The sequence below is a fragment of the Xiphophorus hellerii genome, chromosome 12 (assembly GCF_003331165.1).
Source record: "Xiphophorus hellerii strain 12219 chromosome 12, Xiphophorus_hellerii-4.1, whole genome shotgun sequence".
NCBI lineage: Eukaryota > Metazoa > Chordata > Actinopteri > Cyprinodontiformes > Poeciliidae > Xiphophorus > Xiphophorus hellerii.
Window position 1 is genome coordinate 6,299,587 of NC_045683.1, and position 139,652 is coordinate 6,439,238.

The following is a 139,652-nucleotide window of genomic DNA, read 5'->3' on the forward strand; positions in this document are numbered from 1 at the left end:
ATATCTCCAAAATATCTCCAGTCAAATGAGATGTAATAAATACTGTAAATCTATCTGGACCATGCAGTATTGCAACAGATAACTACACTGCTTTTAGATGTAACTGTATTTCATTATGTAAACAGTATATAACTTAAGAGGTTTAGCTTAGAATAGTTGACACACATTTTTTAGACTTGGAGAGGATACTGGCAAAAAAAAACCCAAAAACATTGTAAAATCTTCAATGGAATGCAATGGGGATGGTTTAGCTTGTCTCCTCAATTTGGTAAAAACTGGGTCCCAGAAAAAAAATTCTCTCAACCACAAAAGCCCTGAAAAACTTTCCCTACAAGAACTAATTGTGATGTGTTTATTTCTCAGACTTGTGAATCAAACTTTTGTTTACTTGAAACAGCCAAGCTAGATTTGTCTTGTCATCTCAAGAAAACGCCAGTTTTTGGGTTTTTTAAAAAAAAAAAAATAGCTTCAGGTTGTTATGTACCAACAAACAGTCTTGACAATCAAGGGGAGGGTAATGAAACGGGTTATACCCAGTTTCATTGTTTTCCCCTTAATATCACTCTCAGTATCACTTCCATGAAACTTCAGTGGAGACATGGTTCATTGTAACGAACAGAAAGTGGGTACACTGTGGTCACAAAGGGATGGATATGACCAGGATAGCTGAGATGTTTAGTCATAATTGCTACTAAGGGGCCCAGTTTGGCCAAGCAAATACTCCCACACCATCACAAGCCTGAAATGTTGAGTCATGCTGTCTTGTAGTTTATGCCAAATGCTAGCCATTCATCCTAGCTGACAGGAATGCACTCTAATTTTGTCTTTTGTTGATGTAGCCATCTGCTTCAAGGTGCCGTGTGAGATAGTATTCCACATTGTTTGGTAGTGCAGAGTACTTGTATCAAGTACTGTTACATTTTAATCTTCTAGTCTGCCTGTTCTCATATGACCCCTGCAATCAACAAGGTGAAAAGAAATTCTCTTTTTTTGGATCACTTTTCATGAATCCAAGAGATGGTTGTGGGTAAAATCCCAGTAGGCTAGTGATTTTTTAAGATAGTTGGCCCAACCAAAATGGCACCAACAACCAAGCTATGTTCATACTCACTGATACACCTTGTCTTGATGAACTGTTTTCAAACTGTGAAAACATAAAATCTTACCAAGTAATTTTGGGCTAGTTTCTAGTTCAAATATCTTGGTGCACCATAGGAGCTTCTTTAAGCCAGTAAGTTGTTGTGAAATAATGTGTCAGTGGAGCAATACGTTCTAACTTATAAAATGAGAAAAGATTTTTGTTCCACTGGCAGATGATTGTGCTCATATCTAGAATTTTTTCATCAATATTAATAAATTATTGACTTAAAACAAGTTCCTATTTCTTGCTGAAAAGTTATTTGTAAGTTAGTTTTGTCTTATATTAAGTGTACTAAGGTATTTGTACTAAAAACTAGACCAAAAATACATAGTAAGATTTGAAATCTTACTTTTGCTTTGCAAAAACACAAATCTGTCTAGAAGCCTAGGTGTGTTAAGTTATTGCCGTAAGATTGGCTAGGTAGTTAGCCAATAGTAGTGGAAGTGGAGCCTACCACCACCGATTGACCAGTAAAAGACTTGGTTGCCATGGAGACTGATCACTGGCTGTTGGATTCAACTTCATCCCATTCAAATCAATTCAAAGTATCTGGCAAGGATTTGGGGCGTATTTTTTGTATTGAGCAGGAATAACTCATAAAAACAGGTTATGATTTGTAGAATTAAACCATCAGGAGGAAGAAACCACTGCTAACGTCAAACAACTTCACTTGCATTTTTCAGTTATGCATTTACGGTTTGTGTTGTACAAAGATCTTGTCTGCACCTGTTGGACAGAGACACTGAGGCAGCCAAAGACAAGAATCTAGCCAGAAACTTGCTCTTGTAATCTCGTCCCTGATGAAACAGAGAAGTTTACAACAAATGTGATTGTCAGTGGAGCTACTTCTAACAAACTAAAAGACATACTTCAGGTAAACACTCAGCCTCTTACTAGCTTGCGTCTGTGCTTCCAGAGAATACCTTCAATAAAAGGAGCTTTGAGATGAATACGTGACCGTTGCACTACCACTTGCACCCCTGCCAGCAATTAACACCACAGGTGCTGCCTCTGCATGCAGAGGTGAAATGAAATGAAAAGAAGGATGTGGATGTTTTTTTTTCTCCAAAGGAAATGCCTCTTTCTTTGTTGAAACTTGGCAGGTCTTTGATTGGCTGCGAAACATCTTCAAAGGACTGGAGCACATTATATAGCCTGAACAGAGCAGAAGTCTAAGCAGTCAGAAGACGATAAGCAGAAAAAACATCTCACTGACAGAAGACAACATGTCCACACAAAGACAGACATTCCTAAGGAAGGGTGAGCTTCTTGCTTTTTTTTAACGTGTACTTTTGAAATAATAACCATACGGTGATTTTTAATTTTGTGCAAAATGGTAGTAAGCAAACTGAAATTCAGCATTTTAGGGCATGGAAGTTGAACAGTAGAACTTTTAAAAGTCTTTTTTTAACCACAACTTCAAACTAAGCTACTCATGCACTATTCTAATATTAATTAAAATATCTTATTTTTTCCAGTTCTCACCTTCACAGTGACAGTGCTGCTTCTGCTGGCCACAACAGGAAAGTCTGAGGTGTTGAGTGATGGCACGCTGACCACTGTGTCGCCCTCTTTCTTAAATTCGTCTCTGACCTTCCAGACAGTCAACAGTACGTTTCTCTAGTTTTCATATGTTGGAAGAATTAATGTAAGACAAAAAGGCCCCCAAAATTTGCTTCTGAATCATTTCTTTTGAAGCTATTTTAATTTTCCATATGAATAATGAGTAATGAATAACTGACACTGAATGAAAGTAGGAGGGAATTGCATTAAACCAGGCCTTTTGTTCAGGTACCAGCTGAAAAAGTTTCCATTTAGTTTTTTTGTCTGTACTAGACTTTTTAATTATTTTAATTCTACATTCATATAGCAGCATCAGTTGGAAGGACTCTGTTTATTAATTTTGACATGAGTGTTCTTCTCTGCGTCTTTTTCTTCAGGCACCACGGACCAAAGTAAGGTCCAGCTTTCAGTCAGGCCATGTGGAGATGAAAATGAAAAATACTGTTTAAATGATGGCAAGTGCATCTACCCCCAAGACAGCCGCCGACCTTCCTGCATGTAAGCACACAACTGATGACACTGGCCTGTCCTAATGTATTAACAACAGTTTTACACAGGTTGGTTCATGTTTGCTTTAGGAATGCACTCACATTTTTTTCTTCTCTACAGCTGCATGCCTTCTCACAGCGGCCCACGCTGCGAGATCTTCACCGATTTGACTTACCGACCATTAACTGTGGACAAGGTTATTCCCATCTTCTTTGGATGTGTCATGATCTTCATCATTCTGGGTCTTGTATTCTGCTGCATTATCAAAAGGAGGTAAGTAACTGCGGGCTCTGATGACACACATTTAATGCAGAACCAAAGAAATTGCTCGTGTTCAGGCGTGTTGTGATGCAGACATTAAAAAGCTTTTTATAGCTATTTTACATGTGTCAATCAAGATTTATAGTCACTAATGACTTTGCATTCTTATTGTAGAGCATAAGTTTATTTTTTCTCAGAACAAATTTGTAATGATGACATTGAATTTTGTCTTATTCTTTGCAGATGCATAAAATCAGCACCTCTGATAAAAGCCGCTGAATCAGAGACTTCGGTGTGACATCATGAACTCCTCTTCACGATGTTTCTGCACGACTTGAACTGGATTTTATTTTATTACTTAAAGCGAGGTTTTAAGTGTTTTTTAAACTTGAGATATACATATTTTAAAATAACAATGTGAATGCTGAATTTTGTTATGAACAGTTCCATGATAGTTCTGGCCTTGAAAGAAATGAGGAAAAATATTCTATTTATTGTAATTTTATTTTGATTAAATTATTTGCCTTCTTTTTTTATTTAAGGTTTTGTAATAAATTATAAATAAAACATCTGTTTCAAAACTGTTATTTTGAAAGCATGTACTTCTGTCGACATTTAAACAGTCGTTGACAGTGTTAAACATTCACTCTTGCACTTTAGCATGTAATACACATTTGCTTATATAGATTTTTGAGAGTACCAATTAAACCAAAGGAAAACTGTGGATGAACAACATTAATGAACAAAACAGTTATTAAAACCAGATTAAACAATTTATCTTTCAGCTTAATAACATAAAAATGTCAAGTGAAAACAGATAGACTTTAAGCTGTAGATCAGCCTTTAAAGCTATGATGCACTATTTAGGACTTATGAGCTCAATGGATGAACTAGTGTTGTGTGTAGCAGTAATAGGTAGTTTGCAATTTAATGTATTTAAATCCCACCAATCTGTGTGCATGAACCATGCACACAGATTTATAGTCACTTGCACACATTCCAATTAGTTATAAAACAATGCAATCAAGGTCAGTGTATCACTTACGTTAGGTAAAAAATTTACTTTTCTGGAAACTCAGAGAAGTCAATGCACTGGTGGAGATTCACCTTCTAGAAGGAAAACCCCAAAGTGACAGCAGGAGCAACAATAGAATGGATTAAGTCCAAGAAAGCTAATGTGGTAGGGCTCAGTCAAAGCCCAAACCCAAGTCCAACAAAAACTTTGTGACATAAATTGAAAACTGATGTTCTTTAACATATATTGTACAATTCGAACACAAAAGAACAACCAGCATAGGTTTTTATTAGCAAACAAAATGTGCAAACTGGTCAGAAGGAACTTCTCTGGCTCCTGATCAGACTTTGTTGGGGAAACTTACAGTTGAGTAATGAAGTAAATATGACGTCTTACAAAACCAGGAAATGTAGGTTTCATGGAGTCCATAGGGCTTGATTGGTACAGAGGCAGAGAAATTCACAGACCAGACAAGGGCAATGGTCGGGAGGAGACAGAAAACAGGTTGGGATCTGTGACAGTGGTTGTCAACAGACAATCTGGGACTGAGTGAGTGCAAAGCAGGTGCATATAAAGGCAACAATAGAGGTCAAAGCAAACCAGCAGCCAACTAAAACAGAGGGGGCAGGAAAGCAGCATGAACTATTACAGGAGAAAAAGAAAATCATGACATGTTCACAGACACACTCCCTCCAATTTGACTGAGGCTGAGCTAATTTCCAAAGGATGGACAAAAATTTAAGTCTCTAAATGAGTAAATGGAAAGGGCTTCTAATGGCAAACAGTGGATTGGCAAAGTAGTTAAGCATAAATACACTCCATCCATCCATCCATCCATCCATCCATCCATCCATCCATCCATCCATCCATCCATCCATCCATCTTCTTCCGCTTATCCGAGGTCGGGTCGCGGGGGTAGCAGCTTCAGAAGGGAGGCCCAGACTTCCCTCTCCCCAGCCACTTCTTCTAGCTCCTCCGGGGGAATCCCGAGGCGTTCCCAGGCCAGCCGAGAGACATAGTCCCTCCAGCGTGTCCTGGGTCTTCCCCGGGGCCTCCTCCCGGTGGGACGTGCCCGGAACACCTCACCAGGGAGGCGTCTAGGAGGCATCCTGACCAGATGCCCGAGCCACCTCAACTGGCTCCTCTCGATGTGAAGGAGCAGCGGCTCTACTCTGAGTCCCTCCCGGATGACTGAGCTTCTCACCCTATCTCTAAGGGAGAGCCCAGCCACCCTACGGAGAAAACCCATTTCGGCCGCTTGTATCCGCGATCTCGTTCTTTCGGTCATGACCCAAAGCTCATGACCATAGATGAGGGTGGGAACGTAGATCGACCGGTAAATCGAGAGCTTCGCTTTTTGGCTCAGCTCTCTCTTCACCACGACGGACCGGTACAGCGCCCGCTTGACAGCAGACGCTGCGCCAATCCGCCTGTCGATCTCCCGCTCCCTTCTTCCCCCATTCGTGAACAAGATCCCGAGATACTTAAACTCCTCCACTTGGGGCAGGACACCCCCCCTGACCCGGAGAAGGCACTCTACCCTTTTCCGGCTCAAGACCATGGCCTCGGATTTGGAGGCACTGATCCTCATCCCGGCCGCGTCACACTCGGCTGCGAACCGCTCCAGCGAGAGCTGCAGATCACGATCTGATGAAGCCAAAAGGACCACATCGTCTGCAAAAAGCAGAGATGAGATCCTAAGGCCACCAAATCGGATCCCCTCAACACCTTGGCTGCGCCTAGAAATTCTGTCCATGAAAGTGATGAACAGAATCGGTGACAAAGGGCAGCCCTGGCGGAGTCCAACTCTCACCGGAAACGAGCCCGACTTACTGCCGGCAATGCGGACCAGACTCTGACACCGGTCATACAGGGACCTGACAGCCCGTATCAAAGGGCCCGGTACCCCATACTCCCGGAGAACCCCCCACAGGGCTCCCCGAGGGACACGGTCGAACGCCTTCTCCAGGTCCACAAAACACATGTAGACTGGTTGGGCGAACTCCCATGCACCCTCCAGGACCCTGCCGAGGGTGTAGAGCTGGTCCAGCGTTCCACGACCAGGACGAAAACCACACTGCTCTTCCTGAATCCAAGGTTCGACTATCCGACGGACCCTCCTCTCCAGGACCCCTGAATAGACCTTGCCAGGGAGGCTTAAGAGTGTGACCCCTCTATAATTGGAGCACACCCTCCGGTCCCCCTTTTTGAACAGGGGGACCACCACCCCAGTCTGCCAATCCAGGGGAACTGCCCCCGATGTCCATGCGACATTGCAGAGTCGCGTCAACCAACACAACCCTACAACATCCAGAGCCTTAAGGAACTCCGGGCGGATCTCATCCACCCCCGGGGCCCTGCCACCGAGGAGCTTTTTAACCACCTCGGCGACCTCGTCCCCAGAGATTGGAGAGCCCAACCCAGAGTCCCCAGGCTCCGCTTCCTCAGTGGAAGGCATGTTGGTGGGATTGAGGAGGTCTTCGAAGTACTCTGCCCACCGGCCCACAACGTCCCGAGTAGAGGTCAGCAGCACACCATCCCCACTATAAACAGTGTTGGTGCTGCACCGCTTCCCCCCCCTGAGACGCCAGATGGTGGACCAGAATCGCCTCGAAGCCGTACGGAAGTCTTTCTCCATGGCCTCTCCAAACTCCTCTCACGCCCGGGTTTTTGCCTCAGCAACCGCCCGAGCCGCATGCCGCTTCGCCCGCCGGTACCCATCAGCTGCTTCCGGAGTCCCACAGGCCAAAAAGGCCCGATAGGACTCCTTCTTCAGCCTGACGGCATCCCTCACCGAAGGTGTCCACCAGCGGGTTCGAGGGTTGCCGCCGCGACAGGCACCGACAACCTTGCGGCCACAGCTCCGATCGGCCGCCTCGACAATGGAGGCACGGAACACGGTCCACTCAGACTCCATGTCCCCCACCTCCCCCGGGATAAATACACTCCACAATTTAAATCGTTATTTTAGATTTCCCTGTAGCAGGAAACGATTAAAACCAGTTTAGAAATTTTCAAAGCAAAATGAAATTAAAAGTGGTTTAAAACTGTGTTAATCTGTTGTTAAAGTAAATATCTAAAAATAGCAAGAACATTGTTTTGTTGTTAAACACATGTTACTTAAAAATTAATATAAACAAAAACTGGATTTACACATATTCTTCCAAGAAAATAAACCTTGAATTAAAACAAAGACCAAATCAGCGGAAGTTTCAGTGAAAAGCAGTGACTGAGAAAGCCATGACAGTGCAGCGTCATGAAACTGCGGTAGGCTATCTTGGAACCACGTTGATGTAAACTGTTTGCGTGGCCCTTTGAGGTATAATTAATGTAAATCATAGGAGTCCCTCACCACACCCACCCACGCCTCATGACCGAGCCCCCGCGGGGTTTCACTCATCCTCTGGCTTAAGGAGCCTCAGCCCGCACCTTCTTCTCTTCCTGACAGACACATTAGCAAGTCGGAAGCGCCTCTTTGTAATAACCCAGACAAGCAGCGGCTCTGAAATGCGGACCAGAAGACCCCCAGCGTTCCTGTCCCTCATCGGTAAAGTCTGTTTTTATATAAATTAGAGGTTAGAGGTGTTTACAACAGGATATTGTTCTCGGTTTGGGACGGCAGGCAAGTTAAAACTTAGCAAAGGGAAACAAGTAGGACAGGCTTTTAATAAGCACTCCTTATACCGGTATAGTTTGACAGTCTACTTCCACCTATCTTTATATATAATTAATTCAGCTAATTTAGTAGCTTTGTTATTATTAAAGAGAAGAATGAAAAATTCCAGACGTCTTACGTCAATAAAAAATCTATAGCTTGTTCTTATTTGCTTTAGCACAATTTTCTGGATGCTAGATGGTCAAAATGGTATTACTTTTTCAAAAATATCCCTTTCAAAAACCTTCCTATTTGAAGAAACTGGTGCTGTCATACTTCACTATAAGTATACCTGATTTCTTGTTATGACAAATTTAAAGTTCTCTTGAGTTTTGTAAAACGTATTAAGCTTAATCACTCCAAAAATAAACTCAATTATAACAGTTATATTCATTGGTTGATTGTGTTTTACAGGTGCTTCAAAACTATCTCAGACATGAAATGCCTTTTAATTTAGCAAAATGGCTGACAATTTAGACTTAAAATGGCAGGAATTTAAGCTAAGTTAAAGTCTGGTCCACACAGAAAAGATTTTTTTATAAAATGATGGTGTTTTTCCATTTGTTTCCTGCATCCACACAGATACAGCGTTTTAGGGAAACCTAAGTGGTTTTTTTATTTTTTTCTAAAGGGGTCCCAGAGTGAACATTTCATTTTATTCCCATGGATAGCAAACACGTCTTTTGTAAATCTGCTGAATTATCAGCCCAACCTGTAAATCTAATCCGTAACCCCAAACATGCCGCCTATAGCAGTGGTCCCCAACCTTTTTATTACCCCGACTTGGCAATTTTGCGGGGTGAGAGGGTGGGGCAGCCCGTGGGGTTTTCCCTGACTGGGAGGGAGAACTCATCCTGTTGAATGTGACAGGTAGCCAATCAGAAAGCGCCATGCTAGGCCATGCTAACTAGCCTCAGCACTCATGGCAGACTCCATTGTAATGAACCAGAGAACAAGGGGGAGGATGCGAATAGCCTGATTGACAGCGCTAAGACCCTCCTCCTGGCTCTGATTGGTTGTTTTTGGCGCAGTGTATTTGTGCAAATAACACCAAGACCATATGGGGAACGCAGAGGAACTGGATTTTTGTCACAGATTGTCTATATTACATTTTACCACCATGACATAGTGAGAACTTTACATGTAAAAATCTTATTTATTTATTTATTTTTCCATAAAAGTTACATACTGAAGTTTTAGAGGCTTAATGGGGAAACATTATTGTGATGACATGCCAAGTACCTGAAAATGTAGGAGCTTCTTAAAGCGACAGAGGCCCAATTTCAAGTCGATTAATTGCAAAGTCCAAACTATTTTAAATCATGTTTGATATACAACATTTTTATAACAACTGAAGGCAACAGAGTTACTTGATTGTGCTATAAAATGTCCCTATGTGCCCAGAAAATACATAATACTGCCCCTTTAATATCAGATGTTGAAATCAGCCCAAGTCATCCCTGTCATAAACTGAGATTGAAAGGCAAGGCAACAAACATGTAGCTTACTTTGGGAAATATGACCTTTATGTTCATTATGACGTGGGGACTAAAATCAAAATCAATTCAAGGAGGGTGGGCAAAGATCCTCCTCTCAAATGCATAAAAAATAATATGAATACAAGCTGCAGTGGATCCACTAAATGATGGCAGATATTTTGGCAGATAACAAAATGTGTTATAAATTTGCGCTAATTCAAATGTTTAAGGTACATTTTTACCCAGTTTAGCAAGAATTTGTTACTAATAATGTCTTCATATGAAACACAATCAAGTTGATTATCCTATGGATCCATGAAAGACTGATTCTTTATTTTTATTTGAAATGGAAATTTAGCTGTCCATAATGTCAGAAAACCTGTTTTATGTATATTATGAACTAGTCTTTGGAAATCGTTCAGTTAGTCTGATTAGCAGACATTGGTGTCTTTAGAGAGAAACATTTAATTTATTTATTCAAATGAAGTGACTAAAAGGTGCTTTATCAGTAAGGAATAAATTTTTGCTATTTGATGGGCACACCACTAAACCTAGTTACAAAAGCTCCCAACAATCAGCCTTGGTTTCCTTGTTGTACACAGAGATTAACATCTACGCAGCCATAACAACAAAAACAGTTAAATGGACGCTGTTTTGAGGCGAGTGTTACTAGATTCATATCCAAACACATCTTGGATTTAGAGCCTTATGTTTTTCTAACCTGGCTGCTGGAATGTGGGCGTCCTTACATACTGTGCGTTATAAAGCTTTGCAGGTCAGAACAGGCAAAGAGGGCCAGGCCACCAAGCCGCTCTACGTCACATCCTGCAGCTGACAGCGCTTCTTACCAAACTAGGTTATTTTCCTCTGTCATTTTTTTACGACTTCTGGATTTTTCCTTTACGACTTCTGGATAAGGCTCTGTTTAGAGCCTTATCTAAACAGAGTCAGCAAAGAGGAATTAAAACTGATCTTTGTGGTCTAATCAACATAATGAGATTCATTCTCACAGGCTATAAATCATGTGAAGTCAAAAAACAAGTTTCTACATACCTAGATTGTTTGTGCAAATGGAAATTACCTTTGTTACAGAAAAGATCCATTTTTGAGATTTGAGACAAGTATGACTTTAATGACAAGTATGTCAATATGTTAGCTGACATACTTGACATACACTTTAGTTGAAATTACCAAATGTTTACAGCAGTTGAAACGAAGAGTATTTTGTTTCAACTGCAACATTTAAATCAGTTAATATTTTCCCCCTAGCCACTGGGTAGTGACAGAGCTGTAACTGTTGACATATTAAAGGTTAACCCGTTTTCACATCTGGTCCAAACCATGTCACATCTGCACACATCCATTGATTGTGAGGTTTTGGATTTACGAAGACCAGCTCACGTTTTGAAAGGACATGAATAACTCTAACAGGGATTCTTTGTCAGCGTGACTCAGCTTAAAAAAGGCTTGTTTGTTTTTTCTTTCTTCTTCAACCATTGACCTAGTACTTGAATAATGGTTTGTAAATCTGTTGATATTGAGTTGCATTGCCATTGTTGAGACTAGAGGTATTTTAAGATGACAGAGAACCACTTTGATTATAGTTTTCACTGAACAATTGCTGAATTGTAAAGTTATTTTCTTTATTCACCTCAGACCTGATTTTTCTTTTGTGTAAAGTACAATCATTGCTGTTTTTCATCAATAGGTGTTGTGCTAATTTGGCCATATGTACTCACCATGAGTATTTCATCCAGACTCCAAACCACAGGCAGTTCCTCTCTAACTGCAGGTAATGACCAATAAAGTTGAACTTTTTGTGGGGGGTGATTTTGATTTAACTGATCGCATGCTAATCCCTGAACATAGGTCTCAAAGGTTTTTGTAATACATATTGGTAAAGAGAAAAATGTAGTTAATAAATTGAAGGTTATAACTGTGGCAGTTTTTGTGATATAGACCACAGGGCAGTGTTTCAATAGGTTTGGAATGGTGTCCAGGGGTGATACCACATCAACAAATGTCAAAGAAAATAATATAACTTGTCTGTGTGTTGTGCTCTGAAACATGTTTCTATTGCTTCCATGTTCCCCTCCAGTGAGCAGGTGTCCTCTGCTTTTTGCTGAAAGCAACAAAATTAGCTCATGTTCTTTGTGCTGGTCTGCCTTCAGTCACACTCCATTATCTTAGATACTTTTCTGTATTTTAATTGTTTAGGTCAGGGCAGATGAGGAACTTGTGCATTCATGCGATAACGGCTGCTAATCTATAATTATTATGTAGTTTATTTTTAACTTCTCATATTTTATGCTGTAATGCACAATAAATTGCTAGAGTTTATGTCACCAAAGCAGTAAATAAGGTAAATAAATCTTTAGCAGTTTATATTTCCGTTATCCTTTTGGACATTATTCAGTGTACAAATGTTATTAAAGAAAATAGGCATGTATTAAGGATTGACACCTTTTGATCAGGCGCTGAGCCTCTTTTTGGTAGGAGACATAAACATTGCTCAGACAAGGATGAGTAGCTTTAATGGGTCTTGTACACCTGGTTTCTTTTCACATCATCCACCACAAACATGACGTGTGCTAAGTGTCAACTTGTGACTGTAAATGACTGTGGCAACATGAATTAGGTTTATGTCTGTCTTTTTACAAGCTTTAAAGAAGCACCACAACCACTACTGTGAACTGAAAGAGCATTTTCATGGTTTAGGATTAGTCTTACTGCATCATGCTTTTTACTTTTACTTGAGTAATGTTATTTTGAAGTAAGACTTCTCTTACTTGATTAGGATTTCTGGCTACTCTTCCAAGCTCTAGTTACATTACTGAGTACAGATTAAGCATGTTTTCAACCAAACACACAAATATCATTGTTAAAAATTTTTTTTTGGTCTGCTGAGCCCAGTGTGCCATTTGTAGGTCAAATTAATAAAAAGTTAACAGAATAACTATTTATCAGAAATGCTTTGCTGTTTTTTGGGAGGTGAATATGACTCGATGGGTGGAGTAGTCTTTACATTCCAAAAGTTTTGGTCCACGCCTCCTCCTGCCAGGCGTGACTGTGCCCCTGGGAAAGACCCTTATCTAACAATCTGTGCATCAATGTATGACAGTGTGCATTTTTGTGAGTAGATATGGATGAGTGTATCTCTAATGCAGTGTTTCTCAATTCTAGTCCTCACGCCCCCCCTGCCTGCATGTTTTAGGTGTTTCCCTTCTGCCACACGCCTGGATTGAATAATGGGTGATTAACAGGTTTCTGCAGTACTGGATGGTCACGCAATCATTTGAATCAGCTGTTCTGGTATAGAGGCACATCTAAAACATGCAGAGCAGGGGGGCTGAGGACTGGAATTGAGAAGCACTGCTCTAATGTAACCTGTATGATAAGAATACTGTCACACAAACCACACAAACTGTCTGTTGCCAGCTCATTCAACTTTTTTGTTCTTTCTTTGCAGCCAAAAGAGATTCCTTATCCTTATTAGACTGTTTGTAATAATGTTACCCTAACCCTATTAATAAACTGTGGAATATTTAACCCAAAAGGATCAACATGAATTTTGATCAACTAAATCTGTTGCAGGTCAGGAAGAGCGCCCTCATATGACCAAACGCTCAACTACAAGCTGCGAAAGAGAGTTTGACACCTTCTGCTTTAACAATGGCAAGTGCATTCTGCTGGAGGACATAAAAGAACACCACTGCAAGTAGGTACATGCCTTAAATGTATGTGTGCGTGTGTGTGTGTGTGTTTCCTGTTCCTTTGCTTTGTCACTGTCCATAACTAATACGTGACACCTCTGTTTGTATTGCAGGTGTAAGAAGGGATTTTATGGCCCTAGGTGTGCCACCCCAGAGCTCGTTGGTCGGCCAATGGATGAAGAGCAAGTGGTAGTCATCTTGTTCTGTGTGACCCTGCTGATGATTGGTCTCGGTGGGGCTTTATACTTCTTCTACAAGTGGTAAGGCTTTCATCCATGAATGAATGAGTCTAATGGTGTGTAACCTTTGATCTCTGAAAGATAAAGGCTAAGGGCCACAGGTAACAATTAAAGCTGATTATGAGCCACACTTGAAACAACAGTTGACTCAGATGGATTCAGACCATTAAACAGACACATGAGAATATAGAGCACAAAAGCAAGAGAACCCGGGAAAAAAGGTCAACATCAGTGATTCTCAAACATCGCAGGCTTAAAATTTCCAACCCTGCCATGCCAATAAGACTAGATGGTTAGACTAGGCCAAAATGTATCCTTTTGGTTTACGTATGAAATGCCACAGTGATCATAAATGCAGTTGTGAAGAAATTTAAGGTTGGGTCTGTTTACAGAAGAATATCAGAAGCTTGGACCTCTCAAAGCACTTTCCTATCCATTATGATAGTGGAAGCATCATGCTGTGGGATGATTTTCTTCACCAGGGAAAATTAATTAGGTCAAGGTTGACAGGAAGATTAGTGGAGCTAAGTATATGGCAATCCTGAAAAAAACCATATTTGAGGCTGGAAAAATGTTTAAAAATGACGTGGGGTGGATGTTGACCCTCCTGTAGGAAAACAACTCTAAACATACAGACTGAGTTACAATGGAGTAGTTAAGATTAGAGTTACACAATATGTTGATTTGCAATCAACATAGGTATATATACATATGTGTAATATGCATTATCTCAATGGGAAATAACTACTTGGATTAAATAATAAATAATAATAAATGAATAAGAATATTATATTTAAGGCACTCTTAACATTTTCATGCCAGCAATGTATCTGGCTATTTGCATTGATATTTCCTGCCAGAGAAAACTCCACCTGATATAAATTTTAGTGACCTAACAGTGATGACATTTTAATGATGAAATCAAACAATAGTTAGAAATTGCAGTTATCCAAATTGATGTTAATGTCTCAATATCTGATAATACTATTGCAATTGCATGTTTTTCTAATGCAATCCATTCAGTATGACTAACCCTATATTAGTCACTATTTTGCAAGGAAGAGTAGATAAAAATGTTAGTCTATACGTTTGCAAAGCTAAGACATACACTGAAGGACTTTCAGCAGTTGCAACTAAAGGTGATAAACATTAAGAAGGGCTGAAGACAAATACATGCCACACGTTTAAAATTTTGACCTGTAGAAACATTTGTAAATAATATTAAATCACATGCTCACTAGTTTTCCCAAATCATCTAAAACATGCAGGTTATAGCTTGTAAAAAGCACTTCTTCTGAAATATGTTGATAATGAGTATGTTCTTTGTTTCTGGAAATCAACTCTAGACCTTCTAGTTTCTTATTTATGACGAACCGTTTGCTCCCAAAATTCACTTTGAGAGACACAGATTAAAAGACAAAAATTAAAGGATATGGCGACCTCTAGGGACAGGTACCTGTAATTACAGGAGAAGGATTATTTGTTTTGAACCAAGAATGCAATAAATAAACACAAAGGAAACAATTTCACAAATAACAAATAGTTATATCAGACCCAAAGTATAGAAGCTAAACTAAAATACAGATTATTTTCATGAAAATACATCTTTAAGTGTGAATCACAGCGTCCCTGACACAGCCTTTGACGTTTTACAGCAAACTACTTACTTTAGGGTGTAAAGAACTCCACTAGCATCCCACTTCCTGTAGAAACATGTCACACCACAGGGTGAGATTACTCATTCCTCCAAAACACTTATTAGGGAAGGTTCAAATGATTTTTAAAGCCCCGATAAAAACAAGGTCAGAGATTTAATAATGCCTTTCGAAGGGGAATGAATTATGTGTTGCTTTTTACAGGTACAAGAAGAACAAATTCCCAGGGCAGCCGAAGCGGCAGGGTTACAAAGGAGTCCAGATGGTTTAAAGTGTCGTGCAAATACACCCCCATGGCGACTGATGCTGGATTTTTCCTGTTTTCTGAATAAAAGTTGACCATACAAAGATGTTTCCAGACAAGCCCACACTTTAAAGCACTGCTGTATGTTTATCAAGCAGACAGATCATCCCGTAGAGATTAAAATATTCAAAAGAGGGCAGCTCTTTGTGTGGTAGCAACTGTTTTCCAGCTGTACTGGTTCTTAAGTTTCGGCACCTGTTACACTCAGTTTGAAAAGATGAATAGTGAGACAAACAAAAACGGTTTCCAGTGGGAGAAACCACCCACATGAGGGCAGAGATCTCACATAAGACGATCAAATAAAATGTATAAACGGTGAGAAACGACAGAAACTCAAATTAATCTGTTTCATCTACATGTTTAAAGTAAGAAGAGTAAAAAATACAGTCATGTTCTTCCTCTTTTCTCCACTGTAGATGTTTTATATTTATTTGTAGCTTGCTTTAAATTGTATATTTATGATTGATTTTTGTTACGGGGACTTGTAGTGTAGTTAAATGTTTCTAAATTATTTTAAAGTGTTAATATATAGACAGACATATCAATTTTTAAAGTTCTGTTATTTGTGAATATAAATGCAACTTGAATTTGTACCTGATCTTATGTGTGTCCATGTTTTCACTTCCACAATAAAGCTCATGTTCTCTCCTTTTTCACATGTTTCCATGCGGTTTTCACATCTCTGCGTGATGACCTTGCATTAGTATGAAATGTCAGCTGTTTTGTGGCATAAATCCTAAAACTATAAATTAAATCATTTGTATAATTTTTTACTTAAAATTGTGCTTCAATTACTGAGTCATATTGATGTTAATATGTTCTTTTCTTTTTCTTTAATTTCACTTTGAAAGAGACACAAGACGATTTTTCTTATGTATTTTATTTTATTTGCGCTGACGTTGTGTCTAAAGTCAGAAGAAAAACAACGTGTTTTATATAGTGTGTTGTTCTTTGAACACCAGTCTTAAGACAGAGGTAAAACATTTTTTTGATTTTGTATTTTATCTAAACATTTGTTTGAAGAACAATTTTAAATTGAGGGTTATTTAAATTTTATTTTTATGTACTTTATTCTAACATACCAGAAGCTTAATGTTAGCCTGTTTTGTCAAATCCAAATCCAGTTTAACCAACAGTTGTTTTAATGGTTTTGTGAGTAGTAGCCTTTATTTAGTAGTTAGACAGGAAAGTGGGTTAGAGACGGGGAAGGCATGTCACAAAGGTCACCGAACACGTGACAGCAGTGTCAAGGACTAAGGTATCCGTACATGAGTCGTGTTTTACCCCAGCATCACCCTCAAATCCAGTTTAAATATGTGTTTGGGATTATTCTCCCAGTGGAATGCATAATTGTGTCTAACTGTGTGATTACTGAGTAGAGAGGAAGCTGAAACGTTTGGAGGTAGGACCTTTGTCATGCCGAGAGCCATTTTAAATTTAAAACTGTTTCACTGTGCTAACTGACAATAGTTTTTTTATTTTTATTTTTTTTTAAACAGCTTTCGCATTTTAGTCAGTCGGAGCTTTGGAGGTCATTGTTAACCAATTTCCTTCCATCTGAGCCTGACCCTGACATTTTTGGGCCTGATGGTTGAAACTTTCATACTCGGTGGTTTAACTGGATAATTATCCCATAACATCACAACCTTTGGCTTGCAAATGACAATACAGGCTAACATAAGGCTTGTGGAATTGACACAACCTCAACCCTTTGGAAAATGTATGGACTCTGTTTATGGCAAAGTAGGTGCCAGGAAACAAACCACCTGAAGTGAGGTCAATCAATTCTGATAAAAAAAGTGGAAAAATGTCTGGCCAGAACCTTACAGAAGGCAACAAAAAGATTGTGGTTTCTCTTCAATTTGCTGAGGGGCATTTTAGCAAAGTATTGGTGATGTGTATACACATATTTTGACATTCATATTCAAATTCGTTTTAAATTAAATCTCAAGCTCCCAATTCAGTTTAAAAAAAACAACAAAAAACATTGAGATTGCTTCATAATCATTTCATCTTGAAAAAATAAGATATTAAATGCATTTTTCAATAAATAAGTAAATGCATGATATTTATGTTTAGGATTTATACATTTAACAGATGTGCACAGGCAGATGTACACATTGTAGTTCACTGATGAAGAGTTACTTTCACATGTTGCTAACATATAGTTTGTTTTAGACAGTCAGATCAATTAAAATGGAATACAAAAAGGGGAGCAGACACTTTTCTGAACACCAAGTTTTAGATGTTAGCTAATGATAGATTTTCCTCAAAAATTCAAAGTAAACATTTAAAACCAGTATAAAAAATAACATCAACTCTGCAGTTGCACTAAACACTGTGATGGGAATATTGAGTAACTCAATTCCAAGAAAAACACTTGGGGTTCATTTAAAGGGGTGGGAGGATTTCAGACCGAAAGAAAGCAAGAAAATCCCAATGACAGCCCATGTGCAGACCAGCTGGTAATACTCCAATCAAAGTGTCCTGCTCAACATCCTGCCTTCTTTGTTATCTTCTCTTTTTTGCACAGTACACTGTTATTTTGCACTGTTGCCTCATACCAGCAACTTTTCAGGTTCAAATCTGAGTTCTGGAGTTTACGCTATTTCTAAATGAACATATGGGAATGTTAAAAATTACTTGTGAAACCATGAACAATTTTACACAGTATGTCCTCAATCCATCTTGGATTGGGAAAAACTGAAAGTTCCGAATTTGAATTGAATTCAAACATAAGTTTGAAATTAGAATCTCAAACGCTCCTAAACTCTCCAAACTTCTGGATGTAGACAAATTATTTCAATACAGTAGTATTGCATAGTGTTTTTTTCGTTTGTATTTTTTTACTGCAACTACATGAGAGAGTTAAAATAAAACCACCTTGTAAATTAAGTCAACACCATGCGACTTGTCGTCTTCCCACATTTTTTGACCGAGAGCTACGTCTCTAAAGTCGATCAGAGCCATGCTAATAGTTAAAATTGTTTAGCTTTGTTTTCAGAAAGCAGGATAAATTCTAAGCTATGTGTAAGTTTGCTCACAGAACATTTGTGATCTAACATGTATTGTCCTGAGTTGCAGTATTAGTTAATCAATGGCAAGATTTAATTCTCTGCACGTCGATTAGTGCCTGTTCCAAAGTCAATGAGCCACAATTAACACTCGACTCAAGCCTCTTCATATGTTCTCTATGCAAATTGACTTGCAGTGGTGACACATAAACATTAACTCGACTTCTGTGTTAAGACATACTTAAAAACATTAGCATGCACTAACACACTAAGACCCACAAACACACCCACTTGGTGGCTTCCGTTTTGTTCTAAATATAAAACTTACGGATCAACGCATTCCAGAATTCAGAACTTGTTCTTACCAAATTATTGCATAAGTAATAGTAGGTTGTTCATACAATGAGTAATGTTGTTGGTGGAAGGGAAGCCCCATTAAGCTGCATCCTTGCGTGTCCTTTGACAAAACAAATCCCTCCACGTGTAGCACGGATGCAATTGTTTTGCATCTCAAAACTGGTTCATGTTGACTTCATGGCATTTCTTTTATTATTTCTCTTAAGGAGCATGAGAATAAAGTGTGATATTTTAAGCACTTTTGTCCAAGGCAACGACCTAAACAATCACAAGCGTTCCAGATTCATTCACAGTATTATTTTTCACTTCTGCTGTCAGCAAGTCTAACTTTCTATTAATCCAGAGCATCCGTGTCATGCACTATAACAAACGTTTGTCCAGATATTTTTGTTTCCAGAGAATCGAATGTACTTAGTTTGGCGTCACAACTTTCCCTCTATTGTCATTATGAAATTATTTACGCTTTTCTTGAATGTATGTTGAAATATTTGCATAGCATTTTCTTACCGACATTGATAGTAAGTGAAAAGCATCACAATACAATATAAAAGTAATGAACATAATTTTGATCAAAAAGAAATTAACCTAAACATAAAACAAAAGTTATTTCTAAAGTCTGAGCTATATTTTTTACAAAATTCTTAAAAATAAGACAAGACAATGTAGCCATTGTCTTGTCTCGACTTCCAATGGTTCATTACCATGTAATTACACCAGCTATGTTAAAACTAAGACTGGTAGCCAATCAAAATCATGTTTGCTGGTAACAGTATAGACTTAGCTGCCAACATTGTTTAATTGCTATCTAATCAAATTGTTTGTGATTGTTTAGCGGGTTGTTTACAAATTTTTTACTAGCTCGTTATCTGGAAAAATTATTTGTCATTTTTCATCTGAATATCAGAGATGATGGATTACAGAGAGCTGGTAGACTATTTTGTTGGACCAGTCATCTCATCCTTAATGTGAACAAAACAGAGTAAGGTCGAAAACTATTTTCATCATAGGAGAAGAAGGTGAGGTGGTGGAGGAGCATAGGCAAGAGAAGTTTATTTGAATAGCACATTTTCAGCAAAAGGTCAACCTCTGGAGATTTTGTGCAAAGGTAGCCTGTTGAAAACCATCCCTTTGTCCTACACTATCTGCTTCGTCCAGAGGGTCTGGGCTCTCGGCTGTTGAGAAACAATTGTTTCCAGGACGCATGGATTATGTTGAAGTTTTAAATTTTACCCAATGGCTAAAGTTTGCTTGTTACGTATGTAATGTGTCAGTTCGACCCCAAGAAGCTTACTTAATTGCCTGTGCTATAAACATCCATCCTCCACTGTGAATGGATAAGTGCTGAGCCAAATGAGGAGGCTGTCAATGTGGAAATGTGGATTCAATATTTGACCAACACTGACTGAACGGCTTTGTTCACGTCCTCTGCTCTGCTACGTTGCTAAAACAGTGCAGTAAACCAACGCCATTGTTCACAACTTCTTCTTTTTGCCGATTGGCAAAAATCAACTACAGACAATCAAAGTTAAGGGGAGAAAGTCCAGACTGTGCTGTAAGCAATATTTTTTTGGAAGATTTTTCCCTCTGGGATTGATGAAGTCTTTTTGAATTAATAAAAATGTATTTTAGAGTTTGACTTTTGGTTTAAACATTTTTTTAATTTCATGTAGTAGTTCCTTACCAAGTGTCTTCGTTCCTGCAGACCTGTTTGTTCTTGAACGTTTTCACCAAAGTTTGTGAGTGTTTTTGAAAGCAAATAATTCACAAATAATGTTTTTACCTTTCGGCTGATAACTAGGCAGTGGTGTGTTTACAGTGGGTGGCTGTTATAAGGCGCTTCGCTTTAACCTTGGCTCAGACTTTCCACACATTCAAATCTAATATCTACGGTGCCATTCTTACACCTAATCCAAACAATCTAATTCCACAGCCATTATAAACAAAACTTCTCAGGAGATCCTGGGCTGTGGAATGAAGACAGAGAGGTTCCTAGCATTCTGAGTGGTTACTATGGGATTCCACCACAGCACGTGTGGCGGGACAGCCTCTCTCGACAGACACAACAACATGAGCAACACAAACATCTGAACAGTTTCCCCACCCAAGCCTCAAGGTGTCCTCTTGGTTACCGAGGACTAAAATAGCAACACTAAGAATCCTTTTATAAAACCCACACACAGAAAATTCACACACAATAACACCAGAGGACTCTAGGTGGAACGGAACAAAACTCATGGAAATTTTTAGTAAAGAATCTGCGGAGACACATTGTGACAGATACCATAAAAAATGTGTAACATAGAAAAAAGCATAATACTTTAATTATACACCGTTTAATGTCTGTCATGATTTGTTACCACATTACTGCTTTATGCCACGTCACTATTTTTAGACAACTTCTCACCATTTAACCGTATTTGCACATGAAGCCAATTATCAATCCTTTGCAATCATAAAATTGGACTGGCACGCAAGGGACTCACCTATGAAACTATAATATCATTTTTATCTGATAATAACTTAGAAGGTGGTTTCTCACAGGGTAATGTACGGTAATTGGACCAATCTACAAATTAACCCCTGAATTTGTCTTTGGGAAAGGGGACTTTAATCCTGATTTAATATAGGAGTTCTTGTTATTCTACTGAACGAAGTTCAGCTTTTAATTACATATTTTACAAATTACAAAATGATATAAGTGTATTGAACTCTTATTCCAGAGTGATTTTAGCTTTTGTACCCAATCTTCTTCAGAGTAGACTTCAGGTAATTTGGAAATTCTTCTTTTCATATAGTTTTACACCGTCACACACCCAATCATAGAACGTATTTTATGATTCTTCTTGTTTTATGACCACTTTGAACCCTGTACAAAGTTCAGACATGTCTCTGGGCTACATACAGCCAATCACTAAAACAAACATGTGGATGCATCTTTATTGTCAAATAAAATATTGTTTGTGTGATTTTGTGTTTGATTTATATGTTTTCTCATTATTGTTTGATTAATGTCTTCATCCCTTGAATACAAAAGCAAAATTTTGCCTCTGTGAAGAGTTTCTTGCTAAAATAGAATTTGCACTTTTAAGGACAGATTCTCTGATGCTTTTTGTCACACTTAAATGTTTCAAATCATCAAACACACTTGGATTTCCTGCGTAAATAGAAAAAGCTGTTTTAAAATGAACTTTTAAAATAAATACATTTAGGTAATAAAAAAAATGAATCAGTTTTTTCAAAAAAACAGATTTAAAAAAAAAAAAAAAATCAATTCATTCAAACCAAAAGTAGCTGTCAATGTTGTGAATTAACTATGATGAACAATTTCTTTAGGAAACTGAGTTCAATCTTCCTAGCCTCTACATCAACATATGTAGAACCTACTGACAGCATAAAATAGGTTAAAAAGTTACACATTATCCCCTGATTTAAAGAATTTCTTGAACAGATAAGAAACAAAGTCACTGGCATTTATCAATCTGGGAAGGGGGTACAACTCAGTTTTTTATGGCTTTGAGGCTCCAATGAAACACAGTGAAAACAAAAAGTTTAGAAAATATGGATTATGGAGTAACGAGCCATCAAAATTACTCCTAAAGGACATCAACAACTCATCCAGGTCACACAAAAACGTCACGTCAGTTTTTATGATTCAACAGAAGTAAAGAAAATGGAAATCAGAAGGAAAGTCCCAAAGTAAAAAAAAGCACAGATGACCAAAAAGAGTACAAAATGCTCTCTCATATTTGCCGTAAATCAACTGGATGATCCCAAAGACGTTCAAAAAAAAAGTCTGATGACTGACCAGAGAAAAGTGAAACTACTCTGGTGGTTTGCTTCCTGTTTAAAAAACAACAAATTTTTTTTTAGGGGGATATTCTGTCGAAGTCCAGCTATAAATCCATTTGAGGTTATATGCCCTTCATATTGAAAAAACCACCAACAGGACTGAATTGAAATATTTCTGTAAAGCCAACTGGACCAAAATTTAATTTAGGAAATTCTGTTATTAAAATAACTTGACATTTTAAAACTGCTTTTAGTGTCTATGTGTTACTTTTGTCTGGTTATAGCCTTTATTTGTTGATCTCAAACATTTAGGTGTGACAAAAAAAAGACGGAAATCTTTTTTCATCATACTGTGACTACTAAACAGGAAGTGTAATTAAGGCAGTTTAATGATTAGAGACATGTGGAAAGAAATTTACCAACATGGACCAATGCAGTATCAGCCATTTCTGTTTTCTAATGGTGACCAGAATAGAGCCAGAATACATCCATCTGTTTAATTTGTCTTGGTCTCATTTAGTCTAATTATTCCCAGTCCTATTTCAGGACACTTGGTGTAAAAATGTGCTACCAAGAGCAAGTTGATCATTAAACATACACACACATTTCTTTTCGTGTCACACACACTCACACCCTTCTTTTCCCCCCGGAGTTTTGTGGCAGGCGTTGGTCTATAAAAGCTGCACCTAAGAGCAAAGAGAGCAAACTCCATCTGCAAGCGACTTACATTCCAACACTCACACACACACACACACACACGCCGTCAGACACAGATTAGTGCAGGACTGTCATACGCAACACACCGTCTTCCTGGGATATGAACACTCTCATCATCATTTCTCTGCTGTGCATCGGTAAGTCTGGACTTGTACTTTAATTCTGTGTGCCGGAAGTTAAATTAGTAATATGAAAGGAGCATGCGGGTGAGAGAAAAAATGTGAGTCTTTGAGCGATGACTTGTCAGGGAGGAATAGAGAATTTCAGGTCTTTTAGGCAAAAAAAAAAACAAACAGTTTGTGAAATACACATCTGTGTCTAATTATGTCAACGTCCAACCAAAAATAACGATTTAAGAATGTCATGAGACACATTATTCTTATTTATTAAATGTTGTTCCTCATAGAACATTTTTATTTTTGAATACAGACTGAAAATCAATATTTCACACTGTTCTCATTATTAGAAATATTTCAGGCTTCTTTTTGTAGAGAACCATTCACTGTCAGATTTATATTTATTGATTATTGATGATATTTGAAAGGACAAAACTATGTTATTTTGGTGATCATTGATTTTCTTAGCTAAGTTCTCAAGATAAAGTATTTACTGAAAAGTGCACATTTTATAATGTAAACATTTGTAAGCAACAAGAGCCCTGTCTCCTTCTCACTTTGTCACTTCGTCAAATACAAGTGACTACAATTACGGTTGACAAAAAAAGGAAAGCAAAACTCTATCAAGATTAAATTGGTCTAACTTTGTTGCTGCCAATCCAATTTCCAAATGTCAACTTCTTTGCCTTGTCGTACAAATCAAATTTTATGACACCAGTTTACAACAAATGTCCCTTTACAAGAAAATCAGGTCGCATTTTGAATTCAGTTCAAACAAAATTCTATTCAAGTCTAGAAATGATATAGTGAGATTCAGAACCGGTTCAGTTGATCAAAAAATACCAGCTGGTAATAAGTTAACTACTTATGTAAGCTTATTGTGTTGACTCACTGACACTGAAAAAAATACTGAACAAGCATGTGGGGACAGTAGAAAGGAACCATTCCAGTCTGAACTACAATCTACTGTGGCAGGAAAGGCGATTAAAGATAAAAAAAAGAGATACACATATAATAATAAACAACAAAGAAAACAAAAGTCTCGTCTAAGGAACAGAAAAAAAAGAAAAGCGCACAAAGTTAATAACAACAATGGCGCTATCAGTTTCTCCATGTTGGAATGAGACACAGCTAAACAAAGACGCACTGGGCCAGGAGGACTTTCTATTGACAAAAACTGAGAGTGAACAAAGGTAGTTACAGCAACACTTCTATCTATGGGTCATTCTTTTATTAGACAGAAATAATGACAGCAATTGCTCCTTCTGTTAGACAAGTGAAGAGATAAAACTGGACATTGGGTCAGGGTTACTTTCTGTGGAGAGAAAAACAGGGAATTAAATAGCAGGAATGATTAAACTTTGCATGTATTCTCTACATTTTGCAAAAATATTTTTTGTTATTATTAGTTATTAATTATTTTTAGTGTTCAGTGTCTTGAAAAATGAAAAACATCTAACTACTTCTGTTTTTTTATGTCTTTTTACTTTTGTTTGATCTAACCCTTGTGCTTGTGTGCCTTTCTGTGGTTTTGCAGTCGTCTGCAGCGCTCTGGGTGCTCAGGGATCTGAAGACACATATTCAGGTGAAATAGCCAGAGTGACAGCCGATTCAGCCTATGGGGAACTCCACCATCAACCACTGAACGACGACGATGAACTGGGAACAGAAGAACCGTCGGGACTAGACCACAGATACATGATCGACCATGGTATGAAACGATAAATCAGTTTCTTCCTTTGAATGACACTGATCGATTTTTACTGAGTTTACTGGGGTTCCATAAACAATTTGAGTAAAACTTGAAAAAATGTCCAACTATACAATTTCCTGTTCAACTTACTCTTTCCCTTCACAGAGGCGCATTCTGATAAAGACGAGAGGAGGAAGAGGAAGGGCAAAGGCAAGAGGAAGAACAGGCAAAGGAGCAAAACCATCACTCCGTTCAACCCGCAGCACACCAACATCACAAGGGGGCACAGATCCACTCTCACCTCAACTCAGGACCCCTGCACCTCCACCCACCTGGGCTTCTGCATTCATGGCTACTGCAAATACATAGAGGGACTGACAGAGCCAGTGTGCATGTGAGTAAAGCTCAAAGCAAGTTTTAGATAAATAATTCGTCATAACAAGGATTCAAAAGCATCCATTGGCGTATCGGTTGTCTTTGTTCTGCAGCTGTATGAAGGGCTACGATGGAGAGCGCTGTGGGATCCAAACTTTGGGGTCATTCATACCCCCTACTCAGAGCTACAATACGGATCTGGTGCAGACGGTTCTCGTGGTCATTGCAGTCGTCCTGTCAGTCATCAGCTGCTGTGCCATCCTGCTCATGACCTGTGCTCAGTAAGTCTGAAAGAATCTCACTGATGAATGACACATTTGGATGCAGCATCCAGAGTTCAGTGTATGGTAATTTACGCAAGAGTATAGTTTGTAAGACAGTGCATGACCCTGGGGTGTACAAGTCTGTTCATTTCCTTGTAAAAAAAAAAGCTGATGGTGAGTTAAAGTTTATTGCAAACAAAGAGTGATAAGAAATGAGTCCAAAAGTTTTTGCTTCCTCAGTTTATTTGAAAAGTTTGGGGATTTAAAAGTTAAAAGTGTGTTACAATTTATCAGAGAAAAAAAGCAATAGGGTTCTAAAAGTACCATCTTTTGATTGTGATAACTTTCTCAAAAGAAAAATATAAACACTTCATTTAATAAAAAACAAGGGACAGTAAAAAAATAGTTTAATTCACTATTAACCTGTTAATCTATATTGTTGATTTGTCATGCAAATCAGATACAGTCTTATTTGTTTTCATTTTTTGCTGATACTTGATCACTTATTTAGAGATTTCCAGTCAAGATACACAACTAAACCTGATAACATGATTACCATTACTGGCTTCTGCAATTATTTTTACATTTTTTTATTTTATAATTTTTGACAAAACTTAACTCTTGACTGACATCAGCATGGAACAAAAAAAAAACAAAAAACTCTTTGCTCCCTCGAAACTATAATAGGGGAAGATTACTGACTACCATCCACACCCATGGATCCCAGCATAACACACATTACAATTCAGATATTCTGCCCAGAAACACTTCCTGGCGTATTAACATAGTGCCGAATGAAAAAGCACTCTAACACACCCAAACACACCCACTCAGTGCAAGGATTGCTCACCAACCTTCATGGATGGACTTTTCCAGCTTCCGTGACTTGTAGTGAAATCTATAATTTCACCATAAATTAATGTCATAACAACTATTAGTCATGTTGAAATGCAGATTAACTATGCTTAGTGTCAGTTTGTGACAGGTCCTAGAGTTCCTTATCGATATCCAACCCAGTAAAAAGGATCTAATGAATGCTGGGCTGGCTGCTCTCCTAGATATTGCACAACAGAGCAGTAAATACTTTACAAGAAAATGATTAACTTCCTCAGATAGGATTCAAAGAGAAAGCAGAAGGTATTTCTGAGAAACAAGTTTAATTTTTGATCAGAACACCTGAAAATAAATATTTGTTTGTGGCCAAAGACATGTAGCCTGCATCTCAGAACACCTGGCATCTGCATTTCTCTGCTCTTCACAACACCTACAATATTTTTTATGTTAATTTTGAATATCATTTGCAGTTACAGGTCACATAAAAACTTCCTAGCCTCCTATCTTGGATCTGGGTCAGAGCAGGAGAAACTCCAGAAACCCGCAGGTGACGTTGTCGTGTGAGGGCATCAAGTTACAAAGAGGTGGGTGTTACTCCGGTTTTGGCCTACTTGTGTGCATGCAAAAATGCATTGCAGTGTTTTACAGCTTTTGGAAAATTTATTTGATAGCAGTGAATTGTTGATTTAAAGTAGATGACACATCACTTATTTTTATTTTTTACCTGTTTTCCATTCATATCACAATTGTTCAGTACACTGTTGGATTATCACAAAAAATCCATAAAAATACATTGAAGCTTGTGGTTGTAATGAGTGAAAATGTAGAAAAGGTCAAGGGGTATACATATCTTACAGTAAACTATAAAAAAAAAATTTTTAATATTTTAAATCTTCTTTAAAGTTAAAGTTCTGCTCATGTTATCCTAGTTAGCTGTTAAGCTGTTCTATATGATTTTGCTACCCTTTGTTTGACTGCATAGCCACTAAATCAAATTCTAAGAATAACTGAAAGGAATGTACTGTAGCTGTAGTTCAGTTCCTGAGTTTTAAAAATAAAACCAGACCTTTACCAAACTCATCCTGTCCAATTCACTTGGGCAACTTTGCAGAGCTGGATGAAGAGTATGTAATCACTCCATCCTGTTTTTGCTGTCGAGTATGTTCCTCTGATCTATTCACTTCCAAGATATCTAAGGCTGTCTAATCTCTTCTCACATGACCCTTAAGCCAAACAGGAAGGAGTGGTGGCAGGGAGAACCCTTACACTGTTGTTGTTGTTGTTGTTGTTGTTGTTGTTGTTGGTGTGAAATGCAGCCTGTTGCATCATGCAAAGAGGCATCCCTGCTGGGGGAATTAGTCTGCATTAGCATGGGGTGTCTCAGCCTGAGCCATCTATGCAATTCATTCCGGCGTAAAGGAAAACCACGAATCAGAGCGTGCAAATTCACCCAAGTGTCCCAACAATAGCACTACTGACACACTTATTGTGCATGTGCACATTTTGCACACCTGAACAGATCTTGCAAGCAATGATACCACACTGGCACAAAGACTTATCTTGACTTTGTGATAAAATCTGCAAAAATGAACAGGACATTTTTTTTAGGGTTTGTTGTGTCTTTAGTAAAATGTTAAACATTGGCATAGTTTTTGTCCAAAATAGTTTACTTTTTTCCCCTACATATTTCTTTAATCTCTTATTCCTCTTTCCACAGGCAATGAAATAAGAAGAGGAGTCCAGTGACTAGAGAGAGTTGCAGATGTGCAAAATGCAAAACTATGTAGAATTTAATTTATTTAGCTTGAATATTTATTGCTTACAACCTAAAATGTATGTGTGTTGTATTATTACAATTACAATGTCATGTGTGAGCGAATGCTGAGCATTCAGCCTTTTATTATTTTGTAGATTGGTTTTATTTATTACACTGCATTTGTTATAGGTCAAAAAATGTAACTCAAAATGTAACTATGTCTTGAAAAGTGCTAGAATTAGATTTCAAATAAAGTATCTCAATGTTACGTTAAAGTGTTTCATTGTCCACGTATTCTGTCCGTATGCTGTGTTTATTCATGTTTCTGGAAGCACATGTCTCGTCAGACCAGTCACGAAAACAGTCTTGAAGTTAAATGTTCAGTAGATAAAAATAACCCTGAGGAAGGTTCTCAGAAAAGCCACCTCTGAGTAATTCTGATAAACATCAGTGACTTCACATCTAAAGAATGACAAAACTAGCTGGATCTTATTCAGAGAGAAGTCAAAGAAAAATAAATTTGTCTTTTGAAAAATGTTTTTTAAAGATTCCCAAACTTTGTGTAAAAATATACAACATACTGTTTTATGGGAGAACAAAGTAAATTAGGAATAAATATTTTCTAGCTAATTGATGGGTTTTGTTGGGATACATACAGACCAGAGTATCATATGCAAATTAGCATTTATCCAATTATGCTGTTTGACTTATATTACCTGTAGTTACAAATGGAATAAAAAGTCTAAGAACACAGCTTTGTGGAACCCAGTAAACTGCAATTGATCATAAAAATTGGCTCATTCACTGCAGAGTAACTTCATACATGACTTCTAATTTGCTCAAAAATCAAGAGTGCAATTTTCACTTAACAGTTTTTTACTATAACAGGTTGAAAGTTAATTGTAAATGGTTGATTTTAGTTACGTTTTCCTGCAACTTTTAGCTCTATTTTCTACATTTTTACTAGATTTAGAGTATTCAAATCCTTCACAAAAATTTAAATCTGATCCAAATACAGTGTAATTGAAAATTGCACTCTTGATTTTTGAGCAAATTAGAAGTCATGTATGAAGTTACTCTGCAGTGAATGAGCCAATTTTTATGATCAATTGCAGTTTACTGGGTTCCACAAAGCTGTGTTCTTAGACTTTTTATTCCATTTGTAACTACAGGTAATATAAGTCAAACAGCATAATTGGATAAATGCTAATTTGCATATGATACTCTGGTCTGTATGTATCCCAACAAAACCCATGTAATGTAAACCCATGTAAACCCATGTAATTAAGTTCACATTGCCAACTGTTAGAGCCTGACATGACACTGGCTCCGCCCCTATGGGGAAGTAGAGCAAACCTCAGACAAACAGTATTATAATGGCAGAAGGGGTGAAACTCAATGCATTAGCCGAGACATTGAATCATTTTTGCCTTATCAACCAACACTGAGGCAAAGACAGCAGGCAAGAAAATTCTCTGAAGCGTCCTACATCAGTTCTGTAAGGTTATTAGTGGGGAAACAACTGAGAAATCAACGTTGAAGCCCAAGTTTTTCGAAGTCAGAGGAAGAATGAGTGGCACAAAGGCTCATTGGATGTGAGTGTGAAAGCTGTGTCAGATGCATTTGTGAGTAATAACTTAAATAATACAAGCTTGTGAAAATCTGTCTTTAGGAAAATGCTTAAAAATAATTATTAACATAAAAGGGTGCTTAAATGTAAATGCCGCAGTTACTGCAGCACATGTTTTCACGCTGCCACAGAGCTACCATTGGAATTTACACATATAAAATCAATCATAACTACCTTCACTTACAGGTCTTTGATTTGGCTATCACAGTGTCATCATGACAAAAAAAAAATAGCATGCTTACTAGCAGTTACTTTTGTGTAGAGGAACATGTGGTAGTTGCGTTGATCAGTTTCATTCAACTGGACATGAGGTCGACCACAGACCTTAATCCATCTCTTGCTTTATTCTAGACTCCGCTTGGGTTTTGGAAATGTAATAAATTGTATTCCACCCTACACGCTCTGGGTAACGGCTGTCGGAATTGCATGTCCCCCACTGACAACATTTGACAAGAATTTCCTATTATTTTCCTCGAATGCTCTAAGATTGCAGCGGTTACCCTGGTAATGTTGATGGAACTACGTTTTCTCTAAATAAAGGGCGTGTACTTGATCGGGACAAATTGTGACCACTGATTGGTCAGTTGATGACAAACCTAAAATGGTCGACAGGTGGCGTCATGTCTGAGCACGCAGAGTAAATGCAGTAGAAGATTAGTCAGAAACCCAGCCAAGCTAATAAACAGATGTAGGCTAAAGAAGATCAAATTCAGAAGGTCATATTATGCTGACGTGGGTAATGTCTTTCTTTGGAGTCTGCAGGTTTTTGGTTACCTTTGTTTCTTCTCACAACCTTTTAATGTTAGTTTGACTGACAAGTAGGAGTTATTATGTTCCTGTTGGTTTGATGTCATAGTTTCTGTGTTGACCCTCTGATGAGCCTGAAACCTGTTCAGAATGGGGAGGATGTCATGGTTTGTGAATTTATTTTTTGTGTTGGTGTTTTTCCTTCTTATTTTCTTTTTATTCAGCTTCTCAGTGAAATTTTCCAGGTGCTTTTGAATGTGTCCTGGTTTCCATGCATCTTTGTTTCTAGAGAATGCTCTGGGTGTGCATTCCATTGGCATTTTCCTCCTTTCTGCCTTCACTTTAAAAACCTGCACCTCTTGTTCATTGTGTTAAGTGTTTTGGCCGTGTTTTGCACCAAGGTTATTTTCAAATTTGAGTGTTAGTTTGCCTTTTAAATTGGTATCCCATTTTCTTACCCATGTGTTACCATGGGTTACACATGGGTACCCATTAATTCATTTCATGCTAAAATTACAAACTGATGGTTGGATAACATGTCCCGGGTGTAACCCGCCCATTGACCTCTGGAGATAGACACTAGACCTTTTTTGTATTTTCTCTTTCTTTAGTACTAGTCTTTAATATTTTATTTAATTAGATTTCATATGTTGTTGGATTACTCTGTGTAAATTGTTTGTGTTAATTATTTTCTCTCAGTTGCTCAGTTTAGGTCATCATTCAGCTGTATTTCCTTGATCATACTCACCTGTGTGATGTTCTACTAATAACCACCTCGGCAGTTAAAAGCCAGTCAGTTTCTTTACTTCTCCATTAGATCCTTTCGTTATTAGTGCATTCCACCCTAGTTTGCCTGTGGTACTATTTTGTGTCCATCTTGTAGTTCCTCATATTTGCATATCTCTTTTTATAATAAACTTTCACTGTAATATGAGACTAATATCTTCCTGTCTGCACTTGGCTTCCATTTTCTTCACACACCAACCTTAGCTGAAGGAAGTGAGGCCTCTAGTGCGTAAAGTGTTCTAGGTTATTTTGTGACTGTCTAAATAGTTGTTTATGCACTCTTGGATTATAACAGGCCGTCCAATAGTTGGAAGAGCCACTAATGTTCTATGTTTATTTTATTTGGAAATAACCGCTTTGGTTTCCTAGGATTGATAAATGCCAATGACTTTGTTTCCCATCTGCTCTTTAGATTGGAGCATGATTTGTTTCTTATTAGCACATTTTGGCCTATCTCATATTGTCAGACAGGTTTGATTTAGGTGGATTCCTCAGGTCTGGTTGGCAATTATGTCAATTACTGATTTAACAAAGGGACTGATTACTTTTTCATGTTGGGCAGTGTTGGTTTGAATAGCATTTTTCTTTTTGCTTGATAAAGGAAATAATCATTTAAAACCTAATTTTTAGATTTCCTCATGTCATCTTTTCCAATATCAATATCTGACACCTGATTTATTTGTTATTAGTTCATTGGTATAAGTACTACTAAAAGTATTCTGTTTACAAAAAATCAATCGAGTCACTTCCATCTTCATTAGCATTTGGGATGCATTTTTCTTTCTGCCTGTCTCTAAATTAGACCCTCCTCAAGAATACATGAGTTACGAAACAGATGGCTGTCTTATCATCTCATGGCTCAACCGGTATCACACAGAATGAGCATTTTAAAGAGCCAATAAAGGCTGACTCACACACTCAAATACATCAACTTGCGGCTACCTTTATACAACAAAGTTTGACGCTGTGTTTGTGCTGTGTCACAGAGGAAGGAGAAAGCAAGGTGAGGTGAGGTGGGCATCAAACACAGGTGATGCAAATCCAGGTAAACATTTACCTTGACATTGTGTGTGTTGTGTGGGATTCAAGTTCCTGTGGTGGAAATGTCGGATGAAACATGCCAAAAAATGCTTATGCATTCATCCATCCCACAAAATCAGTTAATTTGGGTGTGGTGAGCTTTGGAGGTTTCGGTGACACTGAGGTGGGCCCAGGAGCTTTTGTGGGTTACTATGGAGACACTGTAAACATACAGGGACCTGGTTGGTCAGTGGTAATACATGAGGAGCTCAAATAAAGGACATGCAGGAATTTCATGGGTGCGGTAGTGTTTCTTCCCCCCTCGACATGTTCAAAGGAGAGAGTTTCTTGCCAGGAAAAGTTTTCTTTTGTTTTTATCTCTAATTTACTTCACAAACTTTTAGTTTGTAACATTATATTGGTTACTTTACAAAAGCAGAAGTAATCTCTCCAAAAATATTCTTTTTTTCCCCTTTGAACTTTGTCTGCCTTTTCCACTTATCAGTTTGGCATCAACTCACCTTCATTTAAAAACATGACTTATTTAAAACTAAAATCATGGTGTTTTAGAAAGCCTGCAAATCCGCTGTTCAGGAGCACCTTAAATAGTACAAAAGGTTTTCCCAATGATAGCAAGAAATCAAGGTATTATAATTTGACTACCAACTCCAGTGATACTGTATATAATCCTCAGGTCAGATTTCTCTGAGGGGAAAAATGTTTGTTAAAGATTATGGTAAATGTGCCATGAAAGAGATTTCTAAAATGCAGAACAGAATTGAACCAAATTGCAAACATGTTAATATGAGCAAACATTTATTCAGAAACAAAAGAATATTTTACTTTGAACAAACTTTATTTGGGGAGTTAGATTTGCTGTTGAAAGACTTTTGGTGTATATATATATATATATATAATGGTAAATTAAAATTATTAAATTTACCATACATTTAATATGGTAAAATAAATTATATAAAATTATCACATTTTATATGTTATTTCTATCACATATAAAATTTCCTGAATTACGTGCTGCCTCAAGTTTTCACAATCAGTTGCTTTAATAATAATTTTAATGAGTCACCTGTTCATGGAGGACTACACTCTACCTGTAAAAGATCACCACCTAGTGTTTGGTAAGAAAACGGTCAGTTTCACTACTGCCCAACTTTACATTTCTGAATTGGATTTAAGCAGGATTTTTGTGTTGAGGTTTGTTTTATGAGCTCCATTATTTAAATAGAGAAGGAACGAGAGAATGTGCATTTTTCTTGAACTAATCCCTCGGATTTCTTACATTTTAATTGAAAGAGTCCAAATTTAACATCTTTTTTAAAAAAAAAAAACATTTTATTTTCCATCTGTCATGAAAGCCTTCTGTTTAATCCCATCTTTTTCTTATTATTTTGCATGCTCCATTTACTTTGGCATTTTGAGACGATATTTAAACTTAACATCACATTATTAACAGACGCTAAGAGAATCAATTGAATGTGACAAAATAATTGTTTTCTCTGTGCTTAGCTAGGTATTGTGAATCCATGATGTAACCCCCATAAACTATGCTGATCTGTCTGTATGTTTAATGTGTTTGTTTGTTAGTTCTTAGAATGTCCTGTAGAGGGCACTAGACCCACATTTCTCCTGTGTCGGTACGAGAAGAAGAGTAAAGAAGAGGGAAGAAGAAAAAAGAAATGGCAGACTAAGCATATTTCAGCAGAAGTAGAGAAGTTACTATGCATAAGTGCTGCTGTGATATGAAGGAAATCTGTTTATTTTGAACTGGATAATGTACATTCTGTTCTGAGAGTTCTCCGGTGAGTCTGTTGTTTTATCTTCAGCTGCTTACTTACGCAGAATGGCTACCTAGCTGGAGCTAACGTTGCTCAGTTTTTTTCGAACTGGAAAAAAAAAACCAACCGGAGTATAAAGTGTCGCTCTGTAAGTAGCATAGCTCTGTGAAATGAGACTGTTTATGATGAAGTGATGTTTATTAAGTAATTTCTTTATTACTGGGCGTTTTGGGGTTATTTTAAACGCTACTTTGATTTTCACTGAGAAGTAATTGAAAGATTTCTATGATTTCCGTATACCTTCATGATCGGTTAACGCTCTGCATGCAGGTCGTTTTTTTTGTTTTTTGGACGACCGATACCTGAACGAGCCAGTGGAGTTCCAGAAGCAGGAGGGTTCCGCCGCCATCTTTGTGGCTCGGACTGAAGCCTGGAAAGGGACTGGAGGGCCTGGTGCTGCTGGAGCTGGATGTTTTGCGTGGACAACAGATAAGCTTATTGAACAAAAAGGGGGCCCCCAAATCTTTTTTTTTATTCCACAAACTATTTGTTCATGAACATTTTCATAACGGACAACTTATGTGCACACTGACTGAACTGACTGACTGAACTGTTATATTGAAGGACTAACTGGAATATGTAATTTCTTTTGTTGAAATAAGCTTTAAAGCTACTGTTTAAAAAAAAAAAAAAAAACTACCCTCAATTTTTCTATATATTAATTTGATATTTTTATGTAAGGGTGGACAATTTAAGTTTTATACCTTAATTTTATTAAGGTAATTAGTGTTACCTGGATTATTATTTTTTTGTGGGGAAAGAAAAATAAACTTGAGTTGTTAAAACTTGTATGCTTATCATCCTCCTGTGTGACCCTAGAACAAAAGTAACTTTCCTACTGAATTTATTGCTAATTAAATTAAGTAGTGGTTACAATTACTACACAAAAGACAGGATAATTTTTATATTTATGGATGGAGTATTGGCATTATAGGTTTTAGATCAATATCAGAGATCAATATGGGCATATATCACACTAGTAATTTTTTAATGTTTAAATCTGCCCTGCTAATCTGTTTTTATGTTGTGTTGCATTGTTTGGTTTTATATTTGTACTCGTGTAAAGTGTCTGAGTACTTAGACATTACAAATAAAATGTATTGAGTTGACACCCACTTGCTTCAAATTAGCCTACTGCATACTATTTCTCACGTGAAGGCATTGTGGACAACTCAGATAACCCCTGTCAATACTCTTCAAATAAGCACATTAGGTGTACTCGGCTGCACTCCCGTTGTGCCTGTGGACCTGGAAAACATCTTCTCCATGTCTGTTTGTTTGCAAAATGAAATGTGAGACTTGATAATTGCTGACAGATGCTCTCCATCTTGTTTGACTGAGCTATTTCACGAAGAAAGATGGGGAACATGTTGGTCATTAGATGTACAAAGCAGGAGCAGACATGTCTAATTGCAGAAAGAGGTGGTTTTAGAAAGTTGCACACCAAACATTTTGGATCTTATTTCTAATAATATATATAAAACAGGTAGTTTTAAGTGTTAAGTTCTGGTGGCTACTAAAGCCATGTAACAGAAGTTCTCACAGAATCTGCTGCCAACCACAAAGAGCAGCAAGAAGGTCACTCACACGTATGAGAACAACCACAAAAAAGAAACAAAACAATAACACGTACAACCACAGAGGACCAAGAACATTAGACAGACAGATAAAAATTAAGATGAAAAGAAGCAAATAGCGCATCTACAGCCCCACAGCGAGAGAGAGGCATGAAAAAGGTGAAAACTTTTATCTGATTATGTTATATTATGTTGAAACATACGTTTCATACCAGATAGCAAAAATAATTCCCTTTTATATCTATATTGCTTCCTGGCAGTGTAAATCATATAGGATTTGCTCATTATGCTTAAAGGAAGAGTAAAGCAGCTTGAGCTGTCAATAGTTCCCTCTTGAACAACTGAAGTTTGCTTGTTTTATAGAGGTTGATTTTAATTATGTGCTGTGTTAAAAGCATCAGCGGCGTGGAGCTTAAAATACAAAAAGTATTTTTGTCTGTTTTGAATAATGTTCTTTACTTTACAAATGATTTTTCTGGTCATTGAAATTCCACTTTCTGCCCTGCTTAGAAAACGCTTGTTCTCACATGCACTCAAGTAATTGTTGCACTCCACAATTTAGACATTGACAATTTAAAAGTTTCATATTTGAGGTTCTGTTCTTCAAGTTTGATGGAACTGAAACGTTTCTGACTGGAGTTTGCACGTGTTTCTTGTGTATTTTGGGGTGTTTCCCTCCAACACTGGATTCAGCGAATATGGATGACAAATGTATTCTAAGAAAATCTGATTGTATATTTTCTATATGAGTCTGAAGTAAAATGTTTGTAGTTGTCTCTGGCGACTTGATGTGGTGAGACATCTGAAGAGCTTTATAATATGTTTTTTTTTTTTGTTTTACCTTTCAGTGCTTTTTCTGTTTCTAAAAGGAGACTAAGGGAGGAGAGGAAGGTGTCTATTTTATACTTTTGCCCATTTATTTTAATTTGCCAACAATAACTTCTTCTTTAAAGTTTTATTTACTGTAATGAGTCAAGACCGGATATGTTTTCTATTTGTATAAAATATTTTAAAGTAAAAACCAAATAAATAAATACATACAGAAGACAGAAAAGGGATTGTGAGAATTTAACAGTACAATATAGATATGAGTTATTCAGTTTAAGGTGTCTTCATTGCCTTCTTGATCCAGTTAAGATGCCTTTCTGACAGGAAAGAGTAAACTCCAGGTTTCTTTTTTAAGCCACAAAACTTCCCAAATGATGTGACTCCAACTAGAACTTTTTTGCACAGTATTGGTCCTCCCGAATCCCCCTGAGAGAGAGAAGAAACATGTGATGATTGTTTTCAGAATAAATCAACCTCTAGCTAAGGCATGAAAGGCTTTTGGGCCTATTTTACCTGACAGGTGTCGGCATTGTTTTGACCATCTGACCCGGCACAAAGCATGTTCTTGTTAATATACGGCTTATGGTTGTAATAATCTGGAGAGTTGCACTTCTCTCTGTCGATTACCGTCACATTAACGGACATCAGGACGTCAGACATTTTGCCAACGTTGTTTGTTTTTCCCCATCCAGCCACCATGCAGACGGAATCGGTTGCTGGCTCTTTTACAGCAGTTTGCAACTTAAGACTTTGAACCCATTTGCTTTTTTTCGCTGGCTTGTTTATCTGAAAAAATGCACAACAGATGCTGATGATTTCTAGTTAAAATATATACATTTATAATATGTGAAATATGAAATGCAGTGGCCTCTATCATTTTAGTTTGCTTGAACAATCATTTTAGGCAAAAACTGCTTGGGATATTGCAAAAATGCTGGCACTAACAACTAAGAGCATAGTTTCCACCACAATAAATGTGATTATCTGCCTTTCTGATTTATAGTTAGACAGATGTAAAATATTTATTTATTTAGCACGTTAAAGTCTTACCTTGATCAACATGAGGTCATTGAGTTTTTCATCCTCATCATAGCAGGGATGGATGATGTGTTTTGACACACTTCGGACCTGCCTGTATTGTTTTTCCTTTTCCTTTTCTTTGATAGAGTGCACCCCCAGCAGTACAGTCTTAACACTGCAAGAGCAGAAAAATACTGCGTTATTCACAACAGCACAAAGTGAGAACAATAATAGTTTGGTTAAACAGCTTACATGATTGAAAAATAATAATTGTTAGTCTTAAATGGTGAAATAGTATACCATAAATAGTACGTTTTAAGAAAATACATTGTTTGCGCAGAGATTCTAGGTGTTTAAAGAAGTTTCTTTTTATTGTCTAAGTCCACACATTGCAACTTGACCACCTTTACACACACACACTTCATGATCTACTTTAGTCTGTGCAGAACATAATGTTGCCTCGTAAGTTTCTGTTCATTTCACCAGAATGCGAAGCCTACTTTTAATTTTTGCATGCCACTGATATTTAATAATTAATTAGACCTTTAGGTGCATTTATTTTTCTCATGCAAAATCAGTCGCGAAATTGAAATGCTGAAATGATTCTCAGAAAACGTGCCTTGTGGTTTCTGTGTTTTCTTTCAATGACTGACATTTGTTCCTTTCTGTGTGTACAAAGCAAATAGCAGAAACGATCATGTGCTTAGACTCGGTGTCTGAGATGAAACGTGAGACAGGATGCACTTTTGAAATGCATCATGACACCCCTTGCATAACGAAGGAGCTGAATGTAATTTTTTTTTTTTTTTTTGGTCACTACATAAGCAAATGGAAGTTGTTTTAAATAAGGTATACATACATTATGTATGCTTGTCAAGCTTTTGATTAAAAAATGACATCAGCTCTCTACTAGCTATTTGGTGCGTTCTCATTTTTAAGGATTGGTTAAAAAAACTGTTGATGCAACAAGGAAATGATGCTTCCAGTGACTCTGCATGCATACTCATTCGTTCTTTACGCAATCCACACAATCAGGGGGGTAAATAAAAAAATGCCTCCTGTGACAACAGTTTTTAATTCTTTAGAAAAGAAAGATTAACAAAAACTACACAGAACAGGTTATTTGTTAACTAACTAGGTATTAATATTGTTGGAATCTGCAAACCAAAAGCCAATTCTAAACATCATAGTTCTTACTTTTTGCAGTGTGCTGCTGTCAGGATCCAGTTGGGATCAATTAATATTCCTCCACAGATTGGTACGTTTGACTCCAGCAGAGCCATGTAGGGCAGTGAGTGGGGCTTCACTTCATTCCCATCAATAATCTCAGAACCATAACCTAACACAGGAAGATATCCAAATAACATTTTTCACAACGAAGCAACAAAAAAATCATTCTAAAACAAAAGTAACTGATATCTATGGCAATGCATTTAAGAAGCTATTACTCACTTGAGTTGAAAGAAAAGAAGAAGACACAGGAGATGAAAGCAACGAAACCCCTCAGAGACAACATTTCCTCTTATTTCTATCTTTGATCTGGTGGTGAATGTGCCCCTGGAGACAATCACCCTGCCCTTTATGTGTTTTTCTCAAAGGATGTGGTCTGACCATGGAAATGCACGAGTCAGCGAAATGGACAAAATGATCTGCAGCACACCGTCAGCCTGAAGCCTGTGGTGAAATTTACCAGTACTGATCAGAACCAAGTTAGTCAGCATGATGTGGGTTTTCAACATCATGCACATCAGAGTGTAGGTGAGTGCAGACGTGGGAACAAACTGCTAAGATCAGGGGGAGGGGTTTAAGGCTTTGCGATGTTCTCTTTTCAAAAATAAGGTACCTACTGTTGCATGCAAAGACTTCATACATTTTGACCATTAGGGAGAGGGTCTGTTTATAAAGTCTAATATTTTGCTTAAGATTTTACTTTACATTTTTTTACTCTTGTGTTCTTGTGTTTGACACCTCTTAAAATAGAAACCTCTTATATTACTTAATGTGTCATGACGGAGGCTTAGCTAACATTTGAATATGGCATAAGCCACCAGGTTGCAGGTGCCCCGATTCAAATTATATATTTACCTCCTTCAGGTTTTTATTAAGTGCCACAAAAAGTTGTATTTTCCAACAACAGCCCCCAACCACTATTTATTCCACCCATTTTCTATGCCTGCTGTTATCCTTGCAGCATCATGGGGAAGGTAGTACCTATCTGCAGCATGCAGCACTCATTTGGTGAGGGGCAGAATACATCCTGAACAGTCCATCACAAAGAGATACAGGATCACACACACACCCACACACACGTAATTGATATGTTGACATGACTACAATATAAGAGCACATTTCTTATATTATAGAGGTTAGAGAAATGTAATTGTATTAGTCAGAAGAGTTATTCAGTCTCAGAGGTCTTCATTTTCTTCTTGATCCAGTTAAGATGGTATTTTGATAGGAAAGTGTAAACCCCAGGCCACTTCACTGATCCGCAGGGCTCAGTGTTGGATCCCCCAAAAGATGTGACCCCAACAAGAACTCTGTTACAAAATACTGGTCCTCCTGAATCCCACTAAGACTGTCAAAGACGGTCCTCATGGCAGTGCAGCAACAGAGTCTATGCTGTCTTTGTTTTTTATTTGTAATTTGTATATATACCCAGTTTTTGCAACAAAATGCAGGTCAGATAAAAAGAGCAACAAAACAGTTAAAAAAATAACTATCAGTCAGAAAAGTTATTCAGCTTCAAAGGTCTTCAGTGTCTTCTTGATCCAGTTAAGATGGTTTTCTGATAGGAAAGCATAAACTCCAGGCCTCTTCACTGATCCGCAGGGCTCATTCTCGGATCCCCCGAAAGATGTGACTCCAACTAGAACACCATTGCAGAATATTGGTCCTCCAGAATCACCCTGCGAGAAAGAAGAAATATGTGAAAATCATTTTAAGAAAATTATGTTTTAAAATTGGCTAAAAGTCTCATTTACCTTACAGGTGTCGGCATCACTTTTCTTCCCATTTGGCCCCGCACATATCATGTCCTTGGTAATATTCGGTTTATGGTTATAATGGTCTGGAGAGTTGCACTTTTCTCTGTCAATCACAGTAACATTTGCAGACATCAAGACATCTGATAGAACTTTGCTATTTTTGCTGGTTGCTCCCCATCCGGCCACCAGACAGACAGAGCCAGCTGCTGGCTCTTGGACAACATTGCTCAGTTGTTGAACTTTGACCCATCTGGTTTCCTTCACTGGTTTGTCCAGCTGAAAGGGGAAAATAGATCAAAGTTGAAATTGTTCACAGAAATATATAATAGTAACAAAAGAGTGGTCTTAACCACTGCTTCAGATCTGAAAGAGCTTGAATTTTAAACTTGGTTCAAGCAATTATTTGAGCTGATGGACTTAAAGGCTAATAACAGATATGACTGAAGATCACTGAAACAACGTCATACTTTATTTTGTCAATGACTAAAGTAAAACCAACTTTTTGCTTGAGTTTTATTGTTTTTCTTGAATATTTTTTCAAAGCATATCTGGGCATAAGCTTCCTCTTATTGTAAAATCTTGTCTTACCTTGAGCAACATGAGATCATTGACTCCCTTATTCTTATCGAATTCGCAATGAGGAACACTTGTCTTCACCTTACGGACCTGCCGGTACTTCTTTTCTATTTTCTCTTTTTTGATGGAGTGCATGCCCAGTAACACAGTCTTAATGCTGCAAAAGCAAAACCACAGTATGGTGTTAGATTTATGAAGCATGTCCATAGTCATGACACCATGAAGGTTTACTATCCTATTACAAGTGAATCTGTCTAATATATTTAATTCGATAGTAAGTTAATTATTATAGAATTGACATGAACTATATTTTAAGATTATTTAATTGCACATTATGTTAAGCTTCACAAATCTTAAAGAGCTGATAAGAGAGGAGCAGATATTTTTATGATGTAGGGTGGTTCAGTGTGATGTTATTTAATGTGGATATATATATATATATATATATATAGAGCTATCATCTATCTGTCTGTCTATATATATATATATATACACTGCTCAAAAAAATAAAGGGAACACTTAAACAGGTGTTTAACACTTAAAGTGTTCCCTTTATTTTTTTGAGCAGTATATATATATATATATATATATATATATATATATATATATATATATATATATATATATATATTTTGCCACATTAGAACCATAAATTGTTAAACAAATTTCATATTGTATTGGGATTTCATGTCAGAGATAATTGTTAGGTGAAAGGAAAATATATATTTACATTTTTAAGAAATGAAAATGTGAAAAGTTGGTATTTTACTCGCTTGAGTTAATACTTTGTAGAACCTCCTTCTGCAATGACACCTGCAAAACGTTTAGAGCATGTTCCTACCAGTTGTGGGCATTGCCATGCAAACTTGAGCTAATCCTCAGCTACAATTAGCTAAAGTTTAACTCAGTCAGACTCGATTTAGAGCAATTTCAGTTTTCAGGTCTTCTGACATATTTTGATCTAAACAATTTTATTCTGCTCGTTTTAGTCTTTTGCATTCTTCTGCAATTTGTCTTCCAGGATGCTAATCTTTTTTTTAAATTATACTGTTTACTTTGAAAATGAAACTTAATGTTGAAATATAAATGTTTTCTCAGAGAACAACTCTTTTCTAAAGTCGTGTGGCTTTTGTGGTTTCTTGAAGTGACTGGTCCATGCACCTTATTTTTTTCTTTCTTAGCAGAAACTGTCTTGCTCTTAGCCTTTAATGTTTTACTTGGAAATGTAAAATATGTGGAGACTGTATGCTCAGAACAACACCCTGTTCTCACTGACATATTGCATATTAAGTGAGAACCTGGACTTGGTATTGTGGTTGTTAGTATATGAATAGAAAACAGCCTACAGTAAATGTATATATAAAATAAAAAGCATATTTGCAAGGTGTTTGTTTACAAATCTTTAAAAGATGTGGAGATGGAGACTATCTAGGCACCTTTAGTCTTAGACCAGATTGAAATTTCCTGGGTTTTACTATTTCTTATGAACATGTAAAAAGTGAAGTGGCTCACTGTTTTATTTACAAATCTTTAATAAGACTTTCAGAGACCTAAACATTTTCAATTATAAAACTAAACTAATGGAGGATCAATTTTTGTAACTCAAATAACACTTTCCTGCTAATATTGTTATTATTTTTTACCAGGTGAAACCTCAATAAAATAAAAATATGTTACATTTCCTACTTTCCACAGTGTGCAGCAGTCAGGACCCATTTTCGATCAATCAATGTTCCTCCGCAGAATTCAATTGACTCCAGAAAAGCCATGAAGGGCAATGAGTGGGGCTCAACTTCATCCCCATTGATGATGACAGTACCACGACCTAGCACAGGAAGACATCCAAACCCACTCAGAAAGGTAAAAATACGTAATAAAGAGATGGTATTTTTTTTCCCCAAAGAATGACAACACTTAATATATTACTCACATGCGTTCATAATAAGGAAAAGTGCACAGAGGATGAAAGCAGTACAACCCGTCGGAGAAAACATTTCCTTTTTTCTCAGACTTTGATCTGGGGACGAATGCGACCCTCACGATGCTCACCCTTCTGCTTTAAGTGTGTTTCTCAAAGGATGTGGTTTGACCATGGAAATGCATGAGTCAGCAAAACACATGAAGTATTCGGATAAACACCATCAATCTGAAATGTGTGGTGGCATTTACCAGATCAGAACCAGTTTATTTTTTTAGTACTAGAAGTCTTTAGCAAACAGCAATCTGACAAGAAAGAGGGCTGAGAGAGAAGGGGGCAACATACAGCAGATGGTCATAGACCAGGAATCAAGCTCAAGACAACTGCATCACAGGCAACAACCTCAACACATCGTTCATTTGCTCTGCCAGCTGAGCCACTCAGTGCCTCCAGAACCAATGTTATTCAGCAGCTGTGAAGTGGAGGTTTTGTTTTTTTATTTTTACCACTGTGGTGCAGCTCACATTTGAAGATTGGTGGGAACATAGAGTCAGAAATAGAATAGACTTAAGTCTTCAAAATCAATGCAGAATAAGTATTCGGTAATAATGGGTACATTTTGTGGTAGTATGAAAATCCTCCTCTAAATGCTCCTCCTGATGAGTTCCACCTGGAAGCCACACATTCAGAGGAGGAAAGAGGGAAATGACACACAAACATTTTATTTTTGCTTTTATTTTATTATCATAGCAAATATGGTCACAAAGATACTTCAACTATTGACTTGAAAACAAACTTGGGTACACTTCTTCCTTAAACAAAAATTGTAAAAAAAAAAAAAGTTATGTTTTTTGCTGCAGAAAAGGATTGACTCAGATATTAGCTAATCCTATAGTACAGCGCAAGCAAATAAATATTTTACTCTTTATTTGTTTAAAGTGGTTTTCAGAAATAGCTCAAGCCTGGCTGTGAGAAATAAAAACTCAGCATTTCATTTATTCATTTGGTGTTTGTACATAAGCTTTTTGCTAACATAACGCAGGCTGAATTACAACAGAGAGCAAAACAATAATTGAAAGAGTAAAACAGCAACTCAAGAGCAAGCTTTATTCATTTGCAGGTGTCTTCATTGTCTTTTTGATCCACTTAAGGTGATCTTCGGTAAGGAAAGCGTACACTCCAGGTTTGTTTTTGATTCCACACTTGTAACCAAAAGATGCAACACCAACTACAGCTCCATTGCACAGTATTGGCCCTCCTGAATCTCCCTACACAGAGAGGAAAAGAAAACCGGCATTTTACGGGAACAATGGCATTTTATCTTAGTGTAAAATACCATTAGGATTTCTTACCTTACAAGTGTCACCTTTGATTTTACCACTGGCCCCAGCACATATCATGTTCTTAGTTATATATGGATGAAGTTGGTAATATTTTTTTGAGTTGCATTTCATTCTGTCGATCACTGTCACATTGGCTGACATCAAAACATCTGACAAAGTAGCTCCATCTTTTTTGGTTTGTCCCCATCCAGCCACCTTACAGACTGAACCGGCTGCTGGCTCTTTGACAGCTTCACTCAGTTTGAAAGTGCTCACCCATTTGGTTTGCTTCACTGCCTTGTCCAGCTGGAAAATAAAATATCACTATTATTTTATATTATGAACAATGTCAGTACAGTTAAGATCACTAATTTTGCAAAGTACTCTTACCTTGAGCAACATGAGATCGTTGTTTTTTTCTTTGCTATCATAGCAAGGATGAGGAACACTTCTTGATACCTTAAGAATCTGCCTGTACTGCTGTTCATTCTTCTTCTCCTTAATGGAGTGCACACCCACCAACACAGTCTTAATACTGAGAGAGCAACAACATATTACACAGTAAATGGGTCTGGAGCAAGAAACATTACATTTAAGCCTGTGTGGTAAATAGCAGAGCAATTTTGGAAATAAAAAAAGTTAGTAAAATTGCAGGCCATAATGGTATTGTATTTGTTATGATCATATTCAAGTCAACATTAAAAAATGATTGGAGGTTTTAGTCACCACCATCAAATAAAAAAACCGGCAGTAGTGACACAAACACACTTTAGGTATAAAATGTGGAAGTTGAAAATATCTTGCTTTGAAATACTGGTTTGTGATTTGCACAGTGCACAACAAAGCAAACTAAATGCATAAAAGAGTTCCTGTTTTTACCCTTCACAGTGTGCAGCAGTCAGAACCCAGTTTGGATCAATTAATATTCCTCCACAGACTGGTTCGCTTGACTCCAGCAAAGCCATGTAGGGCAACGAGTGGGGCTCCACTTCTTTCCCATTGATAATTTCAGAACTGTGACCTAACACAGAAAGTTAAAAAGGTACAACACATCCTATAATAGTAAAGAGGTGACATTAACTTTCTTCTCAAGTAAAATGGCAGCACTTAAGATATTACTCACATGAGTTGATCATAAGGAAAAGGGCAATGATACCCCTCAGAGAGAACATTTTGTCTTATGTCAGTCTTGGATCTGGAGATGAATGCGCCCCTCAGGATGCTGACCCTGACCCTTTATATGTGTTTCTCAAAGGATGTGGTCTGACCATGGAAATGCATTATTAAGCAAAACGCACGTAGTGATCCGGTAAGCTAAAGTCTGTGGTAACACTAGATCAGAACCAAAGCCCTTCAGAAGCTGTGAGGTGCAAGGTTTTTATTTTTATTTCCTCAACATGCAGCTCAGAATACAAACAGGTGAGAACACAGTCATGAGCAGAGGAGACTTCAATATTCAAATTTCATGCAGTGAGTTATGACCTCTAGTTGCAAATCAAGAATGGAAACATTTTGTGGCATTGAGAACATCTATATTATGTAGTGAATGCAGGGGATGGTTACCGTGGGAACGTCGGGGCAAAGCTTTTTGAACCAGCAAACTCTACGCTCAGTAACCAAGCCCTCCCTCCAGTTGAATGTTGTTCTGAAAACTTGAAATGAAAATGAAATAAAACTTTTAACTTATAATTAGACATGGGAACATGCATTCGTTAAACAAGGATTTGCTAAAAAAAAAAAAAAAAAGTTCAGTTTTTTTTTTGGCATAAAACTGTACACCTTTCTTCTATTGAGGCCAACATTTGGGACCCATTTATCAGCATAAAATAATTAGTTATTTTCTACGTGGTTCCTTTTAAATATTGCTTGTTTGAGTTATTCCTGAGCGTGTACAAAATAATTTTTGCATTTGTAACCTGTAAAATAGTGTACCGTGAGTATTGTCGGCAAAACCTATAAGGTCAGAGGTGACACAGAATGACACATTTTTTGAAATGTGTCATTCTGTGGTATTGTTCTCATTCAGATACAAAGGATCTTTATATAGTCACGGTTCAGCATATGCAAAATTATTTGTCAAACATGTATTTTGTTGTCAGTTTATTGACATTTAACAGGTTTATACAGTAAGAATAGTTTCCATCTAGTGGCAGAATTAAGTATTACATTTCAGAGTCTGCCATAGTTTGATGATGTCACAGAAAGGAGACAATGCAGGAGGTAGAAAGTATGGGCTTTTCCTGAGTAACATTGCAACTTCTCTTAGTTTGAGCTGGTCTTTGAAATCACTAGAATTTAAAATTGATATTTCTGTTGATTAAGAATAATGCAGGTGTTTGTAAGAAGGCAGCATTTGTTTTTTTTTTTTAGGAACTTTTAGTTTTTAGCTAAATGTCACCTTGTGAGCAAATTTATTATACATTTAAGTGCAAACTATTCTTTGCTGCTGTGTATTATTTCTGAAAATGTGCATGTTTACACTTCTCAATTTTAACCTACTCCAACTGGCTTCAGTAAAGAGTCAACATAAGCATTCTTGTGGTGGTCATTTTGGAGAGGAGTTTATCTGAATGTTGACTTCAACAAGGCGATGGAGGATGAGGATATGACAACAGGAATCCAAATTATTTGTGGAAAGTCTACATATTGGTAAATATTTTAGAGCATAACTAAAATAATCAAAAGAAAGTGGAGCATGGGAAGCTGAAACATACCTTGGCACGATGTTACTTGACAAGCAAATGTGTTGGATATTTGGAAAGCAGCCAGTCCATGAGTGCCATTTATTTTCTTGGACTCTGATTTGCTGCAGCATCAAAATTCTGTGGTAGCGTTAAGGAGTGTTTCTCTGTGCATATCAGTGCATATTAAAGTAGATCAATTTTTGTTTGAACTATTAAAACAGGCCGATAGCGTTTTTGGTTGGGGTCCCCAGTATTATCTGGTTTTAACATTTTTGAGGTTGCTTTGATCCCTAAGCCCACAAAACCAGTAGTCCACTGAATTAGATTTTGCTCACCAAATTAAGGTGTTGACAACAAGCCACTAATTGCCACAGATGAAATCAGAGACTTTTTTTTGTAGAACTTTGTAATTCTGTCATTGTGTTCCATGATTAGTAACATGGAAAACCTGGTTTATCTGCTGTTTGGTACCAATAATAGCTGAAGAAAATGGCAACATCTTTTTGCCATTGTTATATCTTCAATCTTGATACATGTCTGAAATGTGGACCATTTGAATAGTATCACTTGTTTCCAGTCACCTTCAAGTCAAAACACAGAAATAGTAGTTGACTTTCTTTTGATCTTCCTACAACCTGTTTTAGTTGTAGGTAAAGCAGCATTCTAGCTGTAGCAGAGAGCATCACCTAGTGACCTAGTAGGAAAACACACACACAAGGGTCATTGGTGTTGACTAATTTGACAGTACATGGCCAGAAATATATTTTATTCGTTATTCTTTTATATAGGTTCTCAGAAACTGTTTTCAAGGTTTGATTTAACTCAGTCTTTTGTTCAGTTGTCTGCACATGCATTCTTCAGCAACATAATGCAAGTCAAATTCGAATGGAATCGCAAAAGTGCTTGAAAGAGTTAAACAGCAAAAATGAAAAGCAGGGTTTATTCATTTGTCTTCATTGTCTTCTTGACCCAGTTAAGGTTGTCTTCAGTGAGGAAAGCGTATACTCCAGGTTTGTTTTGAATTCCACACCCATGCCCAAAAGACGTAACTCCAACTAGATCTTCATTGCACAATATCGGCCCTCCTGAATCTCCCTACAGAGAGAAGAAGTATGTAAAATGCATTTTAGGGAAATGGCAACATTTAAATTTGGGTAAATGGCTGGTAGGCCCACTTACTTGACAAGTGTCGGCTTTGATTTTGCCATTCCACCCGGCACATATCATGTTCTTAGTTATATAAGGAGCAAGGTTGTAATAATCTTTTGAGTTACATTTCATTCTGTCGATCACTGTCACATTGGTCGACATCAAAACGTCTGACATGGTAGTTGCATCATTTTTGGTTTTTCCCCATCCAGCCACCTTACAGACTGAACCGGCTGCTGGCTCTTTGACAGCTTTATTCAGCTTGAGAGTTTTCACCCATTTGGTTTGCTTCACTGCCTTGTCCAGCTGGAAAATAAAATATCACTATTATTTTATATTAGAAACAATGTCAGCGTAGATAAGAACACCAATTTTGCAAAATTACCTTGAGCAACATGAGATCGTTGTTTTCTTCTTTGCTATCATAACAAGGGTGAGGAACACTTCTCTTCACCTTACGGATCTGCCTGTACTGCTGTTCATTCTTCTTTTCTTTGATGGAGTGCACCCCCAGCAACACAGTCTGAATCCTGGGAGAGAACAAAAGCACAGCATGGTTAAACTTAATATCTGACAAAATAGTCAGATATTAAGAAATCTTTTTATTACAGGCATGTAAACATCTGGTTTCAACTGTTTATAGCCCTTTCCTTTCTAAACAAGTCTATTAATATTCCAGGACTGATAAATTACAGATTATCCTTGATATTTTTTTTTACCGCTGGAGAAGAAAAGCTTAGACCCACCTTGACTTTGCTCTCAAGTTTGAGTAATCAATGATAAAGCTGTATGTAATATATAAAAGAAAGCAACAACATACAATAAGAACATGTTAATGAGTCATAAGCAGTATTCTGACTCTGACCTGGTTTTACGTGTTGCTAAATCTCTCAAAACTTGTTGTTCAATTGGAAAATGAAAATGAAAATTCAAACACAAAATGTTTAATGTAGGATGACAGTTTTCTGAATCTTTGTGGCTTTTGATGTTTCTTAAAGCGAGTGACATTTGTACCTAAATATAAGACGTCTTTTCCTTCCTTCACATGTTATGTGCTTAAATGTTGAAGCCACATCGACCGTGTGATGCATGCAAACTTAGAAATTTACTTCACATACTTCACAAAAGACTGAGACTTTTTTTGATATTCGTATGAGCTGGCCAGGCATTGCTCAGTCTGAGTCATACAAACATACTATCATAAAATTTGGTGGTGCACAGTCTTAAACTAAATCCCTTTTTCGTCTATATTTTTTCTGATTATAAAAACAGAGCAAAAAGCACTCTACACATGAAAAGCAAGAAGAAAATGGCTTTCTGTTGCTATGTACTCAGGCCATCTACTCAGTTTGAAATATTGGCTCTTGAATTGCATGGGGCACAACATCCAAAAGTGCAGAGCGGTAGCTTCCTGTTACAAACCTATACATTGTTTAATTTGGTTGGAAGTGCAAGAGAAAACAACATATACGCAGAAACAGTCAACGAAACAAAGGATTGTGTTTTCTATTTCTAATCAACCTGAATCCTTACAAAATAAGGAAAAAAAAAAATATTGTTCTTACTTTCTGCAGTGTGCAGCAGTCAGAACCCATTTTGGATCAATTAGTATTCCTCCACAGACTGGTTTGCTTGACTCCAGGAGAGCCATGTAGGGCAACGAGTGGGGCTCCACTTCTCTCCCATTGATAATCTCAGAACCATGACCTGGCAATACATCCAGAAACAATTTTTGATGTTATAGGAGAAAGCTGAACCCTTGACTAAGGAGAAAATTAAGAAAATGACAATACTTAAGAAAGTACTACTCACTGAATTTGATAAGAAACAAGGCATAGGCAGCAATGAAATCCCTCAGACAAAACATTTCCTCCTATCAGGGTGTTTGATGTTGAGAAGAATGTGTCGATCATAATGCACAATCTGCCCTTTATGTCTTAGCCTCAAAGGATGTGGGTTGACCATGGAAATGCATGAATCAGCAAAAAAGGTGTGATCATAAAATGAGGTCAGATCTACCACTTATGAAGTGGTAACGTTTAGCACTTCTCATGGTGCCCAACAGGACTGTGGTGGAGGTTTTTATTTTATTGACATCACACAGTCCCTGAGAAGAGACAAGTGGCAACTTTTTCCAGACCTTACATGATTATTTCTCAGAGATACTGTCAACTTGGAAAACGGCATGTTGTCCAAGACAAGTCATTATGTGCAAAATACACATTGTATCGCTATTGTTATGATATAGAAATAAAGCTATTTAGCCTTAATGATAAGGTTTTATTTAGAAAGGGGAAAAACAATTTTTGTATCAGAGTATAATTTAATTGACAATGTACCTGGAAAAAAAGTTACTGCATGTGGGGCTCAAACCTCATGGAGAAAAACTATTACAACTTTTTATTGGATACAGACTTGGGAACACCAAGTAATTTATTAAAGTATCATGATGTCCCGGTTCCTGTCATATTTTATGCTGCACCTCTGCTCTGCTCCTCCCGCTCCTACTGGCTGTTGATTGCCGATTCCTCCCACCTGTGCTACATAAATAAACTTCTGCTCGGCACTCATTCAGCACAAGACTGTCTGTTGTCATCCATATCCCTGCAAGGGATCAGTCCCTATCTGTACATATAAACAATAACGTGAGGAACGTTCTGTTTTGTGTCACGGAAATGGACAAACAACAGATCATTTTTAGATCTTTGCAATGCCATCAATTTTGGAAGTATATTTGCTGTGTTTAAACAGTGTTTGTTTGAGACGGTACAGCTACAGCTGTCATAGAGAGTGCCACGCTCAGAGGTGTTTGTAAGTGGCTAGTCTACTAGTGCAGGGCCAGAAATATAATATTTTACTTTTTAATCCTTTAATAAAGTACTTTACAGAAACAGGTTTCAAAGTTTGCTGTAACAAGCTAAAGCTCAGTTTTTATTTGTTCAATTGTTGTCTGCGCATACGTCTTCAGGCAACAAAATGCAAGTTGTGTAACATATAGGAGAGCAAGTAAAGTGTTTGAATGAGTAAAACAGACATCTAAGACACATCTATCCATACTTAAACCAAGATCTATCCTGAATATGAGTAATTATAGAATTTAATTCTTGCAATATTCTTGCAATATATGTTGCAAGAATATTAAAAACTTTGTGTTTGATTCATTGACATAGGCAATATTATAGTTTTGGTCTTGTACAAGTCTTAAGCTGCAAAATTAAAAATAGAAGTACCTACTCAAAAACAAAATATTTCATTTAAAATAGCTGCAGAGAAAACATGCTGACATGTTGCAACAATGTGAAACAAACACCTTAGCTAAAGGCAAACAATCAGAAAAACATCTCACTATCATTTAAAATAGAGACATTATTTTCCTTCCAAAAAAATGTTGTTAGCTTATCTTGTACCCGAAAATAGCAACCCAACTATACCTCAAACATTAGCTTGTATTAATATATAGAAATTTATGTATATCATGTGTAGAGCCCTGGAAATATGTTAAGAACGTGATAATGTTAAATTAATAGGTATAATTATCTTATTGGGCAAGCATTCATTTGATTTAGTATTTAGTTAGAACAATTCATTTGGTTTATGACTAAATATGTGCTCAAACTACTTTATTATTTTTTATTTCATAGATTTCTGTTATGATAATACCCCTTTAAGAAAGACACAATGCATGATGGGAGTTAAAAAGTTCATGACCTGTGAATAGATACGAAAGGAGAGAAAACTACACACGCTGTATGCTGAACCGTGGATTTTGTTTAATAAAGTTGCACAAAAGCGAAGACCTTTGAGTTTTTTTTTAGTTCTTTTTAAGGGTGCAACACATGTTGTGAAAAAATTATATACACATTTATTTTAGAAATTTATAGAAATTTATTTTGTTTTGTGAATTAAAACAAATTCAGCAGAAAAAATACACAGATTTTAACTATTTAAACATAACAATATTGCATGATCACAACTCTGGAGTCATTTAACATTCTGCAACGGCATATTCACTGTGGTATGATCACAAAACTTTAGTCATACTGCTAATCCTCATCTGTCACCTAAATCATGACACATTTAGTATGCTTAACTGCAGGGACGTGCGGTGAGGTTCATAGCTGGTGAGGCACTGACTTAATCATATTCAGATTTACAAATATAGACCCCCTGCATGTTATTGTTTACGTAAGGAAATTACGCGCATGTGGACAACGCTGGAGGGCAAAAAGACTATTTCCGTTCACTCAATCAAACTTGGACATGTAGATATTATTCATTTCGTGCTGTGCTCCACAGCGAAGGGGAAACCCGTTAAAGTACAACCCAAAACCACGTCTTTTGTCGCTCTCGGTATCAGCGCAGCTACGCACAAACTCGTTGCCACAGCAACTGACAACAACGACACAATAAAAAACACTCAAATATTTCCCACGCAAAAAGCAGAACATTCAGTCTGTTGCAGTAGTATTGTTGTAGTATTATTTTGCGATTATTAATTAATTGCTGTGGTAAGAGGAGAAAACTATAAATATATCGCTGCACTTGACCTTATTGTATGGCTAGCTCCATAACTAGCTCGCTTACAGTATCTTACTCTGCAGTTGTGGAATCACAATGTCTGGGATCATGAGCGCCCCCTGCCATGAGGCAAGAGAACTGCCTGCCTCACCTCGAATCTGTTCTCTGCCGTTTTTGATCGCTCTTCAGCACATGAAACACGTTACACACACAATTGGTGACAAAAAAAAAACACTGTACATTATATACATAAGTTAAATTATGGAAAATCAGTTCATACATTAAATGTTTTTTTAGCCATTTTATTGGCGAACATGCTCTCAGAATGGCAGCCAGTGCAGTCAGCGAGAAGTTGCGCAATCCCAGGTGAGGCTCAGCTCGCTGCTGCCTCACCAGCTTCGCTTCCGAGCATTTGAATGGGAAAATGCAGAAATTCAGCGATTTTGAAGAAAAAATAATCTGAACTTTTTTAAATTAAATGAAAAATAGGTATAGTACAAACCACAGGGTGAAAATAGCAATATAAATGATTTTATCATTATTATTTTTCCATGATTACAGGTGAGGCTCTGCCTCACCTGCCTCCCCTGACCGCACGTCACTGCTTAACTGAAATTGATTAGCAAATTTGAGTTTATCTGTTGCAAAAGAGTAGTGGCAGTGGGTCGTTCCAAGACATTCCCATGAATACAAGATCTCCTCTCTTCCACAAGATGGCCTGTCTGTAGAGACTTTGAGTTCTTGCTTCTTAATAGAGACACACAGATGGAGAATTTGATTGCGAGATCACAGCCGTCTTTCTCAAGAAATAATGAGCCTAGAGGGTTTATGTAAGGAAACCTCAGATGTATGATCTGAGCTGATGTGTAGCTTATCTGTTCATGCACAGAGTTTGACTGACAGTCAGTCTATTAAACGTAAGTGCCTGTGAACTAAACGGATTATATAAATATAAAACTGAACTTCATTAATGTGCATCTATGCAATGTACACAACAATGTAACACAAAACTAGCATCTTGAAACTTTTCACAGCTTGAACTAAAAATAATTTAATGTCTCCTTAGGGTCAAAATAAAACTTTTTTCTTGGTCGCTAAAATATGAAATTTTCCAGTTTTTCTAACCCAGTTCTGTGTGGTAACAGTACAACAATCGTTGAATCTGCTGACGATCTGTCTCCGACCCTCTCTGTGGATTTGTCTGGAGATGAGATAAAATAATGTGTGTTATTAGCACATAAGTACTCACATGTATATTTGTAGGCAGAGAAATAAAAACTTGCCTTTTTTCACAACAATATAAATGTACCAAAATGAAGAGACCAATAAAACCAGACTGAATAAATCCAAAACGATGAAAAGGATTTTGTGAGTCTTATTAGATGTCGCTGTGGAAGAGAAAAGATGCTCATGAGAACAAATTTCTTTTCATTAAGACAAGAGTCTTAATTCCTCTTGTATTTTATTTACTTTCAAGGCCTTATCCAACTACTAAGCACATCTTTCAAAGCAAAAACAAGATTTTGAAATAATTGTGCTGCTTTAAAACACAAACAATTGTTGCATTGTTGGGCCATTGTTGCAGGATGATTTTTTTTGTCAAACATCAAACAATCAAACATTTGCACTGAAATGTTCGATTGTAATGTGGCAAAATGTTCAAGGGGCATGAGTACTTTGCAAGGCACTGTACTTTTAATTGTCTATATGCTACAGATTTGCATCAATATTGTATTATTTCCCTTAAAATTCTTCCCACCTGTTTTAGCTTTTAACATGGTAGGATTATCTTGAAGAATCCATTTTCTGCTGGTCCCATGCTCAATACGAATAACAACAGCAGAAACGTATATGAAGTACTCTGTGGCTGCACTTAAGTTGGAGATGCTGATGCTCATAAGGGAGGAGCCATTGGTGCAGGGGTAGGACAGCGTCTCACAAATGAAGCTACATATTGTCACATTGTAATAGTGAGAAGTCGTCTGCATAAGTGCAGAGATGTTCCAGCTTAGATTCAAGTGATCGATGTTCACAAAGTCCACGGCCACTGACTGAGGGGAAACAGGCCCTGGAAGATTTAGATCAAGATTTAATTAATGGGAAATTAGGTAAATTAATTACGAGAAAAATAATATTTTAAAAAATATATATAAATTAGGTAACACTTTATTTGAAGGGGTGAGCATAAAACTGATATGAGACTGTCATAAACATGGCATAACATCTGTCATGAACATGAATGACTCTTCATAAACGATTACGACTGTTGGCCTGAAGTGTCACGTTGTAAATAATGACACTTTTAATGTAAAGCTCCATTAAAACTTGAATTTAAAGTCCATTAAAACTGGCAACTTTACATTAAATGTGTCATTATTTATCGAATGACACTTCATGACAACAGTCGTAAACATTTATGAAGACTCCTTCATGGTCATGACATGTGATAGGTCATGTTTATTACTCATGTCTCATGTCAGTCTAATGCACAGCCCTTCAAATACGGTGTCACCAAAAAGGATATAACACATTAAGTAAACTGAATGAAAATGCATCTTTGTGAAGCTCTGGTTGGCTCCAGCTGAGAAGATGTGAGCATTGACAGGATTTATGGCCAAGTGCAGACAAAAACAGAATTACAGTCATTAAAATCCTTGGATTGAGTTATTCACCTATTCATGCACACATTCACACTCAGATGGTGGGAAGCTAACCGGATAGTAGCTACAGCTAGACGGAGGTGAGGCTTCCATGCACAGGTAACACTGGGTCCTCTGACCACCACCAGCAGGCAAGGCGGGTGAACTGTCTGTCCCAAGGACATAACGACAAAGGTGGACAGAGTGGGAATTTAATCGGCAATCCTCCAATTGAGGGACGAACTCCCACCATCATCGTCCAGATGGTGACAATCATAGGTAAAACACTTTACCTTACTTATTATAGATGTTCTTCTTCGAGAACACATTTTTCTGAGAAGGATGTCAAGTCCAATATATAATATTGATAATATATACTATGACCTTCAAAAGTGCACATGTCTCTGTTGAAATGCTATGTTGATGAGATATAAAAAGTTAGATCACAGTTAACAATTTAAAAACTTCAAAACCTTCAAGTCTACATACACTACACAAAAGATAAGGGATTTGGCATGAAATTCCAGAGTGCACATAAAATGCATCATAACCTTTGGAGAAGAACATAATTCTAACTTTTTTGTCTCTTCAGGGTTTCAGTACTTATTGTGTAACATGTTGTTCTCAAAAGATCAACCACAAAAACCACGACAAGTTTCTGATGCATTGGTGCATCACTAAATGCTTTTGTTTAATGACAATTTGCATTTAAATCATCCTCTTCATCATGCCGTTCACATTATGACAACATTAGACCAAGAGGACCCCAAGGTTTGATCAACAGCTCCTCGCCTTTGTGAGGTTTCAAAAAGGATGTTCTCAGAGGTTATCCCCCCTCCCCAACGCCATGTTTCCACTGCATGAGCCAGGAAACTGAGACCTCCCATATGACTGCTATGATTCATTAATAGTTTTGTTTTCACTGAAGACCCCCAGCGATAATGAGTCAGTGAAAACCGTCTCAAAAATGAACTATCTCTGAGATGACAGATGTGCTATATTTCTCAGCAGTACGATGATGTAATACACGCATTCCTAACAGGGTGGTGAAAATGTGTTAAACAGAAATTTGTGACTGCTACAAAAGTGGAACATTTCATTTGTTTCGTTAATCTTCTGACATGTGAGTTGGTGGATTCATCTGAGGGAGGGGGGCTTCCATCTCCAACAGGTGATAAATTCACGAGGAAGCCCTGAGACCAAACATCTTCTCTTTCCATTCCATCTGAGACAACAGATCTGTAGACTTATAGGGAGTAAATCATGAAGGGTTTATTCACAGTAAATCTTAATAAATATAATACAATCTAATGGACTTTAGATTCACCACCTGTGAATTTGCATTGAAGGAAGTCAAACAAGATCCAGATTGTCTCCCAGATTCTTAGCTGTTCATCTTTCTGCCTTCCTCTTGTAGCAATCCCTTTTCTCAGCCATGGTCACCATCCTAATGCCTACAGTCACAGGACAAAAATCAAAAACCACTAATCCAGTAGTAAAATAACAAGGTAAGAATTTTAAATAACTAATTTTCTGTTGATGAGAGATGACCATCCAGTACCTGCTGAATAACTGCTGTTTCCAGGAAAGCGCTGACACTAGAGACAAGTGTGACTGAACACACCACATGCTCTACTTGTGGTCAACATCCCCAACTAAACGTAAAACAGAAACAGTGAGACACCACAAACTGTCACTCTAGTACAAATATGTCTCAAATTTCCCCTCATAGAGACCCCCACCATTTTTGTGAAATGGTTTTATAGCTTTTAGCTCTCATCATCTGTTCCCTGTGCCGATACCTCTACCATCCCAACGCCAGCTCAGACAGGTTGACTTTAATCTGGACTAGGTTGAAAGTGTTCCAGAGATATCCAAAGATAAATGGCAGAACCCGGTGCAACAGCAATTCCATCACAACTACAGTCGAGAAGATAGGTGTCCGAAAGGTCAAAGATAGAAGAAGAGTTGGACTAAAAGAGGCTAATGAACTCAGCTGAAACTGATAAAGAGAAAATTGTACTGGCTTAGTTATTTTTTTATATATATACAGAATACAGGAAAGTCAATTTCCCTTTTCTGTATAACCAACATACAAAACAAGGAATGTTACTGCACGAAAAAGGCAACTTATAACTACAACAATGCTGCTTTATGTCTTTTAATGGGTGCATGTAAAAGAGAGCACATTATCATTGATCATAATTGTTACTATTTTAAATGTTTGAGATCTAAAATATGATGGTGCATAGTTTTAAAGCTTTTAAGCTTTGACATAAGAAACTCTTTGAGCAAAACCACCATAAAAACCCATCTGCCTGTGGTCAGAGACCACACTAGCAATCAGTTGCATATGCTGAGAAGAATGTATTTTCAGCCAATTTAGTCAAAGTTGAGCATGTTCAGATATTGACATTTTACAAGACCATTGTGCTACTGTTATAATATCATACCAAGAATGTGCAAATAAACGGTTTATTCTTGCAACATTAAGTACATTTAATTCCTGTTTTTAGTTGCATATCATGGACCTCGAGAATTCTAACCTTACAAATTTAACACACCATTACATTTTATGATTAGTATGCACGACTTTCTGTTTCATGCACACAAGGTACTTTGCATCTAGAAGTTTTATGGACAATCTGTCTTGCTGCGCATTAACAAATGACCTATTTTGATTTAAAGCCAAAAACAACTTCATGCAAGTTTTATTTTGTGCTTGAGCTGTGAGTCATATTGACCATAATGACCATAGTTCGCAGTTGATCTTCTTTATAAGAGGAGATTTCTGTCTTTAACTAAAGAAGAGTTTATCTCTTCTGGTCTGTAGACAAGAAGTGTGGTTATACTTCTAACCTCACTTCCTTAACAGAAAGGTCTGACTCAAAGCAGAACATGGAAATGTCTTTTGCACAGCTGTGTATCTTTTGCCTAGACTTCGAGTTATCTACACGTGACTGAGCACAAGTGAAAAATTGAAAAAAGCTAAACTTTTATTTAATGTTGATCAATGGAAAAGTTAAATCTTTTTTAACTTTCCTTCCCTTCTGTAAAAAATATTCTTTCTTGCATTAGTCATTCAGTAGGGATTGTGTCTTTCCCTGAAAATTCATATTGGCAAAATTCTTCAACTCACATGTTCTCTCATTAACATCTGCAACAACAAAACAATACATACATACATGATTTGATTTATTATAATTTAAAGTATTGCATGATGCATGCAGACCTGTGTTTTTCTTATCAAAATGTTATTCAAATGTACTGTGATTTGTGCAAAGGTTCTTTATATCTATATAGGACTTGTAGAAGACTTTTATGTAATGTTTGAGATTAGGAACTACATAAATATAAGAATGCAAGTCGATCTAAAGACAAACACAGGCCCCAGTAGCTTCTGTTGCTTTAAGTAAGAAATCTGCAAGAGTTTGTAGATTTCATAACTTGACTAGACAAGATGATTTTAGGTATTGAGCAGCACAGAGATGCTAATTAAAGCAGACCTGGAAAAGTCTAAGTTTAAGCTACACAAAAACACTTCTACAGAGGAGTTTATATATGTATCATAGATTTAAAGGTAACAATTTGGGGCTTTAAGAATTTATTAGAATCTTTCACAAATGATCCGTCTCTGACTGTACAAAGAGACTAGTGATAGAAGCCATCAGTGACTCCGCAGTTACAAGCTCCAGTAGCTGAGATGAGAGCGACTCTGCATACAACTGTTGTCAGTCAAAGCTATATGGGAGAAAATCGCTGATATCAAGGCCCGACTAAAGTTACCCAAAAGGCATGTTGGAGAAAGTTATGATTAGTCCAATATTTAACTTTCTGCCCATCAGTCAAGGCAATATTTTTGGCGGACACCATCCTTCCTGTGAAGCAAGGTGGGAGCAGAGTCATGTTGTGGGGATGCTTCACTGCAACAGGGTCTCAAAGCTGGTGAAGGCAGAAGGTAAAATGAATGCAGCAAGAGAACTACGGCTTCTTTATTGTAAAGCAAGAAGCCTCCAGCTAAAGACTCACATATGGTACAACAATGTAGCTGTTCTGGGGTGGCCCAGTCAAATCCCATAGAGGGTTTGTAGCTGGATTTGAAAATGGCTGTTCACAGCGAATTCTCGCACAACCTTTCAGAGCTTGAACAGTTTGCCAAGAAAGAATGGAGTAAAAATTGAGAGCAATCACAGCTGTTCTGTGATTGCTACCAAACATGCATATACTAAGTACTAAATTGAAGCAGGGGAATATTTATGCAGTCAATTAATCTATGTGACACGTTTTTTATTTATTTGCCGTTATTTTGTAGACATCCATTTTCACTTTGATATGAAGGGGGTTTATTTGTAAATGTCTTTGTCAAAAGAAACTAATTACGTTGATCATGATTGATTTGCAAAATCATCCAAGGATGTGAATACTTTATTATAGGCACTGTGGGGCAGTAATTATATTTTTACCTGGCACAGTGAAAGTACAAGCTGCTGACAACATTAAATGAAATTCTTGAACATTTGCCACCATGAAAGATTTAAACTTGTACACCACTTTTGTTTTTTTACTCAATATGAGAGTCAAAGACCTCTGAAAAAGCAATTTTTGCACATCTTTATTACCAACCTTATTTGTTGGCATTTCTGCTTACGCCCATCTTCTGGATCTCACAGAGCGTTGCTGTGGTGAGTTTAAAGTCACAAATGTCTTCTGCAGTTGCCCACCAGAGATGACTCAGCTTCAAATGCCACAGAAAAGCTTGATCAATACAGCAATTTACCAACTTTATGTGCTTGTAAGAGATGGGAAACTGTTCATATTCCTATAAACCAAAATGAACTGAAGTGAAACTACACTCAAACCATATGTCAAGACGAGTTTTTTAACAGCTGTGCAAATGTGTTATTGCAACACTGATGTGCAGTGGTGTGTTCAGTGGTACCCTCAATGCGGGTAAAAAGACAGCATCGCAAGGACCCTGCAAGATGCACAACGTAGTGAAGCATTTATTTCATTTTTATTGCACAGTGCAATGAAACCTTTATTTTCTCTACAGTGCACATTTATGTTGATGTTTTTTATTAGTTTGTTTGCATTTCCATAGTATACTTGAATAATATTAAATAAAACATGAACATGTATGTGTCTTTAATGTCAGTGAAATAGTTAAATATATCTTACAACCCAATGAATAAGAAGAACAGTTTGCAAGCTTGTCATGGGCAAGTGAGAATAATAAATATGTTTATTTTTTGATATACTATTTTCACAAACTGGAATTTTAATCCTAATTTACAATAGTTAGTTTCCTGATCACATTTAAGATTATTTATGATCTTTATCAGAAGGTGTTACAGAGGTTTCTGCATCACCTCGCATGTCTTATTGCAGGACATTGTGTTCTTGCATGTGGTTTCTCCGTGACAATTCGAGCTCCAGCCTCCGACAGAAGGTGTAAAACTCAAAGAGAGAGTCACAGCGCCCCCCAAAGGGCAGCGGCGTACTGGCAGATGGACCTCCGCTGCTGCTCCCACGGATGCTCCGCCTTTGTTTGTATGCGACTTCTTCGGCTTCGTTGTGGCCCTTTGAAGAAGAATAAAAAACATTGGGCATGAGAAATTGTACATTTCATCAACTTTATACTTTGGCAAAAGTAATAGTCACCCCAAAGCTGACAACACTTCCTAGAATCAACTTTTGGATAGTTGTTTCCTCTTGGGAATTTCACAATAAAATGTTCGTGTCTCTGCAAATTTAAAAAGTCTCCCAAGAAATTTTATTAGAAATTTCTTCATAACTTTTCACCTGGTATAACATGGTATGAAATGTTTAAGAACCGTGATTTTTGAATTTAGCACAGCCATTAGAAACTGTTTTTTTTTTTTTTAAGGCAATCAGTTTCCTGTTTGTAGGGATTGTTTCCCCCGTTAACTTCATTTTACTTTCATCCTCGAGTCCGCCCAGACTTTTCTGCAGGATTCCTAACTCCCCCCCTCCAAGATGGAGGCTCTCGGAGGTTATCCCACCAAGTCCTCCAAAGCCAGAATAAAAAGGCTTAGGGTCCTGGTGAGCATGACAGTCGGTGTGGGGTGTTTGTTCCTCCTGCAGACGCACCTGGTGAAGCCCAGAAAACAGAAGGACTTTTATTCGTTTGAGGTGAAAGACGCAAAGGGGAGGACGGTATCCCTGGAGAAGTACCGAGGAAAAGTACGTCCACATCATCACCAGGCGTCTTTAGTTTGGCATTAAATCTCTGCAAATCTTCATTTGGAAACAGAGATTACTTTTTTCTTCTTTATTTCCTACTTTCTTGTCATTACATTCTGTGCAGAGTTTTATTATAATGATTGCTCCATGGTTTTTGTCCTGTTCAGGCATCGCTGGTTGTAAACGTGGCGAGCCACTGCCAGCACACGGAGGCGAGCTACAAGTCTCTGCAGGAGCTGCACCGGGAGCTGGGTACGTCTCACTTCAACGTCCTGGCCTTCCCCTGCGGCCAGTTCGGGGACACGGAGCGCGGGTTGAGCCGAGACATCGAGGCCTTCGCCAAGTCCACATACGGCGTGACGTTCCCCTTCTTCAGCAAGATCAAAATCCTGGGCACGGAGGCTGAGCCTGCCTTCAGGTTCCTCACAGGTCGGCAGGAAAACATATAATGTCCTGTTGTATTATTTACAATTTCGGACAGCAGTTGCTGACTTTAATTGATTACTTGTCCGTTTTTTTCAGGGTGTAATGGTTATATAATTAATATTACGCTTGAATTTAGTGTGGATCTTTTCTCTAACCCACACAGGATCGAAAGGGTACCTATGCAGGATAAAATCAATGTATACATTGAGTCAGATATTTAAATAATTAAAGGGTTCTGAAGGTTCTTGGTCGAGTTTTACCCAGAAAAGACAGTGGTTGGTTAATTTTTCCTTATGATGGGTAATTTTTAAAACATAAAAATGATTTGGAAAGATTTAGACAACAGCACTAATATTTGGATAAATGTTAGCTTAAAGTTTAACTGTTTTCTAGACATCAACAATCTTCCAGCAAAATTCTGGCTGGACGATTTTACCACTGCAAGTCAATTTTATTGACTTGTTTGCTGGCAGAGACCCAGGCTCTTAAGTGAAGTCTTTAGGGTTGAAATTGAAGTCAATGTTTATAGGAAGAAAATCCAAGAAGGCTATTATAAACCTGCTAGAATTAGTTTTGATTGTTGTTTGAGATCATTGTCCTGTTAGAACACCAAAAAGAAGAAGGTAAGCAAGAAATAAAGCTCTGTTTCAACTACTAGCTAGCCACATGTTTTTCAAAGAAAATATTTATGGTGGCAGGAGAACCAGCTATGTCCAAACAATAACAAAAGTCAATGTTTGGAGAAGCTAAGATTAGGATTTCATATCTAGTTAGCACTGTACAAACTGTTAAACACGGCATTGAAAGGATCATCATGATCTTTTTTGCTGCCAGTGGTAATAGAATGGCATATTGCACAAAGTGGATGAAATCATGATGATCCAGTATTAAATGAATGACATTCACATCAATGAGGAGCTCTCAAAGGTTCTCAGTAAACATGTGTGTATTGTTTTACCAGAAAAGCTCAACACACATTTAAAGAGATGTAAAAAAAAAAAAAAAAAACTACTTACAAATATGGAAATGCTCTTGTTTTTGCATAGTTACATTGTTAGGAAATTATATTTGTTTATAGTAAAGAAATTTCTATGTTGAAAATTTTTGTTTGCTGTTGTATTGTTGTTTTGGGATATCATTGTAATTTTCCAAAAAAAAAAAAAAAATCCACTCAAACTGTAGTCTTATTTATTTATATTTTTTTTTAGATTCTGTGCAGAAAATACCAAAGTGGAATTTTTGGAAGTTTCTCGTGAATCAGGAAGGAAAAGTGATCCGGTTCTGGAGAACAGACGAATCCATGGAGAGCGTCCGAAAAGAGGTCACAGCACTGGTGCGAGAAATCATCATAAGGAAACGTGGGGAGCTATGATGGCAAATGCTTGGGAGATATGGGACATTTTACCACTTTATCTCAGATGGTGCCGTGCTGGTAAAGCCTGAAATGACTGAAGTGTCAGCAGAGGGCATGTGAGAGAGATCTGTTGCTCCAGAAAGAAGTGTCGGTATGGTTGTATTTGAGTGTTGGCCATTCTATCAGACATTGAAGATACCACTGAAGATAAAAGGTTGTTAAGCCCTCAGTGCTGGGTTTTTAAATAAAAAAATCTCTCTACGTTGTGCTTCTTAAAGTAATTTTCTAAAGTTTACAATCTTGTTTTTAAGATGAAGCCTGGCTTTTCACCTTTTAGTGTTGAGCCTCTTAACTGTATTTCATCCTTCCAACAATAAAATAATGTACTTCAAGATCATCAGTTGTTTTCTCCAACGGGCTGCATGGAGATGCCCTTGTAACCGTGGTAAATGTTGCGTCTCCAACGAATGTTCAAATCTTCACCTATGGCTTTTCTACATGGAGTTTGCATGTTCTCATGCCTAATGATCTCTGCTGATAAAAAGCCCCACCGTGCACAGATAAGTGGGTGGATGAATTGTTGTTTTCTCTAAAGGTGATAGTGTGCAATATAGGCAAACACCTCTCATTTTTTTCATAAGTCTTATGGTTCAGGTGCTACATTAAGTCTTGGTACCATTTTCATTATACAGAGGCATTCTCCTAGCAAACAAGCCAGGCCCTTTAGCATCTAGAGTGAGATGAAGCTACTTTTTGTGAACATTGCACTATCTTACTTTGCAAACGCAATGGAAGCAATAACTTAGTTTTTCTACACACAACTTTTACATTAGCTTTATGTTTATTAATAATGAGTGCTGTGTGGTTTTATATTTCAGTATGCTTAGAGTATTGTACACCATAATTCTTAGCACCTAGAAACCAATAACTGAAAGAGGATGAACCCTCACATTCATGGTGGTGTTCTTTTTTTACATTGCAATGATTTCTCTGTATTCATTGAGTATTGCACAACGTCAAGCTGCTGTGGATTTCTCAGACAGTTTGAGGGCAGCAGCAGGTAAGCTGGCACCTGACGACCCAACCAGCTAACGAGACACTGCCTACAAACCAGCTGAAAAGCACCAGAGATACTTTACCTAAAGATATTTATATGAAAAGTCCTCCAGCATTTACAAGTTGAGCGTAAATATAACCGTTATGGTAGCAGAGCGCTGTGAGCTGAAAGAGAACTCGTCAGCTAACATTACACTGCCTCCATACCAGTCACAACTGAAAGGTCTTCTGCACCAAACACAACTTGAGACATTTTGCAGCCCAGCTACAGCAGCAGGTATTTCTAAAGGTTACCTTAGCATCAGTGGGTAGGGAGGGTGCAGCTGCACACAAACAGATCTACAGCCACAGTGGCACCTCCACCTCAGATCTGTAATCTAGAAATCAGAGATTCTGATTTAATTTGAATAAAGAGATTTATTCTTTTCATCTTACCTTGAAGGGAGAAGGTCTTATCCTCATTAAAGCATCCTCCTAATAAAGAAGAACAATTGAGCTCACATTTCAAAACAAAACGAGTTTCTGCAAAGCTGATCAGTAAGAAGGTCTAACAAGACTGAAAGCTAATAAGAAAATAATTGAAAAGTGTCTAATTCTAAAGAACCAGGTAGGGGCTGTGATTTGTTGAAAGTTTGCATGTGTTGCCTAGGAGCAACAGCAGCAACAACAGATTAAAGGAATACACAGACGGGCTACAACACCACATATTTTAATTCCATGATTTGATCTACTTACCCACTTATTTGAATGTCCCTATGTGAATTTTTCCCCTATCTACAGAGATCACTTTTAGCCCCTTCACCCCGCTGAGACCCAGGTCATACCTGTCTCGGTGAACCTGCGGTCTCTCCTGCTCCAACTCCCCTCCTAAATACTCCTGCAGGGCGGACAGCAGAGCGGGAAGCTGCGTCTTCTGCTCTGCCATTGGCGGCCTGGTCCTGTTTTTTTTTTTTACTTCAAGTGGCTTGTCTGGTGATACCATTTGCGTCCTTGTTTCCAGTGCAACAATTAAGTAGACAAAGTAAAGAAAAACAGCAACGCGGTAAAGCTTTAAAAGAGGAGGCGGCAGCGTGCTGTTGGCCCAACATAAAGAATCTAAACCTGAAATTTAATTACACACCAGAGGCTGGATTTGCTATCTTATTTTGATATCATTTACCAAGAAGGAGCTTGGAATCATTTTATTATTTTATAATTTAATATGTTTTCTTTTGTTACAACATACACTGAACAAGTCAGTGCGAACAGAGTCGTTAAGTCCAGTTGTATCTGTTAGAGTAGTGTTTTTTTCACGTGTAGATTTAGTGGTGAATATGTGTGCGTCAAAATGCTCATTTTTTGAATAAAGTCAGAGAAACCACACATATTTTTAGATTATTGTTGTTATTATTTTCAGAAGACTGGCGCAAGACAAGAAATGTAGAGGAAGGAATTTCCTTGAAAAATGTTTACAATAGTCAATAATAGCTTTATTTACGTAAAACAAATCTGAAATTTGTTTTTAATTAATTTCAATTTAGTTAGTCAAAATAAATATTTTTGACTAACTAGCTAACTGCAATTACTACTTTTTTGTTTTGCATTAGGATGTAAACAATTAATATTCCTGGCAGAAAATTAAATCTGATTGAAATAAATCTTGCTGCATGGCAGGCAGCTATTACAAAACATAACTGTTGTGTAGTCGCGCGGTTCACACCGCTTGGTAACGAGCTGCTGTTGTGGCGCTAACTGGGCTGAACGGCGCGAGCTGTGCGCACGTTCTCGCCACCTGCTACCTCCATATGGGCCTTAAACACCGCGAGCTCGAGCCTGGAAGAGCGCGACAGGTGCACGGGGAGGCAGGATGCTGCTTCTGGAGCTCCAGTTTAACACACCTTTGCTTTTTGATTCGGCAACCTGACACTTTAATTAAAGTCAACACTTGTTCTCTAACTAATTGGTTGAAAACGCTATTCTGTTATGTTGATTTATTTCTCTTTTTATTAATTTTTTTGCAGGCATCTTTCCCAAACACTTTTTAAAAGACATTCTTTTATTTTGACCCTGAGTCTTTCATTTTGACCCAGACTCTTAACACCTAAGGAACAGGGTTTTTTTTTTACCTCCTCCATCCACTTTCCCGCGACTTTCGTTTGCAGCCTTCTTCCTTTATTCACCTTAGAAACCCACTGTGTCTGTGACTTTCTTTTTTCTTCTTCAGTTTGGCGGCCGTTGAACCGGTCAAATTTGCCCCAATCGGCTCAAACAAGGCTTGCTCTCTGCATGCCTTTTTACTCGGTGGCAGCCATTCGTTTCACAGCGAGCTTCATGACCCTTCAACTCTTCAGAATATCACTGAAGGTTAATTTATTCAAGTAATTCGATGCAAAAGCAAAACTCATGTTATAATATCGATTCACACCTGCGGAGTGATGAATTTGAAATGTCTCTATAGTTAATTTTTATAATTGCTTACATAGTAAGAAACCCCAAAACTAAATTTAGACTTGACAATTGTTCAATAACCTCTACTGTGAAATAAGCCCCAACAAGCAATGACTGTATGATGTGCTCCATCCAAGCTTATTATTAGAAAGTTGAGTGGAAGGAAAAGGTGTGGTAGAAAGACACACCACACATGCCTATGAATCTGTCCTTGTGCTAACCACCGACCCAAAAACAGTGTCCAGTGTCCGGAGTATCTTGCCTGGGCTAAGGAACAAAAAGGCTGTGGACTGCTCAACGTTCTCTTTTCAGCTTGGGATGCTGATTTTATTTTCCATTTTCCATTGTCATTTATTTTTATGAATGTTTAAATATAGAAGAGATTTGGGGACTTCACCTCCCACAATACAACATTTAGCAAGTTGAAGTAACAGCCTTATTGAGCATGTAAACGGTGCAAACAAAACCTGTTCAAATTTGCAAGGCAATAGACAAGGAAGATGGCTGTGAAGAACCAGGGCTCAGGGCCTTTTCTCATGCCACACAGACTCAGATTCAGACAAAAATGAAGGAAGCCTCTGCATCTTAAGGCAGGTCATGAGGTTACATTTGTTTCTTTGCTCAAACAACAGGATTTCGCAATGAAAAGTTTCTTCTACCTGATTAAACAGTTGTTGTATTTCACACATATGCTCAAGTGTGGAAAGAAAATGCAAGTTTTTCTCCAAAATTGAAGCAAAAAGAAGTTTATTTCAAGGCTTGTAAAATGTATATTTTCCAACAAAAAAATGCAATGAATTCAAAATTCCTCATATCTCGAAGCGTGTAAATAAAAACAGAATGTAAACAGGAGAATGGGCAGTCTTATTTCCTTAAAGCACCACTTTTGTCTGATTAGCTCACAAGCTACCTGAGGAAGACATCATTTAATCATTTACAGATGCCACTATAGATTAGGAGTTAAGCATTAACAGCTGCAGTCCACCCACTTCTCTCTCAGATTTATGGCACCTTCATCACAAGAGCCCCTGTGGCAGTCACTCACTTCAGCTGTGGTTGGGAACCCAGCGGAAACGGTACCCCCCCTGCAGGGTCCTTGATGTAAACGCATGCCCATGAGGAAGCCCCTGAGTCCGAATGGTGCCGTGTTCTCTGACGGAGGTCCTGAAGGATGAGACATCTTCTGCACCCTCTGGTGCATCAACATTCACAGCGATGCTGTTGTTAGGAGTGGACATCTGCAAACTTGAGAATGCGCCATACATGCGTATCGTCTCGGACTCCTGTGGTGATCCTGCAGCGTTGTTGAGCAGCACAGCGTTGCAGCGTGTGCTGATGTCCCTCAGCATGTCCTCCACCGAGTCAGAGGACTCTGTTTCATAGCCTTCATCCAGGCGTTGCCTCTTGCAGGGACTCAGAGAGGTGTTTTCAGAGCTTGGTACCTCTGGTTCTCCAGCATGAGAATCTCTGACTGTCATGAGTCTCTAAAAGAATCAAAATAATCATAAGTTCACACTCGTCAACTATATAAATATGCATTTTTCTTTTTTCTATAACACTTTACATTCTATATAAACATGACTGAGACAAAATGCTGTAACTATTCAACTAATATGAACTGTTTGAGACTCTTATAAAGCTCCTCCTCTTCCTCAGGGTCAATCCAAAAGGTCTTTCCTCCATACTAGGATTGTTTTTAGGACAGATTTTTACCTGCATTTATCAGATTTGCTGTTGGTTTCTGCATTGGAAATGCCGGGGGAAGAAAATGACCCCTAAAAATGACCCTGGTTCCTGAAAATAAAGAGATGGATTTTGAGCTTCTTTTTCACTCACTTCAAGGACTGAGGCGAGGTGTTTTGCTCGACTCGCCAGTTGCTTGAGGTGCAGGTTTCTTTCCTGGAGGGAGTTCAGTTCTTGTTGTCGCTTGTGAAGACTCTCCTGGAGCTGCAGACAGAAGTTACAAGATATTTTCAGTTATGCTGTCTGTTTTTGGGTGTCCTCTCTGCTGTGTTTTCTTGCATGTTTCTCAACATACAGGAAAAACATAATATTTAAAACTGTATGCAGCAATTTTAAATGTTGACCTGATTCACCTGTCTTTGGAACAACCAGTATTCAGAGCTGGCCCAAGGCATTAGCTTTATTTTTTTTATAGATTGTTGAAATATTTATTCAACAATTTGCCCCGCTAAATGATATGATGAACACAAATTTTGCTTTGTCATTTGCATCAGATAAAGTTGAGTCAAATCTGCAGGGACACAAATAATCCTAAGATTATATTTTACCTGTTTGTTGATGGCCATTGAGTCTCCATGAGCCCTCCCCTGACACTCTGCAACACTCCTCCATGAAACTCCAGCCTGTATTTTTTCTGTGGAGGATTGAACCATGCTGTCCTCTGGAGAGAAATCCCTCTGAGGAGTTAGAGGGGGTATAACACATCCCTGAAATGGGAGAAGTTCAGACAGACAGCTATCTCCTGCAGCAGTGGAATCTGAGAGAAGAGAAAGATCACCAGGGAAATAATGAGCAGGAGTTTGGAGGAAGGATGACTAGAGCAGAAGTCATCCCATTGCCAGAACTTAGCTCCCTCACCTGCGATGAAATCCATTGCATAATCTCCATAATACTGCTCGTCTATATCAGACTCGTTTGCCTGTGAAGAAATAAAGCTGATTATTAACATAATGTGTTTTGGTAACTAAACCCACAAAGAAACCATGACAACTGTTCCTGATAATCCCACCAAGTCAAAGTAGAGCTCCAGGAGTGAATCTTGGTGGTCATTTCAGATGTGTAATGTTGTGCAGAGGGTCAGTGTGTGGAAAGAAACTTCAGGTGAGGTGCTAGTGTTTAGTAGCCTGCCTGTCATGTGTAAACTACAAACCCATTTGGGCAGGATTCCCAAAGTCAAACATTAACAGAGGGGGACTCAGACTGCCTTACCTAATAAATATTGGTGATGGTTTTGTATCAATTGTAAAACTAAACCAAGAGTCAGCAAGTATTGTAACCAGATCAAATAAATTCCTGTGATTTTATTGTGTAAGATGATTTTATTCTCACCTGAGATACAAATGAGTTTCTCTCCTGTTCCACAGCAGATGTACAGTCCTTCAAATCCCTCCATTCTATTGTTGCAAAACCTAAAAGATAACGATAGTGTAAAAAACAACCTAAATATTTGGAGTTCAGTCACAGTATTCGTGGTTTACCTTTGCAAGCAATGCGGGGAAATTCAACATAAACACTGACAGGACTGCTGCTTCTTGGAACCGGGAATTTATCCTGCAGGAATAGCGCCTGTCATCAAAGTTTTAATTCACTTGCACATTTTTCTTAAGAGAGAGAACTTTGCTTACAATTGCTTTCCCCCTACGCTGTCCCAGTCTGTTGGGCCAAGCAGCACCGAAAGCGTTCCCTTCTTTTTGCGTCTCCATCATCAGCTCGATCCATCAGAAACTGACAGGGACATGATTTCGATTTGTAGCTGATATAGTCGACTTTCTCCCGGTTTGTGTCTCTGTGTGCCGCGGTTTCCCTCTCCTGGCCCAATCAAATCCACTAGTTCGGTCTCCAGGGAGTGTCGGCGTCCTCGGAGATGAAATTAGTGCAGTATGGGGTTTTCTGTTTAAAACTGGGAAACGGTGCCGCGCAGAACGGCGCCATCACAGCGCCAGCAGGTGGGTACCGCAGTGCTCACTCAATCTGCGGCCAACATCCCCAAGCAATCAGGTCTCATTGTAATTATGCAAATTACATATGCACAAGTATATTGAATATTTACTGTAAGAGACGATATATATTATAGAGATTGCGTATAGGCTGAACAAAAGATGAATATGTGACGTCCGCACATATTTGTTTTATAAACATTCTTATATACCGCCTTGTTTTTTCATGCGTAATTTCAATCCATTTGCGTAAAACATCTTTTATACACAACAAAGCTCGCTGCCCTCTAAAAGAAAAGTGGGAAAGGAAAAAAAAAAATCTCTAAGAGCAGACAGTTTAGTAAACACTTGTGACAAATGCCTCAATTAGTAAACAAACAGGGGGATGTCAACTGGTCTACATAGAGCTGAATGCACCTGTGTGGCCGAGCTGCCACGCGTAATGGATTAGCAGATAAAGCCGCGAAATTGCCTGGGTTGTGTTGGCACAGTTTGTCTCTAAATACTGCTGCTAACAAAAACGATGAAGTGCTGACCTTCAGGCAACAATAGCCGCAGGAATCACTACTTTTAGAAAAGTGTTTATTTTCTGTGTTGGTCACTCCAGCTAAGAGCCAGCCATTTATTGCATGACCCTATCTTAAGTGGTTTCTAAGATGAGATGGAACGGTCCCCTGTCTCATGTTCATTGGCTTTCAGGCGACGTGTGGCTGTGTTGAATAGATTAATGATTTAATTCTGTATCAGATTGACACATTTTAATTGATCTGTGGTGTTTTCCCGACATGTTATTGACCTGCTGTGATTGGATCCATTGCTGTAGTTTTGGTTTTCTGCTTTCTTTCAGCGCAGTGGCCAGTGGACATGGCAGCGATTGGCAGAAGTTATGTCTTATTCTTAACTTCAACAGAAGTAAATCTGAATGTGTGACAAGTGTGAGATTATTCATGTAAAGTGCGCAAGATAAATATATGAATAACCCCATTAGCTTTTTTCAAATATTACAATCAACTTTAATGTATTTGATGGTAAATTTATGTGCTATCTAGAAATTATAAAATTGAAGGAGTTTTCATTTATTTCTTTTTTAAATGTGCAGCTCTTATATGTTCAGCAACTCTGAATCAGTACTTTATGCAACTACCTTTCATTATAATTTCAGATGCGTATTTTGGAGTATTTCTATAACAATTTTGCACAAATAGACATCTTTATTACATGACCATAACCTGAGCTTTGGATTGCTGCATCGCACTACCAAAGTAAAAGCCAACAATTTTTTTCATACACTTTATTACTTAAAACAATTAATAAATAAGATACATTGGTTCAAAATCCTTCATTAAAGAGATTACAGAAATGTGTAAGTAGAAACACAAATAAATAAAATATAATACCAAGTAAACCTTTAGTGGTTGCAAACATATGACTGTTCATGAGGGATTTATGCAGCTCACATCTACGAAAACAAGTCATCATCATGCATTGCTTCCCAAACACATCATAATAGACTAAGAAGAAAACATTAGAAACCAGCTTTTTTAATCTTCTAAGTTGATGTTTTATTTTAATGGCATCACTTTTAGAGTCTCCTGATTCAGTGACACCAACATCTTTAGGTTGTCTTTGCATTCCTGCACCAGACTGCAGTCCTGATCTGGAGTCGCCTCCACTGTCAAACATTGCCCAGGACTAAAGGTAGAGCTTTCACATGACTGGATACAAACCGGCTGCATACATAGATCTCCTCTGAAACATTCCCATGGGTTTTCCACCAACTCTACGACTGCCTGCTCTGCAAAGCAGTGTTCGGTTCTCAGTAATTCACATGCAAGTCTCAGGGCACAGCAAGCAATCAGAGATGGTGGGTATTTATTGAAAGCATAGTCTGCTAGAGTCAACTCACATACTTTTTGTGCAAGCTCACTGCACTTTCTGATCTTTGCTATCTCTGAACTCACTCCTGAAAACCCGTCACTGCTGTTGTTCTTAATCACAAACTGGGCAGCCTTGACGAGATTGCTGAAGTAATCCAGGAAGAAGGCCAGGTTGGGCGAGGCGAGGCGAAAGTTAAGGCGGAGCAGAACGAGGCACTCCAGGTTGCAGAACTGCTCCTTGGTGAAAGCATCACAGCACAGAGACAAGAGATAGCTGACCGATGGAGAGCGCACCTCCACCTATAGAGACAAAAAAGAGATGGGGGATATTTGAATGGAGTCAGAGGGATCTGCCTCTGAAAGATTTCACTGAAGACTGACCTGTTTACTGGCTAAGAGGAGTGCAGTGACACCCAGGAGCTGGAAGCAGTCTGTGGCCACTGGAGTGGACGCCAGGAACCTGTCCATGATGTTCACTGTCAGGCAGCAGCACTCGAAGGACAGACGGAAGTGTTTATGGACGGGGATGAGCCAGCTCACCAGCTTACAGCGTGCATCTGCAGTCAGCTGCAAGCAGAGTAAAGAATCATCAGAAAACTGATCCAAGTCATATTGTATGAAAAAGTATTTGCCCCTCATGGATTTCTTGTTGTTTATTTTTCACATGTTTCAGGGAAAAAATAATCTAAGTCAATCTGATTCTGTAGATTACAAAGCACTAAATGCCTTTTTAATTTTATAATTGATTATACCACTCTTAACAGCGTTAAATGCCATTAAGTGTTTGCAATAAATAGAAATGGGTCATTGCTCAGCAGGAATTTCAGATCACTCTTTTTGGCAGAGAGCAGGAGTTTTGATTCCTTCAGAATAATTTTGACAAATTATTCTAATGGACCATATCCATCCGAGACCATCACACAACCAAATTACCCAGATGTAGCTTTATGCACTCTTTCTGATATGGAAGGTTACTAGACCTGTCACAACAATCAATAAATCAATTAATTGCATGATAAGTTAAAACAAACTCCATAATTTCCATTGACATGATTTATCGTTTATCTCTTTTTTCCTCTCTCTTTCCAAAAACTGGATGATAAAAGTCTTATGTTTGGTGTTTTGGTCTCAACTAGCCCTTATTTTGAAGGACAATATTGTTTACAAAGACTTCAAAGTTAATTTTATTTGTTGTTTTGTTTATTTATTTTGGATATTTAAAATGTCTTCCAGTGTTAAATGGTCATTATAATCCAAAGTTTACTGATCTCTTAGAATGTGCTCTTGAATTATCATTTTGCCATTACCATAATTTTACTTAAAAATTGTCTCAAAACAACAATATTACCATTTATTGCAATATCTTCTGGAACAATTTATCGTCCAGCAAAATTTGTGATCGTGCCAGGCCTAAAGGCCTGGTTGTCTCCACTTGTGTATAATGGCTCTCATTGGGGAGCATTGAAGCCCAAAAGCTTTAAAAAATAGTCTCTTGACTGCAAGTTAGAAAAATGGCAAAGATTTTACAATTCCTTAAGACTGGGAAACACTGTATTTGTTTATGAGATGTTTTAGCTATAAGTTTTATTTGGAACATTTACCTTTCTGTTTGGGTGTCAAAAGTGAAATTAAAATCTAAAGACAAAACATAAGAAATCCATGTTTACTTTGAAGCATAGATGCTACTGCTTTCGCAGCAGTACATATTCTGTGAGCGTCTCCGAGAAATTGACTTGACAAAAACTAAAAGATGATGTCAAATTTTAGTTTGCATATTACTGCATGTGTTCAGTCAAGTCAGAATAAGTCAGTTATGTATTTTTGATTCTCAGTCATCTACTGTAAATAGGCTATATTTCTGTTGGCCTACTTGTGGTTGACGTGCCAGGCTTTGGCAGGGATGAAACTGCGACTCTTTCTCCCTCTGGATCCTGAAACCGACGTCTCCGTACTGAAGGTACCAGTGGGACAGCTGTCCATCTGCGGACTCTGGTTCTTCTGACTCCAGTTGGAATGCATTCATCCGACAACGGGGCGGAATGGGAGAGGAAACCAGATCGTCCTCGAATCCAGAGTCACCCAGTTTGGACACAAGTCTCTGCTTTCTGTGCCGAGCAGTCTGCCGAGGCGGCGTGAGTCTTCTTTTACAAAATGTATCGCAAACTGAATCGTCCTTTCTAAATGACACCATGTCTACCTGTCCGTCAGTCTTCAGGGCTTTTGTGTATAAACTTCTCACCGTGCTTGATGCTCCATGGAGAGTGGTGCCGCTTAGTGACGTCACTTTTCCCGGGGTAGTCCCCGCTCTTGGGTCTCGGCTTTCTTCCGTTGCTCAGGCAACCGGAGCTCAGTCTCACCATCCCATGTTGGTTTTAATGAACAAACCTTTACCATGTGGCAATTCTAGCAGCTGTTCCTTCTAAACTTACTCTGCAGGACAAACAAATGAAAAACAAAGTTTATTTCATAAGGTGTAAATGTATATATTTAACACGAGTGTCACCTAAAATTGTTGGTTACTCATTTGAAAATGTGAAATAATCAACTTTTGAGAAGTGAACAACTGCGTAAAGGCCAAGTAAAATGTAATACAGTTACCAGTTTTAAGATTTTTATTCTTATTTATTTTAATTAATGGCTCGACTAATTGCTGTTTCTAAATTTCCGACTAAATTTTTTGTTGTCTTTCATAATTTTTCTGTTATATTTTATTTATCAGAATTATTCTTACTTTGTGAAATGTCTTATTTCATTATTACAGTCATTCAATTTCATGCAAAAATATATCCTTCTTCAGTACTTCCTTAGTCTGTTTTATTTTACTTGCACTATCATTGTTCTGTTTCTCTAGTGACTTCCTTCTTTATTGTAATGTAATTCAAGTTCACTTTTAGAATTATTTCTTGTCTTCAGTTATTTTTCTATTACAAGAAATATTTTTCTTTGACAAAAACCTGTTTTAACTTGTGTCTTTTCGGGGTCATTGATCTTACATGTGCTGTAGGTTATTTTGTTGCACTTCTTTTTGTGTCATGATTTACCTATTTTATTGTATTTTTGTCAATGTTATCAAAATGGGTCATATTTATTTCCCAATTTTATTGCAGCGTTCGTCTTTTATTTTATTTTATAATATAGTCGGGGCTATTTATCTTTCACTATATGCATATTTTATTTGGAACCGTGCGATACTTCACTTTAATGCTCATGATTAAAAAAAAAAAAAAAGAAAAAAAAAAGCCTGTCCTTGTCCTTTACGTCATCTTTCAAACTCAACAGCAAGACAACATGAACAACCCGACAAGTACGTATCATGTCCACGAATATAATGTATTTTAACAACGATGTGTACTCTTGTATCTGTCTCTTAACAAAAGGCTTCATAGACCACAGCTACCGACGAAAGAAAACGCAACACAAAACGTAACATTAGCATCTGGGCTAACTGTGTAGCTATCCTAAGTGGCAAGCTAAACATTAGCAGCTAACATTAGCTGTGTTACGACGCGGCGGTGAGCTCTCTTAGAGTTATCCAACATTTATGTTATTTGTTGGTTACGTTCGTAATTGGTGTGGTTTAACTCGTGGATGCGGGATTTCATGCTGCAGACGCTGCTAACTTAAGCTAAAAAAACCTTACAGTCATTGGTAAATGACTCACAGTTAGCCACGTATATTGAGCCGTGTTGCCTAATAGAAGTCTATCCGAAAATAGCAACCTTAATGTTTGTTGGTTATATGTTTTACTCATATAGTTTTATGTTTCGATTAATCTTTGTTTTAGACATTCTTCCCGTCGAATGAAATTTATACTCTTGTCAATGTCTAACAATAAAAGTTAGTGGTTAAAAGTCAGAAAACAAGCTGATAAGAGTCCAAACACCGAATTTAAGCGGATATTTAGTTTCAGTCGAATGGTTTCTGGTTAAAGAACTATTAATGCTATTTGTTTCTTTTCAAATAATTTGTTTTCCTCAGAAACGATTTTCATAAAAAAGTTATGTGTCAAAGTTGGAGGGTCTAGACATGTTATATTTAGTCTTTTTTTTATCACAGAAATACTGTTGCAAAACAATGTCTCAAAATGACTAAAATTGCTAAAAACAGAATAATTACAAATTTCCATAGCTTCTACACAATTCATGTGGGTCGTTTGTATTGTCTGTGTTATTTTTGTTCTCTTGTGTTTTTTTGCACTGTTTTATTTGAAAAGAGTTCCAGAATTGTATTGTATAGCTTTTATTTAAACGCTGTTGTTTATTCTTACATTTTTTACACCTTGGACAATTCAAAAAAACAATTCTAAATTACAATTACATGTCATCCTGCAGTTATAGCAAAAGTGAATCATGGAAAACTCGAGCAAACCCTATAGGTCTAAACAAAAAAGCAGGGAGAAGGGAGCTACAGCATCAGGCAAGGGAGAAAATTGGAAAATGCAGGACCAGATTCGTGGACATAACTCACGATCGGAGGGAGGTCAGCACGGCAAGAAGAGCCAGGGTGGTCCCTACAATGCAAGTCCCAAGAAGGGAGGCCTGGGACCCCTGGGCTACTCGCCTGGTGGATTCAAAGGTGGCCAGAGTCCCTCTCAGAGAGACGACCTCCGATGGTGTTCAGTGAACGATTTCAGTCAAGAAGAAATTTGGAGAGGACATTCGCAGCAGCACGACTGGAGGAGGAGAAACCTGGGAGAAAGTTCAAATGAGTACGGAATGAGAGAGGACACAGATGACATCGCTTATAAACCTGGTGAGATCTTTTGGAAAATTGTTGTATGACAAAAGAAGAATACAAATTAAAACTAAAATGTGTTCAAATGTGATAATCACCTTGTTCCAATGAAGTTGTGATGTTTGGTAAAAACAGAATACAGTGATTTGCAAATCTTTTTACCTATATTCAATTTAATGCCCTGCAAACACAAGATGTTCCTAAAACACCATAATGTTTTAGGAACATTATTTAATGTTCAAGCGGAAAACTTTATTGTTGTTTTGAAAATATTAACTCATTTGGAATTTGATCCTTGCAACATGTTCCAAAAAAGTCAGAACAGAAGCAACAGAAGATTTGAAAAGTTAAGGAATATTCAAACTCGAGCAAACCCTATAAAGGCTCAGTTGCAAAAGCAAGAATGAGGTGAGGTTCACCATTTTCTGAACATAAGCAAATAGTCCCAAATAGTCCCAACAGTTTTAGGAACATCACTTCTCAATGTACAGTTGCAAGGAATAGAGGGATTCCGTCATCCACAATCTGTAATTTAATGAAAAGATTCAGAGAAAGTAAGCGGCTAGGCTGAAAATCAACATTGAATGCCTGTGATGCTTGATCCCTCAGACGGCACTGCATTAAAATCTGTGAATATAAATCCTGAAAGGTACATACAGGTTTTGGAGCAACATATGTTTTCATTCAAGAAATGTCTTTTTCAGAGACACCCCTGCTTATTCCAGCAATACAATGCTAAGGCACATGCTGCAAGTTCTACAATAGCGCAACTTTGTAGTAAAAGAGTGCAGGTATAGACTAGCCTGCCTGCAGTACATACCTGCCTTCCATGGAAAATGTGTGGCACATTATGAAGTGCAAAATATAACGACGAAGACCACAGACTGTTGAGCAGCAGAGGTTGTACATCAAGCAAAAACATTTGGAAAAAAAATTCAACGTACAAAGCTTCAACAATTAGTGTCCTCAGTTCCCGAACACTGAATGTTTACACTTTAGCTTTAAAAGCCAAAGTGATGTAACACAGTGGTAAATTTACCCCTGTCCCAACTGTTTTAGAATGTGTTGCTGGCATCTAAATTCAAAAGTGAATATCTCTTATGTGTTTGAACATTATAAAGCTTATCTTTGTAGTAAAATCAGTTGAATGCAGATTGAAAAGAATTAGCAAATCTTCATATTCTGTTTTTATTTATGTTTTACTCAACATCCCAACTTTGTTGGAATTGGGGTTGTATCTTAAATCTGTTAAGAGTTTGCTGCATACCATTTATGATATGTCTACACATCATTAATTAATTACTTTAATTTCTTCTTCTGAAGGAAGAAGACGGAGAAACAGAAACAAGAAGAAAGCCTTGGGTGAAGAGTGTAAGGGCCTTGAAATGGAGGAAGCCAGAGTATCAGTTCAAGACCTCCAAAACACACGCCAAGCAGAGAAAAGACTAAAGAGAGATGAGATATACCCACTAAGGAAGGTGCCGACTGTCAAGTACACAGTATTTCAACTATTTATCCATTCACTTCAAGAATATTGTACTAGTGACTTTTGTTTTTGTTTTTAGAATTCCCATGGCAATCCTGGTGCACTTTACACCTGCGCTTTGTGTGATATTCCCCTTGAATCTATACCTCATGCCTTTAAACACATCAGAGACAAACGGCACAAGAAGAGGGCTCGGGTAAGAAATTATTTTGAATTATTTTACAATTTTAATGATGTTTGGGGTTGTAATTTGACAAAATGTGATAAAGTTGAAGGAATTTGAATCCTTGGGAAAACCGCTGCGTATGTTTTTATTTGTGTTCACAGGAGAAACAGGAGCAGTTGATGCTAACTGAGATCCTGCCTCCTGGTCCAGAGCACATCATTGCAGTGACTGCAGCTCTAAAGGCAGTTGTCCAGGAGCATGGGATGAATGACCAGGATGTTTTGAAGAGAGAGAGTGTTGTTTCCGTCATGCAAGACGTTCTACTGTCCATCCTGCCAGGTGATTTTTTTTGTAATTTATTTTTTTACCTAATGACCTGTATGTCAGTGTGTCGGGTCACACTATTTAAATCTGTTGACTAATTTGTGACAGTTCTATTGGAGTCTTTTTTTTATCTTCTCATCTTGCAGAAATACAGCTCAGGCTTTATGGCTCATCTTGCACAAAGTTTGGATTTAAAGACTCTGATGTCAACATTGACATTAAGTACCCACCTCACGTAAGTAACAGTTTGTGAGTTTGACAGTTTAAATGCATGTTTTTTCACTATGTGTGACACATGTAATAATCTTCACATTAGTCTTGTAAATCGTTTTTTTAATATTGCCATATTAAAATTCATTCTTATTTTGGGTTGTAGATTTTCCCACGTTCATCTCATTTCTTATTGATGTGTTAAGGTCTTGAATTGGAATTTATTCACAGATGCATCAGCCAGCTGTCTTGTTGGTGGTTAAGGAGGCCCTCTTTGCGAGTTGTAAGTCACCTTATTCTTCAAACCATCCTTTAAAGAAGAAATCTCACCATAACGATAAAAACTGTCATGCTGCTAATGTGCATTAAATGACTTCATGTCTTCTGTTTTATTTATTATTTTTATTTATTTAATTCTTTTCAGCTTTTTTTCTCAATGTGGAAGCAGACTTTCATACCAGGGTGCCTGTGGTCATCTGTAAAGAAAGAAAGAGGTTAGTGCCAATGATTAGAGTCAGTGGGTGAAAATATATTTTAAAATTAGGATTATTGCTTGGTTTAATTAAGCAAGCAAGGCAGGAGCCCGTATTGATACCTTGTTGAAGTCTTCTTTATATTTGGCAGGTGCCCTATTTTCTTAATGTGCAAAGTAGTTGAAACACCTTTTTTTCTTCTCACTTAGCTTTAAGAGCCAAACTATGTCAAGATCTTTTAGAATGATTTTAAAAGCTTTAAAGCTCTCCCAATCTTTAAAGGGTTTCCTTTCATTTCTGTTTTACATTAGATTTTTTTCTTTTCTTTTTTGTTGTATTTTTTCCTCTCTTTTATAAATGTCACTGTTATGGAGTGCAAAGCTGAATTCCTGCATCTAGTAGCGTTGCAGTCCTTGTTGGCCGCAATGCCAACAAGGACGTTGTCTGTCTGGAAGACAGACTGGAACGCCGGTCTGTCTTTCAGTTCCTTCAGACCTATTTTTTTAACGTTGTCCCACAGTGAAACTGATGTTGGGTTTCAGTTTTACAGGCACATCTACAGTTGAATATAGCAACAATTGAAAAACTTTACATAAACATCAAAAACAGATGAAAGTAATGCTGCTAAGCATTCTAACATTGTTGTATTTGTATTTGAGGCATCTACTTCTAGACTTCTGCATCCGATTGTTGGATACAGATAGATTTTTCCTGTACTGACCTCTGCTCTTTATAAAGAGGACTGCAGTGAGTGTACATCTACAGTGGCATAATAAAACTGTTCAGCTTGATGACACAACTTCTTTGTTAAAAGACCCTGAGCTGGAAGACAGTCACACCAGAAGGTTTCTGATCATCTCCTCTTGACAAAGATTGTAGTCTTTATCACATTCTACTGAACTTTTAAAATAGTCATTGGCTTCTTTCTTGACTTTGTTGATGAAATAACTGATGTTTATATAAATTTTAATTGTGCATCACAAGCTGTGTTTCTCTTAATATGTGTAAAACCTTTTCAGTATTCTGTAAATGTCTAAAAAACAGATGCTAGATGCATTCAACAAAAAAAGCAAAGAGCCAACTGGGAATAGAAAAGTTTACAATATATTTTATGTATCTGTGGGTATAAAAGTTGTAAAGTTTTCATGAATGGAAAATATAATTTATCTCAACAGTGGCTTAATCTGCAAAGTGAGCGCTGGGAATGAAAATGCTTTCCAGACAACTTCCTACTTGTCTACTCTTGCCAACATGGAACATCTTCTCCTCCCTCTGGTCTTGGGCCTCAGACACTGGGCACAGGTATGTCTCCTGTTTATCTCAGATTAACCAGGCTGTTTGAAAAGCTGATACAGCATGCAGATTTTCATGTTGATAAAACTTACCTTGATTTTCTGCTTTTATGTAGATCTGTGAAATCGACCGTCCAGAGGAAGGAGGGTTGCCTCCATATGTGTTTGCCCTCATGGTTATCTTCTACTTACAGAAGCGTAAAGAGCCTCTCTTGCCGACTTATCTGAACCAGGGGGTGTGTTTTTTGGGGTTTTTTTTTTTAACATTTCTTCTGGGAAATAAATACAATCTGAAACCGATGTTTAGCTCTGTCCATTTGCTTTCTGTAGGAACTAATCTTGGAATTTTATTGTCTTTAGATTAAGGTGTTTTCAATGAGTAGGCTTTCAGCCTTCAACCTCACACATACTGATGAAGAGTATATTCACTGGACCTACAATGTCCCTTCTTCCAAAGAATCCTCCCAGCCAGCAGAGAGCTCCACCATGAAGGGGAAGGTAATCATAAAAAGAACAATTAGCTAATTTTAAAATAGTTTTAAAGATGAGTAAAGTTTACCATCATCAGAATAAAATGTTTTGTCCATAACAGATCTGCAAAATGTAATAAGTAGAAGCATAGAAACTAAATCAGTGAAACACAATCAAAACATTTAAATAAATATAGATTGAGTTTATGTTTAATTGTGGAAAACTGAACATGTTTTGCTTCAAACGAACATTTCAGAGGTATTAATTTAACTCATGCAAATTGGCTGTGACTTTCAGGTACCACTGGTGTTCCAGAGTCCCCATCTACCGGTGGAGGTCGGGCTTCTCTGGATAGAAATGCTTCGCTTCTACTCACTGGAGTTCATCATGGCCGACAACGTGATCGGTGTGCGAACCAACACTGTCCTCTCTCGAGAGATGAAAGACTGGCCAAAGAAACGCATTGCTATCGAGGGTCAGAAGCTCTTTAAAGTTAACTGTTCTCATTTGTAAAATACATCATGCCTCTTGGAAGTTTTTCACTTTAGAACAACAAACTTTATTAACTTTATTCTCAACATATCAGGAGGACACAACTCATTCAAATTCTTTGCTGCAAGAAATTTGTTTTATTTTTGCACATCCATTTAGATTTTTACTCAGCTACCTTGATATTTGGTGGCACCTGAAAGCTCTGAAGGCTGAGTACATATCTTTAGTCGGTTAACTTTTTAAATTAATTCACACTTTATTTGGAAAGCACCAAGGGGTTAGGGCATGGGATCAGATGGCTCACTTTTTTTATTTTTATTCATTCACTTTAAATGCCAGTTTACTTGTCCCGCATAGATGGACAGTTTTCAATGCCCCTTGCTCATTCCTGACTCCTCCCCCTTCGCTATGACAATTGCATCATAAAAGACAGGAACCAGAAGACCAACGTGGTCTTAAAGGTTTATACAGCAACAGCAGTTCCTTAATGTATTTTGATAATAAGCTGTTCAGTGATTTCTAAACTAACAAAAGTATTTTAAAGTCTATTCTCTGAGCTGCAGATAGGCAGTGGAAGGATTGGGGTGATGACTCATGAAAACATGCCTTAACACTGAGAAAATGTGCTGTTTTTCAGACCCGTTTGCTGTAAAGAGAAACGTGGCCCGCACTGTGAACAGCCAGCAAATGTTTGACTACATCCTCCACTGCCTCAAGACTACATACAAGTACTTTGCTCTTCCGCTCAATACGTCTGCTGCTAACCACAGAGACGAAGCCAAGCAGGGCCTAAATGAAGGAGCCAGTGGCCTGTCTGATTTCAGTCAGCTCTCCCTTCAGTCCCCCAGTCAGACTCAGGGTGCAGATGACGGCCCGGATGACTCTGACTGCATCATTGAAGAAGAGGAAGAAGTTGAGGAATGTAGCGACTCCGACGAAGAGCAGGAGAAGGAAAAGGCCGACCTGGGCAAGAGTAGTTTCTCAGAGGATGAGGAGGATGAGGAAGAGCAGGATGAGGATCTTGACGTTGATCGACAGCACTTGGACAGCTTAACAACAGAGGACGAGGACATTTTCCCTGTGGATGAGATCTCAGGAGAGGAACTTCTCTCCGATGAGGAGCCTCAGGATTTGGACACACCTGGTTCTCTGGATGAAGAAGAGGAAGAGGAGCTGGCACATGTCAGGCTTTCACCTTCAATCAGTAAAACTAAAAATGAAAGCACCAAAATTCCAAACCAACAGCAAAGCCAATGTGCTTATGAGTTCACCAAGCAAGCTTTTACCAAAGGAAAGGTAAGTTTGGCACCATTTTTTACTTTTAGCATCTAAAATCTTAATCATCCGAATTAAGCTCACTATAATACTTTTGTAGTCACACATGGTGGTGTGCAGCTTGTGCAAACGTGATGGACATCTAAAGAAAGACTGCCCGGAGGATTTTAAGAAGGTGGAGCTGGATCCGCTGCCTCCGCTAACGCCGGACTTTCTCTGTGTCCTTAACAGAGTCTGTGAGCAATGCTACAGTAAGTACTGGCATTCAGTTGATTCACTTTGGGGAGCTGTCCTGTACTTTTCTTGCAGCAAACATAAAATTGAGAGTACTAATCTCTTTAATAAATAAAAGCATAATTTGGAAACGGCTTTCTTTATTGAAAGTCATTTCATTATCTGAAACTTTTTAAATCTGACCAAAAAAACCTAAAACAGACAAAACTGTAAGGGGGCAAACACAGTTTTGCACCACTCCATGTGTTTTTCGAAAATCGTCCAATGTCTGCAACATCTGAAAAGCATTATTGAAGTTTTCTATTCAGTAGTTGAGTTGTTTGATGCATGCCCCATGAGCTGGAAGATTTAACCATAAACATAAATAATATCCAGAAACACTACAGATCTGCTGTATTTGTTTCAGGCTAGATTGAATATTCTTAATATATTTGTGTTACATCTACTTGCATTGAATTAATTTAGTGCTTGTTTCAGTCAAAGAAGGAGGTGGTGGTTAAATACATTCGGGTTTTTTTTTATCCAATAACAAGTGAGTCCTACGATGACTCCTGGTGACTTTCAAATGTGATGACTTCACTGTTAGGTCCAAGTTACCATAAAGTGATTTGTGTTTTAATTTTTATTTGTTTTGTTTTTTTTAGCTGATTTTGCCCCTGATGACCTGGAAAATGGTGTAAGAGAGCTCATCCTTCAAGACTTGGAGAGCTTTGTTAGACGACAGTTTGCTGGTAAAGTGAATCATGTTTCTCATTATGTTATTTTGTTTAGTTTTTTTTCTTTTAATCAAAACTAGCCTTTTGACCTGTCAGTCAAGGGAAAACATTTTTTCCATAACTTTCAACACAGTTCCAGAACAAACGAAGTACACCCTGCTACTTCCATTGGAATTAGTAGGGGAAGCAGCTGCCTGGTGCTTCTACTTACAGTATTTGATCATCAGGAAGTTTAGCAAGTTTGATGAAAACAGAATATTTGTCAGTTTGCTTATCTGGATACACATACTGTATATGTGTATGTTAACACTGGTCCTAGAATTGAAAGGCATCGGTGATGACCCGAGAAAAGCAGTTGGTGCTGCAGAGACGTTTAGCAGCCAGAGAACCTGAACACTTTGCAGTTATTGAGTCGACCATAAACTCGTCTGGTTACCAAAGTCCAAAGCAATGTAGCAGTATAAAAATCTCCTCAGAATGTGTGACTGCAAAAGGCTGACTAAGCAGGCAATGACCAAAGTTTATCTGTGATTGAACGATGATTGTTAGTTTTTCACATCACCATACTTATAAGATTGTTGGTTCTTTTTGGTCAATTTCTTTTGCACAGGGGCTCGACTACAATTGTTTGGCTCATCCAAAAATGGTTTTGGCTTCAGGCAGAGTGATCTTGATATCTGCATGGTTTTGGAGGGAAAGGAAACGATGGATGTAAGTTATTTATCTGTTTGTCAGATTTTTGTACTTGTCTGTTCGATGGGATTTATTGTAAACATTTTATGTTGCGCTAATTAAAGTTTGATCACATACTGAATTTCTTTTTCTGGAGAAGGAAGCATAAGAATACACTTTTCTCTGACAGGATGTTGACTGTATCAATATCATTAAAGGCCTGGCAAGACAGCTGAAGAAACACCCAGGTATGACAGAGCAGCAGTGATTAAATAGACTAGAGCAGAGATCCTCCAATCCAGGCCTTGAGGGCCGGCGTCCTGCAGGTTTTAGATGTGTTTCTGCGTCAACACACTCCGGAGAGCTCGGCTGCACAGAGGAGGTCATTCAGATATTTGACTGAAATGTGCTGAACCAGAGACACAGCTAAAAAGTTACATTATACCAGGCTTGGAGGCCTGGATTTGAGGACCCCTGGAATAGAGATTGATCTACGTTGTTGCACAACTTATTTTATTTTTTATTTTTTTAGATTAATTAATTTTGCAGTAAAAATATTCCAGTAATATCTCAATTTTTTGTTTATCCGAGCTTAAATCAAGGGTTGACTTTTTGTCTGATTTTGTAAAGTTGAAGCTACCGTTTAAGGAACATTAATTAACACTGTTTATATTAAAATATCACCTGAATTTCCCCATTGTGGGAAAATAAATTATATTTCTATTCTATTCTGTTGCCAGGTCTTAGGAATATTCTTCCCATCACCACAGCTAAAGTACCCATTGTTAAGTTTTACCATCTTCGCACTGGATTGGAGGGAGACATCAGCCTCTACAACACACTGGTAGGAATCAACTCCTGTCCTTTGCTTTATTTATTATTATTGACAGGCCATTGAAAGCTGTTGTGTTTTTCCCCCAGGCCTTGCATAACACATGTCTGCTAGCATCGTATGCTGCAATAGACAGAAGAGTGAAGATCCTCTGTTATATTATGAAGGTTTTTGCAAAGGTGAACGCTCTTAATGTACTATACTAAAGCATCTTTTTTTTGGTTTGTTTATGTGGTATCTCATTCTCTGCTTTCCCTCTAAAGATGTGCGATATTGGAGATGCTTCCCGTGGCAGCCTCTCATCCTACGCCTACACTCTCATGGTCCTGTTCTTCCTTCAGCAGAGAAACCCACCAGTCATCCCTGTGCTACAAGAGGTACAAACATACCGTTAAAATGCCCAAGCTGACCTTTTTGAGCTAGAATCTTTCATTTACCCACGTGTTATTTTGCAGATTTATGGTGGAAAAACGAAGCCGGAAGTTCTTGTTGATGGCTGGAACGTCTATTTCTTTGATGATTTAAAAACACTGGTGAGAATGTTACTTGAAGCGCCTTGCAAAGAAATACATAACCTATTAAGTTTTTCACAAATAATGGATTTTATTGAGATTTTAGGCCAAATCCAGACATAGCCATATATGTGAAAATGAAAACTTATTTATGCATTTTTGCTTTTCATCCTCACAAAAACTCTATTTAACACCACTAAAATGATTATTCATGAAAAACTCCTTCAGCTTCACACTACCTTTTGTTGATCTATCACCATAACTACTTAAGCAAGGTGTTGTTTGTGCTCATGGAAAGCTGTAAAGTTCAAATCAATAACATGATTTGTTATTATCTTCCACCTGCAGCCTTGTCACTGGCCACTGTATGGACAGAACACTGAGTCTGTGGGGGAGCTCTGGCTCGGTCTGCTCCGCTTCTACACAGAGGACTTTGACTTCAGAGAGCATGTTGTTTGTATCCGACAGCATACCCGCCTCACCACGTTCAACAAACAGTGGACTTCCAAGTACATTGTCATTGAAGGTCAGTTTTACCGACACTCAAAGCTTACTGTCGGACGGTTCCCAAAACTCTCTCTTTTTTCATTCCAGATCCTTTTGACCTGAATCATAATTTGGGTGCTGGTCTCTCCAGGAGAAGTATGATTTCTGTTCCTTTATTTGAAATCTATATATTTATATTGTCGGTATTTTATATATGTATTCTTATGTGTTACCCCATTTCATGATTTATTTATTTTTTTTGTCATCTAAACAGTGACAAACTTTATCATGAAGGCGTTCATCAATGGAAGAAGAGTGTTTGGTACACCCATGAAAGGTTTACCACCAGAGTATCCCAGTGAAATGGTGAGTTTTGGAAATCTAGACCCCATAATTTTTTATTTTATTATTTTTCATTACTGCTATTCTAAATCTTGTGTGCAGGAGTATTTCTTTGACCCTGAAGTTCTGACCGAGGGAGAAGTTGCACCAAACGATCGCTGCTGCCGCGTCTGTGGAAAGATCGGACACTTTTTGAAAGACTGCCCCATGCGCAACAAGTGGGTATAATCACAGCAAGTTTGTTTGAATTGATCCGTGTTTCCAACTCAAATGTTTGGAACGTTATGTGATGCACTGCATGTTGTGTCGTAGACCCAAGCACAGGCGGGAATCGGAGAACAGGCCAGAGCACTTTCACGATTCAGCAGAGGAGTTCATGGATCCAGTCAGGTATAGGAATGAACGCTGGAAGAAACGAGATGCACTGGACATGCGCTGCTGCTTCCTGTGTGGATCAAGCACCCACATCAAGAAGGACTGTCACCTTTACAGAAGCCCCGCAGGTTCTTGGATGGATTTTTTTTTTCTCAAAGATATTTATTATTAAATTTAAAAAAATAAAATAAACCTAGAGGATGATTTGGTGCCCCGACAAAAATCAAAAGTAGCAGCCAATATTCTTATACACCAATACACATTTTATTGAAAAGAGGATGCAGTATAGGTTTAAAGATTTATGTAATGTTTGCATAAAAGGTCCCCAGAGCTTACTATGAGAATCTTGTCGCAGAGTAGCAGACCTTTCTCTTGACTCGTAGAGTATCTGTCTTGCCAGAAAACAAGCAAATGATAATGATTTTTTTTTCTAAGGAGAAATAATTGTTGGTATTTCCCTCAGTACTGAAAAGAGCCACAAGAGGGTTGGGTTGAATGACAGTTCCACAGCCAGGACTAACATCTAGATTACAGCAAGGTAGTGCAGTGTTGAGGTCAAAATGATGAGTTAACTTGTTTAAGTATGAATCTCTGTTTCTTCAAATATACATTGAATAAAACTGATACTAGGCCTCTAGTGTTAGAATCCAACACTAGAGACATTTTCTGAGATTTGGTAATCTCAGTTACCAAATTTTTTGATGCATCAGGAAAATTTGGTAACTGAGATTAAAGGAAGGGACAAACTTGTTGATATATTAATGTGTAATATCACATTTTTCTTAGGTTTGAGAAAAATCTAAGAAAACCTAAAAAAGATCCAAAGGCATTGTTGATAAAAAGGTCATTGAAACACAAAAAACTTGGTCAGATAGAGAGGGTTGAAACAGGTCATACTTAAGAGAGAATTTTTCTAGATTGAAATGTTTTCTTTTCTGAGTATACACCCTCACAGAATGATTAGTTACTGGATTAACAATTAGTCAGGGCAAAGCCTCCACTAGTTCTGGATTTTTGCATGTGAGCTTTAGTAAGACAAGAGTGTATGCCTTTCCACAGTAAGGGAGGATATTTATTTTAATGCAACTGAAATTTTGCACCAAAGATAGAGAGAAGATCACTGAATTAGACTGTTTTTTGATCTTCAATATAGAAAGAAAACTCTCTTTGAAGAGACCACCATGCTTCGTGTAATAAGACAAATGAATACATGGTTTTCTGCTATTTTAAATGAAAAACTGGAGTACTCTTACACTACTATTATGAGTTCAGTCTATAACCTGAAAACGTATTTAATTTTGGTAATTTCTATAGAGGTTTTGGAGTATCACATGGAGTTTCAAACTAGATGTTTCACTCCAAGTATTTTGGAAAATTGTTCTCAGAGAACGGTGTCTTTGGAAATTACAATGAAAGAAAGTAAGGAGTCCTATGTAAAGGGTCCTATGTAAAGTGTGATGGAACAGGGGGAAAAAAGAGAAATATCTTCTTTTAGGATGAAGGCAGTCCCAGATGTCAAACCTCATAGTTAGACAAACCGACTTGCTCATTGTGTTAGAACTGAAAGTAAATGCAGCCAAAAGTTGGATCAATTGTAGGCTTTTATGCATTAGACAAGATGACTTTATATTGACATTTTTCATGGGTCTTTGAATATATTAGCTTCTTTATTTTCTTCAAACACCATAGTTTATTAAAATATTGGTTTTGTTAAAGTTCTTAACAATTAGATAAGATACACAACATATTGATGAATAAATTGGAGATGTGTCTTGCACCCTTTATCTTAGTTTGTCATTTTGCAGGTAATGTGAAAATGGAGAACCTTCCGTCCTCCTCATTAAGCCACCTTAAAAGTCTGAGAGAGAAGGAGAAACAGGTTTGTTTTCTTGAACTAAATCCAAAATCATAGTGATTTTCTCTTATGATCTGCTGTGTAATATTGTGGTGGGTTTTTTTTAGGGCTTATCTGCACAAGAAGAGAGGAGAAGAAAGCAACAGAATGTAATTCTAAGTCCCCAAGCAGGTATTTGCGTTTCCAGTGTCTTCCTGTGTGCCACGCATTTATTCTAATTGCATTGCTAATTTTACATAAGATATGCCTACATTTATTATTTTGTTTAGCTATTTTTGGGAGAAATTTATTTGTAGACATTTAGTTTTTCCCATTTGGTTGTATAGGTATTCCGTTCCCGGCCCAATGTATGTTATCTTATCCACTAACAGCTACTTTTTCTTATGTTGATAAAGATGTAAACTTAGGACAAAAAGTAAGAAAGAATTAGCCAAATCCTCTCTACCAGAGTCAGACAGACAGCAGAAAAAAATCCTTGGGATTTGATATAACTATTACAGATATTTCTGCTTTACAGATTTTACTTAAAATTACCTGAACTATCCTAGTAAAATCCCAGTTAAATCAGAGAAATCTTAGCACTGCCATTAGATGCTTAGCTGCTTTGACCTTTAGCCAACCTCATAAAGGAGACTGGTCTTGTTTTCAGACATAATAAACCAGCTAAGATTAATGTAGCATGCACATTTATGATGTTTCAGCTCTCCCATTTAGAACAACTAAATGTGTGATTCATTCACTTCTGTCACCAATGGATGGTCTTTGAAAAAGGCAATTAACATTGCTTTTTTATATTCTGGGTGACTGTTTTTAGGGTTGGTGAGAGGAGAGAATAGGAACATTGCATATTTGCACCATTCCCAGATTCCACCATGTTTCTCTAGACTGTGGAGTACAGTCTTGTTTTTACTTTGGCAAAATTTTTGCGTCTTTGTCCTCCTCCTGTTTGTATTCTTCATGTTCAAAGAACATGATTTGCTAATTAATTTTTCTTGGATTTAGAAGTAAAAATAAATCCATTGTGAATCTATTTGAATGGTGTGTGTGCATCTGTCCTGTCTTTTTTTCATTTAATCTTGTCTGGATAAAATTATGCTTGCACAAACCTTAACATCTGCTTTCTGGTGTTTTCTTAGGTAGCTTAGCTCGTCGAAATTTAGGTCGTTCTGGTCCAAGGAAAACCCCAGAGGAGTGAGAAGGGCCACTGGACACTCAGACCACAGGATTTCTGCTGTTGTCGCCGCAGACTGCATCCCAGATTCGGGGGAAATCCTTAAATCTGAATGGTACTACTGGGCCATTGGGTGCCCATTAAAAAGCCAAAGCCTGGACATCAAGACTTGAAGCCAAATAGGGCCTTTTTATGTGCGTTTCCTCTTCAGAGGAGCTTTTAAAGCTTTTGCTTATCAAGAGAAGCCATTATGCATGTCCAGTGTCTCTGTTTGCATTCAGGTTTTTTTAAAATTATTCTTTACACTGCAGTCCAATAATAGCAATTTCAGATCCCTCTCCCAAATGCCCTCAAAGATGGTGGGTTACGCAAATACTAAAGTATTGTTTCTGCTCAGATTAATATGAAGAATGTTGATGATCTACTCAGTTGGATTCACACTGTTTCAAACTAAAATGACCATGTTATGAAACGTTGCTCAGTTTACGTGGTTTTTGTTTTCTAGAAATTAAGGTTTTTATTGGGATTTAAGAACTTAATGAACATTTAAATTTTTTTTTTTTTAATGAACGTTTTTGTTTCCTGTAGCATTCTACTTTTTATTTCCTAACGATATATTTTAAACCTTCTCTGTTTTTTGTTCTGCACTGAGACCTAATTATTTATGTTCAAATCCCTTAGAATACTCCATTAAGTCTGATTTGAAGAAAAGGCAAAAATGTATTTTATTGCAAAACTGCAATTTCCTGTCATGATTTCACTACTACGCCGTTCCTCATCTGCCTGCATGTGATCATCAAAGCACAGAAGTTGAACGTTCTCTGCCGTTTCTCCACACATGCCTGGAAACATGATGACGGTGCAGCAACACAGTTTGGAGACAATGTTTCATACCTGCACTGGCTGAGTATTTTTTTTTTCCTAAAAAAAACCCAACCAGACAACTGTCTGGTTGGGTTTTTGATTTTTTAGAAAAAAAAAAAAACCCAACCAGACAACTGTTCCAGTCGTCTGTATTTCCTGCTGCAAACTCCACACACACATGAACTTATAAATCGTGTCCTTTTGTTGTTAGTGCCACAGATTGGTAGCTGCACTGTGAAGGTCCACAGCCTTCAGTTTTCTTTTGCTGCTTAGTTTGTCTCATAGATTTAATTCATTGTTAATTATGGAAATTTTGCCTTTATTGTCAAACTTTTTCTACAAAAAAAAGTTTTTGGTTTCATGGTCAGTTCTAATGTTACAATTGATTTTATTGCCAGCCTTCTGAAATTTGTTTTATGGACTCAAATGATCAAAGCTTTCATATGTAATTAAGGAATCCTGATCCAGGCATGAAAGGCTGGCTTTCAATCCATTTTGTCTGGGGAAAAACAATTATACATCAATTTGCAATCCAGTGGGGAGTCTTTCCTTTTTGTTGTTGTCAAATACTGCCTTATGTGCACTTTTATGAAACATTTCTATAAATATATACACTACCTAAAACTTGCAATCAGTGCTCAGATTTGCCCTAATAAATCTTAAATTGAGACTAAAATCTACTGCTCAAAAAATGTGTGGTAATTCATTTTGCCACTTTAGCAGGGTAGAAAGTACACTCTGGCACAATTCATGTTCAAAAGAATCTACATTTTTTTTTATTGTGCACCATCACCTCTAACATATTGAATTACTAAAGTTATTGTTTTTCTGTTGGTATTCACACATTAGTCACTGTGCACATCATTTGTTTCCCCCAATATGCCTGTGCTCCTAGCTCCAATTGAACATTATTTAATTTCGAGGCAAAAATGAATTACTTTAAAGTTGTTTTTAGGAACTTGGCTAACAGTTTAATATCATCAACTATACCTGCTTATCCTTGCATGGTGGCTGGTGCTTATCTCCAGGAATCATTGGTCAAGAGGTCAACACACAACATGCAAACTCTATGCATAAAGGGATTTTGGACTTGAACCTTCTAGCTGCTGCTGAGTGCATTACAGTGCAGTCCAGTTCTATAAATACTATTTGCTAGGAAAGCCTAACATATGTAAGTTATGTATAGTAAAGGATTTTATGCATTTTAGGTATAATAAAAAGTACAGTACACTTACAGATTCAGTTCTTAGCTTTAATGTGCAAAGGCAATGGAGATATTCTGGTCCTCATTAGTTGTTAAAATTAGATAAATGTGACGCCATTAGTGGATTTATTTGTAGGCTTTTCCAAATGGCAAGTAGCCCAATTAACAGAAAATCTGCCAACTATTTTCAGTGGCTTTGGTTTGTTAATCAGAGTCTCCAAATGATTCCATCCTTTAGGACAAAAACTTGTTGCTATTAATAATACATTTTATTTAAGGCGCCTTTCAAAGCACTCCAGGACACTGCAAACAAGATAAAAACAAACTGACAAACCATCTGCAACTTTCATAAATCAGATATTACAGTGAATATGTAGATTAATTATTACAATCAACATTTTATTGTAGAATTGATCAAGATAAGTGTAAGATAAAACGTTTTAAAACTGGAGATGTCAAACAATCATCGCGCTTTCTTTAGGTTCCCCTTGTTGTTAGGACATGGGCGGTGCTGGGACATAATTAGATCGTGACGGGTACACAACGTTCCGTTCTAATATCTTTTCGGCACGAAATCCAAAAACAAAAGATTGAAAAAATGGCGTTCACCGTGGTGTACCTTTGAGATAATAACCAGGATAATCTCTATGAACACAAGGAATTAAATAAAATTTGTTCTCAACACAGTATTGCAGCACATAATCAAGTAAAATAAAGAAAAGTAGGACGTTACAGATCATATGGGATGTATTAGAAAGAGGTTACATAACTGAAAATTACGCCTACCTTACTGGACCTCACCCCCATTTCTCATTGGCTATTCGGCCGCCTGTCAAAATCTTAGCCAATCATTTGTCGGCATTTCCTGCCTGTATTTCTTTAGGGGCGTTCTCTAATGTGTTTACACGCTTGCGCAAACCAATGTTATGAATTCTAACAGTATCAACATGTCTGCCTCCTTGGTGCGAGCGACCGTCCGAGCGGTCAATAAAAGAAAACTTTTTCCCACAAGAGCCGCGTTAACTCTGGTGAGTCAAACATTTAGTTTGTAAAATTAAAAGGGAAACGCGTCTTGTGTCCGTTTGGTAAGTGCGGTTCTCGGAAAAATGCAGCGTTCTACCCTAGCGGCCGTTAATGCGGTGTCAGTTGTGTAAGTTGGCTAAGTTAGCAGTAGCTAGCTATCAGTGAATCGCTGTCCTGCTGTTGGCTCTGTTACCGAATTGTCATTATTTAAGTTATTGATAAACCGCTTTATCATAGCTGATACATTTATGCGCGTTCATGTTCTATGTTTTTAAAGTGAAACTTAACTCGACAATAAAATCAACTTAGTAGCCGACTGATGATACGCATCTTATACCAAACCTGATCTTAGATTAAGCCAACGGTCCTCAATTAACATTAATTTCCAAATAATTGCGACATACAGAGTGGAGCTATGCATTTAAGCGCTTAAAAATGTTATATTACGTTTGGCTAAAACTCTAATGGACGTTTAGCCCAACTGTTGATATCAATGGCCAAATTTAGTTTTTAATTTAATTTTAAAGAAAAACAGGAGCCGTTATATGAAAGTCTGCTTTTGCTTTTACCTTTGATACTACACTAAGTTTCATCAGTTTTTGTTTGTTTATATGCTGCTTAGTCTTGCAGAGACAGGATGTCTAACAAGCTAGCAAAAAGAATTGAAAGCATGCACATGCCACAGTAAACAAAACCTCTCTCAAGGGAATGGCCTAATGTTTTTCAAGTTTTAAAAAGTGTGGACCACAGATTTCAAAGGATCTTCAAAGCAACTGGGTCACATATTTCTGGCAAGTAGCAACAAAACTGCAGATATCCTTGTTCTACTCCTTATCTTAGACCAGGTCAAACATAGAGTCCTGACTTTCTTCTTCCCAGCTACACCGTGAAGCTCATCAGGGAAAAGTCTGTGGCATTTCCCTTCCTCACGCTGTTGTCAGAGTCTCTACCTGTCTCTACCCCGAGGCATTCTCTTATTTGGACCTGATGAAAAACAGCATTCTGTCCAATAGATTTGGTTAAAATTGTATATCAGTTCTTCTAATTAGTTTTGAAAGAACATTAATCAACCTCTTAAATGATATCAAGATAATGTATGCATGTATTCCTCTCACCATTTCACACTATTAAACTGATTTCAAAAATGGAAATCACTGAAACTTCAACTTGAAATATGAAATAAAAACGGTTCAGTTTTTTTTATAAATCCAGCAAATGGAGCAAAAATATGACCCATAGTAACACATCTACCCCAAACCGCCACTACTGACTCTTTCTGATGTGGATGAGCTGCCTTTTTTCCTTTGAGCTCCTGATCCCTGAAGGCGAGTCCACCCTGTGGAGCAGCTCATTCCAACTGCTTGGACTCATTCTTTTGGTCATTAGTGGCTGCATGGGACAGAAGGTTAGGAATGTAGGTCATCTGGTAAATTATAAGCTTCATCTTTTGACTCAGCTCTATTCAGCACAACTGACAAGGTGAAGTGTCCACATTGCTGCAAATGCTACACCAAACACACCGATTAGCCGGCTATATTCACACTTCCAAACAAAACCCTGAGAAGCATAAAGTGACCGACTGGTTGTTGGCTCATTCCACTTGAAGAAAGTAAAGTTTGCATCTATTTCCCTTGAACACTTGGCAGTCATTGCAGTAGCTGTTCAGAATGACAGTAGCTGATCTTTTGTGATATTAGTCATATTGCTGCAATGAAACTTTTTTAGCATTAGAGTTTGTGTTACTGTAAGTATTTGTTAAAGAACAGGCCACCATCTTTATAGCATAACTTGTTTATGCATTACAGACAAAAAAACCCCCAAAAATCATGTTCATTATTTATACTTAATCACATGTGATCAACTGTGACGTTCCTCAGTTTCCCTCGCTGTATTTTAACTCAATTGGGCACAAATTAGAAATTTTTGGATGATCCTTGTGTGAATGTTTGACAATTTTCCCAATTAAGTTCATACACTTTGTGGCTTCTGTTATTACTTCCTTTAAAATAATTTTCCTAACACAAAATGATTTTAAAAATCAGCGTGTTTTATCTAAAGTATTCTATTGAGGTAAATTGTGTGGTTGCGTGGACAAACAGACGGTGTTGTAAATGAAATGGAGTGAAAAGCAAGCAGTCAGTGCGATCATGGTTCGTTTGAAATGGGCGGGTTAAAACGTTGCTGATGGAGCCGATCAGCTGAGGGTCTCTGCTTACAGTGCTGCAACAAGATAATGTGTTTGTCCTCCGGAGATAAAGCCTTAAGTAAATGCAACGTCATGACAGGAGACACAGCCAACAACAGATCTTCAACAGGAGGGTGAAGTTACTTAACTCACAAGGAATAACTGGGATCTTTATAATCATATGTTACATATTTGATGAAGATCTATTGAGGATAACAGTTGTACATAATGGTCTTGGCTTGTTCTGACATAGCAGACGACCAAATTGCTTTTAAACTGTTCAGTGTAATGAATCAACTGCAAGTTGTGGCACAGTTTGGTCTCTATTACAGCTTTAAAATATAAGATCTCAGTCTGTGTATTTTTTTAGGTGTGGGCAACAAGAGTTAATGCAATGAGCTAAATGCATTATTCATTTGCAGGCAATAAACACAGAAAACCTGAAATACATAGCTAACCAGTTACTACATCCAAGTAATCCTTTGCTTTCTTGCACTTCATGATGTTGCGATCATGACTGTAAATCAGTACACAGCACAGCTCTAGTAAGTGTATTTAAAAACAGCAGCACATACTGATGGTCACATTTTAAGTGCTTTAAGGGATTAGCACCTTATGGCCAAGTGTTTCAACTCTGAGTCCCAAATCCCTTCATGTGGCTTAGGTTATTTTGTTACGCTGCAGGTGCAGGTTGGAATTTCAAACAAGCTCTAGTATGTTTGTGTTATCTCAGTCAAATGAAAGGTGTCAAATAACAGAAAAAAAATGATGTTGCATATTTTTTTGTGTATCCATTGCTGGATTTTTTCTAAGAATGTCCTGTAGAGTTCCAACATGTTTTTTTAGCTTTGTGATTCACGCTTTATGTTCTGTTTTTTCTTTTCTTTTCTGTAGACTCCTGCAGCTGTGAGCAAAATCAGATTGTTGCTGCAGGACAAACCAGAATATGTGAGTATACAAAATGATTCACTGTAATGTTTTTTTTTTCTTTCAGAGATAGTTTATCTTTTCTGTGCTTTGTCGGGTTGTCTGATAAACTGATTTTGGTTTGATGAGTAGCTTATTTTTATACTGCTAAAACAAACGGGTTTCTCTAGTTGACAGAAAATTGTCTTGAAGTTATTTCTGTTTTTTGAAAAATACAGTTGTATGGAAATGTTGATTTCCTTTAACAAAAACCCCGAGTCATGTCTTCCGAAGCACACTACAGTAGCTCTACAGATTGATTATTGGGTTTTAGTTCAACATGTTGTTGTGTTTACAGAAGCACTGAGACAAGAAGAGCATCAATTCTTAGCCTTACTGTGTGTAAACTGAGATTCTGAAATGTGCACCTTTTCATTAAGTATAATAATTAAACTTAAAACCAAGATGTTTTGAGTTGACTGTTTTACTAAAATGTCTGTTGGGAAACACACCTGCACTTGTTTGGTTATTAGTTCCTGTATGTTGGTGTGTGTTGATATATGTTTGCTGCATCATCAACAGATTGGTTTGAAGGTGGGAGTGAGAACACGTGGCTGTAATGGCCTGACTTACACTCTGGAATACACAAAAGAGAAAGAGAAATCGGATGAGGAAGTGCTCCAGGATGGTAAGTGTTTTTATTCATTATAAAACAATCAGAGTTCAGGCTACAGAGAGAAACTCAGAAAACATGATGTTGAATTTTTTATGGTGGAATCAAGGTTTTAAGACGGCCTGGAAACAAGAAGACTGTCTGTATAATCTGTTCTCTGTCCTGCTGCAATAGCAACTCCCAAAAAATTTATTTGTTTATGGATAATGCACAAACATACATAATATGAATAATTTTGATGGCATAGTATTACATTATTGGCTGTTAGGTCTCTGTTTTCCTCATCTCTGGTTCTGATCTGTCATTATGAAACTTGAAGCTTTCTGTGACCTTTAGCAACATAACCGACTGTCAGTTGTATCAGCTGCAGAGAGATTTCATTTAACAGTTTTAACATAAGATTTATTATATCTGGCATATAACAGTCAACATATTAAATTTTAATGTCCATATGGTTCATAGTGATATTGCAATAGTGATATATCGTGCAGCCTTATATGTAAAATGTTGCTTCAAATTTTCTTATTACTGAAAATATTGATAGTCATAAGAAAGCAAATACACAAATAAAATATAAAATAATGAAAATAAACTGATATTTGCTTAATGAAATGTTTCAAAGAAACTTTGATTAAATTTTGTCAATTTCTTTTAAAAATTATAAGGCTAGCAAGGCTAGGGAAATGTTTTCACTAGAAACTCAGAGGCAGTTCAAAAGGTTTAGATCTTTCATCTTTTAAAGGGAGAAGAGGCCTTGTCAGTGCATTTTTATTTTTTAAGAGAAAACGACAAAGAAGCTACAACATTTTTTCATCACTGTGGTTAGGTTTTGAAAAGTGAAAATTCAAAACGTAATCTGCTGAAACGCAAATCTTTCTTTGTAGTGCACACTGTCATTTACTGCAGTGATTGAATGAAAATAAACCAAAAAGGTCAGCATGGGTGCTCCTCCCTTCAGGTTGACTAAAATAAGTTAAAAAACACTTACCTATGTTAAAAAAAACGCTTAAAAAAGTCATTTGAATATTTTTAGTTTTTTTTTAAGAAAACTAAAAGTTTACAGCTCCAGATTAATTTAGTTTGAATAAAAAGTGGTTATTTGTGTTTTCCTTCAGGTGTGAGAGTGTTTATTGAGAAGAAGGCTCAGCTCACCCTTTTAGGAACTGAGATGGACTTTGTAGAGTCAAAGCTGTCCAGTGAATTTATCTTCAACAACCCAAACATCAAGGGCATGTGTGGCTGCGGGGAAAGCTTCAACATCTGAGCGTCACTGAGCCGCCGCCCCTCCCCAGCTCAGAACCCCGGCTTTTTCTCTCAAGAGCGAGAGACGGCCGACAAGGAAGTTGGGTGTGAGGAAATCAACGCGATGTGGACACCGCTCAGTCCCTGCCGCTGCTCTTCCTGCAAACCATTCACACACCAGATCAATCCAACTATGCATTTTAGTTTGCCCTCGATAAGGTTTCAAAACAATCTGTAGTCAAAACCAGAAATTAATTTAGGTTAAAGTTCCTCTTGTGTTTAACTGTTCTCAGTTCTGTGTTTGAGAAAACATTAGGACCTCAGAAGCTAGATGTTTTTTTTAGTCTAAAATCTTTTTTTATATATATATTTTCAGTCAGATCTAATGGTAAATGCAGGAGAAAATAGTGCAAGGTGTGTTGATGAAATCGGAGAGCTGGAGAGGTTCTGGTCCTCAAAACTGTTAGGGTTTAGGATGGTAATAAATATCCAGTTTCCACTGAAGTCGAGATGTTAAGGCAAACCAACATCAGCTGTTTGATAAAAGCATTGCACCGCAGTGTCCTGTTCTCCAGCCTAATCTATGGGATAACTGGAGGAGCTTGAGTGTCTTGAAGCTGTTTTTTTCAGCTTGTAACATTGCTATGTATGTATTTATATATGTGTAAATAGAAGAAAACATTTAAATTCAACAAATACGCACAAAACAAACGCACAAAACATGTATCCTTATGTAAGAGTACACAAAGTTTCTGGTATTTTGTTTTAGCCTGATCAGAGCCAAGATTGTTTGTGTTGACTGTATGCTCTTAAAATCATTAACCTGTGCAATATGTCTGTGTACATATGAATAATAAAAAAGCAAAATGAAGTGTTCTGTTTCATCTACAGTTTGCTTTTATGACTTTAATAGATTGTAATGTTTACTTAGACTAATTTTATTCAGTTCAATTTAACACTAGGAGGGCCTAGTGTTAACACTGGCCACTAGTGTTAATTGTACAACTCCAATTCTGTTTTTACTGGATGAACAGGTTTGGGAAGAAATCCACAGAGGTATTTAGTCAGGTGTGCTTTCTATGGGAAAGAAAAACAAAAAAGCACATGTTGCTATGATCATTTAAATTTCAACTTACTGTTCATAAATTCTAGCTTTCCTCAGCAAGAAGCTGTCTTACTTAATTGTTGAAGGACAGCCTGATATTTTTTATATGTTTTGAGATTGTTGAGGAGTCATGGATGATCTATACAAGGATGGCGATCCTGAAAGCAGAGAGTTTTATGGGATTAAGGTAACCGAGGTAAAAAGTGTTACTTAAAATAAGATGCAATTTTGAGATTGTTCAAATGAATGTTTTTGACCAAACAAAAACTGAGCTCCTGTGTACGTTATCTGTAATGTTTAGCTTCGAGACCAGCAGTTTGTGACCTCTGCTAACTTTTGCATCCAGGTTCGTTTGAAAGCAACAAAAGCAGTTATCTGAACTGTAAAGTGACCAAGTCCCTTTTGCTGTTTTTTGAGTAATGATCACATTTTGCAGATTTCAAATTCATATAATGCGCTGACAGATAAGGTTTCCTTCTAATGGCTCTTGGTAGATCCTATTTGGGTGTTTTCAGCTTTACAAGGCAACCAGCACAAAAAAATGATGTTCATTTTTGTGTGGCGGTGTAGTGGTGGTCTTTCCTTTTTTTCAGTCAAGATTGACAGAAAACCCTCAAAGATTCTTGAGAACTACTGATCAAAATACTTTCAAGATAAAAAATTTAACTTCTTTCAAAGAAATTAAAGGATTTGCCATTTCCTACAGATTGAAACACGCCTGATTTCCAGTTTATGGTCAAACTTGGTTTCTGTCTTATACTTCTCTTCTCAGGTGTCAGACCTATTGATTGCTTTGGCTGAGAGGAGACCGCTACTTTGTGACATCTCACAGACTGACACCAGAAACATCAGCAGCAGCCTGTCCATCCTGAACCAAACAGGGAGAAGCACTGCTCTACGATCCAGAGCCATTCTGCCTGAGAACATCATACAGCTATCCAACAATCAGTTTAAGAGGAAAAATTATCTGGTAGAAACCTTTCCAGATTCAATATCTAATCCCTTCACTGTCAAGGGATTTTCTCAGGAGGAGCAACTCGTAGCCTGTCCTTTTTGCGGTGGTATAAGACAATTGAAAGACGCTGCTTGAGCAAATGCAAAAAAAGATTAAAAAGCAATAAGAAAAACAGCTGCACATCATCAGTGTGAAACTTTGATTCAAGAACTCATTCAGTGAGAATAAGTTAGCCTCTCTTAAACTCCCCAGTGCTTATTGAAAGCTTGTTGAGCATCAGTAAACCCAGAAGATCTATACTGTACTGACTATTATTCTGCCATCTTAAGTAGACCAAAAAACGTAAGTCTTTAGGGTACTTGCATGAAGGACACACATTTGCCGCACATTTTGCCCCAATCATCTTTTTATTGCCAAAAGATGATTGGGGCAAAAAACAAACAAACAAACAAACTGACAAATTAATAACAAATCACATTCAATAGTGAAACATTGAATGTACTGTATATCCAGATCAGATTAGTCAAAGTAGTGAACAAAATTTACTTGAATACAGTAATATAATTAACCATCAGGGATGATGCAAGAGCAGAACATTAATTTCGAAACAATTATGTAAGTTTGTCTTTATCCTTTTTTTTTTTTTTTTTTTTTTACAAAAAAACATAAAGAGAAGCACAACAACTCCCCTGCAGTGATGTCAAAGTGAGTGGAAATCTGTATATCATAACAGCTGAAGGAGATTCATTACTGAACATCACCCACAGGAGTGGCGGTTTGCCAAAGACATCAGTCTCTACTGCTGAGATGAGACAGCAGTTCTTTGAGGCCTTTGAGTTATTCTGGTGTTTTGAAGAATCCAAGGTGCATAGCTTCCCTTACCATCTAAACAAATGTTATGACAGACAAAAGACAAACTGAGCTGCAAACCTGGGGAATATTTGCAGTATGACTAGATATTGCTGCAGTGCTGACAGAGAAAACATGAGCAAGAAATAAATGTTCCCACCAAGAAGGAACAACACTGAATTCAGTTTAATCTGACATGTTTTACTTCAATCCATCAGCCCCATACAAATCGGTAAAACACTAGATTTTTTTTAATGTCTTTTTGTGTTGAAACCTAAATCAAACAGACGTTAGATAATCTTTGGACATTCTTCCTCTGAAATTCCCTTTTACACAACGATGCCTGAAAAAGATCAGATTCTGGGTCATTTCACTTGAACTTCTCCAGTGGTTTATGTTTTTAGTGAATAGTTTCAGAAAACCCTTTGAACATCCCTTTCCTGCCATTGTTCTATGTTATATGAGGAGCGTCAGGATGGGGAACTAAACACTTTGTTAGTACTAAAATCACCCAATTCTAAATGAGTGCTTGCATGCAAAAATTGAACACTCATATTTAAATGTCCATGAATAAATATCATAAAAGTCTTTTGATGAGTGACAGACAATTTAAAAATTGTGGACATTCAGTTATTTTCAAATGATAAAATAATAGAATTGACCAAACTAGATATAATCTTTTCAAAACAACAAACTAAGACACTAGAACCACAAATTTCACATCTCACTTTTCAAAATATCAAACTTTTGACACCAATACCTACAGTTGGTAAAGTACTGTATGTCTGAACAGTTCATACTGCTTCTAGTGAGAAGACAAGATGTACTGTGCTGCAAATTGACTTGCACTCTAAAGGGGAAGGTAAACTCAGCAGGTAGAAAATAATACACTAGAACAATGTGGCTTGTAGGTGTGTATCTCTGCTGCATGTTTCAATTTCAGTCGTTCTTCTCTCAGTTATGTGATCAGAGACAGGATGAGAGGCCAAAAATTGTTCTAAGGTAAGTGTTGTGTAACTTCAAAATAATATTACTCAAGCCAAAGAAAATTATGATACTATTATAAGACCTTTTTAATTTACTCATGTAGCCATAACATAGTAAGTATAACTCATTGCTACCAACCATTGGTAATTACTTTTTGGATAATAGGGAGAGGTTGGTTTAAATAACTTTGAATAGCTTATTTTATCTTTTAAAACGTTTTTATATTTACTAAAGTTGTTTTTGTCTGATTTTGGAATTAGTTTATTTGAAAAAAAAAATTGACAACAAAGTAATAACAGAAACGATCTTTAAGCAGGCAAATATCTTCTTATGCACTGCAAAGTTAACTCTGGAGATGAGAACTTTCTTTGCGGTTGCAGGTTTCAACTCAAATGCTATCAGCGTCTTTGTCATGTTGCTGTTCAGAAAGAGTTAATTGCTTTATAGCCTCTCATGAGATTCACAAACTGGAGAAATCACTAATGTTTCTCATGTTTTTCTTGCATCGAGAAAGATCCAGCTAGTTTGAAGGTTGATGTTTGATTTGCAATTTCAAAAAAGTGAAACAACAATTTATATAGTTCCACCAAACTAATATTATAATATTACATGATTTTTTCCAAATAGAGCATAGAATGCTTTAACAACCGTAGGACTCTGTCTAAAGACAAGTGTGAGGGAGAATAAAACATTTTTACTACAGACAGGTGAGTAAAACATGAACTCACATGAACTCTGCTGATTCTAAGAGGGTTTTGGTATAGATGGGAAGCACCTGTATGAAAATTATCGTGTTGAAACGTCAAACTGCTGTGTTTACTTGTGTGTGTAATGTCATTGGAAGGTAGAGGCCTATTTCCTATATCAAGTATAAAAAGTTATGGTTTCCATAGTTCTAACACTTTGCGTCACTCAAGTCCAGCGGTTTAAACATGTGGTATTTGGTAACATAAGGATTTTAAAGCTTCTTCTTAAGGTTTCAGTTTCCACAGTAAGTTACATATTAAACTCTGAAAGGCTCCATGCCTGAATACCAAGATCTATAGCACTACAATGAGTAACTACTAAATACCAATGACAGTTGTAGTCAAATTTTAAACAGTCATCAAAAGCATCATTTTAAAACGTTTTGGCCTCTGAACTTATCTCTGATCATACAACTGAGAGAAGAACTATATAAACTGTTGTTTGACTTTTATGAAATCACAAATCAAAAGTCATCTGTCAATCGTCTTTTTCTCTTAAATGTATTTTTACTATTTGAATCACATAGAAAACAAATTTAACTGTTATTATAGTTACACAGCACTACCTAGTGTCACACAGTGGGCAATACACTACAGAAATCTGATGGTTTGTCTTTTACACTTTTCAGATTCAGCCATGTTCATGTAATCTCCCTTTAGAAATCCAGGTCAAATCAATAATAAAACATCTTGCACATAGTTTTCTCTTTTCATTTCAGCAGATCTGAGAGTGAGTCTCAGTTAGAAAACACCTTAAAGCCGTCTGTGTTCAAGTTTCCTAAATTGTAAAAAGGTTTATGTAAATGTAAATAATTCAAAGTGACACAACCTCCATTTTTGTACAATACAAATCAACATGTCTGAAAGATTACCATATCTTGTTTACTGCTCAAAGGTCCTCTCCAATAACAAATCATTGTCAGTCAATACATAATGGGAATTTTCCATGCTTCCCTTTTCAGCTTTACGCTGATGATATTGTGATATTTTCACATGAGGTATAAAACGAAAAAAAAAAAGCACTCAGCAAGCAGAAAATGTGCACTTCATTCCTTGAACATTGTATGACATGGACACCCTCATTTGGAATTTATTTTAATGTTTATATCAAGTACTTTTTCAAAATTTTAGACGGAAATTTATATCGTGGTTCAGCATCATTTAATCTGTAAGACTGTGAGAAGCCATATATTTAGAAGCCTAGAACCTTGAATTCTTATAACTGTTGTAATCCTGAGCATTGTCTATTATGTTTGAGTTAAGACAATTGAGAAAGTGTGATTGACTCAAAATATGGAAGTTTCTGAACCTGGACAAAGGGGCATAACTGAAGGACCTATGAATTCTGTCTCTACCAGAAAATCCTGAAGTAGAAAATCTGGTTCTCAGTTTGTAAAATTCACCTGCAGAGCACTTAGGACATGCAGCAGGACAACGAACGACAAAATGCAAGGAGTGGGTCGAAATTAACATTTTTAGCATGGCCTAGTCAAAACCTGTACATAATCCCATTCAGTTTTTGTGGTGTGACCTTAAGTAGACCATCCATGCATTGAAACACTCCGTTGTGACTGACTGCACAACTGCTTCATGGGAGTTATGGCAGATCCGTTTATGTGGATTAGAGGTCAGTTACTTTTTCACACAGAGTCAGGTTGCTTTGGATAGCATTTCCCCTTAACAAATAAAATAATTGTTTGAAAACTTTTTTTTGTATTTACTTTATCTTTAATATTAACATTAGTTTGATGATCTGAATCATTTAAGTGTAAAAAAAATATAGAAAGCTGCAAGGGAGAAAATACTTTTACATTGTACTGTACACTAAACAGTATTGCATGCAAGACTTCTGAATAATCTCTTCATAGCACAAACAAGAACTGAATGTATTATGAATAATGAAAAAAAATCTAAAAGCAGCTCTAGCTAGATTACACAGGTAATGAAGGGCTTTTATCAAAAGATGGAAAAGGGTCGTCCTTACATAACTTTTGTGTAATAACTTCTCTTTGGATAAGTGTTGCACGCCACTGATCACTATTTTGATACAATTTGTTAATTTCAAAGTGGTCCACTTTGCAGATGGTTTTTGCACAAGACTGGATTTTTGTCTCATAACTGATCGTTAAGATTATGTAAAAGATTATTACAAGAAGAACTCGTTTAACTTCACAACTGCGGCTTATCGTACACCCGCCACAAATTAAAGGTGTCACCTGATCTTCATTTGGCTCGGGAATGTTGAAAGTTCAGAGTGACTCAACAAAAACCGGCCAAGTATATAAATCAGAATTTGTTCAGATTTTATTTGATCAACTCTACTTTATTTTACTAACCGTACTTTAAATAGTTGTTTTTTTTTTCTTTTTGTTCTGTTTCTGGTTTTTTACTGTTCTTGCGCTTAACTTGCCAAACCTTCTGTGAAATTCAGTGCTAGCATGTACAAGATTAAGAAAATATATAATCATACGTTTAAAGCGGATGTGTCTTTGTAAAAACACTGCTACAAATACATCAGGTTTAAATTTCTTACGACTGCTGTAGGTAGCAGATGCAGTTGGGATCTTTACTAGATTCCCTTGAACGCCTCATTTTACACAAGCATCAAGCGGTGACAGTCTGGCGAAGCTCCGTAACTCGCAGCACCGCGAAGACCAACTGAAGCAACATCCCTCATCTGCACTAAGGAGCTTCTTTACATCATGGACGGGAAACAAATCATCAACTTTGGAGCTGGACCTGCCAAACTACCTCAGTCTGTAAGTTTGCAGCTGCTCGTTTTCTTTGCGTGCATGTGTCTCGAAAATCTGCCAAAAAATTCCAAGCTAGTTTGCATAGATTTCTGCCTTGTTCTAAAGATCTTTTTGACTATCTGTGTTGAAACATGTTTTTATTTTGCTGATGCACCCTTGCAAATGTTTTTTTTTTGTTTTTATGTTGCAGCGTTTAACCTCGTCTTTAAATCGCGTGTCTTAACTCAGGATGCTTCATTTTTCCATGTGAAATGGGTCATTTTTCCCCGTCTCGTTGAGCAGTTATGCGTGAAAACTGGTTGTTGGTTTTAGAGCCTAGCAGATGGTGGCAGCTCATCAGACTGAAAACTGCTTGCTGAGTTGCATCAGCCTTCATTCATTCATGTGGAAACCCGCTTTTTCTATTGCCTTTCACCTGCAGTTATAACATCCAACCTCTAGATGGCAGAAAAAACAGCTTGTTCAGAAGAAGAAATCACAGCACAGATTTACAACAACTGCAGTTTTCTGATTAGTTTAAAATATAAAAAACATTCACAGAGAGAGGTATATTGATCTAGACCTGTGAAGACAGATGAATTAATAGATAAAGTTAAAGAAATCTGAATGCTGGGCGTTTATCTTGATGATTAGATATACAGATAGACAAAGATCTACATGTAACTATTTGGAGGGATAGCTTTAAAGAGGTATATGGGGCTAGAGCTTGTAAGATAGATATACATTTATTTCTGCTAAATTAAACATTTGGTGAGTAGTGTTAAACAATGACTATCCAAATCATCAGGAAACAGGTGAGCACTGTTTCAAATCCAGTATTAAGGGAAATATGAGGTGTTGGAGTAGGTCTGTCATTTACCTTCATCAGGTTCAGATTTTCCCTCACTCATAAATTTGCAGGTGAACATTTTTTATTCATGTGCCATTAAAATCCTTTAAATATTCAATTAACGGAAAGCGGCAAGTAAAGTTTGCAATAAGCTCATTATTTTTAACACAAAATGTTGAATGATTGTAAAGTGTAGTGGCTATGATGATGTCAAAACTATAAATTCAAATTCCAATCCAATAACTAGAAAAATAACCAATACATTATATTTCCTTTAGCTAAAAGCAAACAAACAAACAAAAACCAACAACAATAAGAAACAAGAGTTAATTTTGTTCAGATTTATGTTGGATAATAAAATCAGTTTTAACATTTGCTTTTAGCTATATTCCTGTTGATTTTTGAAGCTAAGGGTATTTATTTTAGCCAAATGGAAATTATTTCCCACAGTAAAGATTAATTTTAACCCCATGGCAAACATGTTTCATTGAAATCAACCTATTCTGGTTGTTTTCTGACAAATACCAAACCTCCTGAGTACAGATTTACATTTAACTGTTTTTCCAGCTGTTCAAACGTTATTCTTGCAAAACATTTTTCAAATCTGTGAAACATTGATCAACATTAGTAATGAAGAGATGCTTTATCTGCGATGTGTTGCAGGTGCTGCTTCAAGCTCAGAAGGAGCTTCTTAGCTACGGTGGCCTTGGGATCAGTGTTCTTGGTGGGTAGGAAAACTGATTTGGGATCAGAATATGTCTGGAATCTGGTGTGAATATTATTGAGAAGAATATTTAACGTGCTGCGTTTTATTCCTTAAATCAGAGATGAGCCATCGATCAGCAGATTTCAACAAAATCATCAACAAGTCAGAGAGTCTGCTTCGAGAATTGTTGTAAGTGAAATTTTTAGTATTCCATCCATTGATCTGTCCATCTGTCCATCCATTCATCCATTTTTCAGTTTGTAAAACTTGCCTTTTGTTCAAATATCCATTAAGTTTGTACTGATTTATTTTTTTTCCTCCACAAAAAATGTTCAAACGCTGGATAGTTTAGTCTGAAAAACTGTGGAATGTTGACTTAAAAATTATGTTAGGACTCAATCTTAAATATATATGTAAAACAAATTATAATACTGTAATAGTAATAGTGATCATTTATAAAAAAATTTATTTTTTACATTTTGGTATATCATGAGCTGCTACTTGTTTGTGCGTAAACCTGACCTTGACTTGGGCGTCGTAACACAGTGACTTCTGTCTCCACAGAGATATCCCAAACAACTACAAGGTGTTGTTTCTGCAGGGCGGTGGCTCTGGACAGTTCAGTGGCGTTCCCCTCAACCTGATAGGTCTAAAAGAGGACAGGTGCGCCGACTACCTGGTGACCGGCACGTGGTCAGCTAAAGCTGCAAAAGAAGCAGAGAAATATGGCAAAGTCAACATCATCCACCCGAAACTGGACAGTTACACGAGTAGGTGTGCATGGCAATGTTTCATGATGTCGTCATCTGAGCACAGAAGTTGATTTTTTTTCAAAAGAAAAAGTAGTTTAAAAGAATATCTCCAGATCTTAGAAGTGGGTCATTGTGATTCAGGCTGCATCAGGAAAGAGCCTCAGAAGAATCTGGCAGCTTTTCCAGCATATTGCGTAATCATCAATAGACCCAACTACCAGTGAAAGACTCTGGAATGAAGCTGCTTGTTCAACATGGTTGTGTCTCTTTTGAGTTCTCACAGGGACTTTTTGTACAGTAGTACTTGGAAACCTTAAAAGTACTTTTGAATCATCATTATGTGAGCAGAATTAACCCTTTCATGCATAGTAGTCACTACAGTGGACAGCTATCTAAAAGCCATTTTCTTGTGCTTCCTGTGGATTTTTATGTTATAAATACACACAGACCACTGAAGTGGACACTAATGCATCATAAAATATACCATCAACTACCTGCCATCAGCTGCAAATGCAAGAAATTATTTTTGTTAAATACAATATGGCCGACAGACAAAAAAGCATGAGAACCGACCCGGTCCCTCCTTCTACTGTAGACGACTCTTGCAAGTAAAAAAAATATTATGACATCAGATAACCCCTAAGGAACAATACTACTGATGTATTTTTCAAATCACAACTTTGTATTTGGACAAAATTACAATTGATCATATAAAAAAAATAAATAAATACTTTTACAAAAAAATTTTCCTACCTTTTTTTATGCCTTAAGAAAAAATTTTTTAAAAATGGAAAAAAAAATTCTGACACAAAGGATCATAATTCATGCATGAAAGGGATATTAATTTCAACTGAATTAAATTAATATTTAATTAAATAAATATTTAATTAATTTAAAAAAAAAGGTATGAAGGGGCGCTTTACAAAGTTATGCCGAGTCCAATTCAGTCCAAATCGAGTTTTTCTAATTCATTCTGGTACAATCCAGTCATTTAATCAGATTTGCTTACACATAGTGTAATTTAACCTAATTTCTAACATGATACAGTCAGATTCAGTTGATCAGAATACAAAAAAGCAAGATGTATGAAAGGAAATAACTGAGAAACATTAAATAATACCCAAGACGTCATTTAAAAAAGTAATGAAGATGAATAAACAAAATTATTTTAATGAATTAAAATGTGTTGATTCTGCAAAGTTTTTAAAAGAACTGTGTGTATAATCTTTCGCATTGTGAAATTTATTTATTTTACAAATATAGCAATATAACAGGAGTCAGCCAGAGTTCTCCAAATAAAACATTGATGCTCAACTCAATAAGTTAAAAATCATGTGGAAATTCTAGAAAATAGTTTAAAAATGACTTGTGGGCACTTTATGGATTAATATAACATTTTAACAAAGTTGATATAGAAACTGAAAGAAAAGCCAAGTGTCTGGAATAAGAATAGTTACATATTTGTACAACACAGTGGTCAAAGTTTCATAAGATGGAAAAAGATTAGCTGAGCAAAATTTCATATTTGATAAATTTTATTGAAGTAAATCATATATACACCTGGAGTTTGAGATATTCACATTTCCTTTTTGGACCATTTTTGCTTTAGTTTATTTTTATTTATTAAATATTATATTTCACTTTTGACACATTTATTTATGCTATTAGTATTTAAAGAATTAAGCCTCTACTTTGAATAATTATTAATTTAGCTTTCATTTTGTTTTCTTTGTGCTTCTTCCAGAAATTCCCGACCCCAGCAGCTGGACCCTGAACCCGTCCGCATCGTACGTGTACTACTGCTGCAACGAGACGGTCCACGGTGTGGAGTACAACTTCACGCCTGAAACCAACGGCGTGGTCCTTGTCAGCGACATGTCCTCCAACTTCCTGTCACGGCCCGTAGATGTATCAAAGGTGACAGCAAAATAAATTTTACTTGTTTCTCCCTTTCCGCACTCGCCTCTTAGACATTGATGAAAACATTTCTCATGTTTCAAATGGTTGTGATCTAACACACCTTCCTCATACTGGCAATGTGTAGTTTGGGCTCATTTTTGCCGGCGCCCAGAAGAACGTGGGTTGCGCCGGCGTTACAGTGGTCATCGTGCGAGAAGACCTGCTAGGCCACGCCCTGAAGGAGTGCCCCATTGTGCTGGACTACAAGGTGCAGGCTGAAATGAACTCCCTCTACAACACTCCTCCATGTTTTAGGTACATACTTTTCTGTTTACGGCATGAGGACGTATCATTCACACAGATTAGCTCACAAGTTTAGCTGAAGCTAACTTAAAACAAAAGAGAGCTAACCAAAATGTTTTTGCTGCACAGTCAGAAACCTTTATTGAGAACAATGCAGATGGAGTGAGAGAGAGATTTACGTTCACTCTTTTTGTCTTAAGATGTTTAGCATTTTGTCAATAAACGGAAGAGCAAGAGTAGATTGTTTTTTTTATTTGTTTCAAATCCTGTTTATTGGCTTCAGCATCTACATCATGGGTCTGGTTCTGGAGTGGATCAAGAATAACGGAGGTAGCGCTGCCATGGAAACACTCAACAAGCAGAAGTCCTCCATGATTTATGACATCATCAACTCTTCAAATGGTTTTTATGTGTGAGTACTAAAGCTTCAGAAAAGTAACTTAAAATACTACGTGTTGCGAAAAACCCCGGAAGAGACGAGGCTAATGCTTTCAGAGTGAACTTGTTAAATTGTTGTAAAATTTAGCACAGAAGTTTCACTTCACTGGTCTCAGACACAACCCATTACTCTGCAATAACTCTGCTGACAGGTTTCGAAGTACTTTTCTTTTGGTTCCATGTGATTTAAGAGAGAAAACGCAACCACATGCTCCCAGGTTTTTGCACAGTTTGCACAAGTGGAGATGTTTGGTCATAATGTACTGCGCTATTTTGGGAGAAAACCAAAAATAGCAAATCAGCACAAACACTTCACCAGTAGTGATGGTATGGGCCTTTGTTGGAGACACAGAATTGGATCACTTTACACTCATTGAGTAGACTGAAAAGTGTTCATGAGTCAAAAGTCAGGTCATCTCTCCAACTTAAACTTGACCCAAATCTGTCAAAGACCAGGATGTTTTATGTCCAGATGACAAAAACCCTAGATTTGAAAGAGGGTAAAGTTTCCTTTTACCATCTTTGGAAATACTACATCTAAATAAGTTGACCAATTTTATTTTTTAACTTTCGGTTATCGATCAATCTAAATTGCCTTCAGAGTAATAACTCATACTTCCAATTTAGTTATTCACATAACCAAAATAGTTGACCCTTGAATAATACTAACAGTTCTGTAATAAAGAATAAAGCCTCACTATTTGTGTGGTCATCCACTGGGTCAGATGTCCTGTGGACGCTGCGTGTCGGAGCCGCATGAACGTGCCTTTTCGTGTTGGGAAGAAAGAAGGAGATGAGTCTTTGGAGAAGTTGTTTCTGGAGGGTGCAGCCAAGCGTGGAATGATTTCACTGAAAGGACACAGGTCTGTTGCGCAACCACGCACCTCGTATTGTTCCACGTTTACATTCTACCATCCTGCTCTAACTGAAAGACTAAGGGACTTTTTTGTAGACATGAACAGGAGTGTTTGTCTCCCCCTGCAGGTCAGTGGGAGGAATGCGTGCGTCCTTGTACAACGCTGTAACTCTGGAGGACACTGCAGCCCTTGCAGACTTCATGAGAAGTTTCCTCAAAGAGCACCAGTAAACCAACAGCACTTAAAAGCACAAGTTGTCACTTTGTTTTGGAAGATTTTCAAAGTAAATGTTGAAATTTAATGTATTGAAAACGGTTATTAATTATTCTCAATGGACTAAGCCCACTAATTCCAAATTAGTCTTATTTACGTATGTTTTATGTAGCAGTTTGCTTTATTTTTGTTGACTAATACTGTTTTAGTTCCTGGTACTTACATGTCAATAAATGTACTTTGGAAATTCTCTTCATTTCATGGCTTTAAGACTAAATTAATTGTCTTTGCTGACTTTCTAATTATAATTGCTCCAAAATCCTTAAGGCTGCATTAAGTAGCATTGATAAAAATGTTTTTGCATATTTATTGAAATATAATAAAGACAATGGAAAACAAAATCAAGCATGCACAAAAACCTAGGTATTCTCATTGGATCATACCTAACTAACTCAGTCTCTGCTATCTTAAAACATTGCTAGCATAAAAGGTTCCTTATCAATACACCCAAAAATGTTAAATGGCCTGTACTTGTACAGCGTTTTATTTAGTCCAGAGAACTCCAAAGAGTTTTGCACTACATTCATTTACCCATTCGCGCACGCATTCATACGCTCATAACAAAACAACTGGTGCATGATTTCATTTTTAGTGTGTTTGATTATTGTAGAGGTATCTGAGGGTTAACCAGACAACTGCAGTTTATCCAAAATGCTGCTCCGGGTGTTCTGATAAACACCAGGAAACAGCAGGACCATTTTACAGCATGGATTAATCATTGTACTGGTTTCCACCCACCCAGCATTTACATACATTACCCTTATAGGTAGGAAATGGACTTAAAGGAAGGCCCTAGATGTTATTTACCACTGGTTAGAACAACTTACCCACAAAGGTCAAATGTTGTTTTAGTCAGTTCATTTCTATCATGTCTTAGGTTTTTAGTTAAATTTACATTTAATGTTTCTCTTGATATACTTCTTATTTTTACTCAGGTTTTTAAAAAAAATTATTGTGTTTTTGTGCATTCAACAATTTAAATCCTATCACCTGGCTACCAAGAAGATTAAACAGTTCTAACCCCATGGATTTTTGGTTGCTGACAGAGTGAAACCAGTTGTATTTGCACTAATCAACCGCTAGGTGGAAGTGTTAGTCCAGAAACACTTTTTCTAAACTGCAGACGAGATGAGAAACTGCCATTTAATTTAATTAGTCTTTTGTATCCTATAATGTCGTATATAAAAAACATTACCTATGAAAGCATATCCAACAAGGTATTTGTATAAATAGCCATTTATATGTTCAGGTGATTCATTAGAAAAATATTACCTGGAATATTGATAAAGGTAGATTTTAATGAAAATTATATGTAGAATTTGTTTATTTCATGGCAACATGCAGCGAAAAAATGACAAATTATCAGACTGAAGAGGAGTTTATCTCACAACCACTGGCAAAAAAATTTCCTCATCAGGAGGGAGAAACTATAACCTTCACTGGAAATATGCTCCCTGCTTTACAATGTTTTATAAAAAAAAAATAAAAAAATTAAAAGCTTTCTCTCAATCTATTGGTACACAAATACACCCACTTTCCATACACAGAAGCATGCTGTTAACAGAGGTTTCTGTGGCGATACCAGGAGATGTGCATTTTCAGAAGCAAACATAGTTCCTCAGTCAATTACAGCTTTTCTGCTGGTGCAAATTGATGTATGGCAGTAAAATGTGTTGGATTTGTTATTTTTACTAAAAGGCTCTTATACTAGGAAGAACTGTATAAAATAACATAACACAGCACAAAAGATTGAGATTGTAATCCACGATGAAGCACAAAAAAGAAGGCAGATTGTCTCCTCTCTGATTCCAGTCGGTGACCTGAGGAGATGTAAGAAAAAAAAAAGTTTCCATTTTCTTACTTTCATTATAAGATGTAATAAAACACAAGGTAAAGTTGATCCAGCAGTTATTATTTTATATAACATCCCAGATGATGCTTTCCAAAAAGTAATTTTGGCTGTTAGCAAATATCAATACCAAAAGCAGGGGAGAAAAGGCTGGCTGCTGCTGTTGACTGTGGATCATGAGGGAGAGAGATGTTGGTCCTGCTGTGTGAAGCTTTGTGTGCTGAACGGCTGACATGTTCCACTGCAGGCACATATCGCTTAATGCCTGAAATCTTTGCGTTAAAAAACATCCTGCATCCTAGTTTTCTGAAATATTCTGAAGCTTATGTCACGGTTATCCTAAATTGTATGCTGAAATGTGTTTGTGAGTCTCATTCTTTCATTTTGCTCGTTTTGGTCATCGGGGAACTTACGAATGCCTTGTCTGCTGATTTGCTGGCAGATTTCTGTAGGTTTTAAGGCTGTTGGCATACTGAGTATGTCATCTAAAAAGATTTCCTTTTTCTAAGACAGCCTTTAATTCAAAGTGGCTTTGCCCCAAAATGAAAAAAAATAAAATAAAATAATTCTTTGAATATTAAAGGAAAGACTAAAGGCTGAACAGTTTTGGCTTATTGGTGTTCTGCAGTTATAAAATAATGAACCTTTCTTTTAAAATAAAACTATGGTTTTTATGCTGTTACTCCCCCTAATAATCACAGAAAGCTTATTAAAAAGATAAAACGTACAATGAACACTCAATTAAAACACAAAAAAATTTATTAAAATGAAACAATTGTAGTGTGAGTGCACAAGAGAAAATTCATAGAATTTCCAGATGTAATTTGATGAAAAAAGAAGTTTTCTGCAAAGACGTACCAGTCGTACCAACCACCTGTAATCGTAAAAAATATAAACTCTCATTGAAGGCTTGTTTGCTTTTGTAGTTCCTGGAAACATAGATATTTAATACAAGTTTGAACAATACTAAAAATCATGCACAAAAAATTAAAAAGATGTGGAAAAGACCTTGTACTGAAGTAAAAAAAGTATTTTCTGATAAAGAATTAATTAAGACTCACCCACTTTTAATCCTACTTGAAATGGAAAGAATCACAAATCAGCATTCCACATCACATGTCTATGAAAGGAGTATTATTAGATGTTTCGAAATACAAGTGAAGCAAACTGTCAACATGCCCAGGTGTTGCCTTTAAATCAACTTCACCCTAAAAGTGGATTGCAAGATGCTAAACGTGAAAGTCTCCTATGCTGTCCTCACATGACCTATATCAGGTGACTCTGCAATCAGAAACAAACTGTACAAGTTTAATTTTTAACAGGAAACATTTGCAAAGAGGAAACCCGCCTGAAGGTCAGACTGAAGTTTGTGAGAATGCTGCTGGAATAATGTTCTTTGGATAAATTAGTCTGAAAACTGAATTATTTGGACACCAGAACAGCAGGACCTGGCCAAAATAATGGAATGTGTTCTATTAATTATACAGAGCATCAGAGGAAAGAAAATGTGACACATTGGTTCTAAAAAAAGAAAAAAGAAACCAAAGCTGGACCCTGCAACATGATAATGATTGAAAACATACCAATAAATCCACCGAGGGCTGGCTGAGAATTCACAAATGGAAATTGATGGGCCAAGTCCAAGCCGTCCTCTCCATCGCTCTAAAATGCTCTGGAGTGACTTAAAACAGGATGTTTAAACAAGAACCCCCCCAAATATCTCGCAGCAAAAGTGAGGTGACATTTCAGCACTTACTATTAAGATTGCAGTTTCCTAACATTTCACATAAAATGCATTTTATGTGAAATCTGTTGCTTAGGGAGTAAAATAATGTTAACACTTTTGCTTTAAGTGCAATTAAGTCAGTTTCTTCTCCGGAGGTGAATAAAAGCATCAATATTTGAACATTTAATAATAGCTGAATAAGGAGTGTCCTATTTTTTCACAACATCACAGACAGAGTAAAAATTTGAGCTGCTTGAAGTAAAGTGATCAATAGCAATCAAACAGCAATTAAAACGGTTATATCTACAAACGCAGAAGAAACCATGCTTCTTTGGGCTGTCATTTGCAGGAAAAATATCTGTTTATGACTCAAAAAGTCCTTCGTAAAGGTAATTTCACTAGCTCCTTAACATTTGCATATCATGCAATATACTTTCCAATCCTTCAAAGCAACTATGTGTTATTATGTCTATGTCACCAGCTCTTCATATTCTAATGTCAGCCTTTTCTATTCTGCCAGGAAACCTAACTAAAAAAAACAGAAGAAAAATCCCAGAAATGTTGTTCACGATGCTGTTGCAGATCCACCTCAAAGCAAGAAAAAAAGAAGATGAAAGATAAGAAGGAGCAGAGAGGCTTTGAAATGCGAGCGGGAGTTAAAGCAGAGATGGGAGGTTGTGACAGGATTGTGTGGTGATTCTCGGCCCGTCAAGCCCATTAATGTCGAGGTAATGCCACCGGCGAGCAGCAGTAAGACTGTGATAATGAAAAACACCGGGGAAGACAATATCAAATGGCTCCTCTACATCCTGCAGTGGAGATTAGTCTACTCCAAAGCAGGGTGGCAGAGGCACAGGAGGCAGAGGCAGGCTTTAGTGCTGCTGATTGAGTCTCATGTCAAGAGCTCCATGCATGCAGCACGAAAAGTTACCGTGACTGACATTCTTTATGCAACCAGGGACCCACACAGATTCAGCTCACGCTGCCTTGGAAGCTGTTCTCTATAGATACAGTATTCTGCAGCTTTTAAAAGGAACATCATAGATTTCTGAATATACCCTTGGTCCTGATGTTTTTCTGTTCTGTTCAACTGTTCAGAAGATGTCACAGCTTTCCATTAGATATGGTTGCTAGTTTATGAATGTGCAGCACTTCTTTTTAATTTGAAATGACTGTCTTTCTGTCCTTCAACTTACATAAATGTTTTTTTCACTGATAGGATTAATCTTTGACATAGTCAGTTATTTTTAATGGTGCAATTTCTTATGTGTGAAGACAGATAACAGACATGATTTATGCTGAACATGAAAGCAAAATTCACTCTTCTATATTCAATATTAACCAGTTTTGATATTTTCTATTCTGAAAACATTTCTCAGAATAGAAATACATTGTTGTATGTCTTATTAACAAAGTGATATACAACATTATCCATTTGTACCCCTTTCCTTTTGAACCAATCAAGAAAAACTTGTGGTGAGACTGAAAAATGTTAATAAATGTAAAATTTAAATCAGGTGCTATAGAGTTTAACACAATAAAAGCAAAACTGGCAATGCCAGATGCAAAGCAAGCCAAGACAACAGTGCAAATATTGTCTTGACCTAAAGCCAACATTTCAAAGGACTAACCCTAAGCCAAGATGGCTGACATACTCAGATAATCAGTTGTTACTTTGAAAGAAGATATTAGTGCTTCATAGAACCGTAATACTGTGTAATTCTATAAATGTCGGGAATGTTTGCAGGCCAACAAACAAGCAATTTTGACAAAAACCCATTAAAAGGTTTTCATTCATTGTAGACAACGGTAACAGGCTATAACGTGTTTAATCCCGTAAGACCTTTGACCTTTTTACGTGAAAATGCCAACACAGTAAAGTGTAATGATTTGACAATTAACTCCATATGGAAACTTTTAAGAAACACAATATGAATCAAGTTGGTCATGTCATTTTCTGCTTGTGCATTCAGTCACACTTTTCACAATGTACACAGCATAACAAAACAATGGTGGACCTTTGTGATCCGTCTGTGCTGCTACAACTCTTCAGATTGTTTAGTGTGTTAAAGCAAAATCTGCTCATTGTGAAACATTTATGCCTTTAGTAAAGACACATTGCATGCACCAGGTTATGTTTGTACCTTTGTGCAAGTGACGGGTTACAAAAACACATCCCTGGATCAAAAGGTTCAAAAGTTTCACTACCCTCTCTACAGGTGTGCCACATGCTTAGAATGATGGAAATTTTTTTTTTGGAAGTGCCTTGATTAGGACCTTGAAGACATTACAACAGGCTAAAAGATATTAAAACGTTCTTCCTGTGCTGTATAGAATGTAACCAGTAAATTATTTTCTACAGTTAAAATTACAGGGTGAAAGGATTAATAGAAGTTTTCAAATCTGATGATCCAATGATATCTTTACGACATTAAGAAGATTAAGAACCTTGCATTTTTTCTTAAGATGCCAAAAAAGTAATTTTATGCTAACATATTAAAAGGCTGAATATTGTTCTTGTCAGGTAATATAACAGTAACTAAACCTTGAAACTGGAAAGATGTTTAACCTCTTCTTCAATCTCTAAGGTCAAATTTGCTTTTCAATATAACTTTGCAAAGAAAAGTATTTTCCTCTTGACCATGTGAGTCATTGTGTTTGGTTTAATTGGTTTCTTGATTTTTTCATCTTAGTTATATCACCAGACTTGTGCTTGAGTGTGATATTTACCCACTTGTTTTTTTTGTTTTAGCTGCTGAATTTATTATCACTGTCAGTTTTCTCATTAAACCATGTTACTGTCAGAGTTGGATAGTCTCTTCCTAGCCTCTTTTATTATTCTGTGCCCTCAGAAACCGGAGTGTCCTTTGTGCAAGAGTTCATTTAAAGGCCACTCAGCGATGAGAAGAAAAATACAGAAAAATGAAAAAAGAGCTTGAATCAGAAGAACAGTTTTTTTTCTTTGCATTTTTACATTTGGTCTTCCATCATATTCTGTTTTCTAGTTTGCACTTCCCACATCCTTCTTTTCCCATTTAACTTCGTTTGCTTTCGGTCATTCTTCAGCCTGTTCCTCTTGTCCAATTATAGTCTCATTTCTCTTCACTATCTTCTCAGTTTCTTGTATCCTCATCATGTCTCTTCTTCCCTGTAACACCTTTTAATAAATTTCTCTCCCAGATGAATCTCCTTCCCATCTCCTCCTTTGTGTATATGTGTGTGCGTGTGTGTGTCTTTATTCATCGTAAACTCAATGCTCCATGAGGCTAATCTTGTTAGCACCCAATGCACCATGTTCCGCTAGCTCCTCTTAATTGCTGTTGTGTTATTAATGAGTGGGGAGCGGGGAAATCGCTCTTAATTAGCTTGTCTCGTTCAGCAGGCATCTCCAGTGAAGCAGCGGCGACGGTGCTCCGGCACAAACACGCTGGAGATAATTAAAGCACTCCTCTTGTTGGAGTATTTATCTAAACCAAAGAGCAACAAGCCGTTCCTGCAATTAGCCTTGTCATTCATTAGCAGCAAAGTGTCATTCATTTAGGTGTCAGAGTACATTGTCATTTTGCCATTTAGTCACTCAGAACCACTTGTGCTTTGATTCATATGAGGGTGTTATGGCATGGCCTCACTGCGCATTTGGCTGAATCACTGACAGGACAAGGTGATTAATTTGTTTTAAAAAGTTAAAGAAATTACATGCTGCAGGGATGTTCACTATGCACTCTGGATCCAGCAGTGCAAATTTACTCGGCACACTACAGTGATAGCAAAGCAAAATGAAGATGAGAACATATTGAGAAAGGTATCTAATCTTTTAGAGATGTTTTTCGTTTTAGCCTTTTGGTTAAGCTTCCATTCTCTTAATGATCAAACAAATGTTATAACTTTACAAAAATCTGTCTGTAGAAAGTGGTTTTCTAATTCTGATTTAACTTACTAAGCAAAAAGGTCATCCAAACCAAACAGATCTTAAGTCAAAAAAGTAATTGCTGGTAGCAACGACTACAAGCAAATGTTTGCAATACCTGCTGCCAGTCTTTTGTATTACAGTGGAGAAATGTTGGGCCATTCCTCTCTGCAGAATTTAACGGCCTATTAAAGTTCACCCCATCGTATTAACCACAATTAAGTCCAGACTTGAAATATTTTGGGACTGGGCAATGGTGTGTTGCTTTTTTCTTTGTTTTTAGTCTACTTCATGTTGTGTTTACGTTTTGTTTGATTGATTTCTTGATTCTGCTGGTCACACAGTAAATAGACCAGTGAAATTGAACCTTAACATGATGGGAGGTTTGGGGTGGTAGTTTATTTCTACTTTCTTTTTCTTATTTTATCAATAAATCACCACTGAAGAGATTTAAAAAAATACTACAATAATCTAACTAAAGAAAGGAGTCAACAAGAAATGTATAGGCTGTCTATGCTGCTTTGAACACTCAGCCCAAAATGGTCTACTGATCACAAAGCAAAGATAGGTCAGTCTTCACAAAACTTTAATCTGACCCTGGAGCACATTCTAAAATTTGCACCCAATTTTTTTTTTTACCCCTCCAGGGGGTCTTTTGTGGGCTCTAGTGTCCCTTATATGACAGTAGGCTGACAGGAAACGGGGAAGGAGAGGGGGGAAGACATGCGGCAAATATCGTCGGGTTCGGGAGTCGAACCCGCGATGGCCGCGTCGAGGACTCAAGGCCTCCAAATATGGGTCGTGCTAACCACTACGCCACCACGGCACGCCCCCAATTTTACAACATGCATATTACAAAATGTGCGGTGTATTTTAGACCGTGCAGATTCTTTATAGATGCAGAAAGAGATGATATTTCACAATGTTTGATTCACATTTGGACCTGTGCAAAACATGTTTTTTGACACAAAAATGCATTACAGAAGCTTCAGAGTGAGAGTTCAGGAAATGGTGTCTTAGAATCACTGATGTTGTTTTGTGTCAGATGTAGCTTCTAAAAATCTATTAACCAGGGGAAACTTGGAGGAGACCTTCTTGTCTTCTGCAAAAGAAGAGTCACTTGGGATAGTTTGGAGTTTGGGCTTTTGATTGGGCGCCACTTCTTGGAGTTGCTCTTGTCATGTAAAACTGGGAGGAGGCCTAGGAGTACGAACTTTTGATCAGCTGGTAAGAACTCCTTGGAAACTCTCAGATTCCCTACAAGAACCTGGAGAAAGTTCAGGTTCTTCTAGGAATGTGTGGGTTTCTGGCCTGAACCAGTTAATTCTTCAGCCTGTTCTTGAATAAATGGTTGACAACGAATGATTCACTTTATGAAGGAAAGGTCAAAGTCTGGTATACTAGTACAAGTTTCTTCTTCAATAACTTAAGCAAAATATTTGGAGGGATTATGGTGCTACCTGTTCAGGTACACCCTGACTCTCACCTATTGACTGATGGAGGAAGTCACCAGCTATGCAACTTGCAAAGATGAAGAAGAAATAAAAAATGTATGGATGGATGATTATGAGTAAATCAAACATTGACATGTTTCACTAATCATCTATGAGGTTGTTTTTATAGACTTGAGTCCTGATTAATTCATAATCTTAATGATCCACATCCTTATCCTGCCCTGGACAAACTAAAACTGTTCTCTGTGTTTGCACCTGTTGTTCATATTAAATTTATTTTCTAATGACAAAGACATGTTTTCGAACAAAATGTAAAACTTTACTGTGGATCCAGATTAACTTTAGTTTCTTGGTCACTTGCGTATATTGTTTGGATAAGCCTTTCTTTACAGCAAAATTTGGAAGAGATCTCAGTAACTATGCTAAACTAACAAGAAGGGAAAAAAATCTGTAATTGTATTTGGCTTGTGGAGTCTGTATATGAGTGTGAGAGCACCTGCCTTTGTCTCCGTGTGACCCTGACATGTTCATGTATGTTGAGAGACCAGTGACAGCCCTCTAAGACAAATTTAATTTGCACCTACAGCTCAGTGAGATGAGGGAGGGAACTCTTATGAGGCCCAACTAATTGCTGCCTGGGGATCTGTGTTCACGTGTGTGTCCTCGTAAGTGTGCGTAGTGTGTGTGTTTAGTGTGTTTCCCGGCTGTCTCTCTGCCAATATAAACAGTTTTGTGAATATTTAATGCATGTGTTTATCTGTGTGTGGCTGTCACTGTGCGATAACAAAATGTCAGCAAAGACAGAGGAGTTAATGAGGCTTTTTTTGCCACCAGGAGAGGATTGAACAAGGTGCACACAGCTACGTTTGGTGTTTTGGTGTTTAATTATGACTGTGAGGAGGATTTTGTGCAGCACCAGTGCACAGTATTGAAAAAGATACCAAAATACCTTGTAGGTTAGATAAACTAATAATCAATTTACTTGCTGGAATGAACAATTATTCAGGATAATTGTGCACTCAACTCGTAATAATCATGAATATCTTGAGAGTCATTTAATATTTTGGTTGTAATAACATTACCGGTAATTAAAATAATATTTTGTTATTGACTATGCTAAAGAGGAATCTTTTTAATCTTATAAATGAAGAACATAACATAATGAGATGTAAGGGCTAAACAAAATTAAAGTTAGTTAAATTAAATTTAATATGTTAATCCACCCCAAACAAATGTATCTGGCCACTAAAGAAAACAGAGTGCAGGAAAAAGATTCAAAGTTAAAACATTTTCCACCCAGAGACTCTGAGTCATATTGTTCAAAACTGTTTCCTACCTGCTTAATATCCCTGTCATACTTTTCTATTATCTTGGATCTTGCCTGTGTTTTAAAGCCATCTGGTTCTGGTTTGATTTCCAGCCAAACTGAAACTATCTTAGAATTTTTAGAGAAGTCAAAACTTTGTGCTACATGATCATCATCATTGAAATATATCCTACTGCACAGAGGCACCACTGCTACAAAATATGGTGCTGTGAAAAAGTCCTGCCACTTTAAATTCTTTTGAGTTTTTTGGTCAAACTTTCATATTTCATTGTTAATGTAATGTGTATTGGCTGGTATTTATCTCTTTTCGCTACAAATTAAATTATAATTTAAATACTATTTTTCTGTATTTAGTCAAGTTGTCTGATATTGTAATTAGTTTCAGTATCTGAAGTATTTGTGTGTGACAAAAAAACAACAGGAGAAACTTTTATGGGAAAAATACTTTTCTATTTAATGCATTCTGCAATAACTGTATTGCTTTTTATTCCCATGCTACACTATGCTGATGCTCTGTTTGCCCCGGTGAAGATTAGCATACAGACTGACTGAATCAGACTGAATTATTGGACTGATTGACACAATAGGCTCTTCAGACCTTCCTTGTCATTCATTGAGCTAATGATTATTTGACAATTTAGAGGTGTCATAGACTGCATGTAGAGCATTAAACATTCAGTTCAAAGTAATTTAAAACACACCTCATCTGAAGATACAACAACATTCTTGCCAAGGTAAGAAACAGTGTGAGAGCAGTAAGCAATAAATATCAAAGAAAAGGGAACACTAATAAAGCTATTAGTGTTAACTTTGTCAAATTTTTGTATTTTTATTTTGTTTATGTACATGTACTGCTTCTGCAGTGTTAGTATGAACATGTACTGTATGTTCATCTTAATTCAAACATAAATGTGTTTGTTTAGACACAGAGTTTGGTGAGTTGGCATGTTAAGATTTGGTTGTGGGGAAAGATATACTGCTGTAGCAGGTTTTTATCTACTTACAGTAATAACTCACCTGCTGATTTGTTGGGGATGGATACACAATTAGAAGCATAGATTATTTGTACTATCGTAATGAACACTTTTGACTAATTTGACACTCAGGTTGGATTATTCAGTTGCAAAGACTCAGTGAAACCATGAAAGATGCCATGCATAAAGCCGAAACTGCATTTGTTTTTTTTTATAAAGTGACACAGCTGAAAATTGGAACATTTAAAACTTTTTTGGCTCGAGTACTTCCAGAACACAAGTTCTGTGTTTTCTAAAATAATTTAAAATGTTACTTTGTCAACAATAGAATAGGACAAAACAGCCCCATAACATTTGATCACATTCATGTTTTCCATAAATTAATCCATACACACTCTTCCTATTAGTGGTGTTGGATTTGATTGTTTTTGCTTTTAGCATTTTTGCCTTTCCTTGTTAAAAAGTTGCCTGACACAACAGCTTGTGTTTGAATATCTGATTAAAGTGATGGGGAAAGTACTGTCAGGGGTAAAACTTTTTGTTCTGTGTAATCTCATCTGATGTGCTGCTGCAGTGTTTCCTCTGTCTCTTCACGCTCATGTCCACAGCAGGCAGGCTCATAAATTGGCCAGCTAAGCCTTTCATAAAGTTTAATAAAGCGCTGTTTTGTGGCTCAGGGGAGCTGGTATTAGTGACGAGAGCCGCTGCTGCCATTCCTGCAAATCACATCATCATAATGAGGCTGTACTATGGGAGTGTGACACCTCCTTTACCACCCACGCATCCGACCACATCCCCTCCATCAGTTTTGTTTTCTTTATCGTTCCTCTGACACAATGCGATGTCTTCACTTCACAGAATTTTTTTTTCCAATGGGAATATGGGGATTTTGCTGTTTAAACGCCGTGGCCGGCTTGGACGGGGTAGGGTTATTTCTCATTTAGTAAAGATCACAGACGCTGTAAATGCTCCGGTGGCATGCCGTGAATGCCAAGGCCGGCGTGATTGGCAGCTTGACGGCAGCGGCAGCATTTGCATGGCATTTAGCTGGGCGGGCAATCACCACCCCTTACACCAAGGTGGGTAAATAAGATGACTTCTCTGTTCACACAACGTACGCACGCACAGACACACACACACAATAAATGCTTATGTGCTCACTCATGCAATCTCACTTCCTCAACAACATCCAACTATCTTGGCCTGCCAAACCTGGAGCCTCTCATAATTGTTTGGCATTTAAGCAGAGAAAAAGGGACATCTAGTCATGTGGGCAAGAGGACGACTGAAAAGCCAGAGCTTCACATTTTGTACCTCTGAGGCTGTTGTTTGATAATGATTAGGCGCAGTTGCAATTTTCTAACGCTCAAATAGGTGGAGGATGCAGATTTCTGCGAATGTGAAATTAACAATACCTTTTGGATTTGAAAGATAAACCAAGATTAAGTGTTTGAAATTTTATTATAAACAGAAAAAAAGAAACAAGAAAACCAATTTGAATCAGACTTAAATTACTGATTCCTTTGCAACTCTGTAACTCTGTAGTTACAGAGCTCCTTACAGGCTCAGCTGCAAGGAGCTCATTGCGTTTTAAATCTGCCATTAAACATTGCACAGGAATTGAGTGTCTGTCTGGGGTAGTGAGTTTAATCCGATTGGGCTTTTAAATCTCTTTGTATTACCAACCTATCAAAACAGCATATCTCATCCAGTAATGCAAGTATTGTTTAGACAGTTGCTTTACCTGGACAGGATGGGAGAAGTGGACAAACACCAGGTTGCATAAGCAAAAAACAAGCTGGGAGCAGATGGGTGAAATGCTTTATTCAGTTAGAATGTAGTATATGAAGAGACAGAAGTCAGATGACAGGTATCAGGTATCAAAGTGTCCGGGTGCAATTCAGTTCAAACTCTTCTTAGATATAGTATATATAAAAATATTGTTCTTCTAATTTAGACAAAAAACCTTGGTTAATGTTTCACACTGTTTTTTTGTGCAGAAGCAGAAACAGAGTCAGTGTGTGTGTAGTCCTTCCATATTCTGTTCTTATTCTGTTTCAGATTTCTCACATGTCATAATGTCCTAACAATTCATTTTACTGTGAAAAGCATAAAAACCCTGCAGTGATTATGTGAATCCATTCCTGTTTCACAGCTAAAATTGCACACCAACAAAAACTGACCTATGGAAGATGAGCCTCTATCCAACAGCATACATCATTTTGTAGAAAGTATTTGCTTCCTTCTTTTTTTTAGTTTTCTAGTACTGGCTAGTGTGGCCTGGATCAGTGTGACAACTAACTAATGGCTACATGCTAAGCTAAAGAGCACAACTTACGCCCCTGTCAATTAGTCATCCGGTTGTTACAGTTCTGAAGAACCAAAGCAGTTCAAGACCGTCATAGTACCACTTTGGATATGATGCAATTCCCCTGAAATGCTGTGATAATTTTCAGTCTGATGTAACAGAACACACACTTTCCACCCTGTTACACTTTGGGCCTATTAGTCCAAACATTTTAGGAATCAAAAAAATGTTTTTTTGGAATTAGGAAGAGGCAATTGTTATTTTTTTTATTATTATTTTGGTTTGTATCTCCCATAGAGGCCATTTCTCTAGTCTTTGTCTAATTGTTGAATTCAACATGGCATCTCAACATTGCCATTGATACCATTCAGGCTTTCTCTGCACTTCCTGGATGAGTCTATGATGTGGTCTTGGAGTAATTCATCCCACCAAACCTGGAAAAATTCATCACTGTTCCATGTTTTGACTTTTCTGAAATGAAAGCATGGTGTGTGGGATTTTGAGCCTGCTTCATGTTGTCAGTCAGGTTCATTTTAATCTGTTTCTTGATTTTATAGATTTAGTAGTAATCAACACTGGTTGCAGATTTTGAAACTAAAACCAGAATACATTGAGATAATCATAGTTAATTCTGGATGCAGCAGAGAGGAAATGTACCTTTTCCCATTTGCTGTTTTATCATTTGATGATTATATTACTCAAGGTGTCTTGGTCTGGTGTTAAAATTTGTGTTATGATCTAAAACATTTACCCTGGACAGGGAAGCAAATGTAGAAGAAATCTGTAAATAGGGTTGCTTAATTCTTCATGACACTACGGAAATGTGATGTTTTTTTCTTTAGTAGTTATGATTTGTTATTCTTCATACATGTGAGGATTTATATTAGCAGAAGTGGTAGCAGTGAAAGAGGTAAAAACCAATTTTTATCACAACATAGAATATTTCCATATCTTCACACGCCAGCGACTTCTGTGTCTAAAGTCATTAACTTCTCCCCCGTCTTCTTATTTTCCAATATTTTTTTCCTTTCCAGCTGCAGACACATTTACGCACCGTCCCTCAACTTTTATTCACCTGAAATGATTTCGAAATGACATTACCGGTGACAGCAAGGCAATAACAAAAGTAGAAAAACTTCTTTGAAAAACAATAAATCAATAAGCCTTGCCAACACATCCTGTTACATTCCCGACTCCTTGACACCTGAAGCTCATTAAACAGAGCCTAATGTCAACTTAGAGGGAGGAGAGTACACAGAGGCTTGCCTGCGCACAGCCTATCATAATAAGAGCTACTGAGTAACCTTGATATATTGTATATACTAGAAATAAATATGATTGTCCTTTAATCTGATTTTATTATTTTGGGGACTCCCGCTGGCAAATCTACTGAGGACTGATAGGCTGTAATCTTATTGCAAGGTAGCACGCTGTGTTTCATATCCCCTTCTTGATGGTGTTTTATCATGTCAGGACTATTATTGTTCCTATTGGTATATGTGTCTCTCCATTTATATGCGGCGGTGTATATAACCTAATAAATCGAGTTATTGCGCATTCTCCAGCATCTGTCTCTGTTTGTACCTGTATGCGTGCTTGTTTGCATGCACCCAAAGGTCCCTCCGTGTTTTTTGGATCCAGGTGCTAATTTCCCCTCGCTCAGCATGCCGGCCTGCTTCGAGGGGGTTCTGCTCTGTTTATGAAGCAGGCATATTGACCCAATTTGTGGCCTTGGTGCATTTTCTCTCTGTTTTTTCTTTTTTTTTCACTCTCCATCTCCCTTTTTTTTCCGCCTGCCGGGGCATATTGCGAGCCTGCATGGATGGAGAGACGGGAGCGCTCATTCTGAACTAAACGGCGCACGCATCATTGAGCAGCATTACCGACCTCTCCCATCTCATCACTCTCTCAGGGTTCTCTCTCTCTCTCTGTGTGTGTGTATGCATGTGTGTACTCTACGTGTCCGTGTAGAAGGCCTGTTAACTAGAAGGTCTAATAAATCAAGCTGTCTGTCCACAGCCTTCTCCCCTCCTTCGCTCTTACTTATTCCCCCATTACTCCTCCCTCCTCTCCACTCATCCCTCTGCTCCCGCTTTCTCCCTCGCCCTCTTCATCCCTCTCTCCTTTATGTCCTGTAATTCTTCTTTTAAAGCTCAGGGGGTGGTGTTGGAGGCATGACGTGCCTCCTGATAAATCACTGTCTCTGAGCAGAGCAGGAAAACATCTGCAGATCAGCTTACAACCTTCTTGTAGGTGCTCTGTCCATATGTAAAGATCTTGCTTAGCTTCCTGCTTCCATTTGCACGAAGGCATACATGTGTTTGAGCTACTCCTGACTGTATATTACAGGCAACTCGATTGCATATGCATGCATTACAGCTGAATGCTGTATGCGGCCGGGGGACTGATCTCCCTGTCCCGCTGAATGGTGGCTGATTGAGACACATGGACTGCCTTTGTGCCCTGATCTAGTTGCCATTGATTACCTATCAGGGTTTTTGATTGCATCCTGGAAGTAATTCTTTTAAATAGGCCCTAATGGCCTCCAATCTGGGCTGATGACGACCTCGGAGAGTCCAATCGCAGATCCATTTAGGCCCTTTCAGACCCCTGTACATACACTCTGCGACTCTCTCTCTCATTGCTCAGCCTCCACTTTCTGCCGTCACTACCTCCCTACCTGCTGCTCAGCAGCGAAAATCTCACAACTAAATCCAGACACATACAAATTTGTTGCCAGCCATGGTAGATATGTATAAAAGGATTAAAATAAATTATTGTTTTATGACATCTGCATAATCTTCCTGTAAAATTGTGAAAAATCCTATATTTAATTTTGGAGTTAGTGCATGCAAACCAAAGGATCTTTGACCATTCATTGTTGCTCCCCAGGTTGTCTTCTCTTCAGCTTACCAAAATATGTTTAGACTAGAAGCAGGTATGGCCATGGCCATTGTCTTTGGTGAAGTATTTATAGATCTAACGGGTTACTTCTTTGGGCAGCAATTTGCTGAAAAAACCAATAATTTTATCAGCGTGTTACATTTCTGGATGAGGTCAAAGGATTGTTATTTAAAATGTCCTATTATATCAATTAAAAGAGGTACAACTGGCGCAAATTAGCTCATGCTGTAACCACCATGAAACTGGCATGAAAGTGCTGTTTCACTCAGTTTGTCTATGTAAGTTTGTATCTGTATTAAAATGTATTAATCAAATAAGTTTAATTAATACATTTTAAAAAAACTAGTTTGGTGCCATGCACTCTAAACAAGATTTCCAAGGCCAAACCTACTACATTACAGATCTTCCACCATGCAGAATAATGAGCATAAAGTTATATTCCATGTGCTTATTATTTTATTGCATGGATTATTTTATACCCATTTCTGACAAATATCTGTTTTTTATGACATTCAAGAAAGCACAAATGCGCTTTTATATGTGATACTATATAAGATATTTGATTTTTCAAAATCAGCATCTGTCTAAATGGTCATCAGTCTGAATTTACATCACTGAACTGTGACAGATTTTAATTTATTACCAAAGGCAAGTTTGAATGTGAATGAGTGAAATAAGCATGGCAGACAGAAAAGATGGAGCTAGCCAAATTCTTTTGGCTCCGATTGCACAACATCTTTAACATCCATGTTGACGCTTTGAACCTGCTGCCTGTGATGTGATGTTTTCTTCTTGGCTTGCAGTTCTCTGTGGCTATGGACTGTTGACACTGGAGTCTGACGACAGCTGCAATTAAGTTGTAATTTGAGCAACTCTGCAAAGAAATTGGAACTTAAAATCTGAATTGAATATTAAGACGTCGAGTGTTGAACATAGTTCAGTTCAAGATTCCTCTAGAGTTTAGTAAACTCCACATGATTACATTTCTTCTGGTTGGGCAGAAAGGACTTGTACCTGCCCACTCTGGTTGGCTTGTGGAAAGCATCATATGGTTGTCATGGAAACACGGTGACCCCCAAGATGCTACTCTCTAAAAGTGTGCATTGGAGATTTTTCAAAATCAACTTTATTTATAAAGAAAACAACAGAGCTAACCAAATGCTGAAAAATAAACCCTTAAAATGTTAAAGAAAAACAAACATAAAAGACATAAAACAACAACAAAAAACCCAACATCTTACTTGTTGCCAGTCACAAAATACAAATGAGATGTTCTCAGAAATTTGTATCCAATTTTAAAAATAACGTATAAATTTAAGAAAATGGTTCAGTTACTTTTATTTTACAAGGATAAACATCTCTGCTGCAGATAATATTGTTAGAAATAATATATTATTTTAAATGCATGTACTCAAATTAATAGATGTTTGAAATATTCAGAATGAGAATGTGCTGCTGCTGTTAATAATAACTCATTTCAATGCTTTTTACACATCTTTACCAGAGTTGCTTACAAATGTAGTCAGCGTTATGTATCTCAGACGCCTTTGAAGCAAGATTAGAGAAGATGAAGATAATGGCAAGAAGGCAAAGTAATTGACAGTGTGAGGGGGATTGAAACAGAAAAAGACTGTTAGCCTGCTTTTAAATAAAAAAGATTTAGTTAAGAGCGAAGAAGTCCTGGTTTTAGACCTGAGAAAAAGGGTAGAAAATGAAGTCTGGGAGAATGAAGAGGTATGACAGATCTGTTAGGGATAAAGGAGAGAGGAGACGGGAGGAGGGCTGCTTGTCAGTCTGGCAGGCTATGTTATTATAGTCTGAGGGTTGGATGGAGGCACGGTAAGGAGGCGGAGGAGGTGGTAGTGGCAGTGGTGGAGCTGAGGGGGTGGGTGGGTTGTACCAGACAGGAAGAGGGCTCGCCGTCTAATCCTCCAATTTTCTTACATTACTGCTCCCTCCTCCTTGCCTCCCTCCCTCCTTGCTACCAGGCCTGTCGACAAATGAAACCAGAGACAGCAGCAGGTTCAGAGATTGACTTGAAGGAGTAAAACACACAGAAAAAAGACAGCGTGAGACAGAGACCTTCTGCACCTCAAACAACATCAGTGTAAACTCCCGTGGCTCAGTCCTTTACTGCTTTGTGCAGGACAAAAAGCACAGCTAGGATTTGCCAAAAATATGTACAGAGGTTTAATACAGTCATACTATTTGAATTTCCCATGTATTGTCATTTTACAAACACAAACTCTGATGTATTTTGTTGTGATTTCATATTATTGGTCAACAGAGAGTTGCATGCCATTGTGAAGTGGAAGGACAAAGATGCATTGGTAAATAAAAATCTGAAAAGTGTGGCATAGCATCAATTTGTGTCAATATTTGTGAATGTAATTTTCTCCAAGTACAGTATGACAATTTTTTTTTTCTTTGCCACTTTTGAACATCTAATGACCAAAATTCTCCCAACTTGGGTGAATAGATTCTGTGAATATTGATTTTTAAGTCTCTACATGGATCCTAAATTAAGTCTTTGTATTTTGACTGAGCCACTGTTACATATGCTTTGATCTAAACTAGGGCTGCAAAACTAACTGTTCTCCTGTCAATAGTGCTGCACCTGAGCTGTGGAGCCCTGCAACTCCTCTAGAGTTACAATTGGACTCTTAGCTCTTTCTCCAGTAAATGCTCCCTTGTTGCTTTACGCAGCTTTGTGGTTGTTTGAAACTTTTTCTCTTTTACAATAATGGATTGAACAGATCTTCTTTGTTTGATAACCTAATCCTGTCTTAAACAACTTCTCCCTGAACTGTGTGGTGTTGTTCTTCATGATACTGTTTGTTCAATAATCTTCTCTAGCAAAGCTGTGAAACTTTTGTAGACTGTATATAAACCAATAATGAATTACTTAGAGATAAACTTTATTCTCTTGTGACATTCAAAGGCAATTGGTTGTTTTGAATTTCATTTAGAGGTATCAGAGTAAAGTGGACTTAATTTAAATAAATGCAGCTCTAAGTTTTTAATTAGAAACGAGAAATGCAGTAGTAAACCCAGATGTAATACATTGATGTTTGTGGTTATAATGTAGGGAGTCTAAGGGGAATGAATACTTGGAAAAGTATTCATTCCCCAAGGAAGCTGCCTGATCAGAAATGGAAAAAAAAACAACCAAAAAAAAAAACTGATGGCAGAGTATAAATTTAGAATTGTGATTGGATTAACAGAATGATGAGCTGGATAGTCTTGTTTGTTGTCATGTCAGATCTTGTTTAATAATTGCAATTTTTTTTATTCTGATTCAGAGATGTACAGCATTTGGTTGACCTTGCACTGATTTGATTAAAAGCTGCTGTTGATTAAAGCTGATTTTAAAATGGGAAATGAAGCTCAGCTTTTAGAGGAATCAAACTCCCAGATTTAGAGCAAAGATTCAACCACTTACACTTGATTTTCTGGCACTTACAACATCACATTTAGAGCAACACATTATCCTCTTCAAAGTGGCTCCAACTTGCTTCTCTTTTCTCTAATTTCAGTAAACAAGTCAACTTTAATTCTTTTTTTGTTTTGTTTGTATTTTTTTTCAGTAAGCACATCATCTCTCGTTCTTCTCCTCAAACGTCACTTTGTGGTTTCCATTTCTCCGCCCTCCTGATTGATTTGCATTCCAGTCCTTTCTCATTGGGTGCAGGCAGGGCCCCTGACTGAGCGGGACTAATTTGCCATGTTAATGAGATGGCTCCGACAAACAGAGCCAGCTGGAGACCAGAGTAAATGATCCTGTCATCAGTCAAGAACACAAACATGGCTAACAGCTAATTAGCTCGCGGCAGTTTGTAGAGGTGACATTTTGTCTGATCTGTGCTGCTGTGGAAGAGGGAGAAAAAAGGGGGGAAAAGGAGAGGAGCCACAATAAAAGAAATAAAGAAAATGGAGGGAGGACATTTAGCTTGGATTTTGTTTTCCAACTCATTCTCGCAGCATGCAGTGCAGCGTCCACACAAGCACACCGCCCATAGCGTGCCTGCTTTCTTTTGCACTGCAATTTGCAATGAGGATAAGAGCACGTATGTGCCATCAGAATAAGGGGAGAAAATATGCTAAGCAGACAATCAGAGGTGTACCCCCCAGTGTGTAACAGCCAATCATGGCTGTCCCTGTGTGTGTCACCAGCCAGCAGGAGGCAGAATTAGTCCTGGTTAGCATCCAGAGCCCTGCAGAGTGCCTGATTAGTCTTTTAGACTGAAGAGGAGACAGAATGTTAAAAGTCCATCCGCCTGTCTGAGGCTCTTCGGTGCAGCAGACAAAAGCAAGGACTTTTTATATGTGGAAGAAAAGTTATCAGCCTCCCTGCAGCCTGATGAATGTGATACTTTAAACTGCACAATAATTACTTGATCTCAGTTCCATGTGGTCTTAGGGATTCAAGTTGAATTTTAACTAGGAAGACCATTGTGATAGTGTTGCTATTTGGTTTGGATTTAGTTAATTACTGTGTTTTATGTTCGTTCAGGTTGTTGCTTAATTCTCCTAGTATTTGAGTCTCTTTTGCAGTATTAATTCTGGTCCTGCCATTCCCTCGCAATAGGTTCTAAGTTCCAAACTACACCTCTACAGATATTTTATAAACTGATATATATCTCCGTGCTTCCAGTCAAAACACTATCATATCAATAGCTGCTTTAGTTGGAGGGAGTAACATTTATGATGCCAGTATGGAAATTCAAAAGAAAGTGATCTAAGCATGGCTGAAGCAGTGGATGCGCTAAAAATTTGTTCAATACAGATGCAGCATGTTTTTACACTGTTTTCCTCCTTTGTCCTTAGTCATTAACTTCTTGTACTTAGTTCTGAGGTTTAATGGAAATAGAGGGAGGAAGAAGGAGATGTGGACAATGACATTGCAATTTCCATTCAAGTGTTTTTATCCATTTCAGTCTTATTAGTTATTTAGCAAAGAATTCTATAGATGTACACAATTCCTCACTGCTCAGATAAACGTTGCTCAAAAATATCCATGCCTTCTGCAGATACAACAACTGGATAGTGGAAGCAAAATATCAACACTGCTATCCAGTTGCGTTTCTGCAAAGAATACGGCAACAAACTTCTGACCAATCACACCTTGAACATAGCTCTGTTGAAATAGTTTGACTTAGGCTTGGTGTCAAGAAGGGGAGACAGACACTTCTCTGTAGACAAAGTGACACAAGACATCAGACAGGAAGTAAAACTTCCAAATGAACGGTGTCCTCAACATATCAACAAATTAGTTACAACATAGCTGAAGTACAACAAAGTGTTTTGGAAAAGTCATCACAAAACCCTGATGTCAAAACATTTGGGGCAGAATAGAAAAGATGTTTATGAGTAATTTTTCATTACTCATACATCAGTTACATCAGTTCTGTCTGGAGGAATGGCCCAGTATTCCAAAAGGCATGTGAAAGGAAACCCAAAGCATTTGACCCAAGACATACAATTTAAAGGCAATTCTAGCAAATAGTGATGAAAGCAATTCTGAATTTGAATAAAAAGAAAAGAATATATATTATTATGGCATTTAGCAAATGGAATCATTTTGGTGACCTTGACTGAATACAAGAAAATATTTAGTTCTGACAATGAGAAAGTTATTTTATTTTACATGTAAATGTTAGGTTTCAACTATTTTTGAGAACCATTCTTAAGAGAAGTGCTTTTCTAAGCACGGAAAAATGTATGCATTTACCTTTCAAATAGAGAAAGCGACGTTCATTATTTCATGGTTTGATTTTAACAGCAGTTAAACATTTTAAGTAAATTACATACAGAAACCCTGTCTCTACTCCTGCGGTAAAACACATATTTCAGGTTGGTGCAGCTTTGAGAAGCTGTTTTCATTATTTATCCCCTCAAGATTTCGACTTTCGTTGTCACTGCTTTGCTGGTAATTGCTCCTCATCAAGGTCCATAAATTGTTTTTTTCTATTTTCAGCATCTTGGTTTGTCATCTTTTTGCTAGATGCAATTTCTTTTTTTTTTATCATCCCTGCTCTTGCATCTTTCCATTTGTAACATAATAAAGAAATGGCAGCAGTTTGTACGTTCCTTTAGGGGGGACTGGATGACTTTGAGCACCAGATGCTGATGTTCCCCCCCAAGTCGTTAGTGAGACAGAGGCAATCTTTAACTGTCTCCAATAAAAACACACACACATCTTCACGCCCACCCTCCCAACACACACACACACACACCCACCCACACACCCCCACACACACACCCCCACACACACACCCCCACACGCACGCACACACTGCATCCTCACAGTCTGTCTCAGTGTGGAGGCAGGATTTACCTGCTGGTTGCGGTGTAAATCCAGCTCGGCTCTGCCTCCTCCTTTCTGTCTCTGTGTCTGAGGAGGCCTGGTTATCCCCTCACACAAGCTCCACCGTTCAAAGAGCTGGCCACTGGGGATTAATGACGTGTTAAAGGGGCAACCACGGGGGATTTAGACGCAGCTTGCTGTAAAGATGAGAGATTTAACATCACGATCCAATGGTTAATGCTCACTGAAGTGAGATTAGCTCGACATTGAAACCCCAACACAAAAATGACAGATGCAAATTTTTTTTAATATCAGGGCTATTATTATGATTCTAGTTTCAGGATAATTTGTGATCATAAAAATAAAATGTGCTGACTTGGATGTAAAGATACCTTCCAGATGTCTGATGTTTACTAAACTCTTTCGTATTTTCTGCTAAAATATTTTCATTTGGTCATTTTGTTTTTGCTTACTGTTAAAATCATTCAAATTAAGATGTTTGAGAATATAAGAACTGATGAATTATACTTTATGGTGAACTACAACTGAAAATTTATAATAAACCTAAATTCTGATCCGACAGTGTGAATTTTGTTCTTTGGAGATGTTGTGTTTGGATAATAAATGCATCAAATGCTATGAATTTACTTTATGTATGTGTAGTAACACTGTCATCTAATCTTGACTCTGTCAGATATAGATTTAATTTCTCCAGCAACTACTTATTTTTGCAATATACTGGTAAAAAATAAGCAACTACACTACCAATCTTCATTGGTAGTGCAAACAAAATGTAATTGAAGAATCTTTCTTGGAGATGACCTAAGCAGTTATTTCAGCCTGAGAAAACCATGTTGCTGTGACTATAATAAATAAGATATTAAAACTTTTGCAATTAATAACTAACCTCATGTGATTAGAAATCTAGTTTAGGTTATTGCCCCAAAATAAATTGTGTAAGCTTTTCTGAGTGTAATGGGGTGTGTGTGTGTGTGTGTGTGTGTGTGTGGTGTCAAAACTTTCTGTTTTTATCTTGTTGCTTGGTTCATTAGAATATTTTTTTCTATAGAAAAGTGAACCTCAGAAGATACAGACTGTATAAAGGGAGGAAAACTGTATAATATTTTGGAAAATCCAGATGTACATTAAGATTCAAAAGCATCTTTTGTATACAGTGCTGTGCAAAAGTTGTTAGCCACTTTCGTTGAAGGAACTGGATGTTCTCACAGTCTTCTCTGTAATTTTTAGTTTTGTTAAATCTTTGAACGTTTTTTTCCTTGGGACATTCAGATTCATTTTCAACACAACCATTATGTCTGACCGTGGAAGATAATATGCAACATTAAAGAGTGTTTTGTGAGTAAATGCATGACGCAGATGAACAGTGTCATAAATTCACATCTTTAATTCATACATAAACTAAAATACAAATAAAAAAATTTTTTCTGATTGTAAAATATGATATTTTTTTCTATTAAATTGTGATATTGTCCAGTACATGTCATAGACTGAACAAAATAAAGATGGGAAGTATTTTGTTCTTTGTGACTCACTGGTTCCTCCCTTGAGTTTAGGAGTGCTTATGTGACCACACGACTTATAAAACGAAAATATGGAAGTAGTTATACAGAAATATTTGCCTTGCCCAATTTGTTCTTTCACACAACATGTTGCGTCAAACAAATATTAACTTCTGTCATGATTCATTTGTTTTCTATTTCCTGTTCCTTGCAATGATTCATGTTGTTCACCGGCTTACTGCCAAGCTCCTGCTGATTGGTTCATTGCTCTCACCTGTGCTTCTGCCTGTTTAAGCATCTGTTCCTCACCACAGAGGATGAGACTCTGTTGTAATTCTTGTTGCAGCATTTGAGTGGTCCTGTCATTTATGCTCCTGCTTGACCTCTGCTTGCTCCTTGCCTGTTTATTGAGTGACTCTCATCTTAGCTCTGAACCTTGCCTCATGTACCTGGACTACAGATCTTGGTTTTGTTTTGCCTGCCTGTGTTGTGTGTAACCCAGGCAGGTTGGTCAAAAAGAATCAAGCCAAGCTACTTGCCCCTCCACAGAAGGATCTGTGCCCGGTAACGTCATTGACTCCGATTTCCTGTGTATACAGTTACCTTCACAAAAGGTCAGTGTTGAAACAAAACCCGAGTAAATGGACAAACTGTTTAATACTACTTTACAGTAGAGCCTCAAAAGATCTAGGTTTGCTGTGATCTGTTTCTTGGTGCAATACTTTGCTCTGGAAACTATTTCCAGCTGATAATTGTTTACTTACTGTTTCTAAATCCAAGGTTTCTGCTTTAGAGAGTTTATCGTCCTGCATGATAAATTTGGGTGGGACAGGAGTCCTAATGATAAAAAACAAACAGTGAAATGCCTTCAGAAAGTCTTGATAATGTTTAATCAAGACCTCTAAAAAAAAAAAATCCCCTAAAAGACCAGATACTTGGCATAAAATAAATAACTCAACACTTGCACAGTTATGAAGCTAAAATAAAATAAATATGATAAATGGCAAAATAGTATTATAGATGAGACGATACCGCTAACGATGACCTCTGTGAAGATTCAGGTAAAAGTACAGACAGCGACATTAAACAAGATGTCCAGGTTCTGAGTCCTCACCACCAGCTCTCCACCAAACCCATGTCAAGCATGGTTCCTCCCTCTTAATCCTCCTCTCCCTCGATAAGGCACTGTGCACTTCTCTTGCAAACACACGCACACATCCAGCTCGCCTCCCATCTATCCGCAGAATCCGCTCCCTTGCAATCACCTGCGCATCAGCTGCCAAATGAAGTTCCTCTTTAGAAAAAACAAAAAAACAAAAAACACTTGGCTCTGTCGAATCGTCTGCGTGCCAGGCAGCGCCGGCAGCTCTCGTGTTGAAGCCAATAATCCAGCATCAGAGCTTCAGGTGCACAGAGGGCCGTGATTGACAGGACTCGATATGAGGCCCTCGCCTCACTTGACATTTGGGTTTCATAAGGTCTGGAACAAAAGGCAGGGGCAAAATAATCAGAGTGGGGCACAGGCAAATAAATCTGTTTATTCCTCCTCACCTGCCCCCTCCCTCACCTCTGCACCTCCTCTGCTCGTCCACATCAAGCCTCAGCCCTTGAAGGGGAATGAGGGAGGGCGCAATATTACCTTTTCGCAGCCTTAGTGGATTCATGCACCGCGACAGCAGGTCACTTTAGGCCCTGTGCTTACCTGAGATATTAGTTTGTATGAGTGGTAGATAGAGATGTGTATTTGAATGGCTGCAGCGATGTGTGTACAATGCTGTGTATGTATGAGGGAGAGGCAGAGACAACAGAGAGGACAGAGAGATAGGAGGCAGGATTGATGTGGAGTCATATTGTGGATTACCATTTGTATGCTTGTGTGGATGCAAGGGAAAAAAATGGAGAAACATAGAATGCAGTATTTTCAGGGGTCTTGTTTCGTAAGAAATTAATCCAGTGAAAGAAATAAAGTTCAATGCAAAGAAAGATTTAGATTTGAATTTTGCACTTATTTAGTTCTTCTAAATGACTGACGGCAGCATTTATGAAAGTTGCTGACCCAGCAGCCCTGTCTTTCATCTCCACACACTGAGCATAAAGTAAAAGCCACAAATGCAAGCGGACTTACTAGATACACTCACTTCCTGTGAGTGAATGAGGAAGCTGTAAGTGTCCTGGTTGTAATATTTCACCTTACTCAGCAACCCTAATTGGATTGTAGCACTCGGAAGGCAAAACACAGCAAAATGTGCAGTAAAGTGTGTTTTTATTCTTCCTTCTCCGACTCGTATTTCATTGTTATGTTTAAAGCGTGCACAGACTTTTGACAAAAACCCATATAATGCAGTACAATAACACTTGGATGGTTTGACAAAGTCCCTATTAAAGCATCATTTAGCTGATTATGTTACAAAATTGCAGCATGAATTTAATAATTCTTTTAAGTTTTATAAAACACTGAGGCGATTTGGGCACAGTGATGGCGTAGTGGTAAAGTGCGTGACTTGTGTGCGGAGATCTGAGTTCTCTGTGGCCGTGAGGTTTTAGTCCTGGTCCGTTGACCTTTGTCACATGTCTTCCCTCTCATAACCCACTTTACTGTCAACTCACTGTCAAATAAAGGCTACTAGGGCCAAAAAATCCTTATACAGTCTCATGAAACTCATTTTCTCTAAACCTCCCTAAAGTAAAAATAATTTTATTTTACCACTCTTGCAATGTTTGACCACTCTTCTGCATCAGGCAAACACATTACCATGGCTAAATCCCTTCAATAGAAAGTGGTTTTATGTGTCTAACCACTTGAATCCAAATGTCGACTCAAATGTATTTATAGAATACATTTTTAAAAGACCATTTCAATTCACATGTAGGTAGAAATGTTCAAATCTTGATGCACAAGATCTAAGGACTTTGCTATATATATTCTTTCAATAAATATCGAACATGTCAGTGTATTTCAAATATTTCTATGTACATGAAATTCACATCAGATATCAGTAAAAAC

General features: G+C 37.5%; 13 protein-coding genes and 1 long non-coding RNA gene across 14 annotated transcripts; 8 read left to right on the plus strand and 6 right to left on the minus strand.

The window, feature by feature from the left end:
- The first annotated feature begins 2,275 nt into the window (after positions 1-2,275).
- Positions 2,276-3,930, plus strand: epgn (epithelial mitogen homolog (mouse)). The gene is made up of 5 exons (XM_032579740.1): positions 2,276-2,401; positions 2,620-2,751; positions 3,082-3,202; positions 3,314-3,466; positions 3,698-3,930. The coding sequence occupies exons 1-5, from the start codon at positions 2,368-2,370 to the stop codon at positions 3,750-3,752; spliced, it is 495 nt and encodes a 164-aa protein (XP_032435631.1). The 5' UTR covers positions 2,276-2,367; the 3' UTR covers positions 3,753-3,930.
- A 3,917-nt stretch (positions 3,931-7,847) lies between these two features.
- Positions 7,848-16,169, plus strand: LOC116730482 (proepiregulin-like). The gene is made up of 5 exons (XM_032579757.1): positions 7,848-8,016; positions 11,311-11,394; positions 13,197-13,320; positions 13,429-13,575; positions 15,414-16,169. The coding sequence occupies exons 1-5, from the start codon at positions 7,977-7,979 to the stop codon at positions 15,478-15,480; spliced, it is 462 nt and encodes a 153-aa protein (XP_032435648.1). The 5' UTR covers positions 7,848-7,976; the 3' UTR covers positions 15,481-16,169.
- A 7,197-nt stretch (positions 16,170-23,366) lies between these two features.
- Positions 23,367-28,702, plus strand: areg (amphiregulin). Its single transcript, XM_032577543.1, has 6 exons — positions 23,367-23,527; positions 25,044-25,217; positions 25,365-25,593; positions 25,688-25,855; positions 27,142-27,255; positions 28,389-28,702. Exons 1-5 carry the CDS (start codon positions 23,491-23,493, stop codon positions 27,233-27,235), a joined length of 702 nt encoding a protein of 233 aa, XP_032433434.1. The 5' UTR covers positions 23,367-23,490; the 3' UTR covers positions 27,236-27,255; positions 28,389-28,702.
- Positions 28,703-34,136: 5,434 nt separating this feature from the next.
- LOC116730154 (uncharacterized) lies at positions 34,137-35,081 on the plus strand. The gene is made up of 2 exons (XR_004341269.1): positions 34,137-34,427; positions 34,734-35,081. It is a non-coding gene; the product is annotated as an uncharacterized LOC116730154 (long non-coding RNA).
- Positions 35,082-36,988: 1,907 nt separating this feature from the next.
- LOC116729218 (granzyme A-like) lies at positions 36,989-39,446 on the minus strand. The gene is made up of 5 exons (XM_032577603.1): positions 39,341-39,446; positions 39,086-39,227; positions 37,919-38,063; positions 37,382-37,654; positions 36,989-37,294 (listed from the first exon to the last, which is right to left on the minus strand). Exons 1-5 carry the CDS (start codon positions 39,402-39,404, stop codon positions 37,142-37,144), a joined length of 777 nt encoding a protein of 258 aa, XP_032433494.1. The 5' UTR covers positions 39,405-39,446; the 3' UTR covers positions 36,989-37,141.
- Positions 39,447-40,600: 1,154 nt separating this feature from the next.
- Positions 40,601-43,473, minus strand: LOC116729217 (granzyme A-like). The gene is made up of 5 exons (XM_032577602.1): positions 43,382-43,473; positions 43,138-43,276; positions 41,464-41,608; positions 40,873-41,151; positions 40,601-40,797 (listed from the first exon to the last, which is right to left on the minus strand). The coding sequence occupies exons 1-5, from the start codon at positions 43,443-43,445 to the stop codon at positions 40,624-40,626; spliced, it is 801 nt and encodes a 266-aa protein (XP_032433493.1). The 5' UTR covers positions 43,446-43,473; the 3' UTR covers positions 40,601-40,623.
- Positions 43,474-44,133: 660 nt separating this feature from the next.
- LOC116730113 (granzyme K-like) lies at positions 44,134-46,209 on the minus strand. Its single transcript, XM_032579123.1, has 5 exons — positions 45,815-46,209; positions 45,571-45,712; positions 45,082-45,226; positions 44,722-44,997; positions 44,134-44,637 (listed from the first exon to the last, which is right to left on the minus strand). Exons 1-5 carry the CDS (start codon positions 45,861-45,863, stop codon positions 44,476-44,478), a joined length of 774 nt encoding a protein of 257 aa, XP_032435014.1. The 5' UTR covers positions 45,864-46,209; the 3' UTR covers positions 44,134-44,475.
- A 1,915-nt stretch (positions 46,210-48,124) lies between these two features.
- On the minus strand, positions 48,125-51,237 carry LOC116729275 (granzyme K-like). The gene is made up of 5 exons (XM_032577694.1): positions 50,337-51,237; positions 50,090-50,231; positions 48,910-49,054; positions 48,555-48,830; positions 48,125-48,470 (listed from the first exon to the last, which is right to left on the minus strand). Exons 1-5 carry the CDS (start codon positions 50,389-50,391, stop codon positions 48,315-48,317), a joined length of 774 nt encoding a protein of 257 aa, XP_032433585.1. The 5' UTR covers positions 50,392-51,237; the 3' UTR covers positions 48,125-48,314.
- A 10,391-nt stretch (positions 51,238-61,628) lies between these two features.
- Positions 61,629-64,059, plus strand: gpx8 (glutathione peroxidase 8 (putative)). The gene is made up of 3 exons (XM_032577777.1): positions 61,629-61,885; positions 62,053-62,314; positions 63,520-64,059. The coding sequence occupies exons 1-3, from the start codon at positions 61,679-61,681 to the stop codon at positions 63,681-63,683; spliced, it is 633 nt and encodes a 210-aa protein (XP_032433668.1). The 5' UTR covers positions 61,629-61,678; the 3' UTR covers positions 63,684-64,059.
- A 3,980-nt stretch (positions 64,060-68,039) lies between these two features.
- mcidas (multiciliate differentiation and DNA synthesis associated cell cycle protein) lies at positions 68,040-70,597 on the minus strand. The gene is made up of 5 exons (XM_032578310.1): positions 70,517-70,597; positions 69,750-69,810; positions 69,440-69,648; positions 68,985-69,095; positions 68,040-68,632 (listed from the first exon to the last, which is right to left on the minus strand). Exons 1-5 carry the CDS (start codon positions 70,595-70,597, stop codon positions 68,195-68,197), a joined length of 900 nt encoding a protein of 299 aa, XP_032434201.1. The 3' UTR covers positions 68,040-68,194.
- Positions 70,598-72,161: 1,564 nt separating this feature from the next.
- Positions 72,162-75,859, minus strand: ccno (cyclin O). Its single transcript, XM_032577776.1, has 3 exons — positions 74,576-75,859; positions 73,087-73,272; positions 72,162-73,005 (listed from the first exon to the last, which is right to left on the minus strand). The coding sequence occupies exons 1-3, from the start codon at positions 74,894-74,896 to the stop codon at positions 72,391-72,393; spliced, it is 1,122 nt and encodes a 373-aa protein (XP_032433667.1). The 5' UTR covers positions 74,897-75,859; the 3' UTR covers positions 72,162-72,390.
- A 62-nt stretch (positions 75,860-75,921) lies between these two features.
- Positions 75,922-92,222, plus strand: tut7 (terminal uridylyl transferase 7). Its single transcript, XM_032577775.1, has 29 exons — positions 75,922-76,009; positions 77,037-77,457; positions 78,763-78,917; positions 79,005-79,121; positions 79,253-79,430; positions 79,562-79,650; positions 79,857-79,908; positions 80,050-80,119; positions 81,274-81,400; positions 81,507-81,626; positions 81,751-81,888; positions 82,159-82,336; positions 82,991-83,649; positions 83,729-83,879; positions 84,507-84,593; positions 85,189-85,289; positions 85,441-85,498; positions 85,991-86,094; positions 86,172-86,261; positions 86,346-86,459; positions 86,538-86,615; positions 86,943-87,120; positions 87,189-87,236; positions 87,355-87,446; positions 87,525-87,640; positions 87,735-87,925; positions 89,603-89,676; positions 89,760-89,823; positions 90,789-92,222. The coding sequence occupies exons 2-29, from the start codon at positions 77,055-77,057 to the stop codon at positions 90,845-90,847; spliced, it is 3,891 nt and encodes a 1,296-aa protein (XP_032433666.1). The 5' UTR covers positions 75,922-76,009; positions 77,037-77,054; the 3' UTR covers positions 90,848-92,222.
- Positions 92,223-93,792: 1,570 nt separating this feature from the next.
- On the plus strand, positions 93,793-99,792 carry isca1 (iron-sulfur cluster assembly 1). Its single transcript, XM_032577778.1, has 4 exons — positions 93,793-93,919; positions 96,994-97,047; positions 97,588-97,693; positions 98,794-99,792. Exons 1-4 carry the CDS (start codon positions 93,818-93,820, stop codon positions 98,940-98,942), a joined length of 411 nt encoding a protein of 136 aa, XP_032433669.1. The 5' UTR covers positions 93,793-93,817; the 3' UTR covers positions 98,943-99,792.
- A 6,313-nt stretch (positions 99,793-106,105) lies between these two features.
- psat1 (phosphoserine aminotransferase 1) lies at positions 106,106-118,757 on the plus strand. Its single transcript, XM_032579378.1, has 9 exons — positions 106,106-106,321; positions 107,808-107,868; positions 107,970-108,039; positions 108,415-108,620; positions 110,347-110,519; positions 110,647-110,816; positions 111,088-111,216; positions 111,968-112,105; positions 112,227-118,757. Exons 1-9 carry the CDS (start codon positions 106,265-106,267, stop codon positions 112,327-112,329), a joined length of 1,107 nt encoding a protein of 368 aa, XP_032435269.1. The 5' UTR covers positions 106,106-106,264; the 3' UTR covers positions 112,330-118,757.
- Positions 118,758-139,652: the final 20,895 nt, after the last annotated feature.

Coding starts and splice junctions, on each gene's coding strand:
- epgn (XM_032579740.1), top strand. CDS start 2,368: ATGTCCACACAAAGACAGACATTCCTAAGGAAGG. Junction 2,402..2,619: donor ACAGACATTCCTAAGGAAGG/GTGAGCTTCTTG, acceptor TATTTTTTCCAG/TTCTCACCTTCACAGTGACA. Junction 3,203..3,313: donor AGCCGCCGACCTTCCTGCAT/GTAAGCACACAA, acceptor TCTTCTCTACAG/CTGCATGCCTTCTCACAGCG.
- LOC116730482 (XM_032579757.1), top strand. CDS start 7,977: ATGCGGACCAGAAGACCCCCAGCGTTCCTGTCCCTCATCG. Junction 11,395..13,196: donor CAGTTCCTCTCTAACTGCAG/GTAATGACCAAT, acceptor AATCTGTTGCAG/GTCAGGAAGAGCGCCCTCAT. Junction 13,576..15,413: donor TTATACTTCTTCTACAAGTG/GTAAGGCTTTCA, acceptor TGCTTTTTACAG/GTACAAGAAGAACAAATTCC.
- areg (XM_032577543.1), top strand. CDS start 23,491: ATGAACACTCTCATCATCATTTCTCTGCTGTGCATCG. Junction 23,528..25,043: donor CATTTCTCTGCTGTGCATCG/GTAAGTCTGGAC, acceptor GTGGTTTTGCAG/TCGTCTGCAGCGCTCTGGGT. Junction 25,594..25,687: donor CTGACAGAGCCAGTGTGCAT/GTGAGTAAAGCT, acceptor TTTGTTCTGCAG/CTGTATGAAGGGCTACGATG.
- LOC116729218 (XM_032577603.1), bottom strand. CDS start 39,404: ATGTTGTCTCTGAGGGGTTTCGTTGCTTTCATCTCCTGTGTCTTCTTC. Junction 38,064..39,085: donor ACAGCAGCACACTGCAAAAA/GTAAGAACTATG, acceptor CTGCTCTTGCAG/TGTTAAGACTGTACTGCTGG. Junction 37,295..37,381: donor ACAATGCCGACACCTGTCAG/GTAAAATAGGCC, acceptor TCTCTCTCTCAG/GGGGATTCGGGAGGACCAAT.
- LOC116729217 (XM_032577602.1), bottom strand. CDS start 43,445: ATGTTTTCTCCGACGGGTTGTACTGCTTTCATCCTCTGTGCACTTTTC. Junction 43,277..43,381: donor TTTCCTTATTATGAACGCAT/GTGAGTAATATA, acceptor TTCCTGTGCTAG/GTCGTGGTACTGTCATCATC. Junction 40,798..40,872: donor GTGATGCCGACACCTGTAAG/GTAAATGAGACT, acceptor TCTTTCTCGCAG/GGTGATTCTGGAGGACCAAT.
- LOC116730113 (XM_032579123.1), bottom strand. CDS start 45,863: ATGTTCTCTCTGAGGGGTATCATTGCCCTTTTCCTTATGATCAACTCA. Junction 44,998..45,081: donor ACGATCTCATGTTGCTCAAG/GTAAGAGTACTT, acceptor TTTATTTTCCAG/CTGGACAAGGCAGTGAAGCA. Junction 44,638..44,721: donor TCAAAGGTGACACTTGTAAG/GTAAGAAATCCT, acceptor CTCTCTGTGTAG/GGAGATTCAGGAGGGCCAAT.
- LOC116729275 (XM_032577694.1), bottom strand. CDS start 50,391: ATGTTTTGTCTGAGGGATTTCATTGCTGCCTATGCCTTGTTTCTTATC. Junction 49,055..50,089: donor ACTGCTGCACACTGCAGAAA/GTAAGAACAATA, acceptor GTTCTCTCCCAG/GATTCAGACTGTGTTGCTGG. Junction 48,471..48,554: donor TCAAAGCCGACACTTGTCAA/GTAAGTGGGCCT, acceptor TTCTCTCTGTAG/GGAGATTCAGGAGGGCCGAT.
- gpx8 (XM_032577777.1), top strand. CDS start 61,679: ATGGAGGCTCTCGGAGGTTATCCCACCAAGTCCTCCAAAGCCAGAATA. Junction 61,886..62,052: donor TGGAGAAGTACCGAGGAAAA/GTACGTCCACAT, acceptor TGTCCTGTTCAG/GCATCGCTGGTTGTAAACGT. Junction 62,315..63,519: donor TGCCTTCAGGTTCCTCACAG/GTCGGCAGGAAA, acceptor ATTTTTTTTTAG/ATTCTGTGCAGAAAATACCA.
- mcidas (XM_032578310.1), bottom strand. CDS start 70,597: ATGATGGAGACGCAAAAAGAAGGGAACGCTTTCGGTGCTGCTTGGCCC. Junction 69,649..69,749: donor TGCAATGGATTTCATCGCAG/GTGAGGGAGCTA, acceptor CTCTTCTCTCAG/ATTCCACTGCTGCAGGAGAT. Junction 68,633..68,984: donor ACCTCGCCTCAGTCCTTGAA/GTGAGTGAAAAA, acceptor TGATTCTTTTAG/AGACTCATGACAGTCAGAGA.
- ccno (XM_032577776.1), bottom strand. CDS start 74,896: ATGGTGTCATTTAGAAAGGACGATTCAGTTTGCGATACATTTTGTAAA. Junction 73,273..74,575: donor GCCTGGCACGTCAACCACAA/GTAGGCCAACAG, acceptor CTCTGCTTGCAG/CTGACTGCAGATGCACGCTG. Junction 73,006..73,086: donor TCCTCTTAGCCAGTAAACAG/GTCAGTCTTCAG, acceptor TTGTCTCTATAG/GTGGAGGTGCGCTCTCCATC.
- tut7 (XM_032577775.1), top strand. CDS start 77,055: ATGGAAAACTCGAGCAAACCCTATAGGTCTAAACAAAAAAGCAGGGAG. Junction 85,499..85,990: donor ACAGCTGAAGAAACACCCAG/GTATGACAGAGC, acceptor TTCTGTTGCCAG/GTCTTAGGAATATTCTTCCC. Junction 86,095..86,171: donor TCAGCCTCTACAACACACTG/GTAGGAATCAAC, acceptor TTTTTCCCCCAG/GCCTTGCATAACACATGTCT.
- isca1 (XM_032577778.1), top strand. CDS start 93,818: ATGAATTCTAACAGTATCAACATGTCTGCCTCCTTGGTGCGAGCGACC. Junction 93,920..96,993: donor CAAGAGCCGCGTTAACTCTG/GTGAGTCAAACA, acceptor TCTTTTCTGTAG/ACTCCTGCAGCTGTGAGCAA. Junction 97,694..98,793: donor TGAGGAAGTGCTCCAGGATG/GTAAGTGTTTTT, acceptor GTTTTCCTTCAG/GTGTGAGAGTGTTTATTGAG.
- psat1 (XM_032579378.1), top strand. CDS start 106,265: ATGGACGGGAAACAAATCATCAACTTTGGAGCTGGACCTGCCAAACTA. Junction 108,621..110,346: donor GAAACTGGACAGTTACACGA/GTAGGTGTGCAT, acceptor TGCTTCTTCCAG/AAATTCCCGACCCCAGCAGC. Junction 111,217..111,967: donor TCTTCAAATGGTTTTTATGT/GTGAGTACTAAA, acceptor CCACTGGGTCAG/ATGTCCTGTGGACGCTGCGT.